The following is a 125,872-nucleotide window of genomic DNA, read 5'->3' as shown; positions in this document are numbered from 1 at the left end:
CTTCAACATGAAAAAGACAGAATCATTTGTCATCAAAGTGCACAATCCAGCATCGACTGCAACTAGCATGAATACACTTACAGCTGACATGTTCCACAGAGTTCCACAGAGACCTACCACACAAACTCTACTCAGATGTCAGCACATTTGCATCACGTGGTGTTCTGCACACAAAGGAAAGGCTGACATTCCACCACCAGAAGAGTATAGGTGGACGTCTACAGATGATGTCATAGAACCCATCCCAATGACCAAGAAACGATGCCAGCACTGTGTCTAGAATTGCTCACCTGTAAATGCACAACAGGCAGATGCTCCTCCTCCAGATGCAGCTGCGCCAAGAACGTCATGGGATGTTCCCTTGGATGCAGTTGTGCTATGTCATGCCTAAACAGAAACAACTTACCTGCTTTGCCAGAAGAGATGGACTCTGACGGTGACTGGATGTGACATTATTTTACAACCCTTGACTCTGTGATGTAATCTTTAATACGTAATTATACTACAAGTATTCTCGTGGTTTTTTTTCAATCAAATGATAAACTAGGGAAATGCTCAGACAAAAGTGCAGTATATCTAATTTTGAGTGAAACGATGTCCATTTTATTAAAATCCGACTTCGGAGGTTGGTTGGTTGTCGCTAGAGAAATTAGCTTTCGATATATCATTTGCTCTATTGTTGGGGATAAATGTACCACAGAAGTCAGTGAGTAAGGTACATCATTAAAAAGACAATGTAAAAAGCTTGCATATGATATGTCACATGACCAGGTTGAAGAACTATATTAGATCTTGATTTTGAAAACAGTTAAAAATGGCGGCCATCTTGAAATTCAAGATGGCCACCATAAATGCTCAGAGAAAAACTTGAAACATCATTTTTCTTTATGAGTTTACTATTTTGGGCTGTTTATGCATTGTTGCAATTATTCCACCCATCCACTACATCAACATAATCTACCACCATATGTCAATAAGAAATTTTCGTCAAAAAAATTATTTATTTACTTATTTTTATTTATTTTATTTCTTTCTTTTTTCTTTTTTTCTTTTTTTTTTGGGGGGGGGGGGGGGGGGGGGGGGGGGGAGGGGTGTAACATTGTATACAATATCTCAGCCCCTTTGTAATATATTTGCATTTTGCTTTTTGTGTAGGATAGTACAATTATTCAGGCAGATTTTAATACCAGTTATAGTGTTTTTATTGTCAAAATACTCACTCCTACCTACTCACAAGATTTGAAAATGAAGTAAAAAACATGATTTTTACCAATGTTTCCCACTGAGAATTAGAATAACAGTTATATGAAACAAAATGGTTGCCAAATTCTGATAACTGAACTCATTACCTGTAATCAAAGACATAATTTGGATAGTTTAATGACTTAATAAAATGTTACAGTCAATTTTGTTAAATTATGCATTTTTCCTTCAATTTATGCAATTTTGACCCCCTGAAAATTCACGCAAACACTTGCAAGCTTACTACCCAATGAAAATTTTGTACATATACCTCCCTTATGCAATAGAAAAGGTTTAAGGTATACAGGAAAATGTGGGAACGAAAATCTAAACTAAGCCACTTATCCGCTGGTGGCCAACTGACTATTTGGCGTGTCGAGCGAACGTTTTAACCGCTACCCGAGCGCCCTGCCTCTTGGGGAACGAGCATATGATATGACAAGGTCCCATATGAATACGCCTGTACAATAGGCCTTGGTAGTACTTGTATCTCTTGACATCCACTGTCATCTCATCGAGTCCCGCTTACAAATCAGGAGTAAGGCTACTCCCAAAGTCATTGCCACAACAAGCAATGCGTGTTGTATAACGGCCATATGACACCCGTGGATAAAGCCCCAGTTAAATAGATCTGACCGAGAGGCATCGTTTAGTTGGTTAAAGTATCATTGTGTATCTCTCACTCTCTGTAAATTGTTGAAGATAAGGCCCTATTTTGACAGACACGTGGAAGAGGCCTACAGTAGACTACGGTTATAACGAACTCGAGGGGACCACTATTATTAGTTCGTAATAACCGTATTTCGTTATAAGCATACATACAGTATATATACATCAAATGACCAGGACTAAAAATAAGTTCGTTATAACCGTCAGTTCGTTAAAAGCGTGTTCGTTATAAACGTAGTTTACTGTAGTTTACTCAGTTAGTGTAAGTGTGCATATCTCACAACCACTGCCCGCTATATTTAGCTACCCATTGAACAGACCATCCCCAGTGCCCTCGGTTAATCGGTTAAATTCAAGTGTCACCCATCAAACTGATTGGAAATAAGTATTGCTGCTCCTGTTGTAGTTTGTTTAGAATGATAACCGTTTAGAGTGAGTGAGTGTGGTTTTGCGCCGCTTTTAGCAATATGCCAGCAATATCACGGCGGGGGACACGTCTGGGCTTGTACCCATGTCGGGAATCGAACTCGGGTCTTCGGCGTGACGAGCGAACGCTTTAACCACAAGGCTACCCGACCGCCCCTGACAACCGTTTAGAAGCAAATGCAATTAACGAATGAAGCAGGACTTCTAATTATCTCTTGAAATACCACATGTCCCCATTTCCAACTGTTGAAGGACGACCAAAGTTTATCCGTGTGTGTCCCCATTTTGCTGCAATCGCAAAACCAACCGCACTCCTAGTTGAGGGTCAAGAGAGCCGTAAACGTGTTGTAAATAAATGGTATGACAGGTATGAGTGCAGTAGTCTGTTTCTTAGACACCCTAATATTCGCTCCTCTGGGTTGGAATATAAAGGATAATACGTGGTCGGTGCACTCCGGAACCCACAAAATAAAATAGAAAAATTCAAAGCCTTAGGCGTATACTTAATCAAAACAGGACTAATAAATCGCATTTAAAACCCCAATAAACTACAAAAACCAAACCACATAATCAAACAAACAAACTTCCATACTCAGGACCCTCAGTTCCCCACACACCCCCCCCCCCCCCCCCCCCACCCCCCACCCCCCCCCCCCCAACCCTCTTGGCATTTTTTCCAAATTTCCAAATTTCCAAAATTCTTTATAAGCAACCACTAAGACACCCCTACTGGATTGCCAAACAACTTTTTCCTCTTTTCGGAAACACATTAAATGGCCTGGCCGGGCCCGTGTGCGAAATATGCTGCAGTCGGAAAGCGCACGTAAAATCTCGCCTGTTTGTCCCCAAAAGACAATTATTTTTACATACAAAGCAATGCAGCCGATACAGACTTAACGCCGCACTCAGCAATATTCCAGCTATATGACGGTCGTCTGTAAATAATCGAGTCTGAACCAGACAATCCAGTCAATAAATCATGAGCATCGATCCATGCATGCAACTGGGATACGATGACATGTGTCATAGTCCTAAAATCACTTTAATTAACCCATACTTATGGTGGTCGTATTTCAATAATATGTTTTGTATAGTTAATTCCCCCACTATCTTGGTCATTGTGACGTAGCTAACAGGACCACGCCCACACAAGGCAAAACGGTCCCAAAGACAAGCTACGTCACATTCATCAACCAAGTCAGCGAGCCTGACCACCCGATCCCGTACGAGCATAGTCACGACAAGCATAGTCACCTTTTACGGCAAGCATGGGTTGCTGAAGGCCTATACTACCCCGGAATCTTCACGGGTCTTAAGGCAAGGAGAATTTAACAAGAATATGATGTTCTTTAAACAGAGAGAAGGCTGCTGAGTCCCTTTAAATCTTTATCCGCGGCAGAGTGCAGTATCTGCCACCCGAAACCGTTAGTCGCCTCTTAGAGCAAGAATGAGTTGCTGAAGACCTATTCTATCCCAGATCTTCACGGGTCAAAGTGTCTGTTCACCTTAACAAAAAACAACCATCCCTTTGTGAAATACAATCAGTGTTCATTGTGTGCGTGTCTTGTGTACACAGTGATTTGTTTGTTTGTTTGTTTGTTTGTTGGTTAACGCCGCACTCATCAACATTGCAGCTATATAACCGTGGTCTATTCGATTATTTACAGACCGTCTTCATAAAGCTGGAAAGTTGCTGAGTGCGGCGTTAAACAACAGTGGGTGAGTGAGTATGGTTTTACGCCGCTTTTAGCAATATGCCAGCAATATCACGACGGGGGGACACCAGAAATGGGCTTCACACATTGTACCCATGTCGGGAATCGAACCCGGGGTCTTCGGCGTGACGAGCGAACGTTTTAACCACTAGGCTACCCGACCGCCCCGTTAAACAACAAACAGACAGACCTTGTAACATCTTTTTACTGTAGCAATGAGACCGCAGGAAAGACATTATTTTGTCCATGAAAAGATTAAATGCGGGACAGAGTTCGTTCAGCCAAACACACCCACAATCCTATTTCAGATCATGCATAACCGATCGCGAGCTTAACGCTCAGCCGTTCTCCAGCGCATTCACTAGCTTGGCTTCGCGATGGTGGCAAGACGCAGGAAGATGGGATTTGCATTGGTTCTTGTGTTTTTCGTTGGAATTCTGGGCTATATGTTTACAGCCCAGGGAGTGAATCAACATCGTGGTAAGTAAAACTGTGAATTCCCGTACGTACACGTGCACAACAATCTGAAAAATATGTGCCGCGTTTGTAAAATTTGCCATCGATTGAATTGTTTTTAGATTTCGCTTTAAGAGCACAACTTGAGAACCGTTCCCTACCCTTCATAAAAATTTGGCAGATATACCAAACAGATCCTGAGGTGGTGCCGTTTGCTATTTGCGGATTTCATCATTTTTATTTTTTCTCCATTTGCGTGGAAAACAATTGGACTTTGTCTCGAGATGGGGGTTGGATGTCGTTTTCAGAGCAGAGCTCGAAAATCATGAAACATGCTAGGTTTATCACTGATGTCCTGAAGTGGTGCATTTATTTTGAAAATGACTTGGTTCATGCATCTCATCGTATCCCAATTGCGTGGATCGACTCCGCAGAATTGTTGTAAATTGTCTGTGTAGCTTCGCACACACTCCTCGGAGGACAATGGTTTCATCGTACATGGCTTGGCATGGTGGCCGAGAGGGGGACATTGCATTCACACGTTCTCGCTTGTTTTGCTTCACCGGTCAAGCGATGTATCCACTTGACCACTGAAGGGGTCGCATGTGTTATTTGTTTCTGGGGAGGGATTGTTGAAATTTTCTCACCATTTACTTACGCATAATTTAACTGTACAGAAGTGGGTGATTTTGAAACATTCCACGGATTTCTGCGTCAATGTAATGGGTTGATTTTAAGTCCTTGTTTGGGGCTTTTAAGAGACCATTATGCTGATATTTGATATGCGTCTAAGGGGCGATGAGTCTTAGGGGCTTGTTACAATTTGTTGCATGCAACACATTGCATCGTGCTAACGGGTAAGTCGGGCCAACTTTTGACATACATGTATGCCACTTGTTGGACGTGAGTTGTACGAAATACGACATGTTCTATTTTATTGCAACATGTTGTATGAACGCAGCCAATCAAAACGCGTATGAAAGTCACGTGATATTTACACGTCAATATGGATGCAAAAATGGCGACACTGATTCACGTCGGTAACTTTTAACACGTCCCATTTTAATTCTGGAAACCCAATAGAAACTCTACGGTCTTTGCTCAGACTCGGTCAAAGGTATTTACAAAATTAAACATGCTGTTTTCATGGGATCATACTAAGGAAGAAAAAATGAAACAAAAAGTTTAAAAAAATCAATATATACACAATGTGGCACATGGTCCTACCCATGGGACCATGGGCAGCCCTATGGGCAAGAATATATTCCTTTGCTCAAAGCTCATGTTTTTGCCTCCCAAATATATACAGGTGTTCTTACAAGTTTCATGACACATAATTTAACTCATTTTAACTTAATTCAACTATTGTACGACGTTTTTGAAATATTTAGAAATTTAGAATATATAGAAAGTTTGGCCCATGGGCGAGAATATTTTCCTTTGCTCAACAGTTTCAGTTTCAAAAATAAATAAAGGTGTGTCTACAAGCATGACACATGATTCAACTCATTTTACTTAAATCAACTAATTTGTGGCGTTATTAAAATATGAGTATCGATCCACGCAATTGGGATACGATGACATGCATCAACCAAGTCAGCGAGTCTGACCACCCAATCCCGGTAGTCGCCTCTTACGACAAGCGCAGTCGCCCTTTAACCCCGGATCTTCACGGGTCCATTGACGCAGGGATTTGTGTAAAGTCATTCCTACAGCATACAATGCCAACTCAAAAATGATACTCAACTTCCTAACTTATATTGGAAATTTAACTTGCGCTTTCCGTGGACTGCAAGCTTATGTCGCACACGGGATGATAATACTCAGCAGTACAGTAATTTAGAGTTTAACGACAGCTTCAGCCTCTGGCTCTGTCGCAGTCGGGGCCAACGGGATATACTTGACAAAAAATAGTGGGAATAATGATAAACGTCTAGCCCCAAAAAATATAAATGAGTGGGGGATAAAGTAGGAGAGGAGAGAGGTTGGGGGTATAGAGGCAGAGGAGTGCCTAAACAGAGATATAAAGGGCTACTTTATCCTGGTTCTAATGCTAATATAGTGTAAAAAAATAAAAAAAAATAAAAGTATAGTAGAATGTATGAGAGGGTAATCAGTTAGGCTGATAAGCTACATATAAGGAGGTATAATGGGAAAAGAATAGTGCAATAGTAATGGGAAACCTAAGCTACTAAAGGTGGGGTCCTACATGCCGTGGGGAGAGGGTTGGCTGTCAGGCCGTGACAAGGGTGTCCTTGACCCTGGTTGAGAGGCTGGTTGAATGACTATTATCGTTAGAGTGTATGGTTATGGCGGAATTTTGGAGCGCGGACGTCGGAGAAAGCAACTTGCGCTGTGAATTTCGATCCCGATCCGAATCATGAAAGTTTGCAGAAATGATGATAGTTAAGGCTGGTAATTTATGTGGGGATGGGTCTAAAGTCTTGTTTGTAAGTTTGTTGTCTTCAGGAAAGTTTCTATTTGTTTGTATATTCTTGTTGGATTTGATGGTTTGAGAAGCAGTGTTATATTATTTTTGTAGTTTGAGGGGAGGGGTGCTGTAGAGTGTTTGTTGTTGTTGTTTGTATTTAGTGCAGCTGTTGAAAATGTGGTTAATGTTCTCTGGTGTGTGGCAGTGTGTGCAGTCGTCGGCAAATTTTGCTGTGGTGGTTTTATTGGGGAGTTTTGGAAAGATGTCATCAATCATAAAGTTGAAGAGGGTTGGGGACATGATGCTTCCCTGTTGGGGGCCGTTCTCAAGTGTGTGGGGGTCGGATAGAGTGGTATTGGATTTTACTGTTATATTTCTGTCTGTTAGAAATGATTGAATGAAATTTAGAATTCTTCCATCAATGGCTTTGTCTAGTAATTTTTGGATGAGGCCATTATGCCAAACCATGTCGAACGCTTTTGAAAAATCAATGAATATGGCCACAGTGTATTTTTTTGTGCTTGTGCTGTTTTGACGTCATGTTCTAAATTTAGTATATGATCTAAAGTTTGTCTATTTGCCCTAAAGCCGCTTTGGTCCTCCTTTAGTAGGCTATTGCTATGAATTAGAAATTTTAGTCTATTGTTAATTATAGTTTCCATTATTTTACATATATGAGATGTTAGTGAGATGGGTCGATATGAGTGTTTCGTTGGGGAGTTTCCCTGGTTTCAGGATTGGCACCACTAATGCAGATTTCCATGTTGTGGGGAGTGTTCCAGAGGTCCAAATTTGATTGTATAGCTGTAGTAGCAGTTTTATAACTGATGTTGTCTATTCCAGTGGCTGGGGGGCTGTGTTTTTTTTGTTTTTTTAATGCAGATTGCAGTTCATGTATGTTGGTGAATTTGTTAATAGGTAGATGGATGTGGGGTGGTCTGTTTTGATAGGGGGGGGGGGGGGGGGGGGGAGTGATTTAATGGTGTCTTGTAGGTGTTTAGTGTGGTTGGTGGAGCTGCTAGTGGCCGAGTTAGGGCAGCCATGGCATTAGCCTTTTCTTTATCTGTGTTTAAGTTAGGAAAGTTGGGCCTGGTGAAAGTTCTTGCATTACCCTTTATTGCTTTAAATTTTTCCCATAGAATTTTGGAGTTTTGTTTGCCCAGTTTCAAATTGGAAGTGAACGTCTGCCAGTGTTTTCTTTTGGCTGCCTTTATTAATTCTTTAGTGGAATTTCTTTGTTTTCTTGCCAAATGGAGTTTGGTGATGTCATGTTTGGCTTTATTTAGTGCTTTTTTCTGCGTTTTCTTGATTCTATCATTTCTGAGCTCCACCAGGGGGACTGGGGTGTGAGTGGGAATTATTTTTGTGGTGGGTATGCATTTGAGTGCTATATTATATATGGTCTTGTTGAGGTTTGCATTGAAGGTATCATTATCTAGGTATCATTATCTAGGTTGTGGATGTCATGAATGTCTGTTTTGTTGCATAGTGAGGTAAATTTCTGCCAGTCAGCTTTATTAAAGTTAAATTTAGTTTGCTGGGTGTTATCTGATGAAACATTTGGGTCAGAAGGAGAGGGGTTAGGGGTAGGTGGTGACAGAGATAATGAGATTTTGATGGGGTAGTGGTCGCTACCCCAAGTGTCAGTGTGGGGTTCCCAGCTGAGTTTTTGAAATAAGTGTGTGTGGAGATAGAGAGGTCGACAGCAGTGGGACTTTGGAGATGGTAACTGGGGAATCTAGTGGCTTGATTATTATTTAGGCATATAATGTTGTTGGTGTCAAGCCAGTCCAGGATGAGTTTCCCGTATTTATCAGAGTAATTTTTTGTGCCCCATAGTGGATGATGTACATTTAGTCGCCTAAAAGGAGGGTGTTTGGGCCTATAAATTTTGATAATGTTTCAAGGTCTTCAGTAGTAAATGGTCTAGTTTTGGTGTGGTAGCAGTTTATAATAGTGATTTTGGTCCGGGGGTATTAGGTGGTCTGGGTCTGTCTTGCCGAAGGAAAACATAGCCTGGCAATTTGAAGGCTTTTTGGGGGGGAGATTTTTGTTTCCTGTACGGCTATGATGAAGGGGTCAATTTTGTTTAGGGCAATGAGGGCCTTAAGTTCATGTCCATTGGCGTTAAGCCCATTATACACAGTTCCACTGTAGAAACACCATGATCAGGATTGAGACATAGATGGAAAATTTAATAGAAAATTGCATGGTGTTGTGGGGCTCAATTTGGAAGAGATGGGGGACTGATTGGGTTTACTTTAGTGCTTTTATGGCTATCTGAAAGTGATGAAAAGCTTTCTGGTAGAGGGTAGGCACCAGGGCAAGGGTGTGGAGTTTTTTAGGGGTGGGTTTTTTGATAAGTAGAGCTGCCGACAGAAATTCAATAATTTTGTTGGTGTTTGTATGTAGCTTTTTTTGGGGTGATTGGTTTGGGCGATTGTATTTTCTGGGCGATGAGAGGTTTCTTGGAAAGGTAGGCTTTGGCTTTGTGTGGACTGGTTTTAGTCTGGGGTTGTGCGGCAGGGATTGGGATGGCTGATCTGAAGAGTGATTGCAGTGGGGTCTGTGTGGTTAGGGGATTTGGAGGGGGGAGGGAGTTACTGGAACGGGGGGGGGGGGCGTTGGGGATGGGGGGTTGGGTAGCAGGGGATGTCTCGGCTTGGGGTGGGTCTTGGGTCTTGGGGGTGGGGGTATGGCGGTGGTGGGGTGGGGGTGGGTTGGTACGGTTTGTTCGGGTATGGTAGTGTTCAGTGTGGGTGGGGAGGGGGGGGGGGCGTTTGTTTGGTAGGTGTGTGTCTGGAGCGTTGGCAGTGGGGTGGAGAAAAGTTGTTTGCGTTTTGTTTGTGGGGGAAGGGGTTCTGTGTGTGTGTGGGGGGGGGGGGGGGGGGGGGGGGGCAGGTAGTATTGATGATGATGTGTCTGAGGTGTCTTCATATTCAGGAGGGCCGGTTTTCGAAGGTGTTCCTGTTTGATGTGTTTGTTTAGCCGAAGGATGTGTTTTTGTTTGAGAGGACATGTATTTTGTGTGGCTGTATGTCTTTCGGTGTCACAGTGTATGCAGTAGGCCGCCCATGTGCAGTGTGTTTTTTATACTTGCCAAAGTCTGCTTTTTAATTCTTAATCGTAGAAAACATCTTTTATATGGATAACTTTTTACTATATCGTCTTTATATCATTTATGTATAAATTCTGGGAAAGTTCGTCTCTCATAATTCTATTGAATGGTTCTGTATATTTTATCTATGTCAGGTTGTATAAAGCTTTATGATGTATGTACAGGAGTGAGACGTTAATAAACTATTGTCTGTCTGTCTGTGCATTCTATGGTTTCGGGTGAAATGATCCACATTTCTGGCACTTGGGCGGCTGGCGGCAGGTAGCAGTGATGTGGTTGTAAGAGTGGCAGATGTTACATTGTGGTTTTTTTTTTCCTAACTGGGTTTACTTTATATTTGAGGGCTCCAAAGACTTTGTGTGGGGAGTGTTGTGGCTTTAAATGTGAGAAATATTGTTTGTGTCGTCGTTCTGCCGGGTATGGGTGTTCTGTTGTTGATGCTTTTGTAGTCTGTTATTTCTGGTTGGGATTTGAGTTGGTTTGCTGTGTGAATGTATTCTGTTATACCCTCCTGTGTGTCCCTGTGATCTATGTAGATGACACCGGGGGGTTGTTGGGCGCATGATTTTTGGTTGTTTGGGAGGTGTCTGTAGGGGAGTGGTGTGGGCGCTTTGTGGGTTTTGGGGGTGGGGGTTTGGGGGCTGTTTTGGGTTTGATGATACTCAATGTCTCCCGAAAGTAATATAATACGGTACTTAAAAGTACATGTAAGAATATACTCACATTAGGGAGATGTTTGATCTATATCACGCGTTATTATTCCACCTACCAATGTATTTAAAGAAATTAATGCATAACAAACTCAACGGTTAAAATGTTTCATTGAAAAAACTACTCATGGTCTTTCCTAATAACACACCTGCAACCCGAAACAGATGAAACGCAACTTACAAACACAATCATAATCTGGTTAATCTCTATCACTCAACGAGTTGGAGTAGCTTACTTTGCCCACAGTATGACAGTGTTGGGCAGCTAAGTAATTAGTAGGTAAGACCAGGCAGGTACACTGGTCACACTTGACCGGTCTGTCTGATGATTAGGTCGTCTGACAATTGGGAGTGAACCATAGCAAGTACTGTACAGCGTAATATCTGCCAAACGAGTTGCTCCTTTTATGGTACCGATTAGTTTCATGACAACGTGCTGTTACTGTTTTTTATCAAATAAGATGACTGTATACGGCATGCGTTTGTCTGTTAACGAACTTTTGTTACAATTAATATTTTGAATAAGCCGTTAATATGCCAGTTGTGACAGGGATGATAGTATAGTGGCTGTAGCAGACAGATTGACAGCCGTTGTTATGTGCGTTACTAGGTTATTAGTAGGGCATTGGCCTTGTTGATTGTTACTATACTTTGAGGATTTCTGTGGCCAGTGGCGGACGTAAGGGAACACCTCACTGTGCCCTCACCTATTGTTATATGGTACAGGTGTAGTCAGCCGTGGTTAAGTGGGTAACAATAGGGGGATCACCTATAGCTGACTAGACTAATTCATACAGACCAATCTCCCTAACTTCTAACTTATGCAAAGTAATGGAATCAATGGCCAGAAACAGGTTACAACACTACTTAGAACAAAACAACATAATAAATCCAGACCAAAGCGGTTTCACTCCTGGACGCTCAACCTTAGATAACCTCGCCCGACTAGAGCAGGACATTAAAACAGGCCAACTTAACAAACAATATACTACAGGCATCTTTCTAGACTTCTCCAAAGCATTCGACATGGTTTGGCATAACGGGCTAATAGAATCAATCCTAAATCCACCAAATAAATTAGAAAAAATCAAAGCCTAAGGCATATACCTAATTAAAACAGGACTAATTAGTCGCATTTAAACCCCAAATAAAATATTAAAACCCAAACTACCTTATCTAACAACCACCCAACACACACAGCTCCCTTAGTTCGTCCCCCACCCACTCTTGGCATTCTTTCCAAATCTCAAAATTACTATATAAGCAACCCCCTACCCCCCCCCCCCCCACCCCCCCCCCCCCCCCCCCCTTGGGTTGCACAAAGTCACTTTTCCCCTTTTTGGAAACACATTAAAAGGCCTGGCCGGGACCGTGTGCGACATACGCTTGCAGTCGGAAAGCCAAGAGGGGGGTTTAGGGGTTGCTTATATAGAATTTGGGAATTTTGAGATTTGGAATAGATGCCGATGGGGTTGGGGAGGAGAACTAAGGGAGCTGGGTATGGTGGGTGTTTGTTTGTTTATGTGATTTTGATTTGGTAGGTTATTGTGTTTTAGATGCGTTTTATTATTTCCGTTTTGATTAAGAATACGCCTAAGGCCTTGAAGTTTTCTAGTTTATTTTGTGGGTTTAGTATTGCTTCTAGAGTGAGAGCCTTGTTTGGTTTGTAATGCGGTTCGATGTGTTAGGGAGTGTGTGCAGTGGATGAGTGCGTGTTCTGGGGTTTCTGGTTGTTTGCAGTGTGGGCAGTTACCTGTAGTGTGTTTTTAAAAATATTTAGGTGGTTATTTAGGTTGGTGTGTCCTGTTTGGAGTTTAGTGATTACTCTGTCGATTTATTTTGATGGATGGAGAATTTTTGGTTTGGTTAGTGGTTTGCTGAGCACTTTTTTGATTTGGCTATTTGAGTTTAGATATAGGTTATGCCACTTTTTGTGATTTTTTTGCTTGTTTACACTTTTAATTTCTGATTTTGAGATGGGTAAGTTTAAGCTTATTTCTGGGATTTTGAGGGATAGTTTAGCTGCTTTATCAGCGTTGTCATTACCGTATATTCCTACGTGGGCGGGTATCCACAAGAAGGTTATTTGTTTGCCTGTCTTAGTTAGGTCGTTGGAGCTTTTAAGTATTTGATTTAATAATTTAGGTCGGTTTTTGGTATTTTTCTTTTGGAGGGCTTGCAGTCCAATGCTTACTTACTTACTTATATTGGAGATTTAACGTGCGCTTTCCGACTGCAAGCGTATGTCGCACACGAGCCCTGCCAGGCCTTTTAATGTGTTTCCAAAAAGGGGAAAAGTGAGTTTGTGCAACCCAGGAGGGAGGCTTTAGGGGTTGCTTATATAGTAATTTTGAAATTTTGAAATTTTGAGATTTGGAAAGAATGCCAAGAGTGGGTGGGGGACGAACTAAGGGAGCTGTGTGTGTTGGGTGGTTGTTAGATAAGGTAGTTTTGGTTTTAATATTTTATTTGGGGTTTAAATGCGACTAATTAGTCCTGTTTTTATTAGGTATATGCCTAAGGCTATGAATTTTTCTAATTTATTTTGTGGATTTAGGATTGATTCTAGTGTAAGTCCGGTTTTAAGATTTAGGGTGGTCTGTAGTGTTGTTCGGTGTGTTTTTGGTAGTGTGTGCAGTGAATGAGTACGTGTTCTGGTGTTTCTTGTTGTTTGCAATGTGGGCAGTTTCCTGTTGTGTGTAGTTTAGCTATTTTACGGTGATTATTTAGTTTGGTATGGCCTGTTTGTAGTTTAGTAATTATTCTGTCGATTTTTTTGGATGGGTGTAGTATTTGGGGTTTATTTAGGTTTTTTTTGAGTACTTTCCTGATTTGGGTGTTTGAGTTTTGGTATATATTTTGCCATTTTTTGTTGATTTTTTGTTTAGTGACACTTTTGATTTCTGATTTTGAGCTGGGTAAGTTTAAGCTTATTCCTGGGAGTTTAAGGGATAATTTTGCTGCTTTATCTGCCTTTTCATTTCCAAAGATTCCTACGTGGGCGGGGATCCAAATGAACTCTATTTGTTTACCTACCTTAGTTAAGTTGTTTGAGCTATTGAGTATTTGATTTATTAGTTTGGGGCGGTTTTTAGTGTTTTTAATTTTGAGGGCTTGTAGTCCACTGAGGGAGTCTGTTAGGATGAGGATTTTTTGGTGTTTTTTAGATTGCTGATTGTGTAGTGCTGAGGCCATGCCCATTACTTCGGCCGTGAATATGGATTGGTTGTTTGGGAGTCGGTAAGATTGTGTGTCTTTGGTTGGTTGTGCGATGTGGACTCCGAAACCTGTGTGTTTTGAGATCGGATCTGAGGATCCGTCTGTGTATATGTGACACCAATTTGGCCAATTTTCATGTATGTATGCTAGTGTGGTGGTTTTAGCGATGTTAGGATCGGTCTGTTTATTTAGTGTATCGGCTAGTGTTGTGTCTATTTTTGGTATTTTGAGTTTTGGAGTGAAGATATTGGATGATTTATTGTTTTGTTTAAGATTATTTATTTTGTGTTCGTTTAGGTAATTGGTTATTCTTTGGGAAATTGGAGTAAGTAGTGGATGTTTCCGGGCTAGGGCTTGGTTTCTAGGGCTAATATTTTGTTTTCGATTAGTGGGTTTGATTGGGACGCGGCCCAGAAGTTTAGGGTAAGTTGTTCCCTACGTAGTTTAAGTGGCATTTCTCCTGTTAAGGCCTGGAGTGAGGTGGAAGAGGTGCCATGTTGAGTTCGTGTGATTAGTTTTAGGGCCTGATACTGGATTGAGTTTAGTTTTTTTAATGAGAGAGTTGTTTAAGGTGTCGTAAAAGGCACTGCCATAGTCTAGTTTGGATCTAATTAGTGATATATAGAGTGAGAGGAGGGTGTTTTTAGAGGCCCCCCAGTTGGAGCCGGTTAGGCATCTTAACGTGTTTAGGTCTTTGCTGCATCTGGTTACAAGGTTTTTAATGTGAGCATCCCAGGTGAGATGTTCATCGAAGATTAATCCTAAGAGTTTGGTTTGTTTTTGGAATTTGATTGGTTTGTTGTTTAGTTGGAGGTTTAGGGTGGCGGGTTGCATATTTTTGTGTTTAAATACTATTCCTGTGTTTTTTTCTGAGTTTAGGGAGAAGCCCCATTTGTCAGCCCATTTTTGTATTTTATTTAGAGATTTTTGTAGTAAGTTTTGGGCCATTTTAATGCTTTTAGTGCGGATCCATCATCCGCGAATTTTGATGTGTTTACTTTGGGGGATAGTCCAATGACTTACAAATGCCCTTTATACATTTCCAAGATTGACATCAATCACTCATATATAATTTTAATCATCCCTATGCATTTCATCATCATTTAAGCCCATGAGAAAACTGTTCACCTATTATCATCAAATAATGTACATGAGAAAACTGTTCACCTATTATCATCAAATAATGTACATGAGAAAACTGTTCACTTATTATCATCAAATAATGTACATGAGAAAACTGTTCACCTATTATCATCAAGTAATGTACATGAGAAAACTGTTCACCTATTATCATCAAATAACAGTTAGACACTAATTGAACAGAGTTCACCCTCAGAGGGGGGTTCACTTTAATGACGCAGACTATACCAAGCGATTAAGTGATTATCCCCTATAATCCACTATAACAACAGTTGGGGTGAGAGCACAATGAGGTTAAACCGGACGTAATTCAAACTCCTTCCACACTGACACTGCCTTAATGATCTTAAATGCGGAATAAAGGTTGATAATTCTATAATCAGTATTTTATTGTATGCCCGAGATATCGCTCTTTTAGCACCCGATGAAAAGTCATTACAATCAATGTTAACCTGTGTCGGCAATTGGTGCAAGAAATGGCGCCTTCAAATAAATAGCAAAAAAACAAAAATTGGTCATTGTCGTAACATATCCTCTGTTAAGTCATCCTATCACTTTACTTGTGGTGCGGAAAATATAGAAATTGTTCATTCATATAAGTATCTTGGGCTTTGGTTACATGAAAACTTAGATATGAATTATACAGCAAAAGAAATATCTAAATCAGCCAATAGGGCACTTGGGGTAATTACCAATAAGTTTAAAGCGGTGGGCGGCATGGATTATGATGTATTCAGTACTTTATACAATAACCTAGTTCAACCAATTTTATATTATGGTTCAGCTATTTGGGGCACCAAAGAATTTAGTTGTATTAACGCTATCCAAAATAGAGCTTGCCGCTTTTTCTTGGGAGTAGGCAACAAAACACCTAATTTGGCAGTAAGAGGGGAAATGGGCTGGTCATCTAACTATACAAAGCAAAAAATTGAGATAGTACGTTTCTGGAAAAGGCTGAGTTTGGCAGATGAAAACAGGCTAATGCATATAATGTATTTAAATTTCGTAAGTCATGGGACAAGTCAGTTAAGAAATTATTCGATGTGAAATCAATTACTTCTGTTATAACTAATCTATTATCTTGTGACTTCGACCATGCTAGAAATATACTCATCAATAAGGATTAGGAATTATGGTTGGAACAGCTGTGGGATGACAGAGGATTAACAAATGGTATTAAGTTAAGAACATATCGACTGTTTAAAACGTCTTTAAGTACCTCCAAATATGTCATTAATTTAGCCAACAGAGAACATCGTAGTATATTTGCTAAATTTAGATGTGGCACCCTCCCTCTGGAAATTGAACTCGATCGTTTCTTGAAACCAAAAATTCCCTTACATAATCGTATTTGTAAACACTGTAATACAAACAGTATCGAAGACGAGGTTCATTTCTTAACAACGTGTAATCTTTATGCAGATCAACGAGAATATGTTTGGGGTTACGCCTCGTCTCTTTGCCCAAATTTTTGTCTCATGACCCCTATAGATCAAACCACATTCCTTATGAAGTGTGATAATTTATCCTTTTCTGTAGCTGCACTAATTAAATCAATGTAAAAACGTAGGTTATATAACAACGTGTCATAAACCCATTCTAGTATTGTATGCCCCTGTATATTTTATAAAACATGTCATTGTATAGCAATGCTTGTTATAAATGTACGAGTATTATACTTTTATCACATATTTTGTGCACCATTAATAAATTCATCACTGTCCACTGTAACTATTTTAGCACTTGCAGTGCTTTTAAGAACATTAGTGTCTAATAGGCCCACGTTGGCCGGGCGATGTATATATTTTAATATATTTTATTTCCTGTATAAATTGATGTAATTTTATGTATACACCGCTGGACACTTAAATAAACCATTTTTCTTCTTCTTCTTCTTCTTCTTCTTCTTCTTCTTCTCAAAGATATTTTTTTACCGATTATATAACTCTTACTGACAGGGCGGGGTGGTAGTTCACCGGACGACACTGTGTATATTGGGCGGCGCCTTTGATATCGCCTCCAAACATACTTTTATTGAATAACCCATTAACGATGATACACATCTCGTTGAATATATCAAGGCACTGTAATTAGATACAACGTACGAATGAGAATAAGAGAATTATTATAAGAATGCTGATTTTTTCTGAACTGTTCCCATATTAATACCAAAAGTGGCAAAGCATTTAAAAGTTGCTTTCGTGTCACAATATTCACTCAAGTTTTCCTCAATCGCCCTTAAACATAATTCCCATTGGTCAGTTCGACACCGCATATAATTTAATAATTATTTCGAGATTTCATTAGAATGTGAGATATTCAGCCAGACGTTATGCAATGAAAGGCGAATCGGGTTTTTTCCATTAAAATACGCGCACGTGCACCTGTATTTTGCATACCAAGTGTCACTTAATTGCCCACTGTCATGTAACAACGAGTCATAAAGTGTGAAATGATAAAGAAACTAACTAAACTTTAATGTTATGTAAAATAACGCCAATTAATTGGAGTACACGCGCATGAATTCGTATGATAAACTATCAAAACGTTTTGAGAGTTAGGGCCGGGTTCATTAAAGATCGTTACAATATGAAAAAAAGGTAAAATTTGTAAAACTTCTATAAAGTAAACATCCAACCAAAGGAGCTTTTTAAATAGTAATGTTATGAAATAATATAAAGTATATTTCACATTATACAATATACTTTGCACACAATTAGTTAATGCTTTAAAGGGACTGACGAAAACATGGGCGAAATATTTTAATAACGCCACAAATTAGTTGAATTGAGTTGAAATTAGTTAAATTATATGTCACGAAATCTCTAAGAACACCTTTACGCATTTGCGAAACAAAACCCCGAGTTTTGAGCAAAGGGAAATATTCTCGCCCATGAGCCAAACCTTTTTCTCTCCGTAGGGCGAAATATTTCAACATCGATAAAAAATCGTTGAAATAGGTTAAAATGAGTTAAATTTTATGTCATGATTCTTGGAAGATCTACATTTATGTATTTGGGAAACAAAAACATGAGTTTTGAGCAAAGGAACATATTCTCGCCCATGGGCGACATAGTGTAAAAATTGATTTTTTGAACAATTTGTATTTCATTTTTTCTTCCTTAGTATGTTCCAATGAAAACAACATGTTTAATTTTGGAAATAACGTTGGCCGAGACTGGGCAAAGTCCGTAGAGTTTCTGGACTATTGGTTTCCAGAATTAAAATGGGACGTGTTCATTTCATCAGATGACGTTTAACAGGTTACACTGTTGTACGAAAACGTGGTTATTTCTTATCCGATAATTAAAGCGTGTTGTGATCACTAAATACGTCTATATCCTAAACATGTTTAGAATTGTATAAAACCCAAACATCATGATTTAAATGTTTGTCAGTTTTGCTGAGACATTCGCCTGAAATAATTTGCTTTGCGGTCGTAACAAAAGGACAGCATCAATACCATGGCTCCCACTCTTCTTGCAAGCTGATGTATTTATCAAAGCAAAATGAAGACCAACACCTTTCAGAGAATCCATTATGTAATATATTAATATGTTTAGATTTGAAGATATCAGCAATATAAAGTTGTGTGACTGATCATTTCAGACTAATTATTGATTTAATTCCCCAAAGAAATGTTCCCAAAAACCTTTGTAAATTTGATATACCAGTTGTTAGGACCATGACTTAACACGAATGAGTGCGCGACCTTCATACGTTCTAACACGATTTAAGGAAAAAACTTAAATCATGTTCATTCGTGTTCGGATTCGTGAATGTGAGATAGGGGCTTTACACACCCGGTGCACATGCATGTAAGGGGAATCAACATCTTGACAGTAGTGTACATGTACCTTCGTCTGGATCGGATTGCAATGTGTCACAAGCTTCGGCATGCTCGGCCCAAGATTTAAGATTCAAGTTTAATTTAACGTCATGCTCAGTAAACATTCTCCAGCATAATTATCTCGTGCACTTTGTTCGCCCCATCCGGTGTGTAGTAATATACAAAGTTATAATTATTTTTTTCTTTTTCTCTTTTATATTTTAAATGTTCCATTATGTAATTAGTGTCTCGTAGGCCAACTGGCCGGGTGCTGGTTTTTTTAATGAAATATTAATATGTCTATATATTTTGTACTGCAGCATGTGACACTCTAATAAAACATTTTTCTTCTTTCTTTTTCTTCTTCTGTAAATACAGCTTAATCCGGGCGTTCCGTGCTCGACGATCGCGTGGTTGACAACTAATATCACCAAGGCTTTCTGATCATCGTTTACTGGCTGTTTCATTAACATCTGGGTATCTGCTTTGCAGTGTAAATATTGAGTTTTTGAACATTTTTTCTGTTTTGCTTCCTTTGTATGTTCCCATGAAAACAGCATGTTTTATTTGATCGAGACTGGGCTAAGAGTTTCTGGACTATTGGGTTTCCAGAATTAAAATGGGACGTGTTTTCTGTTTTTCGGTATCCTAAGTGTCACTCCTCAATAAAGGACCTATGAAAAGTAGGGACGTATGTAGAATAACCCTGTCACAAATTATATATTTTGACATTTGCATCGATCCATTTATCTAGGTTAAACTGTTAATGACGAGATTAGGTCCATAATACGTTTCTAAAACTTAAAACACATCACACACACAAATACACGTCACAGTTTTGGATTCGGCGAGAAAGTTTCTATTATCTGATGCCACTAACAACTATTTTAAGCAAAGCATACGTATTGCGGTCATTTGAGCCACCACAAGTCTTGGCTTTCCGTGAGTGAGTGAGTGAGTGAGTGAGTTGTGTTTAACGCCGCTTTTAACAGTATTCCAGTTATATCACGGCGTGTCAGCTTAATGTGGGAGGAAAGCCCGAAGTGATGCAGGTCTCAGACATTTACCACTTCGGTGAAACCCACGAGCACGGGTATGGTGCTGACAAACCTAGAAACATAATTGGGGCGAACCGGGATTCGAACCCACAATCATAGGTTTCTGGCGTACCCAAGGAACACAACTCTGCACAGCGAATCGCGGCGCCTTAGACGACTGGGCCACCTGTGCCCCCCTTGGCTTTCCGAAACTACATACAGTGTAAATATCCATTTTGATGGAATACCAAGACATTAACAATTAAATCAAAGTGATTAACTAATCACCTATGCGTGGATCGATCCCCATGATGTTAATCAGTGGATTTTCTGGTCAAGTCTCGATTACTTACAGACCGCCGTCATGTAGCTTGAATATTGCTGAGTGCGGCATTACACAAGAAACCAACTAACTAAGCCTCTAAAATATGTGTCTGAGTATTGTTCTACTCCCCTGTGAGCAATATTCCGGTAATATCACGGTGGAAGACACCAGAAATGGGCTTCACACATTGTATCCATATGGGGAACCTGGATCTTCGGCGAGACGAGCGAACACTTTAACCATTGGGCTACCCCACCGCCCCTCTGAAATATGTAGCCATGTGTGTGTGTGTGTGTGTGTGTGTGTGTGTGTGTGTGTGTGTGTGTGTGTGTGTGTGTGTTTAAAGTGGTATTCTGACAGTGTTGGACAGTGAAGAAATCTATCTACCTAAATCTGCTTATTACCCGATCTTAAAATCCCGCATTAATAACCACAATTTACCAGTCGCCTGGTCGCTAGAATAATGTACACAGAGAACAACGTCTATGTTCGCTCTGTTTGTTTTGTTTGTTTCTTTGTTTCTTTGTTGTTTAACGCCACACTCAGCAATACTCCGGCAATATGACGGCGGTCTGTAAATAATCAGGTCTGAACCAGACGGTCCACTGATTAAAATCATGAGCATCGATCCACGAAATTGGGATACGAAGACATGCATCAACCAAGTCAGTGGGACTGACCAACCTGGTGGTTGATGGATGTCTCCGTATCCCAATTGTGTGGATCGATGCTCATGACATCAATCATAAAGCAATGAGAAATTGACATTTGATGATATAAGATAGCTACGCGATAAATCGCAAAGAACAAAGAAGGAAGCGATATTTATTTCACGATAAAACATTGCTCTATCATGACGTCATTTATGGAGATTCGAACATGCAATCGCAACTTGAGGACGTCGTAAATTTGACCTTATTTTTGAGAGGTATGTGTCTAGTGAGTTGTTTCCAATAGATGTAGCTGGGGAAGGTAGATAAATGCAATGCCCGAACAATCGCATCCGAAAGTGAGAGCGATATGGCAATCGGTATAGGGAGAAAAGGTACAGATAATCGACGAGAAAATTGTGAGAATATGCGGGAAAGACCAAATTCAAACCCTCCTGTTCATAAAATGGATTTCTCTGGCATGGCCGCGGTCGGATTCTATTCAAGGAGTCATCATTATTTAAGTACGGGTAAATATTTTAAAGCGTGTACTTTTTCCTAATTCAACATCCTTAAAGAGGCTTACGTGATGTTGATATCTCATATAGAAATAAACGAGTCGTGGTCGTTGTTTATCGTACAATAAACAACCCCCACTCATCGTTTGTTTCTTAATTACATGACCATATACACGAACATTATATCTTTTCATGTTTATCAGTCAACAAAAGCGACATAAGCATGTCCATTATCATAAGAAACCCTTGCCAAAAGTAGCGCCAACTGCACGATCACGACAACACCAGGAGCATGTTTCATGATTCACCATAAAAAAATGATGACACTGGATGCTCGCAAAAACGCGAGCTCATTCCGATCCACTAGTGGCACCCGCCACAAACACATGCAAAGGCAGGCCAATTGTTCAACCGAAAAGGCAGAGAATTGCATCAAACATCATTTTGGTCATTGATACGTCAAACCTTGAAATGCCGTCTACACGTCCAACACAAAGCTCAAGTCAGGACCCAAATCCTCTAAACCCGCCCAAAGTTCTGTTAATTACATACATTTTCCCCCAACCTTAAGTAATCTACACTAGTTCTGAAGTAAATCGTATTTACCCGTATGAATCGTCTGATGTCATTTATTGCCGATAAACAAAATATGCACACTTTCTGAAAGTAATGTGTGATAAGTCACGCACCAAACCTATACTCTCGATATACATGCTGCTCTTACTTAAAAAAAACCTATTGGGTTAACAAGATACGTACATTAAAGTGCCATGCTTTCCTGATGTGCTATCATTCAAATTTGAAATAATGACATAATCTTTCAATATTTTTCAACATATTTGAATATATACAACAGCTATACTTATTTATCATTATACTAAAAGGCATCAGGTTTTTCTGTCATACAGACCCCGAAACAAAGATGTCCAATACGGCCCAATATTTGGCTCCTTTTTATTATATTTTACAATTATTGTTTAACAACTGTTTTTTTCTGTAAAATATGTTCATTTCAGAGATTAGATGTTATTCTAGCATCAGGTCTGTGGTACGTTCACTGCATCAGCGTTGACATTAAAACGATATTTACATACATAAATACATACAGAGGAAATGCTTAGCATTTACCTTTTAAGGAAGACGATTTGCTTTATACATATATATGAGGACATATATGTATGGACATTTGGATGAATATAGATATACCTCCTTATAGATAGTGTTCGTAGATGATTGTAGAACGTGCATGAAGAAAATGGAATAATTATGTGCGTAATCGGGTTAATACCACGTTTAGCAATATTCAGTCATATTGCGATATTGGTTTCCAACATACAAGACGGACCATGAAATTATGACTTGAATTTGGACCTGGCTTTCTGGTGTGATGTAACACCCCATAATCTCCGGCAGAAAAAGAGCTTAAAGCACGAATAAAGATCACGAGATGATACTGATGTTTACATCTGAACATATATTTGCGTAGTATTACTACGTTAATTCATCAGCATATATGTATTTTGCGCAAAAGGACATTGTAGGATCGACGCTGACATACGCATATAACCTATTCACCGGTGCTGTAATATTGAAGTCATTTGTCTTTGGACACATATCGATAGGAACATGGAGAGTCTGTCTGAAGATATATAGACATGCATGGGATCTTTTGGATAGTTGTACTTCATGGCTAGACTAACGCTTTGTCGCTGAAAATATATGTTTAAATCTAAAAGGAGCCCCAGTGGGATGCAAACTTCAGCCTGAACCTGTTGAACATCTAGGCTTGTTTCATTTTGGGCTATAGCATTGCAGTAAGGCCTGGGCGGAAGGGTAAATAATATGGGCGATCAGGGACTGTGAGACGAACTTCGTCACGGTCTGTATGCCGTCGTGATCTTTAGAGCTACGAAATTTGAACCATCTGAGATAGCGCCTCGACAGCTGTTTGCACCCTTTAGATTAAAGTCACTACTTCTCTCCTCTCTCCAAACGAAAAAAAAATACGAAAACTCTCGGAAGTGTATATTTTTAATCCTTCTAATTTTCTATTTAGATACATGTTTTAACTTTAAAGTAATAATATGTAACTCATGTTCAAAAATGTATTATTGGTATATGTGATGACTGTACCGTTTTGTCGCCATTGTGTAGCTTTTGTAGAGTTATTATGAATATCAAAAACATGTCTTGAAATATTGAGCTCATCATTGAACCATATGCAGTCTAACCCATTTAATTGGCGTGTATGGACATATTATCCATCTACCTATACACACTTATTATGGACATATACATTATTTCATTGTACCTTATCATTAAAAAAAATACCCGTGAAGATCCGAGTTAGAATAGGCCTTCAACAACCCATGCTTGTACGAAGGCGACTAACATGATCGGGTGGTCAGGCTCGCTGACTTGGTTGATGCATGTCATAATATCCCAATTTCGTAGATCGGTGCTCTTGATGATAATAACTGGATTATCTGGTCCAGACTGGATTATTAACGAACCACCGTCAAATAGCTGGTATATAGCTGAGTGTGGCGTTTAACAACAAACAATCAATCAAAAACTATTATTAAACAACAATAAGAAATTAAACTTATATTTTCTATTTATTTTGTTATATTTATGACATAAGTTGATTCATGATTTAATTATTGCGTTGCTTTCTTGTCTGTCATTCAATGTACATGTTCAAATCCCTAAACTTTGAAGATTTGATTTTTCACAAATGGTTACGTTGGTGAGTTGCCTACTCACACGAACAGAATAAAATAATTTGTTTGTACTATCATATTACAGTTTATTTAATTCATGATACGAAATTAATAATTCATTTATCACAGTATAGATCATATTCGTTTATATCATTATATGATGTTAAGGTTTTATTGCAGAAATTATAATGAATTCAAAATGTAGAAAGATGCACAATGTGCCATTATTTGACTTTAAAACTGTACAAAGTATAATATAATGATTAGAATGCCTGTAACGGACAGTATTTAAGAATGAAATATTGGTCGATTCGCCCCATTTTTCAGATATGCCCTTCAGTAGTATTATTGTATATCTCTAGAGAGAGGTTTACATTGTAGTTCTCATTATTTGTGGATAAGTTAAAAATATATATTCTTCCGTGACGAAAGAATACAGAGAATACAATAACTCGCAATTGTTCAAAAGAGATTTTAAATCAGAATAACATATCTGATATAAACAGAGGTGGTACTGATTTAATCTCTACATTGTGCCCTTGTTCGTGAGCCCTTGTTCTATGAAGCAAACAGCCCAAACCCGAAACTCCACAACATATCCGATTACACTGACCCAGGCTGCCCCAGTTCTCTATGCGATACTGACGCCCTTGTACGTCTGCCAGACCATAGAGAATGAATTTAAAAGGAATCCAGCTCAAGTCTTGAACGATTTGGCAAGCCTTGATTGCCTCAGTTCTATCCCTGAAAGTACACTGTCCCTATTGAACCTATTTATAGCTCAAATAAGAATTTCGAATTGTCGTCCATTGTTCGATGTCAGTATATCACAAGTGAGGATATCATATAGTAATCGTTGATGCCGCGCTACACTTTAATAAAAACTATAATCAAGTTGACTAGTATGTACATTACTACAGTGAACATGTACATGGTCATGTGGCGATATAAATATTCCATCAATTTCTTTCCTGGTTGGTCTATCCATATCTGAAAAATGAAAATAATACAATTAAAAAGGAGCACAGAACAATTATTAATTTCAGGCTACAACATGCAGTATACAATGTATCGCGAGCTCTTTGCTGGGCTGGATCACACAGTTCCTACCCCTCTCCCTTCGGCAAACATCTCATGGGGGTCGCAGGGCAAGCATATATAGCTTTCATAGGCCATCCCGGCATAAAATAGTTTTCCCATAAGCGAGGAATATCTGTTTTAGTTTGTTTAAAAGAAATGTATTCCAAAATGTATCCTCCTCAGATGAGAAGCTCTGTTAAAGAATTACCTCAGTAAGTCAATCACAATGACAGAGCGTCGTAATATACTCACACGCAAAAGAAACGCAAGTGGTTTTGACCAAATAGGTAACAAACAAGGAACCTTAATTTGATACGAGTTTACGATGTAGTGAAGCCTGATGGTATTATCAATATTTTTTATCAATGCATTTTGGAAGCCCCGAGTAAAAACGCAACATAAAAAACGAATCGCCAAAACACACCATTTCAATGAATATTTTGGTATCATGCACCCATTTCTCGCGAAATCGAATATGCACGAACTGTCACGAGCTCTAGTGGGTAAAAAACTGTTGCCGATTCTTGGACCTACCACTCCTTGGTCAACAATGCCACGCCTAACTCAAATTCAGAGAAACCAGGCTATCGGACGTTTGGAAGCTGGAGAGTCTGTCCAAGATGTTGCCCGTCATTTACCGTATCCTGCATCGATACAATGCTATACAGACCACAGATGACCTTCCTCGGAGCGGTCGTCCTAGGGTCACCACACCGCGGCAAGATCGGCAGATTACCCGACAACCTCAGCGACATCCATTCCTAACTGCAAGTGAAAGTGCTCGACAGACCATAGGAACACATAATCGACACATTAGACGGGACACTGTGATCCGACGTCTCCGTTCCAACAACCTCAGATGTCGCCGACCAACACGTCGTCCTGTTCTCCAATCACGGCATCGACAAGCACGACTTCAGTGGGCACAGGGTCATCATAATTTGCGTCATCGTGAGTGGAGGCGTGTCATCTTCTCGGATGAAAGTCGCTTTTGTGTCTCCTATGCAGACGGAAGAGTCAGAATTTGGCGGCGTCGAGGTGATCGTTTCGCTGACAGAAACGTTGTGGAAAGGGATCCATTGGGTGGACCTATCGTCATGATATGGGCAGGGATTGGACATAATGCGAGACTTGGACCTAAGTGCTTTCTGAATGTTGGTCAAGGTCGGGGACACGGCGTCACTGCCCAGCAGTATATCGACCAAGTGATCAGACCCCACGTTCCATTTTTTCACAACAACACATTTTCCAGCAGGACAACGCTCGTCCACATGTTGCCAGAGCTACCATGGCCTTCCTGCAACAACACAACATCCGTGTTCTACCATGGCCAGACCACAGCCCTGATCTGAACCCCATCGAACACTTGTGGCATGAGGTTCAAAGGCGTCTGCACAATGTGCGCCGAGTCCCTACAACTGCCGATAAACTACGCACAGCCGCTCTGGATGTGTGCAAGAGGATCCCTAGGGCCTTCACAAATCTGATCCACTCAATGTACAGGAGAAGTGTGGTGGTGATCAAAGCTAATGGTAGTCACACCAGGTATTGACTGACATTTTGGGTACTGACCCGAAACTGTGTAAGCCCTTTACATTTGATTTTTTTTTTATGTCATCTGCCTTTTAATCCATTAAACTGTCTTCAGTCAATTTTTTGTCAATCTTGACCTATCAGTATTTTTGTCTTTACTGTTGAAAATAAATAACATACTGCATACTCGACTTGCGTTTCTTTTGCGTGTGAGTATACATTTCCATCAAGTACAATACGTCAAAATGGCCGACACGATAAACGTGACGGGAGATATTTCCGAAATTGTTATTTAACCTGTGGCTATTTCAAGCCTTTGGCATCACTGATCAATTGGCCGATCATTGAAAGGTGATTGTAAAGATGTGTCAAATAGATACCAAGGTAAATTCATAGATTGCTGTAGATTGTCACTACGATAGATTGGATTTGTTGGGTTATTTTTCGGGGTTTTTTTTCTCTAGGATGGGTTGTAGCGAGGGTATCCTCGGACGGGCATGCAACCAAACTCTCTGACTTAGCCCAGAGTAAGCTAAGACGCTAAGTTCAAAATGAAAAGGTCTAAATGATGCGAAACAACACGTCTGTGTGAATTCGTACTTGGGAATTCCCTGGGTTTTCCCCCGGAATGTGGAAGTAGTCAGTGTTTACGTCATTTCAAGAATACAGTCACGTGAAAAACGTCGCCTAACCGACCTCTCGTCCAATGGAAAAGCCGTATATCTTGTAATATCTTGTAAACGTCACATTTAAAAAATAGTTACCCTTATAACCAAATGAATCACAACCCATTATCCGATAGAGGTAACTTGCATAGCGGAAGGATATGTTATCACAATAAACTTGGTAACATTGTTTGGTTTGACTTCTTCCATTAACATATAACACAACCCATTATCCGATAGGGGTAACTGTACATAGCCGTTACCACAATAAACTTAGTAACATTGTTTGGTTTGACTTCTTGGCGCGTGTCTGAATTCCATTAACATGTAACATATCCTAAAACTGGCTTATCAGCAAATCTCGCTGCACTGCGCGCGACTGATACTAGAGCAAGGCATGCCAGAAATATGAAACCTAATGCTTCAGAAAGGAAGCCTGAGGCATCACGTGCGTCGGGTGACCAGCGCCATCTGATTGAGTGTTAACAGTTGTACAAGGCTGCTCCGTATTTCGTTTTTCCGTCCATTTTACGCTTGAAAAACTCGACCTTTTTCCGGACACTTTCTAGACGCTCACCAATTACTCAATTTTAATGAATTTCTAGTCGTTTTACGTCCAATGACTATATGCGGGAAAAACGACCTTTTCGTGTTTGCAGTGTAATAGCCACTGGCGCTACGATCGAGCCACGAAATTCCAATCTTGTTCGACAAAAGGCTTGTAACCATTTCATCACTGTTGGCCCACGAATTGAACCACCTATCGTGTGGAGAGATGTCACGGTTGTAGGCCATCCCCATCCCACTATCTACAAACACCTGGAGAGAAAGGCATTTAGAAGTGACAAACATAAGGAAGAGAATCTATGGATGTCAATTTTTTGTTATGAGGAATGTTTCGGAGAATACGCTTACTGATGAATACTTCTTAAAAACTTGAGTGTCTCCAAGGCTGTCTTGGCCGGGCATTGTGCATATCCACCCAAAATATCTAGAAATTTATATGCTGTACAATATGCTGTTTATTTCACAACTGAATCTGTCCTTTCGCGTGAAGAATCCGGGGTAGAATAGGTATTCAGCTGGCCATTCTTGCCGTGAAAGTCGACAATGCTTGTCGAAAGAGATTGATTGGTTGGTTTGTTGTTTCACGAAATATTTCAGCTGTATGACGGCGGTCTGTAAATAATCGAGTCTGGACCAGACAACCCAGTGATTACTATCACGAGCATCGTTCCACGCAATTGGGATCGATGACATGCATCAAACCAAGTCAGCGAGCCTGACCACCCGATCCCGTTAGTCGCCTTTTACGACAAGCATAGTCACCTTTTACGGCAAGCATGGGTTGCTGAAGAACTATTCTACCCCGGAATCTTCATGGGTCCTCCACGAAATCAATTTTCCTTTCACGGAAGGAAAATCAATCTAGCCCACTGAAAAGCTCTGTGGCTTAGTGAGGTAAAATGAAACGTCGGGGGGCATTTTTTCAGGGGCAGATGATGTGATTTAGTTTTATCGAACGAAATTAATTGTCTTGCAAAGAAAATTGCCTGGCACAAAAATGACATTGTTACAAGGTGTTTTTCTTTCTCAAAAATGTGTGTTAAAGTGATAAATAAAATCACATTGTCATCAAGAACGCGGGTATTTATGGCAATTGGCATGCTGATGTGCACAAGAGAAGACACACGATACAAGCTTCTCATTAATCAGGTATTCATTCATAAATCAATTTATGATCGAAATATTGTGAAATTCCGACAATTGTTGAATAGTCTAGATAAATTAATGGTGCAAAACTTAGCCATGTATATATTCCACGAACTGCTATATAGAACCAAATTTAAGTTATAGTTAAAATTGAGTGCAACACCTCCGTCATATGGACGACAGACATGCGGCCTCTTACGGGGACACGGGTTGCCCAGTCGTCTAATGCGCCGCAATTTCCTGTGCAGAGTTGCGTCCCTTGGGCACACCAGAAATCTATGAGTGTGGGTTCGAATCTCGGTTTGTCCCGATTATGTTTCTAGGTTTGTCAGCACCCATCTTCCCGAGGCAAGAGAGTTAACTGACTATAAAAGTCCAGTTTCCACCCCTGCCGAACTAGGCTAGTATTATTGAGTTACATTTTTGCTGGACTAACGAGTCTATGCATAGTCCAATCAAAATCGCGCACCGAAATCGAAATCCGGTTCGTACACTGCCGTACAGATTTCGGTCGATCCGCCAACTCGTTGTCAGAAGATATTTTCCAAATGTTTTCATGTTTTTAATCAAGGGGCTCACGTGATTTGATGCATTTCGCGATGTAAGACCCGTTTTATCAGAATATAGATCGCGATTGTCGATCAGATCTAACTGACCGGACGCCACCATTTTGTGTGAAGCAAACGCAAGTGATACGAGAGGTGGAATCTGATTGGTGCAAAGGAGTGGCTTAGAAGGGACGTGACTGGTAATAGCCACTGGTGGCGCTACGATCGAACCCAGTAATTACAGCCTAGTTCGGCAAGGATGGAAATTGGACTTTTAAAGTCAGTTAACTCTCTTGCCTCGGGAAGATAGTCAGCACCATACCCGTGCTCGCTCGCACAACCATCCACCCACCCAATTACTGACCCTACATGTCCTCATACATTTTCATTTGTTTTCAGACAGATACGGAAGGCAACACGTCGCCAAAGCGATACTGAAAAGAACGGTGAGATTATTTTTATTAAATCAAATCTCCCCGCATAATAAAACAATTGATTCTTTTCGCAAAAGAAACACATTAGCAGTCGAGCATCTATTCTATATGAGATGGTCCGAATTAACTTTTTAAAAATTCCTCAATACGAAAACATGCGGGAACAAAACATAATACTTCATCAGGTTTTAACCAAAGTTAGTATTGTTCAATGAATGTAAATACATGCTACTTTCTATTTGACAACAACTTCTTTATTCTTAGTTACGACGTGTCAAGTATTCATCATCTGATGAAGGGGGAATAAGTAGTCCTTAAACTTCGTTATCCATAAATAAGTTTGTTTGTTTGTTTGTTTATTGTTTAACGCCATACTATACAGTAATGGCGATTGTTAGGATTTAAAATGCATTATGTGTCACTACATTAGCTTAAAAGAGTAGCAATCTCTCTTCAATTCAAAGTATATCTCAATATTGTTTCTGAAAATTTGGCAAATTAACACTTCCTCACAAAAAGGTATGTTTGTTATATTTTCCTAAAGTTTACCTACAGTTTGTCCTTCTCATGTGTTAATAGACTGTGTTTTAAGTATGGCTGTTTTTGTTGTTTTATCCAACATTCGGAATACCAACTATGTGAAAAATGGCATGATTATCAGGTATGATCGAGGTTATGTAGGCAGTTTTGTCCTTCTCATGTGTCAATAGACTGTGTTTTAAGTATGGCTGTTTTTGTTGTTTTATCCAACATTCGGAATACCAACTATGTGAAAAATGGCATGATTATCAGGTATGATCGAGGTTATGTAGGCAGTTTTGTCCTTCTCACGTGTCAATAGACTGTGTTTAAGTATGGCTGTTTTTGTTGTTTTTCCAACACTCGGTATACCAACTTCGTGAAAAATGGCATGATTATCAGGTATGATCGTGGTTATGTAGGCAATTTTGTCCTTCTCATGTATCAATAGACTGTGTTTAAGTATGGCTGTTTTTGTTGTTTTTTCCAACATTCGGAGGAATACCAACTTCGTGAAAAATGGCATGATTATCAGGTATGATCGTGGTTATGTAGGCAATTTTGTCCTTCTCATGTATCAATAGTCTGTGTTTAAGTATGGCTGTTTTTGTTGTTTTTTCCAACATTCGGAATACCAACTATGTGAAAAATGGCATGATTATCAGGTATGATCGAGGTTATGTAGGCAGTTTTGTCCTTCTCATGTGTCAATAGACTGTGTTTTAAGTATGGCTGTTTTTGTTGTTTTATCCAACATTCGGAATACCAACTATGTGAAAAATGGCATGATTATCAGGTATGATCGAGGTTATGTAGGCAGTTTTGTCCTTCTCACGTGTCAATAGACTGTGTTTAAGTATGGCTGTTTTTGTTGTTTTTCCAACACTCGGTATACCAACTTCGTGAAAAATGGCATGATTATCAGGTATGATCGTGGTTATGTAGGCAATTTTGTCCTTCTCATGTATCAATAGACTGTGTTTAAGTATGGCTGTTTTTGTTGTTTTTTCCAACATTCGGAGGAATACCAACTTCGTGAAAAATGGCATGATTATCAGGTATGATCGTGGTTATGAAGGCAGGTGAGAGTCAAACACTGCTGTTGCTTTTTGCATATGTTTTGCAGTGTCCCTAATCCTATGTCTAGTTAAGTACCAAGCAATAGCCGACTGTCTTGTAGTTTATTTCACAGGTTATTCCAAGCTACTTATCCCTTGTGAAGTTGTTTGAATTACCTTGCATAGTGAGTGAGTGAGTGAGTATGGTTTTACGTCGCTTTTAGCCATATTCCAGCAATATTACGGGGGGTGGGGGGTGGGGGGGGGGGGGGGGGGACACCACAAATGGGCTTCTTACATTGTACCCATGTGGGGAATCGAACCCGGGTCTTCGGCGTGACGAGCGAACGCTTTAACCGCCAGGCTACCCCACTGCCCCACAACTGAGACATAGGAAACTAAATGTCCGCAGCCCTGTAGTGTCTGTAGCCCCTATTTTAATATCTGGTATTTGGACTGAACAGTTCAGTTAGTAACTTAACCAAAGGAAATAAGCCTACACTAATCGGACTCTTTCCTTTACTCTCTTCAACTGGTTTTGAATGTTTGGGACATTTTACCACACGTAGTGTCCGTAGCCACTGATTCATAGACATTTAGATTTTGCTTTTTATTGAGCAGTTTCCGAAGATAAAAGTTATCTACCGTATTCGACGTAATAAGCGCCCCGCTCTAATAAGCGTCCACGGCGATATTTGCTAATAAATTGGCCAGTGAACAATCCCAATTAGCACCCCTTCCGATTAATCAATGTACACAATACTTATTTATTCGCGTATAATACGCACTCATGTGTTTTGTGCATACTTAATTATGGGCAATTAAATTCTGGAAAAATATGTCTGTCGTACATAAACATTTCAGGCTGTCAGCATATATCATATGTCACGATATTTATCTTTCAACTCTATTTTTTTCACTAAAATAATATTCCAATAAGAGCCCCCTATTTCTAATTTTGAGAGCGCCCTAGGCGCTTAGTACGTCGAATACGGTATTTGACATTTAACATTAGTTTTTATCTTGTTACAGTTTGTCTGTTCACTAATTAGTCATTTTGCAAAATGTAGTGTCCGTAGCCCTATGGCAGGGCAAGTGAGTCAGTTGCCTCGATATTTATCTTTGCACTTGTTTTTACAACTTTGTCATGTACTACTTAGAAGTTTTTGAAAGGATTTTATAAAAGTTAGTTCATATTGATTACCATTTTTTCAGAAGAGAAACTGATACTTTCAATTTATATACGTCATTTCCAATCATGTTTCGTCTGTTTTCTGAGACATGAAAAAGGCGGTTTACTTTGCAGTAGTCCCTATTGTGTCCATTCAAATAGAAAATATACCTGCCCTCACTGATTTGTTGAATAAACGCCCATGGGATGTGTTTGAGACAAAACCGTATGAAAAAAAAACACATTTTCAGGCATAAAAGTGCTACTATAGACCTTTTATTTTCTTACACCACTAAGCACTTTAATTGCATTTGAGTTTTCAACAAAAGTGCAACAAAACCAAAGTGCAAAAATATGACCCCTGATTTTGACCAGGCCGAAAGTCAAGGCAAACTGGAATTTAAACCCACAATCACTGGATTCTGGAAACCTAAGGGAAGCAACTCTTCGCATAAACGTCTAAGCTGACATTACGTCATATAATTAAAATACTGTTAAGAGCGTTAATTCAGACTGACTCGCTTACTAGATTTAGTGTTATTTTGTACATGTAAAGATCTGGGGGGCACGGGTGGCCCAGTCGTCTAAGGCGCCGCGATTCGTTGAGCAGAGTTGCGTCCCTTGGGCACGCCAGAAACCCATGATTGTGGGTTCGAATCCCGGTTCGCCCTGATTATGTTTCTAGGTTTGTCAGCACCATACCCGTGCTCGTGGGTTTCACCGAAGTGGTAAACGTCTGTGACCTTCATCACTTCGGGCTTTCCCAACCACATTAATCTGACACGCCGTGATATAACTGTAATACTTTTAAAAGCGGCGTTAAACCCAACTCACACACACTCACTCACTGTAAAGATCTGGGTTGGAATTGATTTTCAGCAACCCATGCTTGTGGTAAGAGGCGATTAACGGGAAAAGGTGGTCAGGCCCACTGACTTGGTTGATGCATGTCATCGTATCCCAATTGCGTTGATCGATGCTCATGATGTCCATAACTGGATCGTCTGGTCCAGACTCGATTATTTACAGAACTCCGCCATATAGCTGAAATATTGCCGAGTGCGGCGTTAAACAACAAACAAACAAACATCAAGCAAAAACGAGAGTAAAGGGTTCCTTTACATTAGAAGTAATACTATATTTAACAAAAGCTTTAGTAGTTTGATGTAGTGTGATGACGTCCTTGAGCGACGAACACAAACTTAAAGCGAGGACAACAACGAATTTTCGCAAACATTATGTGAGTCATCTGGGACGATGTGTTGAGGTGAGAGTATTCGAGTTGTGTCTGTTGTTTTCAAACCTTAGCAAGCATGTCTTCTCGTATTATCATGTTCGTCTTTTTCTTTTGTAAGGCTCACGAACAACCCGCGCGGGAGTCTTTCGTCCCAAATGAAGATCTGGAAGTATACGAAGCCAGGCTGAACACATTTCGTATCGCATGTGCTCAAATGGAACAACAAATCACATCAAGGAACCGCTTCATTCACTATCAGACAAACGACATTGACGTCAGTTACTGTTCAGTGCCGAAAGTTGGATGTACATTTTGGGGCAGAGTTTTTCAATTCCTTCTCAGAACTAATAGGTCTCGGGAAGTGTCCAGTCCTTTTGACATAACACGGTACCAAGTACATTTTCTTCCTCTGGTTCATATCAAGGAGATTAAAATAAATCAAAACATCATCGAACATTCAAAACGCTTCTTCTTTGTCAGAAATCCCTACACAAGACTGTTTTCTGCCTATGTGGATAAATTTGTGCTTCCGCAGTTTTTAAGCTTGGAAAATTATGGATTAAGAATAGCGAAGTTCAAAGGCCAAACTATCACCAACCCTAATACCACATGTGTTAATGATCTCAGTTTCAAAGACTTTGTTCAACATCTCGTCATTGGGGACCCGATTGGCAACTATCATTGGAAGCCTATGTATTCATCCTGCAACCCATGCAAACTGTTCCCACATTTTATTGGAAAACAAGAAAGTTTCAACAAAGATGCAAAATACATCCTACGGGAGGTTGGTCTGGGACATATTCTGGAGAAATACTCACATAAGAAGTACATTTCGGATGAAATTGCTCAAATGGTGGATTTCACGTTCTCGTTTCGTGACCGAATGACATCTTTGAGGAGATGTTTTGACGACATTTCCTTAACAGAAAAAATATGGACCACATTTCAAATAAATGGCCACTTAAAACCAGATATGAAGTTCCCGAAAGCAACATTCAAGCGTATTCTTGAAGGCAGTTTGTCAACGAAAGACGCGAAGAAGCGCGTGACAAAGGAATTCGTTAGAGTCAATGAAAATGCACACATATCACACGAGCTCCATTCTACACTGAAGCTTAGATGGATGCTAAAAGCATTCAAATCACTTACAAGAGATACCATGGAACAAATTGCTAAATATTATGATATTGATTTTAAACTGTTTGGATATGAGAAATATCCGAAGGATTTATTTCCTTGGAGGTACACCAACTCCTCTGGATAACCGGAGTGGCAGGGAACGATCACCGATAGACTGCAACGTGAGGTACCGATGCTCATAACGTCAATCACTGGATTGTCTGGCCAAGACTCGATTATTTACAGACCGCCGTCATATAGCTGGAATGTTGCTGAGTGCGGCGTAAAACATGAAAGGTTTGTTCCCGCTGAGAAGGTCTCAAATAACATCATCATTCTATGTAAGCATCAGTACATTAAATGTTTGATCAAGGAACTCGGTATGAGTTACCAGATTTGACTCCAGATACAGCTGACTTAGATCATCCCTTTGCCAGGGTTGAGGTTGAATGTGCGATTGCACGTTCTAAACGTGGGAAGGCTGCAGGACTTAACCTAACTTCCAGCGGAGTCCCTAAAGAATGCGAGCTGTACTGAAATTATGTTTAGATTGTTATCCCACTGTTTCGAAAACAATCTTTGCCCTGATATTTGGCGCATTAGTATTTGATTTATTAATCCAAAGGCAGATACTGATCCTCGTGATGCTCTTGGTTATCGCCTTTCAGTACCATGTAAGATTTATTCAGATATACGCAATACTCGACTTAATATACTGAACAACAAAAGTTCCTGTGACATTGAATACGATTTAATGCAAAGTTACGTTTTACGTTTATACCTACAAGTCAGTAGCGGTATGTTACTACCTGTATTGGTGTTTTGTCAAATAGGTTTCGATAATTCTTCGACTGAAGATACTTTCTGAGAACAACGTATAATTTATAATGCCATTAGAAACATATTCTTGTGTTGACGTGTTATTATCTCACATCACCATGTTCACTCGTGAGATACCTCCCTTCCTTGGCCTAGTTTGAAGACAGGTCAGTTTATGGCTATAGTGACACACCCAATTCTGGCCATGGTAATACTGTTTGATTTATAATACCCATGGTGGATATAGCTTGTGGAAACGCTACCCTTTCTATTTTGTGTTTATTATCTTGTATGTTTTCATACAATCTGTTTTTCCCACAAAGTTTAAAAACATTCAATTCAGTAGGTGATGAACCAGTGTATGATATATATAACAACCTTGACAACAATATGAATCTGTTTAGTTTGGAAAACACTGAATATGGATGACAAAATAAGAATAGTATCAGCAAACTGCAGGGGCCTAGCAGATAAAAGGAAACGTAAAGAAGTAATGAACCTATGGCGAAAGAAGAAATTTTCCATGATATGTTTAAAGGACATTCATATTTCTAAAGAACACGAAACATTACTGAGAAATGAATGGGGACTTCAAAGTATAATAGCGCCTTACAAGTCAAATGCAAGAGGAGTTGCCATTTTGTTTTGTAATACTTTAGAAATAAAAATCCATAGATTTAAACAAGATATTAATGGAAACTATATAATAGCAGATATCACCATAGAGGGCATAAGGTTAACTCTGATTAATATTTATGGGCCAAATCAAGATGAACCTGCTTTTTACAATACTTTGTTCAATAATATTGACGAATTTCATAACGAATCAATGGTTATATGCTGAGATTGGAACTTGGTTCTAAAACCAGAAGTCGATTTGGGAAATTATAAACATATCAACAATCCCAAAGGAAGAAAGTTAGTACTTGAAAAAAAGAAGCTTTGATCTAATTGATATTTGGAGATGGAAAAATCTAGACGCAAAGAAATACACAAGAAGAAGCCTAAACAACAAGCTAGACTTGACTTCCTTTTGGTCTCACAAGACATTGCAAATATAACTATTGACTCTACAATTATACCAGGATACAAATCTGATCACTCAGCAATAACTTTGACTTTTTCAAATACACTTAGCAAAGAAAGAGGTAGGGGCTAATGGAAGTTGAATACATCTTTACTGTTTAACAATGAATATATCCAAATAGTGAAAGATACACTAGAAGAAACAAAGCTAGAATATTCAAGCAGTAAATATTCCAAAGATGAAGCAAGAAAAACTAAAGATCTAAACTTAAAATTAGAAATCAGTGATACTCTTTTTTTAGAAACATTTTTGATGAACGTGAGAGGCAAATCAATATCTTTTTCCACGTATTTAAAGAAAACCAAAAATGAAGAAAGTCAAAACTTAGGGGAAATTTTCAGAATATAAGTGAATCAAAGCTGTCAGACCTGTCTAAATATAAAGTACTTTTTGAAAAATTAAAAGAAGAAGAATCAAGGGGAATACAAATAAGAAACAGAATCCAGTGGTACGAGGAAGGAGAAAAAACATCAAAATATTTTTGTCATCTTGAAAACAGGAATTATACCAGTAAACTAATTAACAGTATTATAAATGAAAAAGGGCAGTTAATAACCTATGGACAATCCATCTTAACTGAACAAAGATATTTTATGAGAAACGATACTCCTCAAGTGGAGAAATAACTAATGAATCCAAAAAATTATTACACAAACTTAACACACCAAAACTTAGTAAATCACAGTTTGATTATTTAGAAGATATGATTAACATGAATGAAATAACAAAGGCCGTAAAATCTTATAACAAATAACAAAAGCCCAGGTATCGATGGATTCCCTGTAGAGTTTTTCAAATTTTTCTGGAAAGATCTTGGAATATGGGTATACAGATATATTACAGAAACATCTAGAAATAACACTTTAAGTCTAACAATGAATAGAGGTGTCATTACCTGTATACCCAAAGGCACTAAAGATAAGCAACTACTCAAAAACTGGCGACCAATTTCTCTCTTCAATTCACTATATAAAATTTTGAGTACATGTATAGCAAACAGAATTAAACCAACACTTAATAATCTTATTCACGAAAACCAAACAGGCTTTATCCCTGGAAGATGTATTAGCGAAAACATCGTGTTTGAGACAAAATTACAAAATAAGCCTGGTTTACTATTACTTATAGACTTTGAAAAAGCTTTTGATATTGTTTCAAAACAATTTACCATGCTGACACTGGAAAAGTTTGGCTTTGGACCTAATATTAGAAAGTGAATATACATACTTATAAATAACGCTTCGTCTTGCATCATACAAAATGGACACTTATCTAAATTCTTCTGTAACGAAAGGGGATGTAGACAAGGAGACCCATTGTCTCCATATCTATTCCTGCTTGTTGCAGAAACGTTGGGAATAATGATTCGTAATAATAATGCAATAAAAGGTATCAAAGTGAATAATGTGGAACATAAACTTGGACAATATGCTGATGATACTGAAATATTTCTAGATGGGACTGACGAAAGTTTAGGTACAGCGGTTGACACCCTAGATGATTTTTATAATATGTCAGGATTAAAAATTAATATTGATAAAACAAAAGCAATATAGATAGGCTCAATGACAGGCAGTGACATCAAATTATGTCAGGATCTGAAACTAGACTGGCACAGTGGGGACTTTGAAATATTGGGAATAAAGCTTAACTCGAACTTAAACAATCTGTGGGTAATCAATACAAAGAAGAGACTTGAAATTATTAACCACATATTAGGGAATTGGAGGAAAAGAAATTTAACACTGATAGGTAAAATTACTGTTGTCAAAACCTTGGCCCTATCAACCTTAGTACATATTTTCTCTTCTCTTCCAAACCCCCCAAGTGAATTTATTGATGAACTTAACAAAATATTGTACAGAATCATATGGAATGACAAAAGGGACAAAATAAAACGAACATCTTTAATTAGAAAATATGATGAAGGTGGACTGAGAATGATAGAGGTAAAGTCTTCTATAATTGCTCTAAAACTGTCATTTCTCAAAAAACATCTCCAAAATAAAAACATATTCCTACTTGGGGCCAATATTGAAAACTGTATGCACTTAGCTAACCCTTACTGGAGAGATGTTTTGTCTGCTTGGGGAACACTGTATAGAAGACACAAAACTAACTCCACAAACATTGAAGAAGTACTATCACAACCTCTGTGGTGTAACCATCAGTATAAAAAAATCGATTTCATTATAAGAAATTGTTTTTTTAAGGGAATTTACGCTATTAAAGATCTCTGCAATGAAGATGATATAATGCCCTTTAGTGAACTTGAAAGAAAATACCAAATTAAAGGCACAATTATTGACTATTACCAAGTTCTATTAAACATACCAAAATCCTGGAAAGATACTATTAGAAATAATCACATTATTTTATATAATCAACATTTAAATACAACTTTGATGGACTTACTTGTAGCGCCTAGAGGCTCCAGATATTTTTATAATAACATTATAACTACAGCAAATCTCCCAACAGGCAGTGAAAAATGGGATACCATTCTCGACTTAGATATATCATAGGATGTTTTTATCAGATGTAGAAAATGTACAAAAGATGTAAAATTACTTGATTTTAATATAAATTTATTTATCGCACCATCTATACAAAGAAAGAATTGTTTAAAATGAAAATTCTCGATGATGATCTGTGCTCATTTTGTGAAACTGATACTGAATCCTTACTTCACGTATATTGGGATTGTAAGCATGTTAAAGAGTTTTGGGCTAAAGAATGTTTTCTGAATACAAAATGTTCAAAACAATTTACTTTTACAAAATGCTCTGTTTTAGTTGGGTACAACTCTAACATTCTGTTAAAGCACATTTTACTGGCATGCAAAATAAAAACAAATTGTCACTTGAAACGTTTCTGAAGACCTTAGTTGATATATTTTGGATAAAGAAATCAATTGCACACAAAATCAATACAAAAAGACAGTTTGACAGAAAATGGAAAGATTTGGCAAATGAACTGTCTAGTTAATATGTGTCTATTTTTTATTTATTCATTTTTTTAAATGATTTTTCTTTCTTTTCTTTCTTTCCTTTTTTTCTCTTTTATTATTATTATTTTTTATTTTTTTATTTTTTTACACGACCAATTTGTAAGGATTTAGCTCCACACTTAGTTAATAAATATGGCAAATATTTGCCCGTTTTCACCATGTGTAAACTTTGATGGACACCTGTAGCGAACTTAAACTTGCTGACGTGCTGTCTGATGTATAGGTAACCTATACCTAACAAGTATGCTACAAGACGTGCTACTCCATGTATAACTCTGTAATGTCATATACTGAATTGAATCAAAAATATTTTTTAAATAAAGGAAAAAAGTTACGTTTTTTACCAAATCTGAAACAATTTCGGTTTGCAACAGATAAGACTCCTGTAAGTGTTCACATGATTTAATTTGCCATACTGACTTCAGAAAATGCGTGATTTCATTAAAAAAAACCATGAGCGTGCCAAAATGTCAATTTACAAATCAATAGCGCGTGTGTCCATCTCTGGTTGCGATGCAAGCAGCACATCTTCGTCTCATGGAATGGACCAGGCGTCGCATTTGATATGTGGGATGTGGGATACCTCACCATATCTGCTGGAGCATGTTTCGAAGTTCCTGGAGTGTCTGTGGAACACGTGGTTGACGTCGAAGGCGCCGATCCATCTCATCCCACATGTGCTCGATTGGTGAGAGATCAGGGGAGCGAGCCGGCCAGGGGGTGACATTCACCGTTTTTTGTTGAAGAGTCGAGCAATATAAGGCCGGGCGTTGTCATGTTGAAAGGTAATGCCTTGGCCGAACCGATCTTCTTCCATGACACAATGATTGACGTAACTTTCACCTCGACGTCGGTACACTCGAATGGCTGAGGTGAAAACGAGACACGTCAGTGAATAGAAATTGACCCCACTCCATGGCCGTCCAGCGTAGACGCTTTCTGCACCACTGTAGACGTGCTTGACGGTGGTTTCCTGTCAAATTTCAACTTTTGCATGGAATGCATGCTTTTCTGTAGCAGTTGCGTTTTTGTGACTTGATTCCATACATGTACTACAATATTGAAAACCAAACTTTACTTGTTTGAAAAATACACTAAAATATTGGTGTCACAGGAACTTTTGTTGTTGAGTATAGATAGCTGGAGATGATGTAATAATGTACTAGTTGATGAACAAAGTTTTCGTTCTAAGCGTTATACTCAAAGGCACATAAAGTCTATATTCAGTTATAAACAATATAAAGATGTCGAGACAGTCTACTTATGCCGGGGCGGTCGAGTAGCCTAGTGGTTAAAGTGTTCGCTCGTCACACCGCAGACCCGGGTTCGATTCCCGACATGGGTAAAATGTGTGAAGCCCATTTCTGGTGTCCCCCGCCGTGATATTGCTGGAATATTGCTTAAAGCGGCGTAGAACCATACTCACTCACTCACTCACTCTACTTATGCCTGTTACATTGATACCAATAAAACCTTTGAAGTTCGATTAATATTATTTAAAAGTGATAACCCTTAACGTAAAAAAAATATTATCTATCACTTCAACCCTTAATGTCAACTTTTTTTTACATTAAGAGTATTTTTTTACATTAAGGGTTGTAACAAGGGTGAACCCGCAACCCTTAATGTAAAATAATTTTACATAAAGAGTAATTTTTACATTAAGGGTTGTAACAAGACTTAACCAGCAACCCTTAATATTATATTTTTTTACATTAAGAGTAATTTTTACATGAAGGGTTGTAACAGTGCTGTCACCAACACTTTTTTCAGTATATATTAATGACTTGGCTGATGAAATCACTAGCTAAGATTCTGGAATTGAGCTGGACAACTCCATGTTGGGTGTGTTATTGCATGCAGACGAAGTCGCGCTCATTGCGCCGAATGTGAATTCTTGCAGCGCAAGTTGGATTGATTCACTCGTTGGCGACTCTTAGTAAATATTAAGAAAACTAGCATGGTACACTACCGACCCCAGTCTGTTACAAGATATGGGTTTAATTTCACATTTGATTGTGATCAAATTGAAATTATTCATCCTTATCATTAATATTAAGGTATTTGGTTGCAATAACATCTTGGCTTGAACTTTACTGCATCAGAAATAGCGAAATCTGACAGTAGAGCACTGATATGCAAGTCTAGATTAGCTGGTGTTATGGCTTATAATCTTATCTTATGGCTCTGCTATTTGGAGAACGAGACAGGTTAGTTGCAATAACTGTTTAAAATAGAGCTGCATGATACTTTCTCTGTGTTGGTAAAAAAAAACTGCCAATTTAGCTGTCAGGGGAGAGATGGGCTAGTTGTTTTCTTTAACTAAACAGAGAATCGAAATGTTACGGTTTTCGCGAGGGCTCCTTTCTGCCGATGTTAACAGATCTCTAGGCTTTATTTGTAGATTCGTCATGATGTGGCTGAAATACTGCCGGTGTGACGTTAAATATTAACTCACTCACTCACTCACTCACTCACTCACTTGCAGATGGTCTGTACACTTCCGCAAATCTTGGAATATGGAAATACTGATTGGTTAACAGGTCTGTGGAATGACTGCTGTCAAGTTAACGGCTTACAGAAGTCTGTAGAATCCTATGTTAATACAGTCATGAACATATTTTTTTATGATTTTATTTCATTTTGGAGTACACAAACAATAAGTTTACAGAATCTAGTTCACATGCAATCTTAAACACATTCAAGTTTCAAAGTATATCTATAGATGATAATAAACTAAAACTATTCCAGTGCCATATTCATGGATTGTGCAAGTTCGTGGGTTTACACGAATAGGTAGTGACAGAGAGACCAAAATGTCATGAACTGTGTGTGTGTGTATTAACATTGTGAATATGATATATTTCTATCGATGTAATATGACCGCCTCCGTGGTCTATTGGTAGAGCGTCCGCCCAAAGAGCGGAAGGTTCGGGGTTCGATCCCCAGCCGCGTCATACCAAAAGACGTTAAAAGATGGTACTTGTTGTTACCCTGTTTGGCGCTCGGCATTAAGGGGCTAAAGCAAGGACTGGTCGGCTCGGAGTCAGTACACTGTGTCTGAGTGGGGTATTCATGTTAAACTGCGGCATGGTATCTCAGTGTGCTAGCACTATAAATCGACATCAGTCCGGACTAGTACAAGCAGCCACACACACACACATAAATACACGTGCACGCACGTCGCTAGATAAGTGCAATAATCTTGGACGCGACGTTAAACCCCATTTCACGTCACCTCACCTATCGATGTAATATGAATCGGTTATTTCTTTTTTGATGTGTGGGGAATTTAGTATTGAGTGGGAAATGTGTTGTTTTTTAATATGCTTTGCTGTGTTACAGTTATAATATATTTGAAACACCATTTTATTTTTGTTGATATACCAATAAAATGTTGTCAATTTTGAAAATTCTAGTTCTACTCCAGTTTTGTCTATGAATAGGTCTTCAGCAACCCATGTTTGCCGTAAAAGGCGACTATGCTTGTCGTTAAAGGCGATTAACGGGATCGGGTGGTCAGGCTCGCTGACTTGGTTGATACATGTCATCGATCCCAATTGCCTGGATCGATGCTCATGATGTCAATCACTGGATTGTCTGGTTCAGACTCGATTATTGACAGACCGCCGTCATATAGCTGGAATATTGCTGAGTGCGGCGTTACACAACAAACCAACCAACCAACCAAAGTCTGAATAGGTAAGCTAAGGTATATCATGATGTGATATTCGATGGTGATTCAATCAAATAGCCATTTCCCTTCCACTGAATATCCCACCTGAGCTGGAAATGATCGAGTTCAGTGAAACCGCCCAATCTGTTTCTTAGTTAGATCGGGGCGGTCGGGTAGCCTAGTGGTTAAAGCGTTCGTTCGTCACACCGAAGACCCGGGTTCGATTCCCGACATGGGTACAATGTGTGAAGCCCATTTCTGGTGTCACCGCTGTGATATTGCTGGAATATTGCTAAAAGCGGCGTAAAACCATACTCACTCACTTAGTTTGCATAACGATTCAGAGTGACGAAACACCCTCCATCCACTCTCTCGTCTTATGTCTCCTCTATAGTGTTGTATGCATATATATTGAATTTGAAATTGTGAAATTTTTGTAAATACCAGGGAGAGGGCATTATAAGTTGGAAAAACTTGTCCCTCAATCCCGTTCACTCCTTGTGAATAAATATGTTTAAATCACATAACAACAACAACAAAAAACAGAGGTATGAATTCAACTTGTCAATAGTCAACTTTCCCTTTATGTCGAGCAAACTTCTCACAGCTCCAGGCTTTGGTGTCCACATTTCCCAAATGTTGAGGTACCATCGAGCATGTTCTTTCTACCAGGATTTCGAAGAGCGTCATTCCGCTCATGCTCAAAAGTGGCTCAGAGTTACAACATACAAGACCTTAGCAAAGCCTTCAAAACGATTGGGCACTTCCAAATATTAAGCATCAGAGACAAAGGTTTTGTCTGGTGCAATTCCCTACTTGTACCATATGTTCCCAAGTTTTCTAAGGGGGACAGGTGGAATATTGTCGAGCGTGGCGCCAAAACAACAAACAAATGAGGTAGACAATTGACTTGCCTTTGCATGTGTTTGTGACGGTTGCCACCTGTGAGGCTGGATAGCTCACCTTTTTTCCTGGTATCATAACTTTTGAAAGTGATTCAAAAACATTCAAAGTCGGAATCGCCAGCCTCGTTTTGACGTTTCCCGTCAGAGGGATCACCGCAAACGCCACACTGATTGACACTGAAATACAAATTGGCTATAAATATACTGATAGGTTCTCATTCGTGACCATTCGTGTCATTACAGGACAAGTCGAAATGCGATTCGCGCGCCTCTTGTGGTATTATATTTATTTATTTCGTCCTAACGCAAGCGAGCCTAGGGAAATACAGTAAACTACGGTTATAACGAACTAGAAGGGACCACTAATGTTTGTTCGTTAAAACCGTAGTTCGTTATAAGCATACATATACAGTATTTACAGCAAATGGACGAGACCAAAAAGAGTTCGTTATATCCGCCAGTTCGTTATAAGCGTGTTCGTCATAAACGTAGTTTACTGTATACAGTTTTGACATTTGAGTGCAATAAGTATAGGGCAAAACGGATGGTTTCAATGGAGGGAGGGAGCGAGCGAGTCACTGGAAAATAATATAATCACTCTATGGAAATTTGTCCCAATCTCGATATAACAAGATATTATGATATATATAACTATTCTAAACTGAGCCCTCTTTGGTGGAAAATACTTGCACATTCTGGTACACTAGGATGTGAATAGCATGCAGATCGCTGGACCAGAGGCAAGCAGGAAAATTAGATATTAAAAATTAATATTGACGTATACGTAGTGAGTTATTAATTAATGTCTGTGGATTACGGAATTGCAATTAAACGAAACCGTAACCGGAACAATGTGATAACTACTTGCGAATCTGGATGCTTATCTCATATAGAAAATAATTCTCTAGGTTACCACAGTTGAATTTATTATATCATACTGATTGAAATACTTCGCATTTGTTGATAGAAAAGTAAACGAAAATATGCGAATTTGGACAGTAACAATTCAATGTGTCTAGTCACATGACGCTATGCTATTGATTCCTATAAGGGACATTGTGCCGTTCTGAAATTGTCGCGTTGTCGCTCTTACAAGTACTGGCAAAAAAGAGCGACAAAGCGACAACGTGCCGTTTTCACATTTTATCGCATTGTCTCCCCTTGAATATTTCTTTTGCTTTTTACCAAGGGCGACAATGCGACAGCACATTTTTGAAAGATAAAATAATTTGTGTTGCGTTGTCATATTGTCGCTCTAATTAAAATGCGTAAAAGGCGTTACAATGACAACTTGACAGTGTTCCTTGTAGGATTCCATGGTATCCAGATATAAACGAAGGAAAGCATTCTTGCAGTAGGGTCTATCATTGCGGCAATAATGTTTTAAAAAATCAGTTTCGACGTTTCAGTTGAAATATGACACTAACACAGTATCCTACAGTTCTACCATCCTGAAGTGAACTAGCTTCGGAGAGCAATAATCACGTCGTTTCATGACAGTATAACTTTGGGTTACGAGCCTGGTCGCCCGATCGAACGAACATCGAACGGGAATCGAACGCATACTTTCTCTATGGTTATCTCACACACTGACGTCTTGGCTAACCAATGCAATCACAAAGCAAGGAAAAGTGTTTCACTGACATTATCTTTATTACGTCGTGTAACCCATTGTTAAACACTCAATAAATATACAGCAGATACGAAAGTATGACAAAAGTATTGTACTTATTTCAACAAATTGCATAAATTTAAAATCTCTTAAAAATAGTAGCCATACGGTTAGAAACACATGTAAGAGATATGTGCATCTGCACATTATAATATCTAGTAAATAGAGTGTGAGATAGAATAGTGGCGCAATAACAAGAATCATTGGTACATTTGATGAGCGTTGAACACTCACAATAACATTGACATACGTTTATCACAGATTGACACATAGCGGTACCTATTTAAACATCATGATCAAGGAACATGATGAGTAAGGAACATGATCAAGGAACGTGATGATCAAGGAACATGATCAAGGAACATGATCAAGGAATGTGATGATCAAGGAACGTGATGATCAAGGAACGTGATGATTAAGGAACATGATGATTAAGGAACATGATCAAGGAACGTGATGATCAAGGAACGTGATGATCAAGGAACATGATGATTAAGGAACATGATCAAGGAAAGTGATGATCAAGGAACATGATCAAGGAATATGATGATCAAGGAACATGATCTAGGAACATGATGATCAAGGAACATGATCAAGGAACGTGATGATCAAGGAACGTGATCAAGGAACGTGATGATCAAGGAACGTGATGATCAAGGAACATGATCAAGGATCATGATGATCAAGGAACATGATCAAGGAACGTGATGATCTAGGAACATCATGATCAGGGAACATCGTTATCAAGGAACATCATAATCAAGGAACACCGTGATCAAGGAAGATCATGACCAAGGAAGATCGTGATCAAGGATAACATTGATCAAGGCACATGATGATCAAGGGCATAATTAAGGAACATCGTGATCAAGGAACACCGTGATCAAGGAACACCGTGATCAAGGAACATCATGATGAAGAAGAATCATGACCAAGGAACGTGATGATCAAGGAACATGATTATCAAGGCACACAATGATCAGGGGCATGATCAAGGAATATGATGATCAAGGAACATGATGATTAAGACACGTTGATCAAGAAACATATTCAAGGAACATAATGTTAGGCTATGATTGAGTAGCATGATGGTCAAGGAACATGATGATTAAGACACGTTGATAAAGGAACATGATCAAGGAACATAATCTTAGGATATGATTGAGTAGCATGATGGTCAAAGAACATGGTCAAGGAACATGATGATTAAGACACACTGATCAAGGAACATGATCAAGGAACATAATCTTAGGATATGATTGAGTAGCATGATGGTCAAGGAAGAAGATTAAGGAACATCGTGATCAAGGAACAATCATTAGATAGGATGACCTCTTAGTTGATAAATTATTGCAGGCGGAAACATTTTGGCAACAGACGTCTTTTCTACAAATAAATATGTTGAAATAAATACCAATAAATAGCGTCGACATGCATTATGCATGGCGTTTGTTGAACGTTCAACGGTGAACATAACACAGAGCTCGTAAACAGAACACACTTCAACATTTGGTTGATGAGCAAAAAGCTATAATTAAGGTGCTAACATGTAGAATGTACATATACAATGGTTCCAACACCAAGAAAATGCATTACAAAAACGTTTCACCAGTTTGACAGCGTCTTACAATCGCAGTAACGTAAAGGGCAATTTCCACTGTTGCAGACATTGTTACACCAGTCATGGTTGCTTTGCAAAGCAATGCCAGATGTCATATACCTGCACTGGAGGCTATACTGATATACACACTGACAGGTGCAAATGTTACTCGGGCACTCCGCACCGGTGGGACAGTTTCGGTTACAGTACTGCTTAGCGCCCTGGTTATTGGCCAATGCTCCAAGTCCCTCGCACACGAGCCGTTGATTTGCCTCGCATAACGGTAAATGAGCTGCTAGAGGACGCCTCTGGCCGGCCTGCCAGGAGACTGATGGCTGGCTGTTCCAAGAGTTAAGCTTATTACCCCACTGGTTATTCGAGCTTCCCGAAAGCCAGGAATTATGGTTCTGTGGCCAGGTGATTCCTGCTCCGGTCCACGAATTACCCATGGTATTCCCAGTGAAGGTAGTAGCGCCACCCCATGCGTTTCCAGCACCACCCCAAGGACTCCCCCCAGCACCAAATAGACCGTGCGTTTTACCCCAGATACTCCCTGGCCACGCCCCTGTATTGCCACCCCACAGGTTCCCTCCCCACTTTTGCTTCTTCATCCCACCCCAGCCTCCCAAAGAAGGCCCCATACTCATCATCCCATGGCCTCCCCATATTTTGTTGGCCAGAAGCAACATTGGTGCTATTTGCAATTGACTAAGATCGCCCATAGTCCATCCAGTTCCTAATCCCCAACCCCCCGATACAGAAGACTTAGTACTGCTCTTCACCGACCCCTTTGCCGGGCCTTTTACACTGTTACTACTAGCACTGTTACTAGATCCCTTGTCACCAACTGAGGACGATCCCACACTATCAGCATTATTTTCAATAGATGATACATGGTGCTCATCATTTACATGGCTGAACGGCTTTGCGCCTAATGTTGGGATCAACGGCTCTATACCACCATTGTCTGTGTTCCCGACAGTTCCTTCAGAGCCCTGTTGTGGTGTTCTCATGTGGTTGAGATCATCCTGAGGTGAGGTAGATTCCACTGGTGTTTCGTTTACAATCGCAGGATCTGTCATGTGTTCGTTGTTGACATCTAGTTTTTCGCTTGGAGTTGGTAGTTCCGACTTCAGGTTGTTAACCACTGAGCCTTCCGCTGGCAGGTTGTCATGGGTCGTTTGTACAGAAGGAGTTTTAGTTGGTGTTAAGTCATCAAAAATCTGATCAGGAATCGGATCCAGATATTCGTCTGGTTTTGGTGTGGCTTGAATATCAGTACCATCTGGAAGAAACGTTGGGCTGGGATTATTGAATCTGGAGTTTTCATCTGCTGGCGAAGATACAGAAACGCCGTTTCCATGGCCACCGTGGTCATTAACTGTTTGGTCGAACTTTACATTATCATCATTGAACAAATTTCCTGATTTTAATATTCCTCTGTCCATGTCAGTACCATCTGACATGTCAGAACCATGTGATGGAACTGTGGGAACGGCAGGTTGGGCACCAGAGGGTCCAGCTGCAGATGTCGGAGACACATAGTTCGTTTGATCACTGTTATCATTGGGTGTGACCTCAAACCTTGGGAATATCGAGACTTTGGTTGGATCCTGTGGGTCTGATATACCAGTTGTTGATCCGCCACGTGGACCATTGTTAGATAGTCCTTGGGGACCATTATCAGGTGGACCATGTGGACCAGATGGAGCTACGATACCTGTTACAGTAGGATGAGGATAGATGGAGCTCGGAGGACCACTATGTCCGCCAGAATCTTCTACTCTTTCATCGTTTCTATTTCCTGACCATGAAACACCGGGCCCAGAGGGAACAGTTTCAGTTGGGACAGGGTTCTCTAGTCCAGGTCCGCTGTCCCCAGAAGCTGACTTTGTCGTGTCTCCACCCACTAGTGTGGCTGTCCCTACCCCCAGCTGCCCATCTCCTGGCCAGATTGCGACATCAGCACAGTTGTACATTTCAAACTGAGGTCCACAGCCCCGGCACATGCGGCCATCAGAATTATGTCCCCATTCATTCCCTGAAAAAAAAACCCGAGTATGATATCAAAACGATTTTATGTCAGTCTCATCATTTTTGTATTTGCAAAAAACATTAAACTGTTCCAGTAGTATAGGTAGTGGTATAGGTATATAAATCCAGCTCCAGTGGGGTTGCGGCAGAACCCCCATTACCTATACTACTGTTCCTCATAACCTTGAGTCCTTGGCCTAGAAAAACATATTCCGATTTCTTTGTATTATTTCTGAGGCCTGGGCATTCAACGGTAACCTGACAAACCAGAGTTATTTATATATACACTCCCCGCACTGTCTGAATGCGCTGACACACAACTGACCTTAATTGTTGACTGATCGCCTAAGCTATTTTTGTGGCCTCTTACCACCCCATCTGTTGAAGGGGATCTATTCTTTGCCTGAATCCCCACTGACGACAGAATTGAGGGTTCCCATGCCCTGTTAATATATACAGTGCATTTCCCATCAACGACATGCGTGTATACGTATAACTTCACAATCGATGGGTAAATAAAGACAAGCTGTTCCCCGGCCCCAAACCCCATCAATCTTGAGAACAATTATTACATTTTATAAAATCTGCATTTTGTCGGAATATCTTGGTTTCAGTTCGATTCAGAGACAGCAATAAATAAACATAGGATTTATGTTTGTCAACAATGAAATTATGATTGTTCGTACGATTTGATTCATGATCAGGCAAGCAAAAAACACAACTTTGTTCCAAGAAAAGCACGTTTTAAATTTTCGAGTATGTTTTCCTAATAAAAAATATATTAAAGCAATATTGGGAAATATCTGTTAATAATGCAGATTTTAACCATTTCAAAAATCAATCGGAAGTAGAAAAAGTGAAAATAAAACAAAAAAGTAAACCTAAAACATTTATGAGACCCGTAAAGATCCGGGGTAGAATAGGTCTTCAGCAACCCATGCTTGCCGTAAAAGGCGACTATGCTTGTCGTGAGAGGCGACTAACGTGAACGGGTGGTCAGGCTCGCAGACCTGGTTGATTCATGTCATCGTCGATAGAAAATCATGATGTCAATCACTGGATTGTCTGGTTCAGACTCGATTACTTACAGACCGCCGTCAAAAAGCTGGAATATTGCTGAGTACGGCCTTAAACAACAAACAAACAAATGAAACATTTATGAACAACAATATCGTATTTTTTCAGTTCCTTCAGGATACAAAATAGATATAATTAAGCTACTTTCAAAATATATCAGTCTTCATCGAACGATTCAGATAAATGACCAGATGCATCTTAAACATGAATAGTTTCGTCGTTCCACAAACTGAACATACCATATAATTAATTAGATTATGATATTGGATCAAATATCTATAAATTACACTTTTCACTTCCGGGATGACGCAGAGACCAAATACCGGTATATGGTCTCTGGATGACGTAAAAAATCCTAGGATCAGATGTAGGGTCAGCAAGTACAGTCTACCTCTTCCCCCTCAGGTGGGTCACTGATACGAGGCTAATGAGAATCCAATCAGGTAAGTGACTGTCCCTGGGGCACGGTGTAATTTCCAATACCAGTATATCTTGACTTTTTATTCCTCAAATATCATTGACGCATTTATGACGTGACGTTGAGTCATTAAGCGTTGATACTGATAGTAATTAGAAGTAATTAATTCCGCGAGGTAATCGATCATATTTAAGGTAATTAAGTATTAAGTTATATATATATTAATATATATCTAAAAAAATAAATTTGTCATACGTAAGGAAATACAGAAATACTGCCAAATTACCGTTACTTGTAAAAACGACCCGTGAATATTCCGGGGTAGAATTATAGGTCTCCAGCAACCCGTGAAAGGTGACTATTCTTGTCGTAAGAGGCGACTAGCGGGATCGGGTGGTCAGGCTCGCTGACTTGGTTGATGCATATCATTGATCCCAATAGCGTGGATCGATGCTCATGATGTCAATCACTGGATTGTATGGTCCAGACTCGATTATGTACAGACCGCCGTCATATAGCTAGACTATTGCTGAGTGCGGAGTTAAACAACAAACAAACAAACAAAAACTTTTGAAAACATGACTTATACCTGTTTTTGGTGTCTGAGAGCGATGTTTATACTTGATCTTGCAATAATCGTGGAATATATCTGACATTAAATCAACATAACATGTACAACGTAACAAGAAAAAAATGAACTAACTCATTACAATAATTTAATATGAACTTGAAGGTGAGGTGAAATTGGGTTTAACGTCGCGTCCAAGATTATTGCACTTATATAGCGACGTGCATGCACGTGTATGTGTGTGTGTGGCTGCTTGTACTAGTCCGGACTGATGCCGATTTATAGTGCTAGCTCACTGAGATACCATGCCGCAGTTTAACATGAATACCCCACTCAGACACAGTATACTGACTCCGAGCCGACCAGTCCTTGTTTTAGCCCCTTAATGCCGAGCGCCAGACAGGGTAACAACAAGTACAATCTTTTAACGTCTTTTTGTATGACGCGGCCTGGGATCGAACCCTGGACCTTCCGCTCTCCGGGCGGACGCTCTACCACAAGACCACGGAGGCGGTTAATATGAACTTGAACCAGAGTATGTTCCGGAGCAGCGAATCATTTGCTATTTGCCAGACAATACGTAACAAAGGCCACATATATGCAACGGATTTTACTCAGTAAACATATTTATGGTTAGTGTGGACGAAATTCCCAGGGAACTGTGCCGGACGGATTAAAGGGATTTCGCTGTATGCTTGTTCGATTTGACGTGTTTTTTTTAGCTTTCGAGATTTAACAAACGTACCTCTTCAGTACAGACAATGCCTCATAGGAAATGGGCAAATGTAACATGTAGGATTACAAATTCCAGCACTTTTGGGAGGTTGAGTCCCATCTGATCTGAACTAACTCTGAGAGTAAGGCACCTAATCTCCACTGTACAACTGGCGGTTTTGATCACACTGTGTACCCCCGCTAATGTAAATTGAAAATTGACACACACACACACACACACACACACACACACACACACGCACACACACACGACCCGTGAAGATTCCGGGATAGAATAGATCTTCAGCAACCCATGCTTGCCGTAAAAGGCGACTCTGCTTGTCGTGAAAGGCGACTAACGGGATCGGGTGGTCAGGCTCGCTGACCTGGTTGAAGCATGTCATCATTCCAATAGCGTGGATCGATGCTCATGATATTAACCACTGGATTGTCTGGTCCAGACTCAATAATTTACAGACCGCCGTCATACAGCAGGAATAGTGCTGAGCGCGGCGTTTAACAACAAACAGAGAAAGAAACACACACACACACACACACACACACACACACACACACACACACACACACACACACACGCCATCCGTTTATGCCGTTTAGAAAGTAATCAAATGTAACATGTGTTATGTTTGGGGTTACACTTTCTTAGTAAAAGTGGTCAAAACCAAAACAGTACCAGAATTTGCACTTTACTGAGAAAGTGTCATCTCAGATATAACATACGTTACTTACGTCTTCAGCGAAACAAGAAGCAATGCTAACACATGTGGAAGGAAACCAGCCGGCCGAAGTAGCGCAAAGGCTTTTACCTGCGTGGTATTTCCACTGTATGACACAATGTGTGCACGTGACTTCCGCCGGAAGACGAACGATCAGTTCGTATTTCCCATGATGCTCCTCCTTCTCCCCCTCCACCGGATACCGTCTCCCCACTCCATTTACTATCTCCAGAGGGTGCTGATTTAGACACTCCTGTGTCACTGGCAGGGTGGAGTCTGCTACAGAGCACAGCCGAAGTTCAAAATACCCCCCTCGTGGAGCAAGCATTTCGACGACCATAGTTACATCACTTCCGCTTGTGTAGTGCCGCGTTACAATTATTTCCTTTGCGAACTTCCCACCCGCCTCGTTTTCCCGTTGTCCGTCCCAGGGATCACCGCAAACGCCACACTTCCCATCGTTTGATTCATGTTGCCTCTGAAATACAAATTGAGTATAAATAGACTGATACGGTCTCATTAGTGTAAGTCGAAATGCGACCCGTGAAGATCTGGGTTAGAATAGGTCTTCAGCAACCCATGCTTACCGTAAAATGCGATTATGCTTGTCGTGAGAGGCGACTTACGGGATCGGGTGGTCAGAATCGCTGACTTGGTTGATGGATATCATCGATCCAAATTGCGTGGATCGATGCTCATGATATTAAACACTGGATTGTCTGGTCCAGACTCGATTATTTACAGACCGATGTCATATAGCTGGAATATTGCCGAGTACGGCGTTAAACAACAAACCAAGTCGAAATGCGATGTATGCGCCTCTGGAGGTAGTTTGTGTACTTTATTCCTCAAGTCACAGTTTTCACCTTCTCTGATTGACATGAAATAGGCTTGACGCCTTCGTATTTGTATTGAATCCCAAAAGGGACATATCGACAATGCGAAATTGTGACCAATTCGCGATGTCATTCTATGGTTAATTATGTTACTATTTGCCTGATTTTGCAGAGGCGACAACGCAACGTTGACCCTACTAAGATTCCATATACTGGCGTGCTTTGATGGTACGAAGTGGCTTTAAACCACTCACTCACCCACTCACTATGGGGCCTAACAGTATTCTAAACAACCGCCTCCGTGGTCTAGTGGTAGAGCGTGAGCCCGGAGAGCGGAAGATTCGGGGGCGTCATACCACAGGACGTTAAAAGATGGTACTTGTTGTTACTCTGCCTGGCGCTCGGCATCAAAGGGGGCGGTCGGGTAGCCTAGTGGTTAAAGCGTTCGCTCATCACGCCGAAGACCCGGGTTCGATTCCCGACGTGGGTACAATGTGTGAAGCCCATTTCTGGTGTCCCCCGCCGTGATATTGCTGGAATATTGCTAAAAGCGGCGTTAAACCATACTCACTCACTCGGCATCAAAGGGCTTAAATAAGGGCTGGTCGGCTCGGAGTCAGTATACTGTGGGGTATTCATGTTAAACTGCCGCATGGTATCACCATACAATCTAGTGCAAGCACACACACTCACACACACACACACACACACACACACACACACACACACACACACACACACACACACACACACACACACACACACAAACGTGCATACTCGTCGCTATATTAAGTGCAATAATCTTGGACGCGAAGTTAAACCCCATTTCACCTCACCATCTCACCTAATATTCTTAATTGGAAAGGGGAAGCTGGAAAAATAATCTGTTCAGAAAAATGCTGGAAACAAATTCAAATCTTGACATGCTTAATGCTTAGAAAGATGGTATGACGTGGGTCCCCTGAACAATTGTTTGATTCCTTCTTTCAATGAAAAAATGTACTTCTTGAGACCGTCTGAAACAGTTTGCACTTTTGTTTGCTTATTTGTTTTTATTGTTTGTTTGAATAGCGAAATAGCGAACATAATTGTACTTACATAGAACCCCCCACAGTTGAGGGTGTGGTCGTTGTAGTTGATGGGCGCGTCGTAGCCCATCCTCCAAAGAGTGGATCTCATTGGGGGGTCCTTTAGTAATCCGTTGCCATTGGATACGTCTATGAAACTTACTAACACGAATATCATAAACATGTCTTGTTGAATGTTTAACGGAAATTTCTTAAAAAATAAACTTATGTAACGACACAAATACTTTCTTATCAAACTTAGTTAAGATCTTAATAATTTTCCGTTTTAAAAATATAAACTACTTCATGATTATCAAATATGGCCCAAACTAACGCTGTTTCTGTGTTGACGTTAAAAAGTGTTCCTGGTCTAGGGTGTTGAAAGTAATTTATACTTTCGAAGGCGGGAGGGTGACAACGTCATCAGCTGTCAATCAATCAAGTTTGACAGCTCTCGTCAATACTGATGCAATTCACGTGTACTGGTTACTTCGCTGTGTGGTAAGAGATGACATGGGCGCAAGACAGCGAGTGGGCGTGGGATGGTGTCTATTTCCGACAATGATTAATCATTTATTTGACAATCCAGAACGGATATAAATGTTTTGGACGCTAAAAGAAGGCCAGTAAAGGAAGTAGTTGTAATGAATCATTAACATCATTATCAGTTCTTTTTTTAACCTGAAGCAAAACATACTTTGCTGAAAAAGTATTCAACTCGAAAAGGAGTTTTCGATGAGCAGACAGTCATAAATCATCATCTGACATAAATTATAGATTTTACCAATCAATAGTGAGGTTCGATTGGTTTTAATTGAATATTTTATCAACGGATATGAATAGTGAGGTACGATTCGTTTTAATTGAATATTTTATCAACTGATATGAATAGTGAGGTACGATTGGTTTTGATTGAATATTTTATCAACTGATATGAATAGTGAGGTACCATTGGTTTGAATATAATATTTTATCAACTGATATGAATAGTGAGGTACGATTGGTTTTAATTGAATATTTTATCAACTGATATGAATAGTGAGGTACGATTCGTTTTAATTGAATATTTTATCAGCTGATATGAATAGTGAGGTACGATTGGTTGAAATTGTATATTTATCAGCTGATATGAATAGCAGTGAGGTTCGATTAGTTTTAATTGAATATTTTATCAACTGTCATTAATAGTGAGGTACGATTGGTTTGAATATAATATTCCATCAGCTGACAAACATGTAATATGAAAAGTGACGTGTGATTACTATGAAATTAATACTTTATTAACTGTTCGAATTGAAATGATCAGCCAACACATGTAGGTATTTAAAATATCTGAGTAGTTGCAGACTTTCCTTTCGCAATTTTATCTTTGGGAAAAGAAAAGACATTTATATTCAAATGGCTAGACCCCTTGCTTATGTCAGTGTGTACAACTGAAAAGTTTCACATAACGAAGTTTGAGAACCTGTGGATATATCATGACAGAATAGATCCCATTTCGATAAATGACTTATTCTTGAATACATGACACTTTCTAACAGCTTTTTTTATTCTTTGTAACTGCGTTTGAGAGTGACTTCTTGTCCCTTCATCATATACCTAATGGTTAAGCATCTCAGTTGCTGAAGGCGGCGTTAAACGACAAACCAACACACAAACAAACAAACAAACAAACACATTCACTGTCCGTCACACCAGCACATTTTTTTATATCTTTTTTTCAATTTCTCTGCACACGTAAAACGTGATACCCGTGCAACTCACGACTGTTCTTGTTGAACAGGGGTGCATCTCGGTCTCCGCGCAGGCGCTGTCACAAAAACTTAATGACCCCCTATGACAGGTACAACACTTCTCCCTGCTCCTTGACTCGAGACCAATAGCTAAGGCCAATCCCTCTACCTTGTGTTTCATTTTCAAACAAAACTTATTTTGTTTCTTGCTTAACGCGGCACTCAGCAATATTCCAGCTGCTTTTGTTCTTTGCTATTAGTATTGTTTTAGAGGCGTTATGGACCGGCGGCCGATTCTAACATTTTTAGAAAACTTTTACACCTTTCTAAAATATTGATTGTCAGAATCAAATACCTGCTTATACATATTTGTTCAGATGTATAATGTTTCAGAAAAGTGTATCAAGGCAAATCCGAAGAAGATTCTGACAATTACATACATACATACATACATGTATTCCATTTAAGATAACGTTTTATCAGTATTCTAACAATAACATATTTGAAGGTGTTGGTGGAAACATATTTTAATATTCATTCAGAGACAGATAAATTCAGGAACACCCAACCCACTTAACGGTGAGTGTCTCAATACAGATACAAATCCAATTCTTAGCATTAATTTAAAAGGCCACAAAACCATCAAAAGATACTTGATCTAGTAGCTCATGGTATTTAACAACAGTTTCTGCACATCATTCACAGCCCCTGGCATATTTGTTGTATTCCTCAATACGTTCAACATTTCCGTGTGTATCTTCTGGAATGCTGTTGTCTCCTTTTCCCCTGGCTGCAGCGAAAACAACAATGTTCCACTTTATAACAAAGTTATAACTTGAACTATATTCAATAAGCACTATATTGTTAATCCAAAGATGAAATATATTATATAGGTTCATTACATTATTTTAATTCTGGAAACCCATTTGTCCAGAAACGCTCCATGCTGTGGCCAGTCTCGGTCACAGTTTGTCCTTATATCAACATTGCTATTTAGGTGGGTACATACAAGGAAGGAAAAAGGCTTACCTTTAGAATGCAGTACCACAAATGTATCAAACACATGACATTACCCTATGACGTAAAGTGTAGTTTTTCTAGTCATTCGCACCGGCGATACAATGGCCAGGGGTCGTCGAGTGTACGTACATAAGCTTATCCCAGTGATCAATTATCTCTACACGCAATGTCAATATATACGCCCAGCGACGTTGAGAGTTTTGAATATTTGTTTACTAAATATAGCCTGTGGTGGCGCATTTTCGAGCAAGCGCTAGTTTACGAAAGCACTTTTAATTTTATATATTTTTATTTCGTTTTTCTCGTAATTCAAGTGACTAAATGGTTATAACGGGAACTAATATATACTGAACAACAAAAGTTCCTGTGACATTGAATAAGATTTAATGCAAAGTTATGTTTTTTACCAAATCAGAAACAATTTCGGTTTGCAACAGATAAAAGATTCTGTAAGTGTTCAAATGGTTTAATTTGCAATACTGACTAGAGAAAATGCGTGAGTTGCCAAAATGTCAATTTCCAAATGAATAGCGTGTGTGTCCACCTCTGGTTGCGATGCAAGCAACACATCTTCGTCTCATGAAATGGATATCTGCTGGAGCATGTTTCGAAGTTCCTGGAGTGTCTGTGGAACACGTGGTTGACGTCGAAGGCGCCGATCCATCTCATCCCACATGTGCTCGATTGGTGAGAGATCAGGGGAGCGAGCCGGCCAGGGGATGACATTCACCTTGTTTTGTTGAAGAGAATCCTTAACAAGTCGAGCAATATTACGCCGGGCGTTGTCATGTTGAAAGGTAACGCCTGGGCCATGACGACGCAAAAACGGTAGAACAACAGGGCCGATAATCTCGTCGCGGTAGCGCTGTCCATTGAGATTTCCCTCTACCACTATCAAACGGGTCCTCTGTCTTGCTGTAATCCCTGCCCATACCATAACGCTGCCGCCCCCGAACCGATCTTCTTCCATGATACAATGATTGACGTGACGTTCACCTCGACGTCGGTACACTCGAATTCGTCCATCGCTGTGGCTGAGGTGAACACGAGACACGTCAGTGAATAGAACTTGTCCCCACTGCATGGCCGTCCGGCGTAGACGCTGTCTGCACCACTGTAGACGTGCTTGACGGTGGTTTCCTGTCAAAATGGGACGTCTAGCGGGTCTTCTGGTGACAATCCCTGCACATCTGAGGCGGCGACGTACGGTTTGTGAAGATATTCGTCGAAGGCCAGGGATGCTTCTTGCAGTCACTGTTGCTGGCTGGAATCGATTTCGTAGGTGTGTTGTTCGAATCCAGTTGTCTTGTCGATTATTGGTTACGCGTGGCCTGCAACTCCGAGGATGGTCTCTGACTGCATTCGTCTGTTGCCAACGTTGCCATAAACACCAAATGGTGTTTCTGTGGACGTTAAATTGTCTTGCAACATCACGTTGACTCGATCCTTCTTCAAGCATACCAATGGCTCGCAGACGCTCATTTTCGTACAGGCGTGGCATTCCATAATGTTGATTCGAATAATTGCGTAATTTTGTTGTTTTTCTGAGTGGTTGTTGTGAGCACGATGCTAAACAATGCATATGGAATCCCGTTAACGCACATGATTTTCTATCCATTCTTGGGTAGTGAAATGCATGGGGCTTGCATATAAGTCAACTTTTGCATGGAATGCATGCTTTTCTATAGCAGTTGCGTTTTTGTGACTTGATTCCATATATGTACTACAATATTGACAACCAAACTTTACTTGTTTGAAAAATACACTAAAATATTGGTGTCACAGGAACTTTTGTTGATTAGTATACATATATTATTTTATGCACAAGAATGCAGTTTATTAGGGATATTATATTGGCGCTGAACACTATCCTTAGCCCTTGGATCCCCTTTACGATCAATCACCCCTTTACGATCATGAGGGTTAGGTACCCGTTTAGTGGCTATTATAGATTCTTTAGCGGTTACTAATAGTCTTCACACAAAAACGTCGAGTGAAAAGGATGAAATGGTTTTGTTTCGAATATTTTGGCTACTGGAAACTGTCCTGGGACATTCACACAAGCCACTTTCACCCCTGCATTTATTCAGTACTGATTCAAAAGGGAACTCACCGTTGTGTCGTCACTAGCCACGCTCATGCCTCCCTCTTTCCTTACTGTTATCCACACCATCCTTACAGTGTTCCCTACCACACTTTTCTGTCAGAAAAATCACCCGACGAATTATTAAATACCACGTCATTCATGCGAACTCGCGAGTTCGACGTCTGACGACTGACGCCTGGAGCCGTTTTCAGTTCGTGCCATATCGGCTCATTCCTTACCACTCGGTATCTTGCAGATTACGGAAGTGGAAGAGTGTCTGCCAAATGGCATCGGGATCACTCGTGAGTGTCCGTAGATTAAAGTCACGAGACACCATGCCTACCCGTAACTTTCGTAAGTGTCCGTCACCTATTCGACCCTTTTCGTTCAGTTCCGTACCGGCGTAGGCATGACTAGGTCAATTTGAACTTAGCTGATGAAAACAATTGTAATTTTAATGTGATATGCGAAGAAAAGAAATTTATTTACTTAATGAATTCAAATGTTTTACAAAAACTGCTTGTCGCAATGCTTTTTAAAATGTTTAAGAGACGACAGTCGTCGCCATGATTATTAAATTACCTCTCTCTCTCTCTATCCTTTCTTTTCTGTTGATTGTTGAATCAAGGAGTTTGTTATTGTTTGCTGTGAGTCTTCCGAATTCGTAGCTAAATTTCCCACCTCTCACATTATATATAATATGTCCCATTTTAATTCTGGAAACCCATTTGTCCAGAAACTCTCCATGCTGTGGCCAGTCTCTGTCAGAGGTATTTACAAAATTGAACATGCTGTTCTCATGGGTACATAAAAAGGAAGAAAAAGGTTTAATTTTTTTTTTGAAAAGTCAAAATTTGAACTATGTCGCCAATGAAGATTGCCCATGGGCAGGCCCTTGGGCGAGAATATGTCCCTTAACCCAAAACACATGTTTTTCTTTGGCAAATACATAAATGTTTGTCAACAAGCATCGTGACACATGATTCAACTAATTTTAACTTAATTCAACTAATTTGCGGCGTTATCAAAATATTTCGCCAATAGGCGAGAATATTTTCCTTTGCTCAAAACTCATGGCAAATACAATAAGGTTTGTCTACAAGCATCGTGACACATGATTCAACTAATTTCAACTCAATTCAACTAATTTGTGGCGTTATTAAAATATTTCGCCCATGTTTTCGCCAGTCCCTTTAAAGCATTAACTAATTGTGTGCAAAGTATATTGTATCGTGTCAAATATACTTTATATTATATCATTACATTACAATAAAAAGGGCCTTTGGTTGGATGTTACCCCTATAGAAGTTTTACAAATTTCACCTTTTGTACATATTGTAACGATCTTAAATGCACCCGACCTTACCTCTCAAAACATATATATAGGGTATCATACGAATTCATACGAGTGTACTCCAATTCATTGGAGTTATTTTCCACAACATTAAAGTTTAGTTAGGGTTTTTTTCATTTCCCATTCTATGTCTCGTTGTTACATATCTATTCGTTACATTGTTTATGATGACTTACAAAGCCGAGGCCACACAGCGGAAGAACCCGGCCTGTCGCATCTTTGGTCTGGTGTATTGTAGAAAAATGTTAACGGCCTGCGCTTTTAAGTGGATTTTGCGTTCCATATACGTTCCATTATTCACACTGGGCAATTAAGTGACACTAGGTATGCAATATTGCATGAATTCTGGCTGAATATCTCACATTCTAACGAAATCGCGAAATAATTATTTAATTATATGCGGTGTCGAACTGACCAATGGGAATTATGTTAAAAGGCGATTGAGGAAAACTTGAATGAATATTGTGGTTTGAAACATGGGAACAGTTCAGAAAAAGACAGCCTTCTTATGATTATTCCCATATTCTCATTAGTACGTTGTATCTTATTACAGTGTCGGCCTTATTTACAGGTGATCCTACAATACCTCCTCTCGTTCAATTACAATCTGCCAAATCACGCGTGAATAAATAGTTATGCAGGTGTTGTTGTGGGCAAATACCTAGCCTGTATATATGTATTTGTGGATACATGTATTACATATTTTCGTTGATATGTGATATGTGCACAACGACAAAAAGTTTATGAAAGATGAATTGGTTCTTTAATATATTCAACGAGAACGAATCTTGAATTTCTCCGCGATCCTGAAGTGTATCATCGTTTAATGGGTAATTCAATATCAAAGGTGACGCCCAATATACACAGCGTCGTCCGTTTCGCGTGAACTACCACCACCCCACCCTGTCGATAAGAGTTATTGATATGCAAATTCAAATCTGTTGGCGGTATGCCGTACGAGGTTTATAATAAACTCTATGATAATTTAGTCCAGTCTATCTTGTCATACGGTTGTGCAATTTGGGGCATCAGACAGGTTTAGTTGTATAAACGCTGTACAACACAGAGCCGCTCGTTTCTTTTTACCTGTGGGTAGTGAGACTCCAAATTTGTCAGTATGGGGCGAAATGGGCTGGCGTTTTCATTACCGTATATTCCTACGTGGGCGGGTATCCACAAGAAAGTTATTTGTTTGCCTGCCTTAGTTAGGTCGTTGGAGCTTTTAAGTATTTGATTTATTAATTTAGGTCGGTTTTTGGTATTTATGTTTTGGAGGGCTTGCAGTCCACTTAGGGAGTCGGTAAGTATTAGGATTTTTTTGTGTTTTTTGGATTCTTGATTATGGAGGGCTGAGGCAATGCCAATTAGTTCTGCCGTGAATATTGATTGGTTGTTTGGGAGTCGGAAGGATTGTGTGGTTTTAGTTGGTTGTATGGTATGGACTCCGAAACCTGTGTGTTTGGAGGTCGGATCTGAGGATCCGTCCGTGTAAATGTGACACCAATTTTCTTGTATGTATGCTAGTGTGGTAGTTTTAGCTGTTTGGGTCGGTTTGTTTATTTATTTGGCTAGCTAGTGTTGTGTCTATTTTGGGTATTTTAAGTTTAGGGGTGAAGATATTTGATTGGTTGCAGTTTTGTTTAAGATTTTTAATTTGGTGTTCATTGAGGTAGTTTGTTATTCTTTGGGATATTGGGGTAAGTAAGGGGTGTTTACGAGCTAGAGCTTGGTTTTTGGGGCTGATATTTTGGTTTATTAAGTTTTGGATGAGGGGGTTTGATTGGGACGCGGCCCAGAAATTTAAGCTTAGCTGTTCCCTGGGTAGACTTAGTGGCATTTCTCCTGTTAAGGCCTGGAGTGAAGTGTAGGAGGTGCCATGTTGGGTGCGTGTAATTAGTTTGAGGGCCTGATATTGTATTGAGTCAAGTTTTTTAGACATAGAGTTGTTTAGGGTGTTGTATATGGCGCAGCCGTAGTCTAGTTTTGATCTAATTAGTGATATGTAGAGAGAGAGGAGGGTATCTTTGGAGGCTCCCCAGATAGAGCCAGTTAGGCATCTTAGGGTGTTTAGGTCTTTACTGCTTTTAGTTGTTAGGTTTTGGATGTGAGCATCCCAGGTGAGATGTTCATCGAAAATAAGTCCTAAGAATTTGGTTTGTTTTTGAAATTTGATTGTTTGGTTGTTTAGCTGGAGGATTGGGGAGGCGGGTTTCATGTTTTAATGTTTGAATACTATTCCTGTTGTTTTTTCTGAGTTAAGGGAGAAGCCCCATTTGTCAGCCCATTGTTGTGTTTTATTTTATTAGGCCTTATTTAGTTTAAATTTAGTTTTTAGTTCATGGCCGTGGGAGGTGAGTCCGTTGGTTTTCCACTGAAAAATATTTAGTCCTTCCATTATTGGGTTCGGGTGATTGGTGATTTAGTTTTTAGTTTTTAGTTTATTCGGTGAGTTCTTTTAGACGGAGGTTAAAGAGGAAGAAGGGTAGATTGGTTAAGTTTAGATTGAAAGCTACTTTGTGAAATGATTTCATGCTAACGTTTGGGGAGTTTTGACTATGTATGTATGCTAGGAGTAAGGTGAGGTTATTTAGGTTTCGGGTGTTGTCTTGTTGGGAAGTTTGGTTTGTTTTAGTTGGAGTAGTGTCTATTGTTTCCTCAGTAGTGGAGAAATCTTCGTCATCGGTTAGATTAGGTTTAGCTGTTTGAGTTTCCATGAGGGAGGCATGTGATGTGGAGGGTTGTGTAGGTGTTTGCGGGATGGGTGTAGCTGATGATTTCTTAGTGTTTGTGTTGTTTTGTTGTTGTGCTTGCTTGTGGGAGAGTGTTGTTGCCATATGGGATGTAGGGTGCTTGGATGAGGGTCGTGTTGTTTTGTGGTTTGTTTTGCATGCGGGGGTTGATGTTTTGGCTATGTGAGATGTTGAGGTGGAGGGTTCGTGGTTGGTTGAGTGGCTGCTTGAGTGGCTGCTTGTGTGTGTGAGGTGGGTGCGGTTTCTCGGTAGGGGCCCCAGACAGAGCTGTCAGTTATGGGTGGGGTGTTTGTTTGTGGGATGGTGTTTGGGTGTGGTGTAGGGAGGAGTGGTTTAGATGCAGGTGTAGCAAATTTTCGTGTTTGGATTTTAGCCGTGTCTATGTTTATGTGTTTGTTGGCCTGCTGGGTGAGTGTGTGTCTGTGTCGGCATTGGTTTGAAAGTGAAGTGTGTTGGGTGGTTTCGCAGTGGATGCACCAGGGTGTGCATGTGCCTGTGCAGTCTATTTAGTTTTACGGTATGTGCATTGGGAGGCAGTGTGGTTGTAATGTATTGGGCAGCTCAGTAATTATATAGTAGGTAAGACTTGACTGGTCTGTCGGATGATTCGGTCGTCTGACAAAGGGAATGTGTGACAACTGGGACTGAACCGGTTTACCCTCACTTTGCCAGCAGCTTGATGTTTACAGAAGGTATTAGTGGTTACACCTGACTGAGCGTGCAGGTCCAATTTATTCCCCGTGTAATTCTATCAGGGGTGTACAACCATGAACTATATCTTCATAAACTAACCATGAACTATATCTTCAAAAACTAATCTCTGGCCACCACGCGAATTTGGAATGAATTGCAGCTGTACCTGAGCATTGGCCATTTTGCAATGAACTCCAACTGACTGACTGATATAGAACATTTAACGTGCGCTTTCCGACTGCAGCGTATTTCGCACACGGGCCTGGTCGGACCATTTAGTGTATTCCGAGAAGGGTGAATGTGGTGTGTGCAACCCAAGAGGGGGCTTTTAGGGGTTGCTTTTTTGAATTTTTTAAATTTGGAATAAATGCCGAGGTGGGTGGAAGAGGGAACTAAGGGAGCCGGGTGAGGTGGGTGCGGATCCATAGGGCTCCGTCATCCGCGAATTTTGAAGTGTGTAGTTTAGGGGATAAGCCCTCGAATAGATCGTTTATCATTATATTGAAGAGGGTTGGGCTGAGGATGCTGCCCTGGGGAGTGCCATTTTCTAAGGCAACTCCACATGAAAGTTCCCTTTTTATATACGTCTTTGAATACATACTCACTCAAATTGATTAGTTTGTTAATTTCATAATTAATTTCATTTCATAATTATCTGTGAGTACTGGTCAACATGTATGTCTAATACTGGTGAACATGGTTCATGATCGGGGGCAACTAATTTGGTGTAGCACCTGCTGTTTTAAGTGATTATCATGCTCCAGTGACCTGGAACCTGTAACAATAGGAACCATAGTACAGCGGAATAACAGCGAAACTAATTGCTCCTTTTATGGGGACCGATTAGTTTTATAACCACGGGGCCTCGTCACAAGCGTGGTGTTGGAAGACAAGTTATACATGTACATGAGCGTACTGATGACCTCATAATATGTTGTGCATATATTCCCCCCGACAATAGTAAGTATTTCTATAATGAAATATTTGATACCTTGGAACAAGATTATCTTGATATTTCTAGCAACTACAAACATGTTTGCATTACAGGTGATTTTAACGCGCGAACGAAGACGCTTTGTGATTATGTCATAATAAATAACTTCCTATTGCATAACCATCTAGCAGACGACAGTATTACGACACAGTGTGAAACATTACAAAACAACAACGCTTCATGGCACAGAACCTCAGTGGATCTATCAGTTAATTCAAATGGTTACAAACTTTTAAACTTGTGTAGAAATCATAATGTCTTTATTGTAAATGGACGCGTCGGTGATGATAAAGATGTTGGTAAATTCACATGCAAGGAGTCAAGCGTTGTTGACTATTGTATTGTATCACCTGAAACATTCTCCATAATGTCTGACTTCGAGGTATTAGATTTTGATGGTATTATGTCAGATATACATTGTGGAATTATGTCCTATTATAATTGTAATAACGTTGTCACACCTAGTGACTCCACAAAACGTACTGAGACCACTAATCAAACAAAAGTAAATAAATGGCTGGACGAAAAGAAACAAAACTTTATAGATAATATCGATATCTAAAGTATAGATAATCTACACCAAGGTTTGAACGTAAACTCTCAAAACTATTCAGATAGTGACATAAACGATGTTGTAGATAGTATTGCACAAAATCTTATAAAGGCAGCAGAAGTCACCTTTGGCACAACTCGTGTAAATCATAATGTTAACTTTAGAAATAAATCTTGGTTTAATAAAGACTGTAAAATGGACCGGAAAGAGTATCACAGAAGTAAACGTTTACACAGGAAGAAGAAAACTGCGGATAGTAAAAACAATCTTAGATGTGCAAGTAAACGATATAACAAAACCATCAAATCGTCATATAAACGGTTCAAGGTTCAATGTAAAAACAAACTTCGTGAAACAAAAACTAATGATCCTAAAACTTTTTGGTCACTATTAAAATCATTTTGTAAGAGAAACGAGCGCAACAATTACATTCAACTAGACTGTTTGTTCAAGCATTTTAAGACTCTAAATGAAAACCCACGCAATGAATTTGAGCTCAACATTGGCAAAGGCAATTAATAATTTAAGAAATAATAAATCGAGCGGAATTGATTGTATCTTCAATGAGTATATAAAAGCATCTGCGTGCAAAATGTTACAATTATACACCAAGCTGTTCAATGTAATTCTCGTCACGGGTCTTGTACCAGAAAGCTGGCTTGTTGGTATTATAAAACCCCTGTTCAAAAACAAAGGCGACCCAAGCGAACCTTCAAACTATAGGGGTATTAGTCTTGTAAGCTGTCTTGGCAAGCTTTTCACCTCAATTATTTCGTGTCGCTTACAAACGTTCGCTGATTCAATTAATCTGCTTAATGACAACCAGTCAGGCTCCAGAAACAATCATTCAACAATGGATAACATATTTATTTCAAAATCGCTAATAGACATATATTTAGCCGAAAACAAAACTGTTCTGTTCAGACACACACTCACCCAGCAGGCCAACAAACACATAAACATAGACACGGCTAAAATCCAAACACGAAAATTTGCTACACCTGCATCTAAACCACTCCTCCCTACACCACACCCAAACACCATCCCACAAACAAACACCACACCCATAACCAACTGCTCTGTCTGGGGCCCCTACCGAGAAACCGCACCCACCTCACACACACAAGCAGCCACTCAACCAACCACGAACCCTCCCATATCTCACATAGCCAAAACATCACCCCCGCATGCAAAACAAACCTCAAAATGACCACCACAACACGACTCTCATCCAAGCACCCTACATCCCATATGGCAACAACACTCTCCCACAAGCAAGCACAACAACAAAACACAAACACTAAGAAATCATCAGCTACACCCATCCCGCAAACACCTTCACAATCCTCCACATCACATGCCTCCCTCATGGAAACTCAATCAGCTAAACCTAATCTAACCGATGACGAAGATTTCTCCACTACTGAGGAAACAATAGACACTACTCCAACTAAAACAAACCAAACTCCCCAACCAGCCAACACCCAAAACCTAAATAAACCCACCTTACTCCTAGCATTCATGCATAGTCAAAACTCCCCAAAAGTTAGCATGAAATCATTTCACAAAGTAGCTTTCAATCTAAACTTAACCCATCTTCCCTTCTTCCTCTTTAACCTCCATCTAAAAGAACTCACCGAATAAAATAAAAACTAAAAACTAAATCAACAATCACCCGAACCCAATAATGGAAGGACTAAATATTTTTTCAGTGGAACGCCAACGGACTCACCTCCCACGGCCATGAACTAAAAACTAAATTTAAATTAAATAAAGGCCCTCACATTGCTTGTATACAGGAAACCAAATTCTCAAAAAAATCCAAATTCACACTACCTAACTACAACTCAGTTAGAAACGACAGAGCTAAACCGAAAACATGAAGAGCCGCAGGAGGACTAATCATATTTATCAGGGAAGATATAAATTACGAAGAAATAAAAATAGACACACCAAACCTAGAAGCCAACGGCATTAAAATCACATTAAATAACCGAAACATAAACATCATAAATATTTACCACTGGGCGGAACAAAAAGTCCAACCTGAGGATCTAAACAAACTACTCCAAATAAGCGATAAATCTACTATATTCCTAGCAGACTTTAACGCTCACCATCCTACATGGAGCATAGATGATAGAATAGATAATCATGGCAAATTAATCTCCGAATGGATAGAAACAAAACGACCTAGTACTCCTTAATAGCAACCAACCCACGAGGTACGATAGGATAAACCAATAAATGACGGCTATCGACCTAACCATATGCACCGCAGATCTAGCCCAAAGTACTCAGTGGGAAGTGCACGATGTCCCGCTAGGTAGTGACCACTTCCCCATAAACATAACCATAGGAAATACAAACGTACCAATCCAAACAGAAAACCAAGAACCAAAATTCCATTACAATAAAGCTAACTGGGACCAATTCCAAGATATCTGCAACGAAGCTAACTTAAACGAAATAGAAAATAAAGATCCAGAAACCTATTGTAAAAACCTAACAGACTATATAATAAACGCAGCCAAAACCGCCATCCCCTTCAAAACATCTAAGACAGGCAAACCGACGGTACCATGGTGGAATGAGGAAATAGAACAGACTAGACGAAAACGTAAATCAGCCTTCAATAAAGCAAAACGCGACTACAAATATTTAAACATAGCCCACGAACTAAACCACCAGGTTCAAAAACTAGTCCAAATAGCCAAAAGTGGAGACTGGAAAAAAATCTGCGAAGGTATAAATAACCGTACAGATGCCAGAATGGTCTGGCGCAAAATCCACGCCATCAGAGGCTTAAAACGACATAAAAAAACCTAACATTGACAACTCAACCAGCCCCGCCCAAAAAGCAAATAATCTCGCCAACCACTTTTCGGCCGTTAGCAGTAACACCAACTTCAGTCAAAAATTCCAAGATAAACTTAAAACAGAAAACAAACCCACAAAAGAACCAAACAATAACAATCTAGAAATAAATCAACCCTACACAATGGAGGAGCTCCTCTACGTAATCCAAAACAGGAAAAAGGGCACAGCCCCTGGATTAGACCTAACTTCTAACCAAATAATTATAAAACTCCCCATAATACTACTTCAGGCACTACTCAAACTATACAATCTCATCTACCTAAACGGTCAGGTTCCTACTCCCTGGAAACAGGCCCCAGTCATACCAATCCCTAAACCTTATAAACCAGCCAATCAAGCTAACTCATAAAGACCAATATCCCTAACTTCAAACTTATGTAAAGTAATGGAATCAATGGCTAAAAATAGATTACAACATTACTTAACCCAAAATAACATCATAAACCCAGATCAAAGCGGTTTCAATCCTGGCCGCTCAATCCTAGATAACCTCGCCCGACTAGAACAAGATATTAAGAGAGGACAACTAAAAAAACAATATACCACAGGCATCTTCTTAGACTTCTTTAAAGCTTTCGACATGGTATGGCACGATGGGCTAATGCAAAAACTTAAAAAAATAGGACTCAAAGGTCAGATAATAAACTACATCCAGGACTTCTTAAACAATCGTATAATAGCCGTGGGTATAGACCAAACTTTATCGGACCAATGTCCCCTAGAAAATGGCACTTCACAGGGCAGTATCCTCAGCCCCACCCTCTTCAATATAATGATAAACGATCTATTCGAGGGCCTATCCATTAAAGTAAACACATCAAAATTCGCGGATGATGGAGCCATCTGGTTCCGCACTAAAAGCATGGAAATGATCCAAAATTTACTCCAAAAATCTCTGAATAAAATACAACAATGGGCTGACAAATGGGGCTTCTCCCTTAACTCATTAGTTCTGCCGTGAATATTGATTGGTTGTTTGGGAGTCGGAAGGATTGTGTGGTTTTAGTTGGTTGTGTGGTATGGACTCCGAAACCTGTGTGTTTGGAGGTCGGATCTGAAGATCCATCAATTCTTTATTTCAGTATAAAGGCCATAGGCCCACGTACAAATACTCATTGAAAAATACAGTATGAGGCAGATGACAGAGGGTATTAAGTGACAGTATTTCGGATTGCAAGTGCTTCCAGTATATACTCAACACAATTAGTTACAATACTAGTGCGGTTACAAGATAATAGTGTATTATATTTGAATAAAGTAGGATTGGAAGAGTAATAAATAGGTCAATACTTATTTCTTAAATATGTGTAACATGGGCAGACAAGCATAAAATGAAACTCATCTTCAATTTTCTGTAAATTACAAAATCTGCACTGCCTATTACAGTACTCTATACAGCATCTTCTACCTACATTTACCATCAATGGCAACTCGCCAATTCTTAGCAAACAAAACATACGTCTATAATGACGGCTTGTGATTTCACAGAGATACTTTTCAACTGTTAGCAATGACTTATATTCCTTATACATTGGTAATTTACGTATTTCACAAACTTTACAATACAAGTCCTGTTGGTTACAGTCTTTTAACCTTTGAATAAATGCATTGATAAAGAGGGTCTCATTACAAACTTCCTGCGAAATCCACACGTGGCCAAATCCATAACTGAATAATAATCCTTTGACTCAAGTTACCCATGTAGTGCGATTAACTTCATCTAAAGATTTCAGCATTAAATAACATTGCTTTGGGTATCTATAACTGGGTAAAGATAACAATTTTAACCAATATTTAATACATCTCTTGTGATAATCAATAAATAATCCATATCTACCACATTCACCAAGGGCAGCAACATTTGTAAAATGACTTCCAATTCCAATAGTAAATTTACAGAATTTAATCTGAAATTTTTCAATTGCTGCAATTTTTGAATAGCCCCATATTTCTGAAGTGTATAATAATACTGGCTTAATTTGAATGTCAAATATTTTAAAAAGTATATGTACGGGTATGTTCTTCAAACAATGCTGTAATTTCTTAACAACGAACAGAGCCTTATTTGCCTTCTGAACAAAAGAGTTGATACCAGTCGTCCAACACAGCCGATTTGAAAATAACAAACCTAGATAATTATAATAGGTAGATACATTAACATTAACCTCTCCAAACCTCCATTTCTCAGTACTCCTAAGTTTTCCACCATTTCTGAAAACTAAAATTTCAGTCTTACTATGGTTAACTTCTAAACCCCATTTAGTACAGAAAGATATAAGGATATTAAGTTTTCGTTGAAGACCAACTACAGTGTCATCAATTATGCACAAATCATCGGCATATAATAACAACAAAATGTCTAGAGATTCTTGACTCACAAATATTCCCCTCTCGCCGGCGGACTGCAACATTGATTCTAATTCAACAATAAGCAAAGAGAACAATATAGGGCTAAGGGTGCAGCCTTGGCGTACACCACTTAGCGTTTCAAAGTAGCAAGTTGCTGTGCTATTTGATAACTTTACAGCCGATTTCACTTTTAAATACATATCTTTAATGACATAAAATAACTTTCCATGTATACCCTTATTGACATGACATACCACAACAATTTTCTGTTTACACAATCAAAGGCTTTTCTAAAATCAACAAATAAACAGTAAAATCTGCCATTAGCTTTAGATATGTATTTCTGTATGAGACTTTGCAACACAAATATATTATCAATGGTGCTGTATCCAGCCCTAAAACCTGCCTGAGACTCTGGTATCTTATCGTAAATGTCACAAAACATAGTAAGCCGTTTATTAAGAATAAAAGTAAATATTTTACCCAATACATCACTAAGTGTAATACCCCTATAATTGTTAACATCAAATTTGCTGCCTTTTTTATGAAGGGGAGTAAGTAAACCTCGAGCCCAATCCTCAGGAAAATTACCACTCTGCAAAATAGCGTTATATAATATAACTAGATAAGGAAGAAGATTACCCTTGCAACACTTTATCATTTCTGGTAGAACTCAATCGAGACCAGCCGCCTTACCATCTTTCAAATGATTAATAGCATGTAAAATTTCTGGTTCAGTGATTTCCCAATTCAAAATATCATTTAATTCTTCATCATTGCAGACAAAACAGTTAGATTCCTCGTGTTCATAAACAAAACTCTCAGCGGAAGCAAGATTATCATGATCAACATCATAATCAGTTATATTCAAAATATTTTGAAAGTAGGAGACCCATTCTGATGGAGCTATAAACTGATTTGCATTACTGTTTTTTTTTTATACAAGTCCCTTCACTTGGTTCCAGAAGATCTTAGGACTACAAGTATGAGACATTAAATCCTCAAGTAATCGCTCTTCAAAAATCAATTTCTTTTGTCTACACATATTTCGATACGCATTTCTTAACTGTCTAAACTGTTGTAAATAGTTCAGATCACCAGTTATTCTAAACATATCAAGAATACGATATTTCTCATGTTTCAACTCTTTATATTCGCTATCATGCCATCTTGCTCCTGAAAATGTACATATGTTTGAACTTGTAATTACCTTCATATCACTGACAGAAGCACAAGTAATGATCAATGAAGTAGTATAGGTAATAGGGGTTCTACCGCAATCCCACTGGAGCTGGATTTATATACCTATACTGCTACTACAGATGGAATTTTTTATGTGTAAATGACTATGCGATTCAACGATACTCATGAATCGTATTAAAAGAACATCAAAATTAATAATGAATAAAATTTACTATAGCCCACGAGGATATTGGAAAGGTATAGGAGCAATAAAAATTAGCCACCGCTGCTAAGGTATCTAAAGATGTGGCCAAGGATTGGTTAAAGAAACAAGCGATGTGGTAAATATATTTACCAGCACCGCGTTATATACCGAGGAAGAAGTTTGATATTTTTACAACGAATGAAGTTCATCAGGCTGACCTCTTGTTTCTTCCCCACGATAAGGTAAATCGCAAAACGTATAAATAGGCTTTAACAGTAGTGGCAGAGCCATTAACCTCGAAAGATTCAACAGAAGTAGCTAATGCACTGAGACGCATATGTAAACGTGGACCGCTAAAATGGCCCATGCTATTTCAAGTAGATCCCGGTCGCGAGTTTATGGGATCGATAACGAAACTGTTAACAAAGCACAATGTCGAAATCGTCCGTGGTGAAAGAGAGGCCCACCGTAGTCAAGCTATCGTCGAAAGATTTAACAGGACATTTGTTAACGGAACGTTTGTTTGGCTATCAGTATGGGATAGAAATGAAATCCGAGCGATTGAGATCAACCGAATGGGTGACACGATTATCAGCCATTGTATTAACAGGGAAGAAACCATCCGATGCGATTAAAATGAAATCTGTAACTTCCGAATCTTCAGCACCGAGGAGAGGCAAAGAACGAAAACTTCTGGATAGAGTAAGGGTAAGATATTTATACCAGCCCGGTGAACTCGAAGGAGGCCTACGTCGCGCAACCGATCCCATATGGTCCCTTAAGACGTATAACATTAGTCGATTGGTTATGAAAGAAGGAGAGCCTATTCTTTATTATCTACAAGATGGACCAGGCAGGGCTTTTGTACGAGAAGAGTTGTTCATAGTTCCCAACGGTACGGTATTACCACCATAACCATAAGCGTAGGTAGTTACACCATCATTATCAATCCATCTCTTTGTATCTAAGGGGGATAATGATGTCTTGTTCATTCTTAATCCATATATCCTATGATTGTAACTTCTTAAAGAGTTCATCTCATGTTTGAATGTTCTACCATTGAATAATGATTCTTTATACTGTTCGTGTTTGATATGCTTTTTTACAACATACTTTTTAACACCCTTGGCTTTTCTTATCTCTCCATTATCGGACGTCCTTATAGAATACATCTTAGGTCTTAATCCGACATACTCCACTATAGGAGTCCCAGCACATTCATCCTTCATCTTACCTAACACCTTTTTATTTACTACGCTGTGCAGTGATTTATCTTTAGGGTAATCGCTCGTGTCGTACATATCTATTTTTTCTGCCATATCTTTATACACATCCTGGGTTTGTATTTCCATCAACAAAGAATCTGTGTCGGTATATACCACCTCGCATCTATCGCCGTATGTCATACATTAAGTGTTTTGACAAGTCGAGAATACTCATACCGACGTACACTGGTCTGTTGAATTTTATATTACTCTTCTGCATATGCAACGCGGCTAAGTCGTTATCGAATATCTTGCTTCTGTTAAAAGCCGGACTGGCTATAAGTTTCCTGAGTCTTTCTTCCTCATTAGATCTGACTAATTTAACATCAACATGCTTCCTTAGATTCTCCATAGTTTTACCAAATACCGAGTTATTCATGAGCTTATATAGATTCTTTTCGAAATCGCTGGTAGCTATCTTTCTTAAATCTGTGTTCAACCTTATATAGGGCTCCATCCAATGGCTTTGATCAAACTTTAGAACTCTGTGTATTTTCTTAAGTTTCATACCTAACGATAGATACAACTGGAGATTTCTGTAGTGAACTATATATTTTGTCTTATCCATCAAATTTGGTACGAGTTTTTCTACGTTAGCTAACATTGTATTACCCATCAAGGAGCGTTGATATTCCGACATCCAATCTTTATTAACCATTAATCTTTCGGGAGCTAACGGATAACTGTTATGATCTTTATGTAAGGAACTTGGATATTCCAAGTCAACTTCAAGTATGTATCCTTTATTCGCATTCGTTCACATTGATATTATTCACTTCGATATCATTCTCATAGACCCACTCAAAACCACCCGTGGGTAAAGCTTGACTCATAGCCCATCCGTACAAATTGTTAGCGTATCCTTCCACTAATTTATCATTAGCCTTACACTAATTTATCATCCGTCAACTTCTAAGTAATGCCTATCAAACAATTTAGCCTTAGAATACCTTTTCGCTGCCATCGATATACCCGCTCTTAATCCTTTCTCAATAAACAAGTGCAAATCGTAATCTATGAGTAGTTTAAGTTCTACGCTGGTCTTCTTCAACAATGCATCCCACGATAGTCCGGGACTGGAAAAGTACCATGACGGGTCCAAGCCGTATTGTTTTAAACATGTCTTTCTAAATATCTCGAATATATAGGCGAGTAACAGTACATCGTTTTTTAAGTACAGATCGTGATAATCGCCTAAATTCTTACAACCTAATTTATCCCACACCGTCAGAGCATGTTCATAATCGGCATCTGTTATTTTAGATTCTGTTAAGTTACTATAGAATGATTCGAGGGGTGGTAATTCAGTTTCTTCGAATCTAGACCAATCCTCCATATATTCGTAAGGATATACACCTTTTCTCAGCAACAAATGACGAGTTATCTTATCGGTATATTTATTTGTTATCGCCAAGTCATCAGGATTGTTCGCATTAGCTAAATTGTCCAGGGAAGATAACAGAAACTGTACAGAGTCTATGAATCTAAGCCCATTTCTTTGCTTTATTCTAGATTTCCCATCCTTGTCCCAATAATGTATAGGTTTAGTCAACGAGAAGATATGTATTTTTCCATATTATTAGGAATGTACGTTAAACTGCCGTCGGTCTTTGAGATAGCTTGCATAATGAGATGTGAATCGTATCCCCTAAGGTTGTGAAACACAACGGGGATGGATATTGTTTGAGAATTCATTTTTAGTTTCAAGTTACACTCGTTATGCGCGGCTCCACGATAATTACCCGTGACGTGACAATGATCTCTTACGGAATCCCTATCCAGGGGTTTGTTACAAACGTGACAACTCGTTGACTTCTTATGGGCCCTCCAATCATCCCTCGTCACACACATGGGTTTCTTACACGATAATATTTCCCTGATTATTCTCTCTTCATTTTGTAGATATTCTAGGAACTTTCCCTCTGCATCAGGACCTCTGTAAATCACGGGAGTGTTTGTTTTCTCATCATACCTTACAACTATATATCCAAACCAACAAGGAATATGTTCTTGAGTTTTGTACGTAAAACTGTTATCTATTATTAAATTATATTTTCTATTTGATAAGCGCTTCGAAGTCGGCGTAAATTACGTACGGTACTGGCATTTGATTACAATAGTGTTCAAATTTTAATATATTTTTTCCCTCTTTAGGCATATCGATCCTGATAGTGGTCTGTCCAACACCTCTGCAGTCTTCTTTATGCGCTTCTAATAGATCTTGTCTGCTGTACCCATGTAGGCATCTTTCGCAGAAATATAATATTTCTTTCCCTTATATTTAGTTTGATCGTATGATAGCCTGTTTAAACTCTTTATCCACGTATAATGATATTTACCATCTTTTTCGATCAAAAGTGAATTGATTCTGGGAATATGTTCCGGAGCGGAGCTTATCCTGTGTACAACAATTCCTTTAGAATGTCCGAAAACATTTATAGCTAAATTATTTTGCTTTTCCACCTTATCAATTTGTGATATTGGTGTAGGTTCGTCTATACCATCGAAGTTGAGTCCTTTGTTTTGGGGATAGCTAGAAGGTCTATTTGCAATTTTAGAATCTAAAGGGAACAGTGCAGATCATATCATCATTCTTAAACAGTCATCAGATTTATTTTTTACGTTAATTATGGCTTGTTTCTTCTTATAATACGGGGGTAAATCTATATAAGAACCACCTTTGAAGGGCATATAATTTGCTAAATCTAAATATAAACTATCGATTTTATCCACACCCCAACCCGAACCTCTATTTGTCCAGCATTCTAAAGTTTCCTGTATTCTCTGAATTGATGTATCTAATGATGCGTTTATAGTATAGGATTCGGTTATAACTTCTTGATTGCTACGGAAATATGGTTCGGTATATTCGGTGCTATCGTCTGGGTTACTTTTACTCAATAACATTTTAATCGTCAGCTGGTATTTTATACTATGTAAATCATCTAACTCCTCGTTAATTTTACTCGATATGATTGGCTTAATATCGTTAACATCTAACTTCCGGGGAACGTTTTATAGAAGGGAGTTTTTTAATCTCATCCCACTGGTGATACACTAGCATTCCTTGACTATATAGTTGATTAGAAATGCCCTCGATAGTCAGTTCTACTTTTGTAATCTTGGGATTGTAGAACTTCTCGGTATTTCTTTTAAACGCATTGTAGGGGTCCTCGAACAACATTAAAATACCCTTCAATGACCTCGTGGGAACGTTTAGATTGATATTCCACGTCGTATCTTTTTTGTCCCTCGTGATCTTTCGGTGTCGCAGCACGTGATCGTACAAAATGGCTAAACTTCCGGTATAATGGTTACGAATTTGTCTGGCTAATTCGGGATCCGTTATCATATCGTACTCCAGCGAGATATTGTCAATGGAATAGCTAGCATCTTCACCAGCGGTTCTGATTACTCTGCCGTAGTCATTAAAAGTGAGTTCGTATTCTAACCTATCGCCTAGGGATGCTAGAAAAGGGCATGTGGGAATCTAGTAATTCAAAGTCTAGTGGAACATAGAATCGGTTACCTTATGCTTCGGCAATGGTATTATCACCATTATCACCGCCCACACGCAGTCTCAATGTGTTCTTATTACAAATACCTTGGTACTGTAAGTTTTCCCGCTCTTTATCCGTTCTCCAGAGATCCATGTAACAATAGTATACATCGCTATCGTCGATACTCAAAACCTCATTACCACTAATTTTAATGGCGATTTTCTTAACGATAGCACGACCTATGTTCTGAACGGGCTCCCTGTTAACGTCGGTAAAAGTCAAACTAATCGTAAATGCTAGTCGGACAGTTCCGGGAACTAACACATCATGTGCGCCGAGATTAGGAAAGCGAACCAGAAGCGTTTGATTCTGATCGATGGTACTAGGGTTATTAGTTATAGTTACAGACTGACGAATTGCTTTGACCCCTAATGGATCTCAAAGTCTACGTTGTGGGTTTAACTTGCGTCCGTATTGCGAAGACATTGTTATATTGAAATTATATAACCATATGTTTAATATAAAAATGACTGATTTTGATCTAGATTATTTAGATAACCTGAATCCAATCGAAGAGGGTACTGATGAAACCAGCTTTACGAATCTTAACAATGAAATTTTACAATCAACCGTAAATGATGAACTTTTGAAACCAGCCGTTGATGATTATTACGATACCTTTAAAGATGTTAGTCCTAATGTTCGTGAATATTCAAAGTTTACGATAGATAGTAAAGGAATATTGCGATGGCATATTGACCTTATGCATTATCGTACTCGTAAGCCCCTAGCCTTGTCTACGATAGCTGCTAAACACGGCATCAGCTCTGTTCGTGATGACTTAGGTTTTGTGGACTACTACCGACGAGAAAAACTTCCCGCGAAGACTACTAAGGCTCTTCGGACTGTGCGTGATAAACTCGTTAACAACACAGATAATTTGGAAGCTTCCTCGATGGTGGCCTCGGACAGACTCGGAGAAATCTTAGATACCTATTACGATAATTCCATGTTACAGGTACCATCCTCGGTATTAGGGAATTACGAGGTCTTGGTAAGGCAAAGTGAACAATGCGGGGAGAACTCATGAATAATACAGCTAAGATATCCGAAATCGACAAGCATATAGCTTATGAGAAAACAAAACTTGAACAGGCTGTCGATGAGTTCAGTAGAAGCCGCGTAGTGGAAAGATTGCTTAACTTAGAAGACGAAAGATCGGCCCGCCTTGAAGCAGCTTCCAGTAATAGAAAGGCACTTCGTTTGCAAATCAGTCGAATTCAAGAAACTATTGATCAAGTCCTCAACGATGACACTACACTGGCCGATAAAATCAAAACATTGTGCAGAGAACAGGGAATAACCATTGCCAGTATTTTAAACGCGTTGGGATTTATTATATCAACTTTGACTCTCGCGTTAACCGGTGGCACAGGTGGTACAGGTGGTAGTACACCGCCTACGTCGGATGGTATAAAAGAGTGGATAAAAAAGCATTTAAAAGCATTAGGTTCAGCCCTGGGAAAGCTCACTGAGAAAGCCGCGGCCACACTTCCTGGTATAATAGGGAGTATTGTTTCCTGGCTATTGAATTTATTAGCTAAGACCACCACTTGGCTTAGTCAAAACTTGTGGGCACTGATCGTAGCAATCGCAGGGTTGTTGTACGTATCCGCTAAGAACTATTTAACCAAATCAGTTCGCTAACCAAATCATGAGTAAACCAACCCTGACTCCACCCACTACAAGCGCTGTTTTTTCATCAATATGTTGTTGATTTTCAGCCACAATATGCGGTGACACTTGTGCATCAGTAGATGGTTGAGCGATAGTTGGTGTTTGTGGCTTGACTATTCCCTTTTCACCTGTGATTGTTTGCGTTATTAATATCTGAATTTATACCTGTTTTTTTGTCGATCGGTAGCGATAACAATTTTATTATTATAGCCTATCACTTGACCGACCTTAAGTTCTATATTACTCGGAGACATGTATAGTCCCGACGCATAAACGTAGTCCACTTTGGATTGAGCGTACTGTAATACATCTTGAAACCGCTTTATAGACGATGGTATGTCAACTGGTGAATTAATGGCATCCTCCACGTTTGCGACAAACTGTTTTTGTGCATCGAGTGCCGTCCCAGAACCGATAATGGACGTTCGTGTTTGCGATTGTGCACCAAGAATTGCCCATACATAAGTTCTTATCGATTCATTATCATACTGATTATTTATGGAATTCCACGCTCGATCCTGCGGTAATGGAGCACTAATTTCTTTAAGTATACGTCTAATCTGATAGTACACGTGAAATATTATAACAGACTTATATAGTTTAAATCCTGGGGCATTAACAGATACACCACATCCCGCTGTGGCACACCATATGGCAAAGTTTAACTGATTCTGCCAAAATTGCATCGGATTGTGAAACCAATCGTGCACCATTTTATCGCTAGTTGCCGTGACCCTGTACTTTTCAAAGATATCAGGTTATTTAACAATAAATTCAGCACTAGAGGCAGTTACTATAATCGACTGATTAGTAATGTATCTTGATTTCATATTTAAGTTATGATATAGTATCATTGGATATTTAATATGTATGTTACACTCCCTGGAATAACAAATGGTCAGTCTATTGAACTGCTGCATACTATTGATAACTCGGATGGACAACTCGAAGTAGCTCTATGCGATGTAACGTATTACCAGCTGTGGACCAATATAACTGCTGCGAAAAGAAATAATGAGATATTGATAAATGGAGATGTGGACACCATATCTGATGGGTATTTCAGCGTGTGCTAAATCAATGATGAAATTTTTAAGCCTTTTGGGGATAGTCTCACACAAAATGATTTTAAGCGCTGGAGAAAAGGTCGTAATTCTTTACGAGAACTTAGCAGACACACTTGGATTTATTAAACAAAAAATAATAATAATACCCAACGAAAGAGAGCGTGGAGTTAAATTGCCCGACTTAGTTCCCTATAAAGAGTTGTACATCCATCAATAAAAACACTTCGTACAATATTATTCTCAACGGCGAGAATAAATGGACTATGGTCGAAGCAAACATCGAGTGGCTATTGAATATCGTCATTACCCCACCTTATGTTATGATGGGTAAGGGACATAATTTAACTAAGATAATAAATAGTGGTATCGTACTCGCGGCATATATCCCGTCAAAGCGAAAAAGTGTGTTAGTCTCTCCCCTGCCAGAAGACCCAGGGTATATGTTATATAGTCGTCCGGCAGTCCAAAATGTTAGATTAAATTTGGTTGTTGAATTCGATGATATTAAAGTTAACTTGAGTGCAATACCTAATCTTTCTACTCTTATTATTTAAGTCTTGTTCGGAGATGCACCGGAAGATGCCTTCGAAATATTACCAGGCCTATCGATTAAATGGCTCAAGAAACACGAGCGTCAACGTTGCAGTATTATTCATATCGGAGCATCACCCGTTGCAACCCTCGAGGGGGTCCAAATTATTAAAAGTGACAGCATTTCTCTTACTTAGATACTCTTGCCGTATAATATTAAATTGATAAGGTTGATGTATACTCTCAAAACATTTAAGCAAGACCAATTAAAGACTATTATATATTCGTAATATACACTATGAGTTTATATCCAGTGCTCGATGAAGCAATTGAAAAGATGGAAACTGTTGATGGATTTCGATTACATCAAATAAGCGACATAAAACATTGAATAGCGAAGGATAGGGAGTTGAGACTTGGATTGTATAAAAAGTATCGCAGAGCCGTGAATGCTCTCGAAGGAGTTGACACCGCTCTTGTAGCGGCTAGCATGGGACTCGGTGTAGCTGGTGTTGGTTTACTATCAACTATAATCGCCGCGCCTATCGTGCTCGGCATGGAAATAGGCGCCGGAGTCCCCGGACTGGCAGGAATAGCGATAAAATTCATTTCTCGTAGGTTGCAAAAGGAAGCATTAAAACACGATAGTATTCGGATACTCGCCGAAGCAAAGTTGAACAGCATTGAGGATCATATTTCGACAGCAATGGTCGATTGTAAGATATCCGAGGATGAGTTTCGTTTAGTGTTGTCAGAACTCACCAAATACAATGAAATGAAGCAGGAGATTCGATCAAAATCTCGTAAGACCAGTGGTATTAGCGAAGACGGGGAAAAAAAGTTCATAGAACAGGGGAGGCAACAAGCGCGTCAATTATTCCGTGCCAAAACCAAAGAACTGGTTGGAGATTAAAAATAGATTGCTTACTATCGTTTGATCACATTTAGACAAATGCTTACATAAATATATATAATAATGGAGATCGAAAAAACTATTAAATTGAGAGAATTACCACAAGGTTTTTATTATATCAGTGATGTCAATGCCAAATACGGTTATCAATTGTTTCTTATCAATTTACAAGAAAAGTGTAGTTATATAGTCTGGTCTCCTAGTAAAATGAACGAAGAACTTCATAAAAGTGTTGAATATCGCTTTATTGATAAAATAATGAAGAATATTATTATTACCATTTAGGCTCATCTAAAGCAATGATTGGCCCCAGGTATTGGTGAGCTAGAGCCAATTTAACTTAATCTCATGACTATCGTTGAATCGCATAGTCATTTACACATAAAAAATTCCATCTGTAGTAGAAGTATAGGTATATAAATCCAGCTCCAGTGGGGTTGCGGTAGAACCCCTATTACCTATACTACTAATGATGTCAATTTTGTGACTGCACAATTAACACCGCTAGAAATTTCACCCATGAAATCATCATCACTATACTAGCCACATAAAGAAACTGTGCACGGAGAAAATATAGATATAAGGGCACACAGTCCATATATGAAATATAGGTTTGAACACAGCAATTATGGGAGACTTTCAAACGCTCATGCACGTGCCATGCGATATGACGTCATTGATGGGAGCCTATGGACGTGCAATGTGTTACTGCACGTGCATCCTGTGCAGCTGTACACAGCATGTGCAACTCAAACTTCGCTGTCACTTTGGAAAGCATGATCTGTGGTCATTCAAAAATTCAAAACTTCTCAGGCGCAGACACAAGCATACCACAAGCAATTCATGCCAAGATTGACAGCTGCACAGCGTCATGAAGCCATTGGAATGATCCGAGCGGGAATGAGGCAACAACAGGTGGCAACACATTTCCAATGCCATCGTAACACGATATCGGCATTGGTGAGGCGTTATCAGAAATGACGTTGCCGACCACCCATGTTCAGGACGTCCCCGAGTAACGACGCCAAGACAGGACAGATGGATTCGAGTGACACATCTCCGACACAGGTTCCAAACGGCAGTAACGACGTCCCAGACAATTCCTGGACTGCGCCGTATCCATCCCAACACTGTCAGCAATCGTTTACGTCAGTACGGGATTCGACCACGACGCCCTGCCATACGTCCCATCCTGACACGCCGTCATCGAGTCAACCGTCTAAGATGGTGTCGAAATCATGTTCGCCAACCTCGAATATGGTGGAGAAATGTTGTCTTTACAGATGAATCGAGGTTCAACATTTCCCACAGTGACGGGCGCCAACGTGTCTACCGGCGTTTGGGAGAACGTTATGCACGCAACTGTATTGTGGAGAGGAATCGTTTTGGAGGTGGCTTTGTGATGATTTGGGGTGGCACCGAACCCCTTTGGTAGTTATTCAGGGCAATCTCACCGGTGTTGGCTACAGAGATCAGATTCTGAGGCCTGTGATCATTCCTTTCCTGCAACATCATGGCCCGGGATTGCCATTTCAACAGGACAACGCTCGTCCTCACACAGCTAGGGTCGCAATGGATTTCCTTCACCATAACAATCTCATGTTACTGCCATGGCCTGCAATTTCTCCAGATCTCTCCCCAAATAGAGAATGTGTGGGATGAAATGGAGCGCCGTCTGCGCTGTTTTCCACATCCTCCAGATAACGTCCGTGACTTGGCACAGGATTTGAGGAGGATATGGCAGGCCATTCCCCAGGCCTTCCATGCCCATTTGCTGGACTCCATGCGTCGCCGATGCACTGCTGTGGTTCACGCACAGGGTGGTCATACCCGTTATTGACTTTGTGACTTTGTCGTTTGACCCCCTACTCCATTTTGATCTTCTGACGTCATTGTAACAGATGTTGTTCAGGTCCCGTTGACATTTTCTTATGGTCCGATCATTCAGCTGCTACAGGGTCTGTATCATTTTGTTCTTGCTGTGTTGTATTTCAATCCGGAATATATTATCCGTGCACAGTTTCTTTTTGTGGCTAGTATATATGATGATAGCGAGTCCCGAAGTAACTCAGAAAACGCTTCAGCCTTACCAGCACACCATCGGTATCTACAAATAGATTCTGCATTATCAGCATTTATGTTACTGATAACATTCTCTGTATCTGTAACAGCAAACTTAAACACAATGGGAAAATGATCTGATTCACATCTTGTGGCTACACTGAAATCATAATTACTACTAAATAATTCAGATGAACATAAACAATAATCAACCATGCTGGCACCCCCACCAGCAAAGCATGTAAATCCCCGCGGGGATCTGATATTGTTCTCCCATTCATCATATGTATATCAAGAGAACAGCATAAATCTATTAAATCACAACCATGGGAGTTTACACGATCATCTGTCCACTTTCTAGATATGCTAAAACTGTCAGTTTTATAATTCAAATCTTCTAGTGAAGGAATGTATTTGTTGCCATCCTGTAAAATATAATCCTTTAAGTTGCCTATTCTAGCATTCATATCACCCATAATCACAAAAACAAAGTCTTCAATATCAGCATCTGTGATGCACGAGAGCAAACAGTTTTCTAAATAATCAATCCCTCTCTGCAGTCTTGGATCGCTCCGGGAGGATGAATATACAGGGTGAATATACACACACCCATATAAAATATCTTATGTGTAACCAAAAAGTTTCTTATCCAAAAGCACGAAAATACAATCAGTAAAGTCAGACCAGATCTTCTTGATGTATTGACTTGCAAAATGGCTAACACAAACGGCAACACCGCCTCTGTTGGTTAATATAAACAGTATGGTTTGTAAATATAGAAGAAATGTCATCTTTATTTACATTGTTCCATATTTAAACAAATCCAATGACATCAAACTTCAGACAATACTGTATAAAGTCAGAGTCAGATAGTTTCTGTTTCAAACCATGAACATTCCATGTTACTATTTCAAACCAAGTACTCGCATCAATCTCTGGCGGCAACTGGTGGACAGGGCCATCTTCCTAGCTTATGCCGGGCGAGCTGATGACATCATCAGACGCACTCACTGCACGTGAAAGTCCTGGCTTGTGACCTGATTTGACAGTTGTGACACAGTCTAAACCCAGGTCATAGGAATAAATATTATCCTCAGTATACAGCTTATCAAACCGCAAAAATGCCTTCAAACCTGATTCACGCGCCTGAAACATCTTCGGGAGAAGTTTCTTTCTCTTCTGTCGCACCAATGGGGAGAAGCCCTCAGTAATAAACATACCAGTGTCCTTCAAAGCTTTAGATGCCCTGTTTGTCCTTGTCGTCTGCTAGCTTAACAATAATAGTCTTCCCCTTCATAATGCGATGTGCCCTTTGAATGTTCACATCATCTTATAACTGCAGGTCGTTCCTGAGGACATCTTTAACAATCAGTTCACAATCAGTCCATGACGAAGATCCATCCGTGTAAATGTGACACCAATTTGGCCAATTTTCGTGTATGTATGCTAGTGTGGTAGTTTTAGCTGTTTGGGTCAGTTTGTTTATTTATTTGGCTAGCTAGTGTTGTGTCTATTTTGGGTATTTTAAGTTTAGGGGTGAAGCTATTTGATTGTTTGCAGTTTTGTTTAAGATTTTTAATTTGGTGTTCATTGAGGTAGTTTGTTATTCTTTGGGATATTGGGGTAAGTAAGGGGTGTTTACGAGCTAGAGCTTGGTTTTTGGGGCTGATGTTTTGGTTTATTAAGTTTTGGATGAGAGGGTTTGATTGGGACGCGGCCCAGAAATTTAAGCTTAGCTGTTCCCTGCGTAGACTTGGTTTAAACATATTTTTATTCATTGAAATGAGTTGGGATTGGTGAACAAGCTTTATAGAGTAGAGTTTATTTCCTCCAAGTTTCAGGCCATAGGCCCATAGAACATACATTATATCAATATAGTGTAGGCATAAATACATGAAAGGAATATCATACATAAATAATATATCAGTGAATTGTGAGTGACTCGCGTAATCTATAAGCGTGCTAGATATATTTAGCAAGTTGTGTAATAGTGTATTTGCATTTAGAAGACATAAGATTTACAAATGTTTCATATGATGGATTAGTGTGAAAATATGTATCAATAAAATGTGAACGTAATGTTGAATATGAAGTACAAATAAGAAGGAAATGATGCTCATTTTCAATGTAGTTGAAGTCCAATTTTTGACATTGTGGGCAAAATCTTTTGTTTTCTTCTATATTGGTATGACGTCCAGTTTCGATCATACGTTTATGGCAGCTACATCGGAATCTTGTTAAGGTTTCTTTATAGATCTTCTTGTTTACTTCCTGAAGGTACATTTCTATTGTTAATACTGATTTGAAAGTTAAATATGTTTTAAGTTTTGATTTTTGAGATAGGTTTTCAATCCAACGTTTTTGACCACAGTTCACGATACGTTGTTTGAATTGTGAAATGAATATTTGTGGATCTCCAACATCTTGAATTATCCAGGCGTAGCCAAATCCATATTTGAAAAGAATGTTTTTTATATATGTTGCCCAGGATATACGGCCAGCTTCATCTAATTTGTACATCATTAAATACATTTGCTTCGGTAGACGATCAGTGTTCATAGAGATTAAATTTGTCCAGTATTTAATACATTTACTAATATAATACACATATAATCGTTGTCTTCCAGTTTCACCAAGAACAGCATCATTGCTTGCATTATTTGGTAGGTTAAGAATCCGTTTGTAATATTTAGTCTGTACCATCTCTATAGTTTCGTAGTATTGGAACCCCCAAACTTCAGAGCCATATGTTAATAATGGTAAAACCATGGATTCGAACATCTTGATTGCAGTAGTGATTGGTAATCCTCCACATAGATAGTTTATTTTATAGATATAATGACATACTTTTTCTGCTTGTTGTGCAAGTGTTGCCGTTGCTTTTGTCCATAGCAATTTAGGAGTGAAAAATAGTCCCAAATGTTTATAGGATGAAACAGTCTCTATCTTTTCTTCTCTGTAAGTCCAATTTTCATAGTTCCTTAAACGTCCACCATTTCTAAAAACGATTATCTTTGGTTTGTTCACATTTGGAGACAGTCCCCATTTTTTACAAAATTCACTTATACAGTTGATCTGTTGTTGTAATCTTCCAGTGGTATCGGCAGTGTTGGCAACATCATCGGCGTATAATAAAGAACAAATATTTGGTGCTTCTTCTGAGATGAATATTCCACGACAGACAGATTGATTTAGTTCGTTGACCAATTCATTTATAAACAGGCAAAAGAGTGTTAACACTGTTAACAGCTTATGTTAACACAGCTCCCATACAACATATATTACATATTGAAATGATGGATGTGCCGTCATCGATATAGACATTATTTAAATAATATGTTTGTACATATTACATCAAATACACCTACTTACTTACTTACTTTGGAGATTTAACGTGCGCTTTCCGACTGATGCGTATTTCGCACACGGGCCCGGCCAGGCCATTTAATGTGTTTCCGAAAGGGGCGAGGGTGGTCTGTGCAACCCAAGAGGGGGCTTTAGGGGTTGCTTATATAGAATTTGGGAATTTTGAGATTTGGAATAGATGCCGATGGGGTTGGGGAGGAGAACTAAGGGAGCTGGGTATGGTGGATGATTGTTTGTTTATGTGATTTTGATTTGGTAGGTTATTATGGTTTTAGATGCGTTTTATTAGTTCCGTTTTGATTAAGAATATGCCTAAGGCCTTGAAGTTTTCTAGTGTATTTTGTGGGTTTAGTATTGCTTCTAGAGTGAGAGCCTTGTTTAGATTGAGGGTGGTTTGTAATGCGGTTCGATGTGTTAGGTAGTGTGTGCAGTGGATGAGTGCGTGTTCTGGGGTTTCTGGTTGTTTGCAGTGTGGGCAGTTACCTGTAGTGTGTTCTTTAAATTTCTTTAGGTGGTTATTTAGGTTGGTGTGTCCTGTTTGGAGTTTAGTGATTACTCTGTCGATTTTTTTTGATGGATGGAGAATTTTTGGTTTGGTTAGTGGTTTGCTGAGCACTTTTTTGATTTGGCTATTTGAGTTTAGATATAGGTTATGCCATTTTTTTGTGATTTTTTGTTTGTTTACACTTTTAATTTCTGATTTTGAGATGGGTAAGTTTAAGCTTATTTCTGGGATTTTGAGGGATAGTTTAGCTGCTTTATCGGCGTTTTCATTACCGTATATTCCTACGTGGGCGGGTATCCACAAGAAGGTTATTTGTTTGCCTGTCTTAGTTAGGTCGTTGGAGCTTTTAAGTATTTGATTTATTAATTTAGGTCGGTTTTTGGTATTTTTGTTTTGGAGGGCTTGTAGTCCACTTAGGGAGTCAGTAAGTATTAGGATTTTTTGGTGGTTTTTGGATTCTTGATTGTGGAGGGCTGAGGCCATGCCCATTAGTTCTGCCGTGAATATTGATTGGTTATTTGGGAGTCGGAAGGATTGTGTGGTTTTAGTTGGTTGTGTGGTATGGACTCCGAAACCCGTGTGTTTGGAGGTCGGATCTGAGGATCCGTCCGTGTAAATGTGACACCAATTTGGCCAATTTTTGTGTATGTATGCTAGTGTGGTAGTTTTAGCTATGTTTGGGTCGGTTTGTTTATTTATTTGGCTAGCTAGTGCTGTGTCTATTTTGGGTATTTTAAGTTTAGGGGTGAAGATATTTGATTGTTTGCAGTTTTGTTTAAGATTTTTAATTTGGTGTTCATTTAGGTAGTTTGTTATTCTTTGGGATATTGGGGTAAGTAAGAGGTGTTTACGAGCTAGAGCTTGGTTTTTAGGGCTGATGTTTGGGTATATTAAGTTTTGGATGAGAGGGTTTGATTGGGACGCGGCCCAGAAATTTAAGCTTAGCTGTTCCCTGGGTAGACTTAGTGGCATTTCTCCTGTTAAGGCCTGAAGTGAGGTGTAGGAGGTGCCATGTTGGGTGCGTGTAATGAGTTTGAGAGCCTGATATTGTATTGAGTCAAGTTTTTTAGATAGAGAGTTGTTTAGGGTGTTGTATATGGCGCAGCCGTAGTCTAGTTTTGATCTAATTAGTGATATGTAGAGAGAGAGGAGAGTATCTTTGGAGGCTCCCCAGTTTGAGCCAGTTAGGCATCTTAGGGTGTTTAGGTCTTTACTGCATTTACTTGTTAGGTTTTGGATGTGAGCATCCCAGGTGAGATGTTCATCGAAAATAAGTCCTAAGAATTTGGTTTGTTTTTGAAATTTGATTGTTTGGTTGTTTAGCTGGAGGATTGGGGAGGCGGGTTTCATGTTTTTATGTTTGAATACTATTCCTGTTGTTTTTTCTGAGTTAAGGGAGAAGCCCCATTTGTCAGCCCATTGTTGTATTTTATTAAGAGATTTTTGGAGTAGATTTTTGGCCATTTTCATGCTTTTAGTGCGGATCCAGATGGCTCCATCATCCGCGAATTTTGATGTGTTTACTTTAGGGGATAGACCCTCGAATAGATCGTTTATCATTATATTGAAGGGGGTGGGGCTGAGGATACTGCCCTGTGGAGTGCCATTTTCTAGGGGACATTGGTCCGATAGAGTGTGGTCTATACCCACGGTTATTTTACGATTGTTTAGGAAGTCCTGGATGTAGTTTATTATCTGATCTTTGAGTCCTATTTTTTTAAGTTTTTGTATTAGCCCATCGTGCCATACCATGTCGAAAGCTTTAGAGAAGTCTAAGAAGATGCCTGTGGTATATTGTTTATTTAGTTGTCCTGTCTTAATATCTTGTTCTAGTCGGGCGAGGTTATCTAGGGTTGAGCGGCCAGGAGTGAAACCGCTTTGATCTGGGTTTATGGTGTTATTTTGGGTTAAGTAATGTTGTAATCTATTTTTAGCCATTGATTCCATTACTTTACATAAGTTTGAAGTTAGGGATATTGGTCTATATGAGTTAGCTTGATTAGCTGGTTTATTAGGTTTAGGGATTGGTATGACTAGGGCCTGTTTCCAGGGAGTAGGAACCTGTCCGTTTAGGTAGATGAGATTGTATAGTTTGAGTAGTGCCTGGAGTAGTTTTAGGGGGAGTTTTTTAATTATTTGGTAAGAGGTTAGGTCTAATCCTGGAGCTGTGCCCTTTTTCCTGTTTTGGATTACATAGAGGAGCTCCTCCATTGTGTAGGGTTGATTTATTTCTAGATTGTTATTGTTTGGTTCTTTTGTGGGTTTGTTTTCTGTTTTAAGTTTATCTTGGAATTTTTGGCTGAAGTTGCTGTTACTGCTAACGGCCGAAAAGTGGTTGGCGAGATTATTTGCTTTTTGGGCGGGGTTGGTTGAGTTGTTAATGTTAGGGTTTATTTTATGTCGTTTTAAGCCTCGTATGGCGTGGATTTTGCGCCAGACCGTTCTGGCATCTGTACGGTTATTTATACCTTCGCAGAATTTTTTCCAGTCTCTACTTTTGGCTATTTGGACTAGTTTTTGAACCTGGTGGTTTAGTTTGTGGGCTACGTTTAAATATTTGTAGTCGCGTTTTGCTTTGAATACAAATACAAAGTGAACATAAATAGAAAGTTACAGCTTGTGTGTGTCTAACAAGTCTTTGGTAACAAAAGCAATAGTCAATCATGAGGTTATTGTCCGGTTAATTTAATTATTAATTTGTGAAGAACTGAAACGTTTTGTCTTGATGATTCAACTAATTTCTGGTTTTCAGAGTGAGCAAGTTCATTGTTTCCGTTCATAATAGTATCCAGGTTATAACCGGTAGTGTAAAAGTGCATATTAAGTCTTATCTGAGTAAAGATACAGCAAGTAAAAATATAATGTAGGGCGTTTTCACTCTGATATCCACAGGAGCAACACGAACTGTCAATTAAATGTCTGTTATAATACTTATCGCTGTTTAGATCGCTACAACCGAGTCTGAGGCGGCAGTGAACGATTTGACAGAATCGAGTGCCATAGCTAAGGTCAAAATAAGTCTAACTTTCGGTTTTCGTTATTAGGTTTTTAAATTCTGACAGACTACTTGACTCTTTGGACTTTGATAGAGCATTCCATAAGTGTATTGTGTCTGGTAAAAAGGATTTGGCGTAAGAGGAATTACGGCTATACATTCCTTGTATTTCAGAACTGTTTCTTAAATTATAGTTTGTACTTTCGGAGACAAAGTTTGGGATCAAATCACAAAGATATTTTGGGAATTGGTTGTTATACATTTTAAAGAAAAAAGTTAATTTTTGGCAGTATCTTCTATCTTGCAAGGATTGAGATTTAGTTTCATTATAAAGTTTCTTATGACTTGTGCCACGAACGGCACAACATATAGTTCTCAGGGCATCAAGATGTAAGCTTTCTAATATACGCGATTGCTCAGACGTACAGTTATCCCAAATATGCAAACAATAGTCAAATGTTGGCAAGATATAGGACTTATACATAGTATCCAAGGTTTTACGTGATAATCGGTATTTAAAACTCCTCAGACAACTGATCATAGGGCGAACTTTTTGTACAATATCATTAATGTGATCAGTCCATGTACAGTCGCTCTGGGGACTTAGTGGCATTTCTCCTGTTAAGGCCTGAAGTGAAGTGCAGGAGGTGCCATGTTGGGTGCGTGTAATTAGTTTGAGAGCCTGATATTGTATTGAGTCAAGTTTTTTAGATAGAGAGTTGTTTAGGGTGTTGTATATGGCGCAGCCGTAGTCTAGTTTTGATCTAATTAGTGATATGTAGAGAGAGAGGAGTGTATCTTTGGAGGCTCCCCAGTTAGAGCCAGTTAGGCATCTTAGGGTGTTTAGGTCTTTACTGCATTTAGTTGTTAGGTTTTGGATGTGAGCATCCCAGGTGAGATGTTCATCGAAAATAAGTCCTAAGAATTTGGTTTGTTTTTGAAATTTGATTGTTTGGTTGTTTAGCTGGACAGACTAGGTATGAGCATGGTATATATACATAACAATAGATAGATGTTATATAACAGATATGGTTTATGTCCACTGATTGATTAGGTAGTTATGATAAGACAAGTTTATACAAGAGATGGGGTTGATGTAAAGTAATTGATGGGTATGGGATTAACACAAGGATTACTAAGAAGGAATGTATGGGAAGCCAGTGGGGAGATAATAGTTAAGTGGTGTTTAGGCAAACTGATGAGATTATGGTAAGCTGGAGGATGTAGTATCCTTGATCTCTGTTTATGGCTGACTGAATTCTTTTGATGCAAATTGCTTCTCTAAATTTTCTGAGCTTGAAGTCTTTCTGGTTTGTTGTTAAAATGTTGACGTTGTCCCACTTAATATTGTGGCTGGGGTGGATTTGGGTGTGGTCAGAGATAGCAGATTTAGAGTCTTGTTTTTAAGACAGAGGCATGATGTTCTTTTAAGCGTTGGTTGAGAGGTCTTGAAGTTTCACCTACACATGAGTCGCCGCATTCACACACTATGTGGTACGCAACACCAACTGGATCTTGTTTGTGAGTGCTTGGTGGTTTACCTGTGGAGGAGGTTCTGAATTGTCTGGCCTCTCTGGAACACAACATCTTTATTGGCTTCATGTTTAAGTAGTCTGCGGATCTGATGGCTGGTAGTTCCTATGTAGGGCAGGCTGATGACGAAAGGGGCTGTTTTTTTTAAATTTGTTGGCGGGGAGGTTTATCACTGGTGTTGAGGGTGCTATTGATGGTTTGGTTGACTAACTTGGCAGGGTAATTGTTGTAACTGGTGAAGACAGTGCGGAGATGGTTGAGTTCGGCTTCTAGGAGTTGGGGCGTGGAGGAGATGTTTTTGGCTCGTCTGGCTAGAGTGGAGATGATGCCTCTCTTGACTTGTGGAGGGTGGTAAGAGCTATGATGTAGGTATTTGTCAGTATGTGTAGGTTTGCGGTAGACACTGATCTGGAGCTTGTTTTTGTGATCTTTCTGGACTAGGACGTCAAGGAAAGGTAACTGGTTTTTAGACTCGGATTCCATGGTGAACTGCATTCTTGGGTGTTGGGCGTTCAGATGATTGAGGAGGGCTATGGGGTCATCGTCTTGTTGCAGAATGACAAAGGTGTCATCTACTTTCCGGAACCAGCAGAGAGGGGTGATGTGTGATGTCTGGAGGGCTTTTTCTTCTAGGTCTGTCATGTAGATCTCTGTGATGATGGGGGATAATGGGGAACCCATATAACGAATATGAATGTGAATGAAAGAGTGTGTTTTCAGTGTAAGGAAAAAATTTAAGATGAATGTCATGTATTGCTGGCGTGCCCTGTGTACGATGATTTGCGTGAAAGTTTATACGAAAAGGTGAGTTTTAGCTATCCCAACTTTCTAGTTATGCAATACTAATAAACTTATTGTACTTTTTAAATATTATGTATATTTTACAGCCCAAACCTACTTTTTAATTCTCCAACGAAGAAAAAATATTTTATATGGCTAGTTACGGGCAGTATATTTTCATACCCCTTTTACACCGATATATTTATGCTGTACATACTGTGATATATTCTAAGTCTCTCGTAACCCTTAACGGGTGGCACACTTTTATGTCCTTTTATATGTATTTACGTAATTATTTTTGTGATAACAGATATCCAGGACCAGGGCCTACAACTCACCCCACCAGTTTATACAAAACACTGCTGCTCATTGTATCATCAAATCTTTTCATCCCCTGTCAGGCCATGACTACAAAATAGCTAAACACCTCTTGGCGGGCACATAAAAACAGATATACCAGCTAAATAGGACAATGCCCACCATATCCGCCTTACCATCCTCCTCAGCCACAATTATTACTATGTACCATGTACAATTATCACCTTAATCCTCTTCTTTTAGAACCTCCCAAGTAAACCCACTAAATGAACGTAGCTTCAGTGCCGAGTTCGGGTTTCGATTACCACACAGATGAAATGAAAAATTATTTAACACGTCCCATTTTAATTCTGGAAACCCAAAAGTCCAGAAACTCTACGCTCTTTGCCCAGTCTCGGTTAAAGGTATTTACAAAATTAAACATGCCGTTTTCATGAGAACATACCAAGGAAGAAAAAATGAAAAAAAAATTGTTTAAAAACTCAATATTTAGACTATGTCGCCCATGGGCCTGCCCATGGGCGAAGTCTGGCCCATGGGTAGGCCCATGGGCGAGAATATGTTCCTTTACTTAAAACTCATGTTTTTGTTTCGCAAATACATTTAATGTATTCATTCAAGTATCATGACACAAAATTTAACTCATTTTAACTTAATTCAACGATTTTATAGCGATATTGAAATATTTCGCCCATGGGCGAGAAAAAGGTTTGGCCCATGGGCGAGAACATGTTCCTTTACTTAAAACTCATGATTTTGTTTCGCAAATACATTAAATGTATTTATTGAAGTATCATGACACAAAATTTAACTCATTTTAACTTAATTCAACTATTTTATAGCGATATTGAAATATTTCGCCCATGGGCGAGAAAAAGGTTTGGCCCATGGGTAGGCCCATGGGCGAGAATATGTTCCTTTACTTAAAACTCATGTTTTTGTTTCGCAAATACATTTAATGTATTCATTCAAGTACCATGACACAAAATTTAACTCATTTTAACTTAATTCAACGATTTTATAGCGATATTGAAATATTTCGCCCATGGGCGAGAAAAAGGTTTGGCCCATGGGCGAGAACATGTTCCTTTACTTAAAACTCATGATTTTGTTTCGCAAATACATTTAATGTATTCATTCAAGTATCATGACACAAAATTTAACTCATTTTAACTTAATTCAACTATTTTATAGCGATATTGAAATATTTCGCCCATGGGCGAGAAAAAGGTTTGGCCCATGGGCGAGTATATGTTCCTTTACTTAAAACTCATGATTTTGTTTCGCAAATACATTAAATGTATTCATTGAAGTATCATGACACAAAATTAAACTCATTTTAACTAAATTCAACTATTTTATAGCGATATTGAAATATTTCGCCCATGGGCGAGAAAAAGGTTTGGCCCATGGGCGAGTATATGTTCCTTTACTTAAAACTCATGTTTTTGTTTCGCAAATACATTTAATGTATTCATTCAAGTACCATGACACAAAATTTAACTCATTTTAACTTAATTCAACGATTTTATAGCGATATTGAAATATTTCGCCCATGGGCGAGAAAAAGGTTTGGCCCATGGGCGAGTATATGTTCCTTTACTTAAAACTCATGTTTTTGTTTCGCAAATACATTTAATGTATTCATTCAAGTACCATGACACAAAATTTAACTCATTTTAACTTAATTCAACGATTTTATAGCGATATTGAAATATTTCGCCCATGGGCGAGAAAAAGGTTTGGCCCATGGGCGAGTATATGTTCCTTTACTTAAAACTCATGTTTTTGTTTCGCAAATACATTTAATGTATTCATTCAAGTATCATGACACAAAATTTAACTCATTTTAACTTAATTCAACGATTTTATAGCGATATTGAAATATTTCGCCCATGGGCGAGAAAAAGGTTTGGCCCATGGGCGAGTATATGTTCCTTTACTTAAAACTCATGATTTTGTTTCGCAAATACATTAAATGTATTCATTGAAGTATCATGACACAAAATTAAACTCATTTTAACTTAATTCAACGATTTTATAGCGATATTGAAATATTTCGCCCATGGGCGAGAAAAAGGTTTGGCCCATGGGCAGCCCCATTGGCGAGAACATGTTCCTTTACTCAAAACTCATGTTTTTGTTTCGCAAATACATTAAATGTATTTATTCAAATATCATGACACAAAATTTAACTAATTTTTACTTAATTCAACTATTTTACGGCGTTATTAAAATATTTCGCCCATGTTTTCGTCAGTCCCTTTCAAGCATCAACTAACTGTTTGCAAAGTATATTGTATCATGTGAAATATACTTTATATTATATCATTACATTACTATTTAAAAAGGGCATTTGGTTGGATGTTTCCTTTAGTTCTACAAATTTCACCTGTTTTACATATTGTAGCGATCTTTAATGAACCCGGCCTTACCTCTCAAAACGTTTTGACAGTTTATCATACGAATTCATGTGCGTGTACTCCAATTCATTGGAGTTATTTTACACAACATTAAATTTTAGTTAGTTTCTATTTCATTTCCCATTTTATGTCCCGTTGATACATCACACTGGGCAATTACGTGACACCAGGTATGCAATATACAGGTACGCGTGCGCGTATTTTAATGAAAAAAAACTATTCGTCTTTTATTGCATAACGTTTGGCTGTATATCTTACATTCTAACGAAATCTCGAAATAATTATTTAATTACATGCAGTTTCGAACTGACCAGTGGAAATTATGTTTCGATGCGATTGAGGAAAACGTGAGTGAATATTGTGACACTAAAGCAACTTTTAACTGCATTGTCACTTTTGGTATGAAAATGGTAACAGTTCAGAAAAAAACAACAGCCTTCTTATGATAATTCTCATTAGTACGTTGTATCTAATTACAGTGTCGGCCTTATTTACAGGTGATTCTACAATACCTGCTCTCGGTCAATTACGATCTACCACACCACGCGTGAATAAACAGTTATGCAGGTGTTGCTGTGGGCAAATACCTAGCCTGAAAATGTTTATTTTTTTTAGGATACATGTTTTACAAATGTTCGTTAATATGTGGATATATTAAGCACAAAGACAAAAAAATGTTTATGAAAGATGAATTAGTGCCTTGATATATTCATCGAGATGTGTATCATCGTTTAATGGGGTCATTCAATAAACGTATGTTTGGAGGAGATATCAAAGGAGCCGCCCAATATACACAGTGTCGTCCGGTGAACTACCACCCCACCCTGTCCATTAGAGTTATGTAATCGGTACACAAATATATTTGATGCGGTGTCAGTGCGGAAGGAGTTTGAATTACGTCCGCCACTTGCCACAGAAATCCTCAAAGTATAGAAACAATAAACAAGGTCAATCCGTACTAATTACCTAGTGACGCACGTAACAACGACTGTCAATAGGGAAAATGGTGAAAACAAGTTGAAATAGATTTTAATAAAACATTATTGTACTAAATAACTCGCAAAAGCGGTGCCTAAAATTGTTTGACCGTGTTATGTGTGTTGTAAACTGACGAATAGCAAGTAATTGTCATGCTGTACGCATGGTTCCATATACAAATTCAGTTATACAACCGGTATGCAACTGAGACCTGAGATACCAAGTACAACCTGCATTCACACACGGAAGCAATATACTTGTGTGTATGCCCTCTCCTCTAAAAAATGTATCACTAAAGTATTTGCATTGTAATAAATATAGTAATGATAAAACTTGGTAATTTGGTAGGTCTCCGACAGATATGACTTTCAGTTTTTTTACACCTTTGATTGATACGGATTACGTACCTGTAGTCTAGTCACTGTCTCTAATGTATCTGCTTGTAAGAAATTTCAAATGTCTTGTTATAGCACTGTTCCTAAAATACGACGTTTCTGCCGGTCGTAAGTTCATTGTTTGACTGAGCACACTCGTGTCGGGGTTGCGATATTTTCTTCTCTTTGTTGGCAGCCTGCCACCGGTCTGAATTTTGAGAAAGGTCTCAGCATGGGACTGTTAATTACTTCTTAATGATGTCTACAAGCTTACAAACTTGTAGATGTTGGGTGCGGTTAGGACCAAATTTTTTCAGCTCAGAGTGTTAGTGGTCCTGGAACCCATAGTGTCAAACAGGTTCTGCACAAAACGTCCATCAGATTCTACTGTTCAGCAACATTGTCACTGAATTTCAGAACTCTGGCATGATATAATAATCAAGGATTTCGAAGGTGAACGAGGGGAAAGGCAGACGCACGTGGATTTACCCTCAGGTTATTATTGTCTGGAGTTCACATTTTGGGGCATTTCATATACTAATTGAAAAGAGTTCACCTGCACATGTCCACTTTAGTGATTCAGACTGTAACCAAAAATGCAATGAGCCGTAGCTCTTAATCCCTTATAACAACGGTAACAACAACCAGGGTGAGGACACAGTAAGGTTAAACCGTGTCCAACAGACAATCTGAGGTGGCTATCTCCCATCAAGTCAGCCCTGTTTTTAAGCGCATAGTTATGTTTTTACATATTGAAATAAAAGGAATTTAAAAAATTATATTTAACAAACCTACACATTACCAAATACAAAACTTTATAACCCTTTCTAGACTTCGTTCCAATTAACCTGGATCATTCAACTCGCTCGCGAAGGTCGTATGCGACTTTAAAGTGAATACGTCTACAGTGTACAAGTAACTTTTAACTGTATCATATATACTCATGATAAGCAATTATTTTCGTTCCTAATTCGAATGAGCACATTCTGAGGCTAAATCTGCAAAAGGACAGATAAAATATTTCTTTGTACAATGCAGACGATACAAACGTAGCGGCTAATAATAGAGACAATGATTTAATAATCTGCAATATATCAAGTGTTCTCGTTCAATCTATTGTACATATTGAAGTGATTGTAAAGTTTCAAGGAGTACTAAAATGTTGTGGTATTATGAATGTATTTAGAATATGAATAGCGAAAAACAGTCACCATATCGGATGTACATGTATAACTTGTTTTCCAACACCACGCTTGTGCCGAGGCCCATGGTCATAAAACTAATCGGTCCCATAAAAGGAGCAAATAGTTTCGCAGATACTTCTTGCTATGGTTCACTCCCAATTGTCAGACGACCTAATCATCAGTCAGACCAGTCAAGTGTGACCAGCGTACCTGCCTGGTTTTGGCTCCTAATTACTGAACTGCCCAATACTGTCATACTGTGGGCAAAGTAAGCGGCCTCGTTGAGTGATACAGACTAACCAGATTATGATTGTGTTTGTAAGTTGCGTTTAATCTGTGTCGGGTTGCAGTTGTTTTATTAGTCAAGACTAGGGGTAGTTTTTTCAATGAAACCTTTAAGCCGTTGAGTTTGTTTTGCATTCATTTCATTAAATACATTGTTAGGTAGAATAATAACACGTTATATGGATTAAACATCTCCCTAATCTGAGTATAATCTCACATGTACTCTAAGTTCCGTACTATATTACTTTGCGGAGACACTGAGTATAATTTTTTAGTTGGCATTGTATGCTGTCTGATGACTTTACACAAATCCCTGCATTCAATAGACCCGTGAAGATCTTCAACAAACCATTCTTGGCGTAAAAGGGCGACAGCGCTTGTCGTAAGAAGCGACTACCGGGATCGGGTGGTCAGGCTCGCTGACTTGGTTGATGCATGTCATCGTATCCAAATTGCGTGGATCGATGCACATGATGTCAATCACTGGATTGTCTGGTCCAGACTCGATTATTTACAGACCGCCGTCATACAGCTGAAATATTGCTAAGTGTGGCGTTATACAACTAACAAACAAACAAAACACAAAAAGAGAAAGTGTATGAGTACTAAAACTTGCAATAGATATGCGTACCCTACGTACACACATGAGTCCCATTCGACAGTCTACAACACACGAATAACTGTCAAACAAGTTTGGGTACCCCTTCTGTTCAGGCAAGTTATTTAGTTCGATAATTTTGTATTAAAATCCTTTTCAATTTGTATTCATCCTTTTTCCCTATTCCATGCATGTTTATGTTGCTACATCTTATTGCTCATGTTTCCAAGTATTGTAAAACACTTTAATGTTTCTCCTTCTTAATCTAACGTTATAACATTTCCGGTCATTGCCATCATCTAATACACAAGAGATGATACCAAGACATATTTTATTCGGTTTTATGGTCTATGCGGTCTTACAATTGATTTTATTAGTCTTTAAATCTTATGTCTAGTAAATATTTTCACAAACAGGGCTGTTAACTGATATAAGGAATGTGACATCCAGTCGAGGACTGAATACGACGTACGTTAGTCTGGTAACGACATTTCTACAATAATTTTTTGAATAAACCGTTAATACGCCAGTTGTGACAGGGATGATGGTATGGTAGATGTAGCAGACATATTGACAGCCGTTGTTACGCGAGTCACTAGGTTATTAGTACGGCATTGGCCTTGTTGATTGGTACTATACTTTCTGTGGCCACTTGCGGACGTAATTCAAACTCCTTCCACACTGACATCGCACCAAATATATTTGTGTACCGATTACATAACTCTTACTGACAGGGTGGGGTGGTAGTTCACGCGAAACGGACGACACCGTGTATATTGAGCGGCTCCTTTGATATCGCCTCACAACATACTTTTAATGAATGACCAATTAAACGATGATACACATCAGGATCGCGGAGAAAATACAAGCTTCGTTCGCGTTGAATATATATATCAAGGCACAAATTCATCTTTCATAAACTTTTTGTGTCTTGGTGCTTAATATATCCACATATCAACGAAAATATGTAATACATGTATCCACAAAAATATACATGTACAGGCTAGGTATTTGCCCACAGCAACACCTGCATAACTGTTTATTCACGCGTGGTGTGGCAGATTGTAATTGACCGACAACAAGTATTGTAGAATCACCTGTAAATAAGGCCGACGCTGTAATTAGACACAACGTACTAATGAAAATATGAAATTTATCATAAGAAGGCTGTTACGTTTTTCTTAACTATTACCATTTTCATACCAAAAGTGACAATGCAGTTAAAAGTTGCTTTAGTGTCACAATATTCACTCACGTTTTCCTTAATCGCATTGAAACATAATTCCTACTGGTCAGTTCGACACTGCTTGTAATTAAATAATTATTTCGAGATTTCGTTAGAATGTAAGATATTCAGCCAAACGTTATGCAATAAAAGACGAATAGTTTCTTTCCATTAAAATACGCGCTCGCGTACCTGTCACGTAATTGCACAGTGGGATGTATCAACGGGTCATAAAATGGGAAATGAAATAGAAACTAACTAAAATTTAATGTTGTACACGCACATGAATTCGTATGATAAACTGCCAAAACGTTTTGAGAGATAAGGCCGGGTTCATTAAAGATGTTGGGTGCGGTTAGGACCAAACTTTTTCAGCTCAGAGTGTTAGTGGTCCTGGAACCCATAGTGTCAAACAGGTTCTGCACAATACGTCCATCAGATTCTACTGTTCAGCAACATTGTCACTGTATTTCAGAACTCTGGCATGATATAATAATCAAGGATTTCGAAGGCAAAACCTTTTCTCGCCCATGGGCGAAATATTTCAATAAATCTGTAAAATAGCTGAATTGAGTAAAATTGAGTTACATTACTAACTTTTTGTCATTTTTTCATTAAATTTTGTGTCATGATACTTCAATGAATACATTTAATGTATTTGCGAAACAAAATCATGAGTTTTAAGTAAAGGAACATATTCTCGCCCATGGGCCAAACCTTTTTCTCGCCCATGGGCGAAATATTTCAATATCGCTATAAAATCGTTGAATTAAGTTAAAATGAGTTAAATTTTGTGTCATGATACTTCTTTCAATACATTAAATGTATTTGCGAAACAAAATCATGAGTTTTAAGTAAAGGAACATATTCTCGCCCATGGGCCAAACTTTTTTCTCGCCCATGGGCGAAATATTTCAATATCGCTATAAAATCGTTGAATTAAGTTAAAATGAGTTAAATTTTGTGTCATGATACTTGAATAAATACATTAAATGTATTTGCGAAACAAAAACATGAGTTTTAAGTAAAGGAACATATTCTCGCCCATGGGCCTGCCCATGGGCCTACCCATGGGCCTACCCATGGGCCAGACTTCGCCCATGGGCAGGCCCATGGGCGACATAGTCTAAATATTGAGTTTTTAAACAATTTTTTTTTCATTTTTTCTTCCTTGGTATGTTCCCATGAAAACGGCATGTTTAATTTTGTAAATACCTTTAACCGAGACTGGGCAAAGAGCGTAGAGTTTCTGGACTTTTGGGTTTCCAGAATTAAAATGGGACGTGTTATTTTTAGATTGATGTTTTTTTAATGTCATAATTACTTGCGAATTTTGAACATTTTCTGGATAAAGGGCAAAATGAAAGGACAGTTATTTTTGTAAACGACCACTATGTATTAAAGGTCTGGGCAATTTTATCCAGATGTACCGGGATGCCATATAGACCTAGGCCTTTTGGCCTATATCGATCAGAAATCTTATACCGATGTATGGTATCTGTATCGATCGGATTGAAGTGTGATCATGCAGTTTCATTTCGAGATATGGATATTTCAGGATCGATTATTAGTTCATATTTAGCAGATAATGACGACCAGAGAGTTAAGGTTAAACTTAATAATTAATTTTTAATTAGGTTTATACGGGAACGGCTTCTACCGTACAGTTTTCCCCGACCTTGGGGAGACGTACAGTAGTCTTATCAGGTTAGGAAATTTTTGTACATTTATGATGAAATACTGAATAAAATAGTTTTAAAAAACTATTTGCAGAGTACTATTTCAAAGGTGATTGATGATTAATATATACTGAACGGCAAAAGAAACGTCACCATGGATAGATATATGAGAAACCTTACTTGTCCAAACACTGTACACATACCTTGAGACATATTAAAAAGATGAAACTTGGCAAAACTGATCATCAAGGTTGAAGTTAAAGTGTCAAATGTTCTTAAAGTGAAACACAATACTAGTCTCTGAGGAAATGGCATCACAAGTCAGTATCTCGTGTGTCCGCCATGTGCATTCATGACTGTCGTGCAACGTCGGTATATGGAATGGATGAGGCGGTTGATGAAGGCCGTAGGCACTTGAGCCCACACTCTGAGGAACGCATGGAGCAGTTCAGCTGCAGTTGTCGGCCTTGGTCAGACATCATTATACCGTCTTTGAATCTCGTCCTACAGATGCTCCATGGGATTTAAATCGGGACTGAGGGCAGGCCACTGCATGGTTCTAATGACATTCTGCTGGAGCAAATCTTTTGTTGCTTTCGCAGTGTGGGCACGGTCGTTATCATGCTGAAACTCGTGGTTGCGGCGACGGGCCAAATGAGGTATGGCGTGTGGTCTCAAGACTTGATCAATGTACCGAGCTGCCGTGACACCATTGCGTGTCCCTGGATTGATGTTCTGGAAGACCACAGAGCCCGCCCTCTGTGCAAGACCAATTCCTCAACATGATGCCCGGACCATCCCTAGAGTCTCTCTCAACAACACAAGCATCCGAATAACGTTCCCCACGGCGTCGCCAGACTCTCTCCCTGCCATCTGCTGTTGAGATACAGTAACGGCTCTCGTATGAGAAGAGGACTCTTCTCAACTGCTGGAGGCGCCAATGTTGGTGCTGTGTTGCCCACTGAAGACGGTCCCGGCGATGACGTGGTGTCAGAATTGGTCCTCGGTGTTGCCTGTGACAGTTGAGGTGTCTGCTCGTCAATCGTCGACGCGCGGTGTCTTGTGATCCTTGGTGATCCTTGTTCTTCCACTACGTGGTCGGTCATCTGTAGTGTTGGTGGTCTGGTACCGTTGCTGGAGCCTGTATATCGTCCTTACGTGCATTGGCAACTTACCAGGCGGTTTGTCCAGCCTGCAATCATCCAAGGGTTTGGTGTCGCTGATTTCTTCTCAATCTTGGCATGTGGTTGCAATTAAATTACGAAAGAATGATATACGATCTGGGTGGATTTTTATAGGGCAAGAAATGGGGGAAAAGCATGTGCATTTCAATTTGCACGGAACTCACGTTCATCGGGTTAACATGGCCATTGCCGTGATGCGTTTGGGCGATCGGTTTTATTGTCATCTACTTTGTTTTTTTATCATCAAATTTCATTTTTTCTTGACAAGGTAATGTTAACCTTTAGAAACAAAATTACCCAGATATTTAAATGGCAACTTTTCATGCAATGTTACTTAGGGTGACGTTTCTTTTGCGGTTCATTATATATTACAAGACAATTTAACATCCCATTTATCTAATCGAAATTCAAATTAATGGTAAAATTTTGATGAGGAAAAAACGATACTGCAGTACAGATTTTTCAGGTCATTATCCATTGTAGAAAAACACTTTCCACTTCCAGAGTCCTGTTTCAAATTTTATTTATTCTAACTAAAGATATATTATTTCAGTTTATCATAGGCCCTTTTCATATGTTTACCAGCAATGTAATTGTGCATAAAATTACTTGTCCCCAATACTTTTATGCTATATTTTGCACACAAGTGTTTGTAATGTGTACATACCTTTGTATCTGATCTTTTAATGATAAACATTTGTTGGCACTTTTGCTTTACCACGATATAATCTACATATATAATGTATCATATAATAAAGAAAAATCTGTTTTGTGGTAACCAGACTTCAGACTTCACAGATTTGTACAATGTTATGTCATTATGGGGATTGTCTCACTGCTTTTTAATGGATGGCTATGGCTATTTTCCAAAAGTAAAAGTATTTCTGCTACAAGGCTCCAGACAAGGACTGTATGTACAAATGCAAATATGTGAGATAAGATGTATGAATTAAGGAAAGCACCTGCTATCTACGTTATGGCCAAAGCTTTATTTAAATGTAACTTTAATATTTTGAGCAATATTCCCCCCAACGTCATTTACATCATCATGATCATAGCAATGCTCACTGCCGCTACATAAACTTAGAATATCTTATAAAATTCATAATATTCTTATATTTCAATTTAAGAAAACCAGACGTTCAGCCATTGCCTGTTGGCAAAAATGGATAAGCTGAATGAACTCTTAGCAGCTTTCCAAAATGGATCATCTGAGAGAGCACTGATGAGTGGATTAAATTTTATTTTGATGTATGAAGTATGGGAAATTTACTCCAAGTCTGATACATGTTTCAGATTGAAATATCTTTAAGGATACATTTAATATCATGTTTGCCCTATTAAGGGCCCCTAACACTGGTAAGCTTCCAAAGGAAATTGTATGCGAACTTATTTTTGATGGACACACAAGATTGATTGCAAACCTAAAACTGTTTTCCAGCAAGATTGGGACACTACTGAAGTTAATAAATGAAACATTTGGCGCGTATCTCAGGTACAAACTCCAAAAGATGGTTTTAAGAATTTATTTTGTATGGAGTTATGTTTTAAGAATTTATTTTATATGGAGTTATGGCCTTTGCGTCATGCTTTTTAACTTGATGGAATGTGTGTGTGTGGTTAGGAGGGGGTGGAGGGGGGGGGGGGGGGGGTCTATTGAAGCCTCCTAAATGAGGGGCAATATGATGGGTGTATGTTTAGACTGAGGTTTCATAGTACTTACAGTTGGTTTTCAAAGTATTAACCATGATCTATCTTTTTTATAAATTCAGTTGTTTTTAGTTTTCCTTTTCTCTTTGTAACTTTAACATCAGAGCTAGCTGTAGCTTTGGAAATTTTTCGTTTTATGTACCCTAACACTACATTGTGCCGATGGCTGGCCCGATAAATATTTACGGTATACACAGTATACTGATTCCGAGCCGACCAATCCTTGTTTTAGACCCTTAATGCCGAGCGCCAGACAGGGTAACAACAAGTACCATCTTTTAACGTCTTTTGGTATGACGCGGCCGGGGATCGAACCCACGCACCTTCCGCTCTCCGGGGGGACGCTCTACCACTAGACCACGGAGACGGTCGCAAACTAGATAAGATGCATAAGTACATGCATGATGCCGAGTTAAAACAATTCACCCCAAAGAAATGACCAAATATTTACAACAATGTTTACTACCGTATGACATCACTGCCAGTGACCGAGTTTTACAAAATGGCGCATTCACTGACAACAGTACGCGGGATTTTCAGAGGAGGATTTTCGTTGATTGAGGGATGGTATATACATACATGTGTCATGTAAGTAATCAGAAACAATCAGACAATCTGCGTCATTTTTTTTTTGTGTTTTTGTTGTTACGCGTTACGCGTTTCCATTGTGAAAAGTACGCAAAGACGACTGACACAGCATGACGCATGGCTGGATGTATTACTCTACCGACCCTATGTGAGGGCAAATGACGAGATAAGATCTCACTCAGATAAGCTCCAGTTCGGGTTCAAAATACACCACTGTTTGAAATTGCTCTCGACAACTTTGTCCTTGACGAGCTACATATGTTGATGAGAATCAAGGACGTTCTGGAAAGACTAATCATTCAGGATGGGATAGCAGGGGATGAAGAGTAAGCAAGCTTAAGGCAAGGGAAATATTTAGATGGGATAGTAGAAAGCATCAGAAGTTGTGGGGTGTCGTTTTATGTATGGGAGGATAGGGACAGCAAGGGTCTATAGTGAACCAGCCTTTCAGGGGACAACAAAGACGTTCTCAGTCAACGCATGACAAATTTCACGGCCGACTGACTCCAGACACGGAGACAGTCTTCGTCGACGTTTAGAAAGGGTTCACGGTTCATTGTTGGTGGGGAAGGCAGTGACGCTAGGTCACAAGGACCCTACACAAAACGTAAGCTTGAGTACTGGGAATCGTTTAGAAAGGGTTCACGGTTCATTGTTGGTGGGGAATGCAGTGACGCTAGGTCACAACAACCCTACACAAAACGTAAGCTTGAGTACTGGGAATCTGAACTACAAGAGGCAAGAAGCGCAAAGAGGGCAAATATACAAAATGACATCAGCAGCGTTGTTCCCAGTACTGTCACATTTAGATGACGTGTGTGGCTGACTTGCGAGACAAACTTGTCTCACTTGGAGTACACACCAAAGTGTACTCCAGGGAGAAACTAATTGACCTGATCCATTCAGCATTGTCTCACTTGGAGTACACACCAAAGTGTCCTCCACGGAGAAACTAATTGACCTGATCCATTCAGCATTGTCTCACTTGGAGTACACACCAAAGTGTCCTCCACGTAGAAACTAATTGACCTGATCCATTCAGCATTGTCCCACTTGGAGTACACACCAAAGTGTACTCCAGGGAGAAACTAATTGACCTGATCCATTCAGCATTGTCCCACTTGGAGTACACACTAAAGTGTCCTCCAGGGAGAAACTAATTGACCTGATCCATTGAGCATTGTCTCACTTGGAGTACACACCAAAGTGTCATCCAGGGAGAAACTAATTGACCTGAACCATTGAGCATTGTCTTACTTGGAGTACACACCAAAGTGTACTCCAGGGAGAAACTAATTGACCTGATCCATTGAGCATTGTCTCACTTGGAGTACACACCAAAGTGTCCTCCAGGGAGAAATTAATTGACCTAATCTTTTGAGCATTGTCTCACTTGGAGTACACACTAAAGTGTCCTCCACGTAGAAACTAATTGACCTGATCCATTCAGCATTGTCCCACTTGGAGTACACACCAAAGTGTACTCCAGGGAGAAACTAATTGACCTGATCCATTCAGCATTGTCCCACTTGGAGTACACACTAAAGTGTCCTCCAGGGAGAAACTAATTGACCTGATCCATTGAGCATTGTCTCACTTGGAGTACACACCAAAGTGTCATCCAGGGAGAAACTAATTGACCTGAACCATTGAGCATTGTCTTACTTGGAGTACACACCAAAGTGTACTCCAGGGAGAAACTAATTGACCTGATCCATTGAGCATTGTCTCACTTGGAGTACACACCAAAGTGTCCTCCAGGGAGAAATTAATTGACCTAATCTTTTGAGCATTGTCTCACTTGGAGTACACACCAAAGTGTCCTCCAGGGAGAAACTAATTGACCTGATCCATTCAGCATTGTCTCACTTGGAGTACACACCAAAGTGTCATCCAGGGAGAAACTAGTTGACCTGATCTGGAGTACACACCAAAGTGTCATCCAGGGAGAAACTAATTGACCTGATCCATTTGGCATTGTCTCACTTGGAGTACACACCAAAGTGTCATCCAGGGAGAAACTAGTTGACCTGATCTGGAGTACACACCACCAAAGTGTCATCCAGGGAGAAACTAATTGACCTGATCCATTTGGCATTGTCTCACTTGGAGTACACACCAAAGTGTCATCCAGGGAGAAACTAATTGACCTGATCCATTCAGCATTGTCTCACTTGGAGTACACACCAAAGTGTCCTCCACGGAGAAACTAATTGACCTGATCCCTTGAGCAATGTCTCACTTGGAGTACACACCAAAGTGTCCTCCAGGGAGAAACTATTTAACCTGATCCATTGAGTATTGTCTCACTTGGACTACACACCAAAGTGTCGCCCAGGGAGAAACTAATTGACCTGATCCATTCAGCATTGTCTCACTTGGAGTACACACCAAAGTGTCATCCAGGGAGAAACTAATTGACCTGATCCATTTGGCATTGTCTCACTTGGAGTAAACACCAAAGTGTCCTCCAGGGAGAAACTAATTGACCTGATCCATTCAGCAATGTCTCACTTGGAGTACACACCAAAGTGTCCTCCAAGGAGAAACTAATCCATTCAGCATTGTCTCACTTGGAGTACACACCAATATGTCCTCCAAGGAGGAACTAATTGACCTGATCCATTGAGCATTGTCTCACTGGGAGTACACACCAAAGTGTCCTCCAGGGAGAAAGTAATTGACCTAATCCATTCAGCATTGTCTCACTTGGAGTACACACCAAAGTGTCCTCCAGGGAGGAACTAATTGACCTGATCCAGTGAGCAATGCATATTTCATTTAATTTAAACTGACAAATGTATTACCATTACTGATCATATCTAACAAACATTTGTCCAGACTAAAATGTGTTATGTAAAATGCAATGAGTCAGTGAGTGTGGTTTTACGCTGCTTTTAGCAACATTCCAGCAATATCACGGCGGGGGACACCAGAAATGGGCTTCTCACGTATAATGCAATGACCTAGCTGTGATGATTTGTGATTGTTTAAATAATGTGGTACATAAACTTCTTGGAATACTATATTTACTATAGACTATAGACTATTTGCCAACCTCTGTCTGTTTAACGCCGCACTCAGAAATATTCCAGCTATATGACGGCGGTCGGTAAATAATCGAGTCTGGACCAGACAATCCAGTGATTGCCATCACTGAGCATCGATCTTGGCAATTGGGATCGATGATGCATACATGTAAATACTGATATTATATCTGGAATATTGCTGAGTGCTTAGTTAGACAACAAACAAACAAAACTTGTAAATATAAGTATGTGCGAGGTTTTTTTCAATCTGATGTTAATCGGCAGTAAATACATGTTTTCTGTCTCACTGAAATTAATAATCTGAATGTTTCAGTGAGTGCATGAGTTGTTGTTTTTACGACCTCTTTTGAAAAGTGGGCCAGTTATGAGATACAAGAGGTCTCACACGCTCTCCACCTTGGTGAAACCCACGAGCACGGGTATGGTGCTGTAGACAGACACATAATCGGGGCGAAACGGGATTCGAATCCACAATCATAGGTTCCTGGCGTGCCCAAGGGACGCAACTTAGACAACGGGGCCACCCGTCCCCCGCTGCTTCCGATTGAGCAATATGGGAAAGATCTGTAATGAGCGGCAGATATTGTATCGGTGTCGGGGATCAAACCCAAAAGTTTGGCACCATGAGCAACTCTGCTACCCTACTATTGTAGATGGAAACGAAACAAGCCAACATTTAGAATAAAAAAATAGTTTACTCTTGGGTTACATTGCTTGAACATGAACATGAATTAATTTTATATGTATTATAATTATTATACACATTTATAATAGTTATTAATGAATCACATAAAACCACATGGAAAACGAAAGCGAGAACACATTCTGTAGGATAAAGAAATCGATTTTAACGACAACCATTATCTGCTCTTTATATTCGCGGAGAGGGTTGCCTCCCTTAGGTGAAGACCATTTTAAAGCTTCTATCCATCACAGTATCATTGCTGAACATTTTTAATTTATTGATGCATGAGTGAGCGGGCTAGTGATACAATATCTCCGCGGGGCACAACTGCAAATATATGTTTCATCCATTCCTCCACAATGGAGCCATGTGGCCATGCGAAACATGCTCAGCAAAGAGTGACTGAGGAGATTGATTTAAAGTCGCTTCGAACATTATTTCAGTTATAATACGGTTGTCAGTTTGATGTGGGAGGAAAGTGAATGCATCTCACAAAGGTTTGGTAAAACCAATTAGTGTGGGTATGGATCAACAAATTAAGAATTATAATCAGGATTCGAACCTATAGCATTCTGGCCCGCCAAAGGGACGCAACTCTGCACGACGAATAGCGAAGTCTTCGACAGCTGAGACACCTGTGTTCTAATGTGTAATGAGAAAAATATTTATAATATATGATATAATATATACTATATATTGTTTAGTCCGTTGCATCAGAAAATGATGCAGAAATCAATCACCCCAAGATGACTGCGTTTTACATGAGCCACATTTACCTCTGTTGTAGCAAAGCCATTGTATGTTTTATACGTGATGGCGCTCAATGACAAAAGATTCATACAAGACAATTGGACAGCATGTTCAAGGCAACCTACAGTATTCAAGGCTACTGAGATCAATTCCTTTTAAAGATCAACAGAATCATAAATTTAAAATAACCATATTGTTTTCATCCTGAGTAGTCCTCATGCACTGAGTGAGTGAGTGAGTTTGGTTTTACGCCGCGTTTAGCAATATTCCAGCAATATCACGGCGGCGGACACCAGAAATGGGCTTCACACATTGTACCCATGTCGGGAATCGAACCCGGGTCTTTGGCGTGACGAGCGAACGCTTTAACCACTAGGCTACCCGACAGCCCCCCTCATGCACTGAAGCACAGTAACCTACGCTAAACATGCATGGATACTAAACGTACCAACGATAAACAGGCATTCGCTGGGTACGACTCAAGCAGCTTGTTTACATTTCTCCTGGTGTTTCGTTAAAGAGGATTTAACCTTGTACTCCTTTCCACACGAACACTGAAACCGAAACCCACGGTGCTCCTTGTTAAAGTGATCCTTGGTTGAGTTCCTGCTCCTGAAGGCATGTTCACACATTGGGCAGCGATACAGTCTGTAATTGGAACGCCAAATTATTGCAGTCAGTCAGTACAAATTAAAGGTAGTCATCGAGTTACACTCAAAGACTGGAAGACCTAAAGTTACGCGTGACCTAAACACGTCACAATAGAATTCACTTTCTGCAAACGTATATAGTCTGTAATGGAACTCCAAATTATTGCAAACAATCAGTAAAAATTAAAGATGGTCATCGAGTTACACTAAAAGACTGGAAGACCTAAAGAAACGCGTGACCTAACTACGCCACAGTGGACTTCTCTTTCTGCACATGTCAACAGTACATTGTGTGACCGACCAGGGGGAAAGGGAACTTATGGGTGCGAGGAAACAATTTTGCTGTGACGTCAAAAAGGACGTTTGACGTGCGGACTGTACAAAACGATCTTATTTCATTATATAATGCCGTGTTTCGCTGTAATAAACATAAATTGAAGCTTGTGAATTGCATTTTTGTGTTCCTAAGATAGTGTAGTTTTCAAATAATATCAGCAGTCAAAATGTGATTTTTTACCATTTGGTCCCTTAACTCATGGATGCTCAATTAGTTTGATAAGACGTGTCTCGCTGAACAAACAGTTCCAGTAAACGTTTCACTGTCCTGATCCATGAGTTCTCTTACACATATCCCTCACCAATGCTCTTTATGAAATCTCCGCTCGATTGCTTGAAGTGTCTTTGATTTTCACCCGTGGAGATCCGGGGTAGAATAGGTCTTCAACAACCCATGCTTGCCGTCAAAGGCGACAATGCTTTTCGTAAGAAGCGAGTAACGGGATCGGGTGGTCAGGCTCGCTGACTTGGTTGATGCATGTCATTGTATCAAAATTGCGTGGATCGATGCTCATGATATCAATCACTAGTTTGTCCGGTGCAGACTAGATTATTTACAGACCGTCGTCATGTAGCTGGAATACTGCTGAGTGTGGCGTTAAACAACAAACAAACACTTTGACTTTCTCTCACTTTGCTGAGCTGACAACAGCTGAACTGTTGTTTAAATCCGAGCTCAGTCACTCACACAACGAAAAGTTATGTTTGCAGTTTACTTACTTTCCCTTGAAGTAGATAATTTCCTGAAACGAAAAGACGACAATGAGATTGTGCCTATGCTCAGTAAATCAATACCAAGAGTGAATGAGTGAGTATGAGCCGCTTTTAGCAATATACCAGCAATATCAAGGTAGGGGACAACAGAAATGGGCTTCACACATTCTACCCATGTGGCTAATCGAATCCGGGTCTTCGGCGTGACGAGCAAACGCTTAAACCACAACACTACCCTACCGCACTGTCCAATACCTAAATTACTACACAACATTTGTAAATGTTTGATGGAAATAATGTACTACGATACCTACAACAGCTTGTGGGGGTGATTGTCTGTAGTGTAACGCAGCATTCAAATATTCAAGGTATATAACGACGGTCTGTAAATAATCGAATACAATCTTTTATTTGAGCGTCGGAGCCTTGAAGACCCGGGGTAGAACGCGTCTTCAGCAACCCATGCTTGCCATAAAAGGCGACTGTGCTTATCGTAAACGTCAACTAACGGGATCGGGTGGTCAGGCTCGCTGACTTGGTTCATACATGTCAACAAACCAACCAACCAACATGAGCGTCGATCCACGCATTTGGGATACCGAACCTGAACACCCGATCTGTTTAGAAACACAACCAGGGTGAACTGGGATTCGAACCTTCGTTCACATCATAACCGTGAAGATTTAGGGGTAGAATAGGTCTTCAGCAACCCATGCTTGCCGTAAAAGGTGACTATGCTTGTCGTAAAAGGCGACTAACGGGATCGGGTGGTCAGGCTCGCTGACTTGGTTGGTGCATGTCATCGATCCCAATAGCGTGGATCGATGGTCATGATATTAATCACTGGATTGTCTGGTCCAGACTCGATTATTTACATACCGCCGCCATATGGCTGGAATATTGCCGAGTGCGGCATCAAACAACAAACCAAACCAAATCGTTCACATGTTTCTGTCACGTCCGAGAGACGCAGTTCCACGCTGCCGTAGAGTGATTGCGTGAGTTGGATTGTACGCCGCTTTTATTAATATCACGGCGGGGGACACGGAAATATGCTTCATACATGTGTGGGGATTCGAACCCGGGCCTTCAACGTGTCGAGCAAGCGCTTTTACCATCAGGCTAACTCAACGCCCGCGGTGCCATGGACGTCTGGACCACCCCTGCCTCTTTGTGTTTTAGAGAGGCGACAGAGAGCCTTGTTGTTTTGGAATGGTCCATTTCTTTGCCATAATTTGCTCAAAAATTCAAATTGCTAAAAGTGTCGTAACACTATTCATTCCCTCAATCACTCACTATAGTGAGTGAGTTGGGTTTAACGCCGGTTTTTACAGTATTCCAGTTATATCACGGCGTGTCAGCTTAATGTGGGAGGAAAGCCCGAAGTGATGCAGGACTCAAGACGTTTACCACTTCGGTGAAACCCACGAGCACAGATATGGTGCTGACAAATCTAGAAACATAATCGGGGTGAACCGTGATTCGAACCAACAATCATTGGTTTCTGGCGTGTCCAAGGGACGCAACTCTGCACATCGAATCGCGGCACCTTAGACGACTGGGCCACCCGTGCTCCCTCACTCACTATAATACTTACGATATCGTTGTCAGCGAGATCCATCCATCCGATCGTTGCTGTCTCGTTATCGCTCTTCGGTCCCTTGTCGCCATCTTCCTGAAATTGTAAAATCTAACAGTGATTACAGATATTCAGTTCGTAATTTGGTATTGTTTCCACGTTCCACGTCGTAGGTGAGTGAGTGAGTATGGTTTTATGCCGCTTTTATCAATAATCTAGCAATATTACGGCAGGGGCACCAGAATGGGCTTCACGCATTGTACCTATGTGGGGAAACGTATTCGGTCATTCGGCCTGACAGGCGAACGCTTTAACCACTAGGCTACAGCCACCCCGAGCCACCCAATTACACACAGGTCGTGATCGTGGTATGCAGTGGCCCTTCAGAAGCAGCCCGGGTAATTCCATGAGTGAGTGAATGAATAAATGGTGTTTTATGCCGCAGTCAGCAACTTCTTAGCAATATTACTGCAGTCTGTAAATATTCAGTGACTGAAAACATGAGCACTGGAAACATGAGCACTGAAAACATGAGCACTGGAAACATGAGCACTGGAAACATGAGCACTGAAAACATGAGCACTGGAAACATGAGCACTGAAAACATGAGCACTGGAAACATGAGCACTGAAAACATGAGCACTGATCCAAGCCATCATGGAAAGTGACATGCAATCAGCCAAGTCGCAGAGCCTGCATGGCCGCTCATTTTAGCATGCTATTCATCAGAACTGGGGTCCGATTCTTTCCTGGAATTTCTAGGGGGATTTTACGTCAGCTTATGTCAGTTTCAATGTCCCATGAACTTGCAGCTATAATGAATAAATGGTGAGGTGAAATGGGGTTTAACGTCGCCTTCAAGGTTTATGTGCTTGTGAAGCATGCACGTGTGTGTGTGTGTGTGTGTGCGTCTGTGTTTGTGTCTGTTTGTGCTAGTCCGGACTAATGCCTATTTTAAAGTGCTAGCCCCCTAAGATACCATGCCGCAGTTTAACGTGAATACACGACTCAAACAGTAGACTGACTCCGAGCCGACCAGACACTAAGCAGCAAGTACCATTTTTTAACGTCTTTTGGTATGACGCAGCCGAGTTCATGTATTATAAGTATGTGCAAAACCACTTGGAATGTAAAGGATTCTGGATTGGTTTTCTATGTTACGGACACCTGTAAATAATCAGATTTCTTTACTCGACAATACAGTGGTAGGCCACAATGTCACACAAAACAACGGTAGGCTACAGTGTCACACAAAGCAGTGGTAGCCTACAATGTCACACAAAACAGTGGTAGGCTACAATGTCACACAAAACAACGGTAGGCCACAATGTCACACAAAACAGTGGTAGGCCACAATGTCATACAAGACAGTGGTGGGCTACAATGTCACACAAAGCAGTGGTAGGCTACAATGTCACAAAAAATGGTAGGCTACAATGTCAGACAAAACAGTGGTAGGCTACAATGCACACAAAACAGTGGTAGGCTACAATGTCAGACAAGACAGTGGTAGGCTACAATGTCATACAAGACAGTGGTGGGCTACAATGTCAGACAAAACAGTGGTAGGCTACAATGTAAGACATGATGGTGGTAGGCCACAATGTAAGACAAGAGAGTGGTAGTCAACAATGTCAGACAAGACAGTGGTGGGCTACAATGTCAGACAAGACAATGGTAGGCTACAATGTCAGACAAAGACAGTGGTAGGCTACAATGTCAGACAAGACAGTGGTGGGCTACAAGGTCAGACAAGACAGTGGTAGGCTACAAGGTCAGACAAGACAGTGGTGGGCCACAATGTCAGACAAGACAGTGGTGGGCTACAAGGTCAGACAAGACAGTGGTAGGCAACAATGTCAGACAAGACAGTGGTGGGCTACATTGTCAGACAAGACAATGGTAGGCTACAATGTCAGACAAGACAGTGGTGGGCCACAATGTCAGACAAGACAATGGTAGGCTACAATGTCAGACAAGACAGTGGTAGGCTACAATGTCAGACAAGATAGTGGGAAGCTACAATGTCAGACAAGACAGTGGTAGGCTACAATGTCATACAAGACGGTGGGAAGCTACAATGTCAGACAAAACAGTGGTAGGCTACAATGTAAGACAAGAGAGTGGTAGGCTACAATGTCAGACAAGACAGTGGTGGGCCACAATGTCAGACAAGACAATGGTAGGCTACAATGTCAGACAAGACAGTGGTAGGCTACAATGTCAGACAAGATAGTGGGAAGCTACAATGTCAGACAAGACAGTGGTAGGCTACAATGTCAAACAAGACGGTGGGAAGCTACAATGTCAGACAAAACAGTGGTAGGCTACAATGTAAGACAAGAGAGTGGTAGGCTACAATGTCAGACAAGACAATGGTAGGCTACAGTGTCAGACAAGACGGTGGGAAGCTACAATGTCAGACACGACAGTGGTAGGCTACAGTGTCACACACGAGATCGGTAGGCTACAGTTTTACACAAGCAGCCAGAACATACCCAACAGCCACCATACACAAGTGATGAACTCTCCCGTGTAGTCACCACGCTCCACTCCCACCCTGACAAACACTCACAACCTGCAAAATAGCGGATGTTCATGTTCTCATACAAATCAAAAGAACTTTTCAAGTACTTGAAAACCCGGAAACATGTAAAACTTCCCTTGACGATATTGATTAACAACTCACCATGTCTTTTACGTCAAAGCAACTATTGAAATACCATGGGTATTATGCATCAGCTAAATTACTTCATTTGAAAGATGCACACTGACAGTTTTTTGTTTTATTTTAAACAGGATACAGACTTCATCTCGACTCTCAAGAACCCCAGGGAGCAATAATTGTCGTCATGTTAGCATAGAATACCATTTAGAGTTCTGGAATATATACAAAATCGTTTAAAGAACCGAGAGACTTCTACAATGTGCTATTCAATCGAACAAACTTATAATGCAATCTGAAGACAAAGAGAACCGCTCGATGTTTCCTGGGACAACCAATTGCCAATACTTACAATATATATTCATGTTTAAACAAGTGTCGGTGTGCACTCATTTCAACTTCCATTCTTTTATTGTTTTCACTTAACACATTGTGTTCAAAGACGTCGTGGTAAGACTTCCACCCGTACCCCCAACTTCAACCCCCTCGGTAATGTGGTCGTCAAAAAGCTATTTTAATGAGAGGTGGTTTTGAACCCCCTGATTGACCAATCAGAATCGAGCATTTTTCAAATTCATGGTGTCATTTTGTTCAACGGGTTGGAATGGGCATTCAGTAGCCCATGCTTGTCGTAAGAGGAGAGATAGCCTGGAGTAAGGGGCGACACTTTAACGGGATCGGGTGGCCAGGCTCGCTGACTTGGTTGATGCATGTCATCGTATCCCAATCGGTTGAATCTGTACTCATGATATCAATCACTGGTTTGACTGGTCCAGGCTCGATTATATAAATACGGCCGTCATACAGCTGGAATATGTGCTGAGTACGGCGTTAAACAACTAACAAAAATGATGATAAAAAATATAATAATTAATATCCGTATATGGCACTCAATTGTATCCTTGGAATGCCAAAACATTTGAAAACATAATATACCTGAATAGCAAAGACACAGTGATTGATAAACATGCTTGGTTTCACGAAGGATGATATTATAGTTTCTTCTCCGGTAAAGAAATAGACAGGCATGCGGAAGCAGCGAATAAGAGATAAGGCGGTGAGATTAAGGGATTGGTCATGAATAAAATATTTGTTAAGAACTGGTCATTTGTTAGGGGGTGGGGGAGAACCATGACAAAGAGGGCGTCAGCAAAATGTGATACAGTTTTAAGGCCAATCTTACCATCGCCACCCAAAGCCCCTAAACCTCATCTTTAACACACATTTACCCCTCTCCCCAATTTTTAACACACACACACACACACACACACACACACACATCCTTACACATCCTTACACAACCATATTCCCCTATTCCCTTCCTGTATTGAATTACAAGTCCCTTTCTGAATTACCTCATCTTTAACACACATTTACCCCTCTCCCTAACTTTTAACACACACACACACATCCTTACCCCTATTCCCTTCCTGTATTGAATTACAAGTCCCTTTCTGAATTACCTCATCTTTAACACACATTTACCCCTATCCCTAACTTTTAACACACACACACATCCTTACCCCTATTCCCTTCCTGTATTGAATTACAAGTCCCTTTCTCAATTACCTTGTCCATCATGCTATCAACGTCGTCCCGACACAGATGCAGCGTCGCTGTCCAAGTGAGGAATTAAATGAATGATCACCACCAAGTGAAAACACGCGCGTACGCTTATAACAATCGTCAGACCTTTGAAACAATACACCTCGGTCACAATGACACACGCCGAACGCTTTGATCGTCTGGGATATACCCCTTTGTTAATCAGACACGTGTTATATAATGACGGGTAACAACGACAAAACCCACTGCTCGGAATATTCATTCGACCTTTCACAAGCTGATCACTCCAGTTTTGTGTTTGCCGTCAACAGTCAGACTTCATTGAGGTTTAAGTGTTCGCAATTATTAATTATTAATGCTTGTATGTTTACATCTTCCCGAGGCAAGAGAGTTAACTGACTTTAAAAGTCCAGTTTCCACCCTTGCCGAACTAGGCTGGAATTACTGGGCTCGATTGTTGCGCTACCGTGGCTATTACCAATTATGCCCCTTCTAAGCCTCTCCTATGGACCAATCAGATTCAACCTCTCGTATCACTTGCGTTTGCTTCACACAAAATGGTGGCGCCTAGTCAGGACGATCTGGTCGATAATCAAGATCTATATTGCGATAAAACGGATCTTACATCGCGAAATGCATCAAATCACGTGATCAAAAACGTAACTCCATAATACCAGCCTAGTTCGACAAGGGTGGAAACTGGACTTTTATAGTTAACTCCTTTGCCTCGGGAAGATGGTATGTTTATGGCAAGGGGACATTTGTGTGGTATTTGATGCCTTCATAATTGTCCAGGTGTGAAGTGACAATACACATGTATCATGGTTTAAGAACGTACTTGCACTCTGTGAAGATCCGGATTAGAATTGGTCTTCATTTGCAACAACCGATGTCTGTCATAAAAGGTGACTAACGGGATCGGGTAGTCAGGCTCTCTGACTTGGTTGGTGCATGTCATCGTATCCCAGCTGCATAAACCGATGTTCATGATGTCAATCATTGGAGTTGCAACCGTTGGGCATGCCAGAAACCTATGATTTTGGATTCGAATCCCGGTTCGCCCCAATTATGTTGCTAAGTTTGTCGATCATTACCATACCCGTACTCGCGATTTTCGACCCGTGAAGATTCGGCTCAGAAGAGGTCTTCAGCAACCCATGCTTGTCGTTAACGGCCACTAACGGGATCGGGGATCAGACTCGCTGTCTTGGTTTATGCATGTCATTGTATCCCAATTGCGTGGATCGATGCTCATGATGTCAATCACTGGATTGTCTGGTCCAGACTCGATTATTTATTCGATGGAATATTGCTGAGTGCGGCATTAAACAACAAGCAAAGAAACTCGCGATTTTCACCAAAGTGGTAAACGTCTGAGACCTGCATCACTTCGGACTGTCCTCCCATATCGAGCATACACGCCGTGTTATAAATGGAATACTGTTTAAAGCAATAAAACCCAACTCATTCACTCACTCACTCACTCACTTCCTCTTATGCTAATGCTAGGGATAATTAATATGTTATAAATGAGGTCATGACAAACAAAATCCACTTGACCAACTCCGTCAGATATACTGTATGGTATTGAATCTAAGTAATGGTGTGATGTGACATGTACAGTTTCAATGTTGAATCTTCTTTGCGTTCTGGGTTGACAAGAGTTTTTCTTGAGATGAAAGCTCCTCATCAAACCCTCGATAGCTAGTTATAAAATAATGTTTAGTAGCGCATTGTACACGTATGAATGGTTGCCACGGTGATTCAACACAGGAGATCGCCACTGTGGTCTTGCGGACAGAGCGTCTGTCCGGTGAACAAATGACGTCCAAAGATGGTACTTCTTACCCTGCTTGGTGTTAATGGGATAAAACACTTACACGTCGGCTATGAGCCAATGTGCTTTGTCTGAATGGTTCTCATGTTGAACTGCGACATTGTATCTCATTGGGATAGAACTACAAAACCTGCACCAGCCCCGACTAGTACAAGCAGCCACGCATACGTCGCTATAATAGTGCAACAATCTTGATCATGACGTAAGTCTCATTTCACCTCGCTTCTCGTGTACTACTTGGTGTTAAATCCGACTGAGAGGGTTACAATCGAAGGCAACCCGTGTCATCTGTTGGTACCGAAACTGCATTGATATAGTTATATCACCAATATAACATCGATATAACCGGACTATATTAATGTAACATTACTATAGCATCGATATAACAATAACTGCATTGATATCACATTACTATGTCATCGATAACACAATAACTGCATTGATATAACATTACTATGTCATCGATAACACAATAACTGCATTGATATAACATTACTATGTCATCGATAACACAATAACTGCATTGATATAACATTACTATGTCATCGATAACACAATAACTGCATTGATATAACATTACTATAGCATAGATATAACCGGGATTGCATTGATATAACATTACTACTAGTATATCATCGATATAACCGTAACTGCATTGATAAAACATTACTATATCATCGATATAACCGGAACTGCATTGATAAAACACTACTTTGTCATCGATATAACCGGAACTGCATTGATATAACATTACTATATCATCGATATAACCGTAACTGCATTGATAAAACACTACTTTGTCATCGATATAGCCGGAACTGCATTGATATAACATTACTATAGCATTGATATAACATTACTATAGCATCAATATAACCAGTACTGCATTAATATGACATTACTATAGCATCGATATAACCGTAACTGCATTAATATAACATTACTAATGCATCAATATAACTGGAACTGCATTAATATAACATTACAATAGCATCGATATAACCGGAACTGCATTACTATAACATGACTGTAGCATCGATATAACCGGAACTGCATTAATATTACCTTACTTTAGCATCGATATAACCGGAACTGCATTAATATAACATTACAATAGCATCGATATAACCGGAACTGCATTAATATAACATGACTGTAGCATCAATATAACCGGAACTGCATTAATATAACATTACTTAAGCATCTATATGAGCGGAACTGCATTAATATAGCATTACGATAGCATCGATATAACCGGAACTGCAATAATATAACATTACTAAAGCATCAATATAACCGGAACTGCATTAATATAACATTACAATAGCATCGATATAACCGGAACTGCATTATTATAACATGACTGTAGCATCAATATAACCGGAACTGCATTAATATAACATTAAAATAGCTTCGATATAACCGGAACTGCTTTAATATAACATTACTAAAGCATCAATATAACCGGAACTGCTCTAATATAACATTACTATAGCATCGATATAACCGGAACTGCATTAATGTAACATTACTAAAGCATAGATATAACCGGAACTGCATTAATATAACATTACTATAGCATCGATATTCATTCATTATTCATTCATTATAACCGAAACTGCTGAAAAACACAAACACATTATAAGTTGTAGCAGTATCACTGCACGGGGTTTTATACCACGAGGCGGAGGCTTGGTGTTAAGAACATTTCATCCTGCCAAGGCTCGTGTTATAAAGCCTAACTGGGGGCACATAAAACCACTTATCACACCTCCATGTCAGAGTGAGTGAGTGAGTGAGTGAGTGAGTGTGGTTTAACGCCGCTTTTAGCAATATTCCAGCAATATCACGGCGGGGGGCACCAGAAATGGGCTTCACACAGTGTACCCATGTCGGGAATCGAACCCGGGTCTTCGGCGTGACGAGCGAACGCTTTAACCACTAGGCTACCCGACTGCACCCTCCATGTCAGAATGATAGTGAGGGCCTATTGTGAAAGATTACAGTAATAACTGATAGCGAGAGTTTATTGTTGTACGTAGTGAGAACATATTGTAACAACTTACAGTTAGAGCCTATTGTAATAACGTATAGTGAGAACATATTGTAATACATCATAGTGAGAACATGTTGTAATACATTATAGTGAGAACATATTGTAACAACTTACAGTGAGAGCCTATTGTAATAACGTATAGTGAGAACATATTGTAATACATCATAGTGAGAACATATTGTAATTCCTTATAGTCAGAACATATTGTAATAACTTATAACGAGAACATATTGTAATACCTTATAGTGAAAACATATTGTAATACATTATAGTGAGAACATATTGTAATTCCTTATAGTCAGAACATATTGTAATAACTTATAACGAGAACATATTGTAAACTTATAGTGAGAACATATTGTAATACATTATAGTGAGAACATATTGTTATACCGTTTAGTGAGAAAATATTGTAATACGTTATAGTGAGAACATATTGTAATAACTTATAGTGAGAACATATTGTAATACCTAACAGTGAGAACATATTGTAATACATTATAGTGAGAACATATTGTAATACCGCTAAGTGAGTACACATTGTAATACCGTATAGTGAGTACACATTGTAATACGTTATAGTGAGAACATACTGTAATACATTATAGTGAGAACATACTGTAATACATTATAGTGAGAACATATTGTAATACATTATAGTGAGAACATATTGTAATACCGTATAGTGAGTACACATTGTAATACGTTATAGTGAGAACATACTGTAATACATTATAGTGAGAACATACTGTAATACATTATAGTGAGAACATACTGTAATACATTATAGTGAGAACATATTGTAATACATCATAGTGACACCCAACTAATACAATAAGGCAAAATCTCTGCGTGCTTTCCATCCACGTCAGCAAGAATTATATCTTCTACAGGTTTGTCTGTACAGTATAAAACACGACAAAGTTTTGGTTAAACAAGCCTGACCACCCGATCCCGTTAGTTGCCTGACCACCCGATCCCGTTAGTTGCCGCTGACGGCAAGCATTGGTTGCTGAAGACCGATTCTCATCCAGATCTTTCTTATTATGAGCAATTCCGCGACTGACGCTGATATATTTGCACTATTCTCACGTTTATCTTTAAAAAATAGATAGGGCGAACAATCTGTTAATGCTGAGTGAGTGAGTGGATTGGGGCTAACGCCGCTTTGAACACTATTCCAATTATCTCACGGCGTGTCAGTTTTTATAAGGAGGAAAGTCCGAAGTGATGCAGGTATCAGACGTTGATCACGTCTACGTCTACCCACCTACGGGTATGGTGCTGACAAACACGAGAAACATAATCGGAGTGAACCGGGATTCGAACCCACAATCATAGATTATTGGCATACCCAAGGGAAGCAACTCTGAACAGCGTAATCACGGCGCCTTAGACGACTGGGCCTCCCGTCACCCCTCGTTCATGCTAACAGCGCCTAAGAACCCATGTCACTGGGATGGCACACAATAAGCCAAGTCACAGAGCCTACCAACCCGACCCTTTAGTCGCCTTAAGGACAAGCATACTCAGGCGTCTGTCTCTATCCCGGAATTCTCACGGGTGTTACATTCGTCGGACCCATTCAACTTAGAGATTCATGAACAAGTTGGAAGAATCGATAATATCTACTCAGATGCTACCTGCTTTCGGGGCGTATTCGGTTAATACAACAAGGTATTTTAGTTAAATTAATTACATAGTAAGGTTATTGTTACGACTCAATTGATACAATATATGCCCCACAATGTTGGGACCAACGGTGGATGAAGTTGTCGGATTAACTGCCCTTGTATCGCTATAACCGTAAATATAAAAAGCACGTTCTTTTTTCTGTCTTCACTATGAAATTCTGTGAGGGACATTCTCGCAATTCTGGCATGTTCAGCTCGTTTCCAAAGGTCAAGATCGCGAGAATGTCTCTTACAGTATTCCATACCCTGGCGTTTAACCAAGTGGTTAAAATGTTCGTTTACCCTATATTCATTAGCTGTTGTGTGTAGGATGTGTGTGTGTGTGTGGTGTGTAGGTGGGGTGGGGTAATTGGTATGTGTCTGTGTGTGAGCGTGTGTGTGAATCTGTGTGTGTGGGTGGGGGGGATGTGTGTGTGTGTGGGGGGGGGGGTGTTTGAGTGGGTGGTGTCTGTGTGTGTGTGTGTGTGAGTATATGTGTTATCTGTCTCTGTGAGAGTGTGCATGTGTCTGTGTCTCTGTGTGCATGCTTCTCTTTCTCCCTTTCCCTCTCTCTCTCATTCTCTCCCTCTCTCTCTTTCTCTCCACCAAACCACACACACACACACACACATATATATATATTATCTTAGTAAAGTACAGATCCTAGTACTTCATTGGGGTTGAATCCCGTCCAGTTCGCGATAAATTGAATCGATGTATGTTAATATTTGACAAGATATATTTCGCCGTCACGCTATGAAGTGATTTACGTAATCACCTTGGTGGGTGCTTTATGTGAACATGAATAACTAATCCTAATCAACGTTTAGAGCCATGGATAACAGATCACCCATGAAATCTAATTGGTGCCACTTCCTTCTTTATCTTACCTAATAAATATTGGAAACAAGAGTGCGTCCCGGAACACGACTCCAACATCAACTTCACATCGTCGTTTAAGCTGATGAAATGGTGTCTTCTATGGATGGGGATTATTTCAGGCAGTGTTTAGCGTTTCTTCAATATTCCTACAATCCTTTTATTACATACAGAAACAGAACTGTCACTGATATCCCGCATGCGTTGCACGTTTAGTACCTCGACAAGTGTAGACATACGTTGTAACCTGCATGTGCCTAACTCTACTGCCTAAAAGTTCATTCTCCTTACGCGCGTTGAGAACGCGTGTAACACGCTTGTGACACGGGTGTTCAACGCGTTGCAGTGCCTAAGCAACGAGTGAACCACGCGTGTGCTATGCATGGAACACGGTACCCGGTTTAAGTTAGATTTGACAAATAAATCAAATGAATGGTAAGCTAGAAGAAAACAATGACATCTGAATCTTGAAGGAGAGACCACCGACTTGTGCTCACCAGACAATAAACAGAAGGTCGGCCCGTCCTAATTAGTGTCCGGTTGCTCGACCTATATGCATGAACCTCGAGGTTTTTTTAGTTATGAAATACACAAAGACTGAAAAGGAGTACATGGACTCTCTTCGTTTTCAGATACTACAGTAATCTTGACTTTCCTGGGCTGTACTGAATATACTTGTTAGAGAGTCTGTTAGAGAGCCTGTAATTTTTTGGGTACATATAAACCATGCTCGTTAATTGTGGATACATTGGACATATATACATTAAAAAGACTTATACAGCCAACTACACCTGTGTCAAAACGAAACAGCGGTTGTATGTGCAGTTTGAGATGTGGGTACAACGCACATGGTGTACGAGTTATTGTTGGGGTTTCCGCTGCATGTGTTTGGCTGAAATTGTTCCTGGGAAATACTACACGGTGGGAACAATAGAGTCAGGTTATAAGAATTACTTTTGTCGACATAGTGGTGAGGCACGAGAACTCTATTTGAGGTCTGAAAACTAACAGAAATCGACAACGAGTGAACCGAGTTTTCTAAATACCATTCTGTCCCATCGATTATACGAACTAATCCTTTTGTAGTGTTTTCAATTTCAAGGTTGATATGCTACTACCGTTTGAATGTATTAAAAGGTGTTAAATGTGTTACCTAGTCCAAAGTATTTTCACACCCAATAGAGAAGAACCTCGATTATCTGGACGCTTACATTTTCTTAAATATTGTTCGGAATAAACGAATTTCCGGATATCTGAATCACTCGTCAGTTATCTCCCCTACTCATAAAACTTAAAAACTATTACATAATGCATATGATTATTTTAGTA

General features: G+C 39.5%; 3 protein-coding genes across 4 annotated transcripts; 1 reads left to right on the top strand and 2 right to left on the bottom strand.

Moving 5' to 3' along the window:
• The first annotated feature begins 4,423 nt into the window (after positions 1-4,423).
• LOC139470877 (carbohydrate sulfotransferase 10-like) lies at positions 4,424-116,750 on the top strand. 2 transcript variants are annotated; one of them, XR_011653803.1, is made up of 4 exons: positions 4,424-4,532; positions 30,147-30,193; positions 34,285-35,582; positions 116,667-116,750. XR_011653803.1 is itself a non-coding variant. In XM_071253197.1 (3 exons), the coding sequence occupies exons 1-3, from the start codon at positions 4,430-4,432 to the stop codon at positions 35,428-35,430; spliced, it is 1,296 nt and encodes a 431-aa protein (XP_071109298.1). In that variant the 5' UTR covers positions 4,424-4,429; the 3' UTR covers positions 35,431-36,012. The 2 variants fall into 2 exon arrangements, 1 of the variants encoding a protein (XP_071109298.1); XM_071253197.1 differs by lacking the exon at positions 116,667-116,750 and having other exon boundaries at positions 34,285-36,012.
• On the bottom strand, positions 48,060-55,689 carry LOC139470982 (uncharacterized). Its single transcript, XM_071253297.1, has 3 exons — positions 55,537-55,689; positions 53,693-54,080; positions 48,060-50,095 (listed from the first exon to the last, which is right to left on the bottom strand). The coding sequence occupies exons 1-3, from the start codon at positions 55,687-55,689 to the stop codon at positions 48,060-48,062; spliced, it is 2,577 nt and encodes an 858-aa protein (XP_071109398.1).
• LOC139470798 (uncharacterized) lies at positions 92,922-93,458 on the bottom strand. The gene has a single exon (XM_071253089.1). It carries the CDS (start codon positions 93,456-93,458, stop codon positions 92,922-92,924), a length of 537 nt encoding a protein of 178 aa, XP_071109190.1.
• Positions 116,751-125,872: the final 9,122 nt, after the last annotated feature.

Source organism: Haliotis cracherodii, unplaced genomic scaffold, assembly GCF_022045235.1.
Source record: "Haliotis cracherodii isolate W230 unplaced genomic scaffold, xgHalCrac1.p SCAF_21, whole genome shotgun sequence".
In the NCBI taxonomy this organism is placed as follows: domain Eukaryota; kingdom Metazoa; phylum Mollusca; class Gastropoda; order Lepetellida; family Haliotidae; genus Haliotis; species Haliotis cracherodii.
The sequence above is the reverse complement of the archived record's forward strand: the minus strand, read 5'-3'. Positions and strand labels throughout refer to the sequence as shown.

Excerpts from the sequence above, each read along its gene's own strand:
- LOC139470877 (XM_071253197.1), top strand. The coding sequence starts at position 4,430 with ATGGTGGCAAGACGCAGGAAGATGGGATTTGCATTGGTTCTTGTGTTT. Across the intron at positions 4,533-30,146 it reads GGGAGTGAATCAACATCGTG|ACAGATACGGAAGGCAACAC; the intron begins GTAAGTAAAACT and ends ATTTGTTTTCAG. Across the intron at positions 30,194-34,284 it reads AAGCGATACTGAAAAGAACG|GCTCACGAACAACCCGCGCG; the intron begins GTGAGATTATTT and ends TTCTTTTGTAAG.
- LOC139470982 (XM_071253297.1), bottom strand. The coding sequence starts at position 55,689 with ATGTTTATGATATTCGTGTTAGTAAGTTTCATAGACGTATCCAATGGC. Across the intron at positions 54,081-55,536 it reads TCAACTGTGGGGGGTTCTAT|AGGCAACATGAATCAAACGA; the intron begins GTAAGTACAATT and ends TTTGTATTTCAG. Across the intron at positions 50,096-53,692 it reads ACAGTGGAAATACCACGCAG|GGAATGAATGGGGACATAAT; the intron begins GTAAAAGCCTTT and ends TTTTTTTTTCAG.
- LOC139470798 (XM_071253089.1), bottom strand. The coding sequence starts at position 93,458 with ATGGGTTCCCCATTATCCCCCATCATCACAGAGATCTACATGACAGAC.